Source organism: Symphodus melops (assembly GCF_947650265.1).
Source record: "Symphodus melops genome assembly, chromosome: 17".
NCBI classification, from domain to species: Eukaryota; Metazoa; Chordata; class Actinopteri; order Labriformes; family Labridae; genus Symphodus; species Symphodus melops.
Genome location: NC_136707.1, coordinates 23,201,284 through 23,337,124, shown reverse-complemented (window position 1 = coordinate 23,337,124; position 135,841 = coordinate 23,201,284). Strand labels below are relative to the sequence as shown.

Genomic DNA, 135,841 nt, shown 5'->3' with positions numbered 1-135,841 from the left:
GTGTGTGTGTGTGTGTGTGTGTGTGTGTGTGTGTGTGTGTGTGTGTGTGTGTGTGTGTGTGTGTGTGTGTGTGTGTGTGTGTGTGTGTGTCTTCCACAGAACGGCGTTCCTCCTCCGTCTCCTGGAGCGGCTGGAGGCGGGGACTCGCTCCTCTCTCCGCCGAGTGTGGCCTCGCTCCTCGACATCTCGCTGCCCGGCCCCCCCGAGGAGGCGCTGGCCCCGGGGGGGCCGCAGACGCACATCAGTGACTCCATCATCGAACTCGCCATCAACTCTGCTCACTACGGTGCGTCTCTCTCGTTTGCTTTGAACATGTGTGAAGCGTGCGTGGCTAAACGTGACCTCGTGGCTGTTTGCAGGCGAGGAGGCGGCGCTCTCTCCTGCCAAGCTGAGCAGCAACAACGACGGCTCCAAGCTTCTCTCCTCGTCTCCCTCGGTCAGCCCGTCCAGAGGCTGGATCCCCTCGCCGAGCCACGACCCCCAGTGGTACCCCAGCGACTCGTCCGACTCCACCCTGGGCTGCCTCCTCTGTGGGTCTTTATTTTCTGTCGCCGTGGCGCCGCGTCAGAGTGACGTCTGTCCTTTTCATTCACCGTCTCGTTTCCTTGCAGCCAGCATGGTCTCCCCTGATAAGAGCAGGCGGACCACCCTCACCCCCTCTGGCCCCTCCAGCGGCACCGCCCTGCTCGGCCCCAGCCTTCTGGACTGCAACTCCCATGATTCCTTTCAGTCCCGTGGCCTTCCCGATGTGGCAGAAGTAAGTTGACCCTCCTGCGAGTGTCGGTCCTCGTGGTCGGCGTGCGTTTAATGCTCCTCCTCCTTCTTGCAGATGGACTCTCAGCTCGCCTGTATGATGAGCGAGAGCAGCGTCGACTACATCGCCCGCTTCAACGACCTGGCTCAGGAGCTGGCTGTGACCGAGCCCTCCATCCCCCCGCCCTGACCAGGACCCCCCCCCTCCCCCGCGTGCTGCCGAGGAGAGGTCAGCCGCACGCTGCGCCTCCTCCTCCTCCTCCTCCTCCGCAGAGACGAGTTTGTTAAAGTGCAATAATAATGTTGAAACGAGCGCGTTTCTGTGAACTGTTTCTTCAAGGTGAGACGCCCTTTAAAAGAACTTTACAAAACACGACCTCATGTAAGGAAATACTACGCCATATCTGAACAAAAGATTCTCTCTGTTCCTGCTCTCTGTCTGTCTGTCTGTCTGTCTGTCTGTCTCTCTCTCTCTCTCTCTCTCTGTCTCTCTCTCTCTCTCTGTCTGTCTCTCTCTCTCTCTCTCTCTGTCTCTCTCTCTCTCTCTCTCTCTGTCTGTCTCTCTCTCTCTCTCTCTCTCTGTGTTCGTCTTCTTCTCGTTCAAAATTACCCGCAAAATGTGTAAATCCGCCAAAATGTGCAGTTCAGATCCCGGCTGGAGGCAGCGACGATCACGTACCATGTGGCGAGACGCCGTTCGTTCACTTAGTTTGAGTCGCAGGACGCCGGACGCGGCCGGTCGGGTGGGACGTGAAGGACACTGACGTTCGTCTCGTGCACGCTCGATCGGCTTCATCTGAGAAAACAAACAAACAAACGCCTGGAATCAAGTTTGTCGTCTGTTCCGATGACTCGCGATACGTCAGCTTCATGTTCGTCTGCAGTGACACTCTCTCTCTCTTTCCACGTCCCCCTCGCTCGCCCACTCGCTCACTTTGGTTTCATAGTTTGGAGTGTTTTAACTCTGCTGACATGATGAATGACATTAAAGGAGCGACATCATGTGACCGACCGTGTGTTCATCTTCAAACGCTGCTGCTCGTGTCCGAAGCGTCCCGCTCGTTTAAACTCGCTCAGCTCGAGCTCAGATTCTCCTGGTCGCGACCTTCCTGCGGTCTAATTTAAGGGACGCGCCCTTTGCACACAAGACGAGGATTTCTGTGATCGTCCTGGTCCTGGTCCTGGTCCTGGTCTCGGTCTCGACTACAACACTACTAGAGAAAAACACTCGTTAATCCTGAAGGGTCCACCGGCGGCGTGGTCCCGAGATGGCGGGACCCGGAGGAGAGGAACAAGTCGAGATCGTTTCCTCGTTACCATGGTAACCTGGATGTGTTTCAGAGTCCAGACGCTCGCGTATTCATGCCGTATGGTGAATGTTTTTTTTTTTTTTTTTTTTCCTGCCTTCCTCTCCGAGTGCGATCTGTCGAGAGCGCCGCGCGTCTCGCCACTACGGGAAAAAAAAAAAAAGAAAAGAAAAAAAAAATAATTTCGAACGTCGCCCGAAGCTCCGGAACATTTCGTCTTCTCACACTAGAAAATAAACCATGAAGATGTTTGGAGAGTGAACTGCAGGGTCGTCTGTATTTTCTGTTGAAGGATTTATTTGTATAAATTCCAGTATTCTCTTTTTTTTTTTTTTTTTTTTGTGACATATTGTAAATTGTTATTTGGACTATTTATTGTTAACATTTCAGAAAGTGTTTGTTTAACTCTAAATTAAGATGACGTCTAAAAAGGAGAAGCTGTTTGGTTTTTATTCTGTGTATAAAGAAGGTTATAAACAAACTGAAGGAGCTTCATTCTGTTACAGTCTGATGTTTTAAAGATCTTCACTTCCTGTCCGTGACTCCTCCCCCTCGCTCCTCCTCCTCCTCCTCGCTCGAGGACGACGACGCTGCGTCACTCGTCTTTGGCTTTGCCTTCTTTGCGAGCGCGTGACGACATGAGTTTGAAAAAGAGAGCGGGCCACAGCGTGCGGAGGTAGACGGCCACGCGAGGCAGCGGTCCGGCCAGGACGACGTCTTTGCTCCTCTGACGGACCGCCTTCAGGACGGCCTGAGCCACGTCCCGGGGGTCACGACCCGACGCCGTGGTTTTATCCAGAACTGAAAAACAACAAACAGGACGAAGAGGGTCAACATTCAGAACGTGTTTTTAAAAACTCGTCCGGCCGCCATCTTTGATTCAAAGTGCACAGTGAGTTCGGTCCGTGGCGAGTCGTCTGCCTCACCTCCGTACTTGGACCCGTCTCCGGTGACGGCGTTGACTGACAGGTTGGTCCTGATGTACCCCGGACTGATGACGCTCACCGGGATCCCGTAGACCTCCACTTCGGCCCGTAAGCAGTCGAAGTACGCTTGGGTGGCGTGTTTGGAGGCCGCATCTGACCACGGAGAAGAAAGCAGAGTCATCGTCATCGTCATCAAACGAAAAGATAAAAACGTTTCATTGAAGGAGACGAGGAAACGCACAGGCCGATCTGTACGGGATGGAGATCTTTCCCTGGACGCTGCTGATGACCACGATGTGGCCGCTTCGCCGGCGAACCATCGAGGGCAGGAGAGCTGTGAGGGAGGACGAGAGTTCACGTCTGAAACGTTTGTGCGTGTAAACAAAAGACTGATGTTACAGAAGCTCCCGCTCGCCGACCTTGAGTCAGAGCGACCGGACCAAAGTAGTTCGTCTCCATCACGTCCCGCTGGACTGAAACGTCGGTGTCCAGGATGTTGCCGCGGTAACTGATTCCAGCATTATTAATGAGCACGTCCACGTGTCCGTAACATTTCAGGATCTCCTCCGCAGCTCCTCCCACCGAGTCGGCGTCAGCCAGGTCGAAGGTCACGGAGCGGGGAGTGTGAGTCTGAGTGTTTGAACAGAAGTCACCGTCTGATTCCACCCACAAGCAAAACTGTTTGAAAACTTCTACGACTGTACGCACCTGTCCCCGTGCGCCCGCTGAGCCCGCCGTGAGCTCCTCGACCACCTGCTGCAGACGACCGGCGTCTCGTCCACACAGAACCAGCCGAGCTCCTGCAGCGTGGAAGACCCGCGCACACTCTGCGACAGAAAGAGGCCGGACATGTAAACGTCTGAAACTGTCAGAGTCGATGCTACCTGAGAAGCACGCCGACCTTTCCCCAGTCCCGAGCTGGCGCCGGTGATGACCACCACGGCGTCCTGCAGAGCAGCTCCTGGTCTGAGGCGCAGCAGGACCCTGTAAAGCAGCCAGACCCCCGCACCGGCTAAAACCAGCTGAAGCGCTCCTCCTCCCATCACTCGCTCCATGGACCACAATCACCCTCCCCTCTCGACGTGAGCGATCTGCAAACAAGAAGAAGAAGAAGAATCAGGGCGCCAGTAACCTCGTGAAGGTTCATGACGACCCGAGGAAGAAGTCGCTGAGCCTCAGAACACAAAGGAAGAAAAGATTCATCATTCCAAAATAACAGCCGGCAGTGATCAGGGTTTTACACTTCTTCTTCTTTAGTGTTTAGTGAGAATATTTCACTTCCAGAGAAATTGTGAATAAAAAGCATGGCCTCCCTGTGACCTTCACGTGTCCTCCCTCTAAAGGGATTGTGATTTGATGCGTCACCATAGCAACATGGAGGAGCACTGGTACTGACACAGAAACACCTATCTCTCTTCTTCATTTTATTACTTCTATCACGTGATCTGTGTTTACATCTGATGATTCAGTTTAATCCTAAATTAAGAGACATGGGGTTTTAATTATTCACAGATATAAAAACAATGCTCATTAAGAGTGTCTCAAATAAACAGACGACGTGATGCTCCTGAACGCACCACGGTCACAAGAACCTGCAGCCTCAACTTATTTCTTAACACTAACTTTATAAAGACATGTTAGAAACATGTTAAGAACATGTTAAAGACATGTTTCACTAAGAAATAAACTATGTTGAGAACTAAATGACAGAAAACACTGATACGCTACACGTAAGTAGCCATGCTAATGCTAATGCTAACGACAGCTACATGTCACCTGTAACGTCAACACAGTTTTAAATGAAAGTTTGAGCTCACCTGTCTTCAGTTTCAAACAGCAGCCAGCCTGAGTTGGTATCAACACTTCCGGGTTCATTCAACGTAAGGACGTAAGGACGCGACGAACGAAGAGCGTTTCTCGTGCTGCATTCACGTGCTATCACAATAATGGGAAAACTCAGTTATACACCGGGCAAACGGTGCGCTGATGGAGAAATGTTTGAAACTATTAAGTTGATAAGTCAGCGACATGGCGGCTTACAGCTAACGTTTGCTTATTGGTTAAAATATTCCTTTCAACTCATCATACATTAAAATATATGTAACCAGGAGGAAACGTGCGTTACTCACCATGAACACTGTGAGGAGAACTGAGAGGGAAATGTTTGAGCCTCCATGTTTGTCTAAGTTTAGATTTGATGTTTACATATCAACTCGGGAGAAGAGGAAGTCGAAAGAGCACTTGAAGGCAGCACAGAAGCGCGCGACGCTTGGAATTATGGGAAAGGAAGTCCTGTGAAACCATAAACAATCAGCCTGCCTCATATTTATGTTCAGCTGTGACGTAAATTCAACTAATGAATAATTCTACATCGTAATATTTATTAACATTAAAAGACGCGTTCACGGTCAAACCAATTTAAAACTATTTAAGATTTTATTTTATTTATTTAAACAGCATGATCACATAACTCAACTCCATCAACAATACTGTAATGTGTCTGAATGATTTCATGGTTAAACTTCAAATTCATCCTCTAACATTTCAATCAGCAGTTTATCGACCTTCAGACAACATAAGAAGAAAAGTTACTAGAACAGGTTAGCTTTGACCTCTGACCTTCCTGATGATGACCTCTGACCCTCCTCATGATGACAGGAGGTACACATGCATTAAACAGCCAGCTGTGAGTCTGCTGACAGATAATGAGCCGTCTCAGTTCGTCTCTGTGTGAACTCAAAGCTCCTGCACAGGAAGTGAAGTGATGATGAGACGGTTCAGAGAGCGACGGCTGCTCAAACAGAAAATACACAAAGTTATTCCAAACAAATGCCGTATTATTCTCTTTCATATGGACCCATATAATTTGAAGATTTTGAAGTCTCTCTGATCTCATCCTGAGATTAGAAGGAAAACTCTTTTAAAGAACATAACTTCAGTTCATTCATAATTTGTTTTTTATCTCCCGGGCGCGGACGCAACCTCCCCGTGTTTCGGTCTGAGTGAAGGCCACGCCCCCTGCACACGAGATGAGGATCTGTCAGAGATGTTTATTTTGGTCTTGACTACAACACTGAGAAAGTTTGATGGATAAATTAAATCAAGTATTTTTCATGTACTGCTACATTTGTTGTTTTACGTCATTTGGTTGATTTCTCTGAACCTTTCTGTCGTTTAAACCCGGAGTAAAACACGACAGCTTCCTAAAACACGGATGGATCATCCTCGAAGGAAAATAACAGGTGGAATCCATGGAGATGCTTTTATTTATTTATTTTTTTAATGGAGCTTTTATGGAAGATTTCAAAACTGTCTTTGGGAAACTCTTCATGAACAGACAAAACTTCTTAAACAGGTTTCAATCGTTTCCTCTCCTGCAGTCAAAGTCATGAAAACGATTTAAGAGCCCGTGATGTCACGACTTCGACTCTCCCAACCTCGAAATGACACTTTCTGTTTGTAAGTCTCTCGTTCTCTCGACTCCTCTTTAATAACTAAGAATACATCGTCTCGTCCGAGGCAGCACGCTGTTCAGGTTTGAAACATGAGTTCAGATGGTCGGTGTTTTTGAGCGAGCACATCGAGTCACAGAAATATCAAATCTTAAAAACGTCAAACAAGAAATTCTTCATGAACGAAACACAATCTCAAGAAGTGGCAGCCTTTGGCTCTTTTCTGGACATCATGTAGAATCCATTTAATGAAAAAAGAAAAAAGCAAAATCAAATACAGAAAAGTGAGTTTGAAACATCCTAATGTTTAATGAGAGGGTGACGTTCTGATCAGCGAGGGAGGGGTACAGTGAAACTACGAGGGGAAGAAGAGAGAGACGCTCACAACATGACCGTCCGTTTCTACTCCTGACGACCTGCTGCCGTACCCTTGAGCACTAACCTGCCGGTGGAGGGTGCATTGGGGGGGGGGGGGGGGGGGGGGGTAACTACAGAGACAAGTGTGCTGATGATGTCACGTAAAGGAAACGTAAGGGAACAAACAATTCCTTCTGCTTCTTACTAGATCCCTCTGATCAGAGTTCAAAATGGACGCAGCCACCGCACGTGTGGCGCCTCCTGCTGGGCCTGATCAGGACTTCCACTTTTCTTACATCTGGGGGCGGACAGGTTTTTTTTTTGTAGTTTTTTTTTTTTCCTTTAATATGTTGGTTTTTTAAACCGTCTTCAGAGTGCACTCATACCGCATAGAGTTCGTAGATCTTCTTGGCGCAGTACGCCAGGGCCGCCAGCGCTATCGTGTTATGGAGTCTCTTTCTGTGGACGTCATCCCTGCGTACCAAAACCACGGGCGTCGAGGAGGTGAGCGTGTGCAGGGGCAGCCGTGAGAGTTTTTGGCTGTCGTACTCCACCTGGTACTTGCAGCAGGGGTCAAACTGCCATGAAATTCCGTAGAGGGCGGAGCAGGCCACGCTGAGGGCGCCAGCAGGCAACGCCACGTAGCGCGAGTATTCGATGGGCAGCGAAAGGGGTGTCAGGAGGCACGCGGCGCCCGACAGCACGGCCGTCTTGTGCAGGCAGTTGCCCACGGTAATCCATCGAGCCGTCTCGTCTCCGATGCGCGTGGGCTCGATAACAATGTATTTATACTGGGCCTCCAGCGCCTGCTCCAGCTCGTACTCAAACTGGTCCTGCGCGTTCTCGCCGTTGTAGATCTCGTGCACGATGTAGCAGTCTGTCGCCGCCATCACTCCCCTGTGAGGAAACAGAAAACACACAGCAAGGTCGAGTGAGGGAACGAACGCCAGTCAGGTGAGACACTCTTTAAAAGGCTGAGAGCGGAGCGATGACTCTGAACGTCGTGTCGCGGCGCTCGTTCCTCCAGCGTGTGGCTGTAACGTTCACGCTTTTAAAAACAAGCTAAAGCTAACGGTCAGCTACTCGCCACTCTCGGATAAAGTTATGCAAATTTCATGAAAGGAAAAAAATGTTTTCTGATTAATTTTGGATTTAAAAGAACACAGGAGTCAATATGACGCTTTTTGCATCACATGAAGAAAAACTTTCAGGCAAAGAAAAACACATCAACACTACGACCATGTTTCTAATGATACACAGCTTCATGTATCCCTTTAAGTTCATCTACACTCTTTATATCTGTTTATTCATCACACTTCGTCTTGTTATCAGATTATTAAACACTGTAATAATCTAACTGTTCTCACGTCGTGCAGGTCGAATCACAACATTTACTCTTCAACATCCTGGAAACTTTTCAATGACGAGACGTTTTCGCGTTCTGTTCAATCGTTTTACAGCAGTTACATTTTCTCTGATTATTTGAACAGGAAAGCTTCGTGTTGACACGATCCAAAGTGTCCCGGCTCACTGAGGCTGCTCCGCCTGAGCTCTGAACCCGGAGCGCGTCCCGGTGAAATCCAACGGTACCTTTGGAAACATTTGTGCTTTAACGCTCACGTGTTGCCTTCAGTGACTCCTGCAGGACATACAGTACCCTGTGATGTCATCTCCAAGGTCAATGAATCTAAACACAGACAGCGGCTTGTCACAATAATGACACTCTTACAAACTCCTAAATGACTCCACGGCGTCTCCCGGGACACGAGCGAAGAAAACTAAATAACCTTTCTGTAGGTGGCGTGCACTAAAAACGACCTTCACAACAACGTGTCATGCAAAGAGAGCGCACGGCAGACTTTCTCATGAGCTGTAAGTATGTCGAGCTCACGAGTAGTTTCTTATCAGCACCAGATAGTTTCACACAGTGCTGTGACGTTTAACCTTCAGTCTGACGGGAGGCATTGACCCCCCCCCCCGCAGCGTCTTCAGAAGCGTTACAGAGGAGGCTTCAGCTGAGCGCTGCCGTGTGTGTGTGTGTGTGTGTGTGTGTGTGCATGTCGGACTGTTTGTGTATGTGAAGCTCCTGCTGTACCGTGTTTCTGCATCACGGACAATTAATGTGAACTCACAGAGCGGGACGTCGATATATGAACGTACAAACACACGACAACGTTGTGAAAACATCGGCCTAATAAGTTTCCTCGTGCAGTTTATCCCGTGAGCAGACTCAGTCCAAATCACAGCCTGTCGGCCTGCTCGCTTTGTTTTTGTTGACTGAAGACCTTCGAGTTTCTGTAAAAAGCTTCGATCGATCATTAAAATAAACCTCACAGAAACATGTTGGGGGGGGGGGGGGTCGGTGTCGACTCTCTGAGGACTTCATGTTGATGGTCAAACCTTCACAAAGTGTAAAGACAGAAAGCTCAAAGACAGCGGGGTCATGGACAAACATCTCACTCCACCTATGAGACGATTCACGACAAAGATGATGATGATGATGAAACAGATTCATTCAGGAGCTTTAACCTTTTAATGTTTTTATTCTCATTAACAGGAGCTGATTGGAGCTTCTCATTAAATAATGCATCATGTTGGTTTGTCTTATTTCTGTAGTTCTTTTCTTTTTAGTGTCACACAGTTTTTAGTCTCGTCTGTTTTCTTCTCACCTTTTTATTCTCATGTCATGAAGTCAAAATGTTTCCTCTGACTTAAAACACGCGGGTGTCTCCTCACTTTATAAATCCGATTATCACTTTATTATTCAGATCAGATTCATCAGAGTGCAGATGTGAAGCTGGACACCTTAAAATCTATTAATCCTGATGAATCTTTACATCCCTGGGACATGATGTCCCTCACTGTCCTCGGTCAGATAACACATGCTAACTGCTTTACACTGCACAAAGTTGGAGCTGAAGTTTAGCAGCGTTCACTTCACCAGCCCGTGTTAGCTTAGCATGTTAGCATGAAGCAAACCGAACAGACTGACCGTTAAACTGAACTTTTTCTCTCCAGTCGAGTTGACAGAAATCAAAACATCACATGAGCAGCTCGCTTGTTTCCCCGCTAACGTCAGCTAGCAGTACGTGTTAGCGTGCTAGCAGTTAGCAGTAAAAAATCCGACGTGTCGTGTCGGCGTTTAACGTAAATCCCAAACGATGTGCGCGCGTGACGTTTCTCAAACGGTGACACCTAAACACAGGTGAATCATATGAAAACATTTCGGTTTAATGGCCAAGGTGTGCAGTAACTGACCTCTCCCTGCTTACTGGGACACCGCGCCTCCTTCCCAGCGACGCCATGTTGGAGATACAACTGTGATTGCGGTTGACGTATGAGAGCGCATAGCCTTGTGGGTAATGTCGTTGTTCGCGCCGTCAACGTTTAGACGTCGAGCTTAATGCACACTGCATTTCCCGTGATGCCCTGAAGGCAGAGCGCCTTCCGTTACGTATTTTATAACAGCCCACTGAAGTTTGAGAGGTCAGAACATATTTTGATGAAAAATAATAAAAAATATATATTTATATGAAATACGACACGTGACGTCAGAGTATGAAAATGAACGCAATATAAAAACCGGAAGCGGTCACATTTGAATATGTGAGAGCGCGCGCACGCACGCACGCACACAGCACGTCATATTGAGTTTGAGTCATTCAGTTTATCATTAATATTTGTGTCTGTAAACTCAACATACTCACACATATTGTGTCCTCGTGCACTAGTTTGAGCTTCCTCTCCTGTCCGCGTGCTGTAACCTGACACGCGCTCAGTCAATGGTTACCTGCAGGATGGTGGCGAGTGACACCTGCAGCTCTTTCTTATTATCCAGGTGAATGAATAATGCATGTTTGACGTTTCAAAATGAATCAATCCAAAAAATAAAGACTATCGACATCTTCACATTTCATACATTGATGAAATGAAATGAGATGATAGATTATTATCTATAAACACGTTTACAGGAGCAAAGTCTACAGTGAGGTTTGAAGAGAAATGAGAAAGTGACCTTACTGTCTAATCAGACATCGGTCCTGAGTGGTCTGGATTTATTTGGACCAGAGAAGGTCCTTTATTATTTTAAACTGTAAGCAAATTTCAGATTCCCGAATGTAAAGTGCTATACAAATAAAATGTGTTATTATTATTATTTTTTTAAATTATTATTATTAGGTGGTTTTAAGGCACCCCTCACAGCCGTTTCGGACGCCCCTTGGTTTGTCAGACATGAGAGCAGAAGGAGGAGAGGATGAACTTTTCTCATCATTGAAGGGTTTGTAGACAGACACATGTTAGTGTGTTAGAGAAAGATTTGCCAATGATCTACTTTATCAATATTCATTCTAAGTTTTTTTTTTTACTGAATGCACAGCACTTTGACTTGATGACATTTTCTGTGGCGTGTGAACTGTTTCAGTCTCGAGCTCGGGGGGGTTGAAGTACCTGTTTTTCACTGAAGCTGTTGATCTTCCTCATGTTTGTATTTCTGATGTCATTTGTGTACCTGTCGTGTCTTGTTGCCTGCTGCAGATCTAATTTCCTTCGGGGTAATAATGAAGTGAGAGATCAGTACTGAGAGTCATGGGTGTGTATTTGTGTAATCTAACTAACAAAGTCTTGTCAATAAAAAGCCCCCTAAAGAGAAGCTTTAAGGTTTAAAGCAGGATCTGAATAAACAGAGTAAACCTTGGTCCCCTTGATGGCGTTAACACATTTGTGTTTTGTGTGTATTGGAAGCTGCTTACAATGTTCAGTGTGGTGATGAAAGTCAGGCCTCATTGTGTTTATGTTCAATGTGTGACGACCCCTGTTTGGGTCAGTGCTCTTCCTGTTGCTTTGTCTCTTCCTGTTCAGATAGGGAAGGGCGGAGCCCGTTGATTTGATTTGATCAGGCACAGAGGAAAGCTGGGCCTCGGTATTTAAACTGGTTTCAGTCTCTCTCTCTCTCTCTCTCTCTTAAGGTCACCAACTCTTTGGTTTGTTGTCTTTGTTTTGTCATTCACACACACACACACACACACACACACACACACACACACACACACACACACACACACACACACACACACACACACACACACACACACACACACACACACACACACACACACACACACACACACACACTTCTTAAATTCTCTCTTTTTTAAAGATTCGTTGTTTTTTTAAACTGCAGCTCACTGAGCCTTGATCATGACAGATGAAATATCCTGCATACCTCATGTATTTGTCATTCTTGATACCTCCACCAGGTGGCGCCAAATCTACAGAACTTTAAAGAACACTTGCGATGATGCTATTTATTGTATTCACATTTCTGATTAAAGAGATAATGTATCTGCATTTAATGATAAACATATATTCACCGTGATAAGTTAAAGGCTTCTCTCTGTTACACTAAGAATTTATTTATTTCCCATCTCGCTGGGATCGATTTATTTGGGCGGCAGTAGCTCAGTCTGTAGGGACTTGGGTTGGGAACCGGAGGGTCGCCGGTTCAAGTCCCGGCACGGACCAAGTCCGGAAACTGGTCTGGTAACTGGAGAGGTGCCAGTCCATTTCCTGAGCACTGCCGAGGTGCCCCTGAGCAAGGCACCGAACCCCAAAACTGCTCTGGAGCGCTCGCTGTGGGCAGCCCCCTCACTCTGAGACCTCTCCATTAATGCATGTCACTAGAACCCTGTTTGTGCATGAGTGTGTATCTCGGCCTATGTGTGTGTTAGACAGAGTGTAAACCGAATTTCCCCTCGTGGGATTAATAAAGTGTAAATTATTATTATTATTATTTCCCACTACAGTTGCTGTTCGACCACTTTAATAAAATGAATCCACAGTGTGAAGTCTGTGACAACTCAGGGTTTGAAAGTACGGAGTCCAAGTGGACACAAATCCAACTAGCATAACTATCTCTCAATAACAACACTGACTTTTAAGTTATGGAAACTATTCTTTTGTGAGGCCCAAAAACAGCTCAGCTGAAGTGAAGCTGCAGAAAAAGAATAAAAAAAGCTTAGTGTAACGTCCCCGTTCTTTAAAAGCAGATTCTGAGAATACTCGAGCACATTTTGATTTCTTTATTTATAGATAACGAGAAGGAAAAAACCAAAGTTGTCAAGCACATAAAGAAAGATTGGTTCATTTTTACTCATTTGGTCGAGCCATGCAGCTCAGGATTTCCTTTCAAGCAAACACACGGATACAAACATGAAAACAAGAAGAGGAGTAGGTGCAACACCTCAGAGAGAGAGAGAGAGAGGTTTCCTGCAGCGACCTCGGAGCGATCAAAGCAGACGAGACGCTCTGTCGAGTAACCTGAGGATTCTTCTCTTCCACACTTTAGATTGTCAACAGCAACAACAAACAAAGAGGTGAGAGAGGGAGCGCCGTACACCCGTGTGACCACGAGCTGTCCTCTCTGATGACCTTTGACATCAGCTGACAAAAGAGGAAGGGGTTAATAAGTAGAGGGACCATCAAACATGGCTGACATGACTTAAAGGAGGCAGAATGTAACAGTGCTGTTTTCATGAAACGCTGGTTCGAGCAGAAATGTTCATCAATATCCCCACTCAGGTTTTTTTTATCCAGTGTCAAACTCCAGACCAAGTTATCCCACCTGTGCTAATGTGACCTTTGACCTTCACCAGGCAGGCAAGGTCATTATTACTCAGTTTGTTCTTTGGTTTATAAATCCCTGCACCTTCTGATCAAACAGACTGTAAATGTCTGTCGCCGGGCAGAATGAGAGTGGATCTCCAGAGTTTGACTAAATAAACGTCTTCAAAATATAAATTATATCGTTCTTGTTTTAAATGACCCAACAAACGTTTGTCTGCACCTCTCGCAATTAACAAGAAGAAATGCATCCTGCAGGGGTGAAACGGCGCTCTCGTCTCACGATGCAAAACGCCCCCCCGTGTCCACCGAGCAGAAAAGTCTGAGCGCTTGGAAGCTCTTACATGAAACGTTTCTGCGCTGAGAATGAAAGTGCTGCACGTCTGTCTTGTCTCCATGGTAACAGACTTAAAAGCAGCCGCCGTATGACCGACGCCGCTCTGTTGTTCTTTTTTACTGTATGCTTTATAAGTTAAAGGATTGGATGGATGGATGGAAGCGGACGCACAGAAAAGGACGCTGGCGCTCAGAAGAAGACGGCAGGCGGACGCACTAAATGCTGCTTCATGTTGGTCACGCTCCTGCTGTTTATCCGTCTCTTGCTGTATTTGAGGAGTCCCGAGGACCAGGTCGGTCCCGAGGTCCCGAGGACCAGGTTGGAGCTTTCATCACCACAAAGTATTTTCTCCCTTCAGCTGCTTACATCAAACACGTGACGTAAAAGCTGACGGCGCCATCTGTACATTTGAATTGTCCATATTTGCACAGATGTTTAATTTGCATCTCCAGGTATCGTCCAACCCGTTCTCTTTCTACGTCAAAGATTATCTAAACATTTGTCATCTACCACACGAGCATCTTAGCCCAACAACACCAAACTTAACGAAGAGGGCGGACAAAAAAAAAAAAATAATGGAGAAGAAGATGAAGAAAGAGGAAGTACAAACGTTATCACAGTTGGTCAGTGAAGGCATCATCGCCTCTGTTTAGACACCGTCGGCACCCATCACGTTGCATTGCTCACTACCAATGAGCCAATGAGAGAAGAGAGTTTGCATCCCTGCTCCCGATCGTTCCTGACCCTTCATTTGCATCAGTGTGGGAGGCGTTCAGTCCGACGAACAGCTTTGCTTACTTAACTGCTCATAATCATCAGAATATGGGACCAAGCTGGTCCACTTCTTGGTTCTGGACAAAAGTCAACCGTGCAGCGAATGTTCAGCTCACAGGCGTCTTCTCTGTGTGCTCAAAGTCCTTTCTGAACAATGCCTGGAAGGTCCTGTAACTCCAAAGCATGCTGCAGCACAGTGTGAAGAGTCTCTTTCTCCTGTCAGAGCAACAGCCGGTCATTGATAAATATGTTCAAAGTACTGAGGCTGAGGGTTCTCTTTCACATATTTCTGGATGTACCAGCAGGTCAGGTGGGCCTTCAGGTCCTCTTCCACCACGAAATCCATGGCCGCCTGCCATCACAGAAAACAAAACTCAGGTCAAACAGGTCAAGTCACTAAATCAGAAGTTCAGTCATCAAATTAAACTCCTTCAGGTTTTGTAATAAAGAAACTCTGCATTGGTTAAATACATTCAGCTGGGCCTTAAAACAGCCGGTCCTCAGGTGTTCTACCTTGGCCAGGTGCTTGGCTATCCCTCTCCCTCTGTACGCATCTGGAACCTCGGTGTGCTGCAGGTCCACCGTCTTCTTCCCGACATATTCATACAGAAGAACGGCTCGATCGTGAGACCCTGAGGACAGAAAGACGTTAAAGAGGACACATTCTCCCCTTCTGTGCTTTAAATAAAAACATCTGTGTGTCTGAGCTTCGCTCCAAATATAACATGAATCAAACACCAGAGGAGGTTTGTGACTCTGTAGAAACCAGCTGTCTCAGAAACGCTCTGTTTTGGTGTGTGTGTCTCTTTAAATGCAACAAGCCCCGCCCCCCCTGAATTGTCCCAGGAGACGTCACTTCTTCACTAGAGAGAATAAATATGTTGGACCTGCGCAAACGTTTAGCTCTAGTCTATGGGTGGAGCTACCCACTGTGACATCACAAGGCGAGCCCATTAGAGACTCAAACAAAGGACTTTATGGATTTATTCACATGTTGGTCTGAACTCTCAGGTTACCCATAAATGTTCAAAAACACTAAACGTTGATTTTTCATGATGTGACACCTTTAAGTTATTTCTCTCTCTCCCTCTCTCTCTCTCTCTCACACACACACACCTTTGTTTGGGGTTGGACAGCTTCCCTCTTCAGATCAACATTAAAACATCTGTAATCTAAATAAAAGCTTTAAACAAAATGAAGTTGGTTTAAGTCGAAATATAACATCTATATATAACTGTGAGGAATAATTAATAATGCAGATGAACTGATGTTATTGCTCTCTTAAGTCTAAAGGCTCTTAAAGGCTGTGGTTGTCAGAGGAACAAGAAGAAACATGAAGCTGCTGGAGTTACAGGTTCAGAGCCTGTGGCCTGTTCAGGACTCTGACACGGAACAAACCCGGAATAAAGCCGTGACATTCACTCGGTGTGAAACCGTGAACTCCTGTGAGTCTGACACGGCAACAGGGTTCAGGATTTAAGACAAGACGTCGATGTTAGCAGCCAGGATGTTTATTTCCTTCTTCTTCTTCTGCAGCAGCAGCTTCTATCATGCTAACGTTAGCCACATTAGCACGCTGATGTTTACCGTTCAGCCTGATGACAAACTGCCGCCGCTTCCGGTCGTGCTCCACCTGGACCTGCGAGCTGCTCGGGTCCAAAGCGGTCACCGGAGCCACCGGAGCTGCCTGGGCCATGTTGGACGACGACGGAGGAGGAGGAGGAGGAGGTGGGACTGGACAGCGACGCTAACCCAGAAATGGCTTCGAGAAATGATGAACAAAACACACTTCGTCTAACCAAATCAGCTGTGAGGTCACGTGACCCGCAGCCAATCAGCGCCGGTTATCGTCAGAGGAGAAGAAACGCATCAACAGGAGTTTGATAGAAATACAAATATAAAAGGTGGACTGTTTACATACATTTGTGGATTGAAAGAACATGAATATATTCTTCTTTAAAGACCTCTTTTTATGGACAGCGTTATTGAGAGACATGTTTATCAAACACCTGCACAAACAAGACCTGTGATACATGAGCTGTCAGAGTGACGCTGCTGCTCAGTGCCTGTGATGATGTGGGTTTAGTGCCTAGCTCAAGGGCTTCATTGACTGATAGATTTGATTCAGTCAGACTGAACACCATGTGCAGCTTCTTCACAGTCAGAGAATCAAAGAGTCTGATCCTTGTCATCCACTGTTTCACTTCAGACAGCTGAGCTCGGGTTAGTCCACCTCTGAACTCAGCTTAGACTTGGTGAAACATCAGCTCCCCTCTTCCATCCGTGCCGGGCCAAAGACACGGATCAGAACACCCACACAAGTCGAACTTTATGATGCTTTAATATATTTGGATTTTGTTGTTATGACAGGATCAATGCTCAGATTAGTGACCATGAGAGATTCAGAAGAGACGACAGCAGACACAGAGACGGCAACCAGAACTTTAACAGAACCCTAGACCAGAACTTTAACAGAACCCTAGGCCAGAACTTTAACAGAACCCTAGGCCAGAACTTTACCTGAGCCTGTCTGGGAGTGTGAGAGGTGTTGACTAGATATGGTCGGGCTAAGCTCCACGCACAGCTTGGACTCTGGAGTTGCCCACGGTGAGAGGCAGCAGGCTGGTGTGGGCCTGCGTAGAGCCCCACAGCTCAGTTGGAGTATACAAATAAAAAATTAAAATAAGAATGTGATACATAAATGGCAATAAAAAAATGAAAATGTTTCATATCTAGTAGAAAACAAAATGAAATAACCAGATAAACAAAATTCAAGAGAATAGAACAATTCAGTAAGGAACCCAAGATCGATCTGGTCTCAATGAATATTTATTCAAAGGCAGAATCAGACGCTTCTCTCATACAGGGAGGAGAGAAAGGCTCAAAGAAAAGATAAACATGAATACATACACATTTCAGAACACACGACCATCACACCACACACAGTCATTACCCAGCTAGCAGGGCACAATCTGTCCCCTCGTGTGAGAAAGAGCCGACCTAACTATGTACACCTCTCCAAAGGCAAGTTTATTTATACAGCACATTTCAACAAGGCAATTCTAAGTGCTTTAGTGAGAGAGGCTGAGAAGGAGGTGGAATCATGTGAGGGTGAATATTCCTACATCTGCTAAGGGTGAGAAATGATTGAAGACAAAACATCCCTATAAACTGTGTATGCAGTATTCTAAGACATTTCACATTTTATTTAACAGATTATATGAGACCTTTGTACTACGCACATAGTAATATAGCGCACATAGTAATATAGTAATATAGAGCATATAGTAATATAGCGCATATAATAATATAGCAATATAGAGCATATAGTAATATAGCGCATATAATAATATAGCAATATAGAGCATATAGTAATATAGCGCCTATAGTAATACAGTAATATAGTGCATATAGTAATATAGCAATATAGTGCATATAGTAATATAGCGCACATAGTACATGTGAAGTAACATTTTCTGTAACAAGTTCATTCCATAATTGTTTTATTGGTGTGCAGTGCCATGTGTGTGGACATAATCTGTGAAGCCTATTTATATCCTCTCAGTCGAGAAATGAACTCTGTGAATGATCTTGTATTGTATGAGTTGTAAATATGTTTCTGCAGATTTGGGTCCAGAAGTCTGGAGGACCTCTTAATATTTCGACCAGCTGTTTCATGTTTAACCTTCCTCTCCTGTAATGTGTGGAGAACAGAGGCATTAAAAATATGGATGAAGATCTCCTCAGCTTGCAGAGCTTCTCCACACACAAGATGGTGGAGGTTCCTCCTCTGTGGATCATCAGCTGCTCCTCTCTGATCACTCACATTATGACAGAGATCATTCCCATCTAAAGAGAGAAGAAGAGAGATGACAGAAATAGAAAATCATTTTCTACTCTGACTCTCTTCATCAGCTGGAAGTCATCAGATTCCCCCACAGCGCTGTAAGTAAGCCCCGCCCCCCACTCCACCTTTGTACTTTAATAATAATAATAATAATACATTAGTTTTATATATTGCTTTTCTAAATACTCAAAGACGGTTTGACAAAAAAAAGAAACAATCAATAAGCAAAACCTGAACTATGGATGTAAGGGGGAAGGATGGGACTCAGTGATGTTGAACAGGTGAGTTTTTAAAGATTTAACACTGAACGGTTTCATATCGGTGTCTGAGTGTGAGATTTGACACTGAGTTATGGGACATGTTTGATCAAATGAAGAAGCTGTTTGAAAAAGACTAAATAAAAACATTCACAGTAAATGTCTCAGTTTCATGATTTGTATTCAAACTATGTTCAATCACATTGTCCCTATTAAATAAGTAAATTCAAACATGTGGAAGTTTTACTTAAGAACACAGAGAGACTGACCTCAGAGTCTTCAGTCCATAGTTTGGATTCTTCTGAAGATCACGCAGCAGCTTCACTTCTGAATCCTGCAGGTTGTTCCTGCTCAGGTCCAGCTCTCTGAGATGGGAGGGGTTGGACTTCAGAGCTGAGGCCAGAGAAGAACAGCTGATCTCTGACAACTTGCAGCGACTCAATCTGAATAAAGAATAAAAGAAGAATAAAAATAATGTGTAATCCAGTCACATGTGTTCAGGTTGTGATGAGTATCTCAACATCACTTTGTCCTGATGAATCAAGTTTTCTCTAAATGATTAGAGGATCATTTCTGATTGTGTATTCACTAAATCTAAATCCTCCAAATGTCAGCTCAACATTCATCCAGCTGTTCATGTGCACAGATGAAGAACAGGCTGCTGATCTCAGTCAGCTCTGTGATCTTACTACATTTATCAAATCACACATTATTCAATCACCAGTCTTCATGATTTCACTTCTTAACAGAACCAGAGGAAACCAGAGAGGCTTCATGTGCACCTTGTTCAACTTTACTTCACAGAGTCACAAAAACATTTTCACATCAAATCTCTAAATTATTCAACAACAAAAAAATAAAACCTCCTAAATAATATCATTTCCCACGATTTAAATTTAGACAAATACTGAAAACATATAAATCCTGAAATGTGCAGCAATGGAGGATGTGGATTAAAATGATTTAAATGAATGACACAGTCAGTGATCTGACCTCAGAGTCTCCAGTCTGCAGTTTGGACTCTGCAGTCCCTCACACAGCAGCTTCACTCCTGAATCCTTCAGCTTGTTCCAGCTCAGGTCCAGCTCTCTGAGATGGGAGGGGTTGGACTTCAGAGCTGAGACCACGGCGTCACAGTGAGTCTCTGAGAGTTCACAGTGAGAAAGTCTGTCGTGACACATAAAATAAAGAAATGACTTAATATTTATGACTCACCTTTGATGATAACACAGTTTGTCTTGTTGGTCTTTCCTTTTACAGATGAATGGAAACAATTTATTAAGGAGGACATCATGTCTGTTACCATGCATTGAGGCTATAGTCCTCACGCGGGCGGCCCGGGTTCGACTCCAGCCTGAGGCTGCAGGCAGGCTTTCTCAATAAAGGCCAAAAAAGCCCCAAAATATATAATTTAAAATAAGTAAATTAATAGATGACACTTATTTATAATGCTCATCACATCTGGACTTACTTTGCCTTCCTGCAGTTCCTCACAGCTGGAATCAGTCTCAGTCGTCCCTCGTTTGTTGTGATGTACTTGCTCAGGTCCAACTCATCCAGAACCTCCTCGGACATCTGCAGCATGTAGGCCAGAGCAGAGCAGTGGATCACAGAGAGTTTCTCCTCTGATCTGTTCTCTGACTTCAGGAACTCTTGGATCTCCTGATGGACTGAGAGGTCCTTCATCTCCGTCAGACAGTGGAAGATGTTGATGCTTCTGTCAGGAGAGATATCTTCACTGTTCATCTTCTTCAGGTGTTTGATGACTCTCTGGATCATTTCTGGACTGTTGTCTGTCTGACCCAGCAGGCCTCCTAAGAGTCTCTGGTTTGACTCCAGAGAAAGACCATGAAGGAAGCGAACAAACAGGTCCAGGTGACCGTTCTTACTTTTTAGGGATTTTTTTATTGATTTCTTCAGGAACATTTCCAGGGTTGAAACTCTCTGTTTTTCTCTCAGAAAAGCCTCCAGTGCTTTTCTCTTCCTGTCGGTGAAACAGTGGAACATGTAGACTGCAGCCAGAAACTCCTGAACGCTCAGATGAACAAAGCAGTAGACTGTTTTCTGGAACATCACACACTCTGTTTTGAAGATCTCTGTACAAACTCCTGAGTACACCGAGGCCTCTGTGACATCCAGACCACACCGCTCCAGGTCTTCTTGGTAGAACATGATGTTTCCGTCCTCCAGATGTTCAAACGCCAGCCTCCCCAGCTTCAGAAGAACTTCCCTGTCGGCCTCCGTCAGCTCATGTGGACTCATCTGACGTCCCTCACCATACTTGTTCTTCTTCCTCTTTGTCTGAACCAGCAGGAAGTGTGAGTACATGTCAGTCAGGGTCTTGGGCAGCTCTCCTCTCTGCTCTGTGCTCATCATGTGCTCCAGAACTGTGGCAGTGATCCAGCAGAAGACCGGGATCAGACACATGATGTGGAGGCTCCTGGAGGTCTGGATGTGTGAGATGATTCTGCTGGACAGATCTTCATCACTGAACCTCCTCCTGAAGTACTCCTCCTTCTGGGCGTCAGTGAAGCCTCGTACTTCTGTTACCCTGTCAACACATGAAGGAGGGATCTGATTGGCTGCTGCAGGTCGAGAAGTAATCCAGATGAGAGCTGAGGGGAGCAGATTCCCCTTGATGAGGTTTGTGAACAGTGTGTTTAACGATGACTTCTGTGTGACATCAGACACAACCTCCCTGTTTGTGAAGTCCAATGACAGTCTGCTTTCATCCAGGCCGTCAAAGATGAACAACAGTTTACAGACAGCGAGCGTCTCTGCTGCCACCTTCTGTAATGTTGGATGGAAAACACGGAGCAGCTCAAGAAGACTGTAGCGCTGATCTCTGACCAAGTTCAGCTCCCTGAATGAAAGCAGGATCAGCAGACTGACGTCTTGGTTCTCTGAGCCCTCGGCCCAGTCCAGAGTGAACTTCTGCACTGAGAAGGTTTTTCCAACACCAGCCACGCCGTTTGTCAGAACCACTCTGATGGGTTTCTGTTGGTCGGGTTGAGCTCCTGTCTTTGGTTCTTGTTGGTCGGGTTGAGCTCCTGTCTTTGGTTCCTGTTGGTCGGGTTGAGCTCCTGTCTTTGGTTCCTGTTGGTCGGGTTGAGCTCCTGTCTTTGGTTCCTGTTGGTCGGGTTGAGCTTCTGTCTTTGGTTCCTGTTGGTCAGGTTGAGCTCCTGTCTTTGGTTCCTGTTGGTCGGGTTGAGCTCCTGTCTTTGGTTCCTGTTGGTCGGGTTGAGCTCCTGTCTTTGGTTCCTGTTGGTCGGGTTGAGCTCCTGTCTTTGGTTCTTTTTGGTCGGGTTGAGCTCCTGTCTTTGGTTCTTTTTGGTCGGGTTGAGCTTCTGTCTTTGGTTCCTGTTGGTCGGGTTGAGCTCCTGTCTTTGGTTCCTGTTGGTCCGGTAAGGCTTTAAAGATGTCCTGGCACTTGATTGGAGTCTCATGGAGGGTCTTCTTTTTAGAGTCTGTCTCCATCTGTCTCACCTCATGTTGGGTGTTCACCTCTTCACTCTGCCCCTCTGTGATGAAGAGCTCAGTGTAGATCCTGTTGAGGGGGGCTCTACTTCCTGTTTCATCACTTCCTTCAGTCACACGTTCACATCTCGTCCTCAGACTGACCTTATGTTGATCTAAAACCTCCTGCTGACCTCTATCTACTGAAAGAGAGAATGATACAATCTGATTATTGTTTTCAGATGTTTTTGTAAAAGAAGTAAAAAGAGTTGTAATTTGTAGACTTTTGACATTGACCAATAAAAGTCGTGTTTGAGGAGGAGATCACAGAAGGTGTACAGTCTTACTTTGTTCAGTGCTGCTCTGACTGACTGTCTGCAGTCCAGATCCTGGTCTGGATCCATACTGAGGACAGGACGTCTCCTCCTCTCTAACATGAGTCCTCTTCGTCCCCCTGTGAAGACATGTCTTTAGAACTAAACTGATGGTTGACTGATAGAAAATATGAAGATTTATCAAACACAATCTAAAGAGTCAGATGATCACAGAGAGCAGGTAACGCCTTCTTTCTTCTGTTTGGATTCATTTGATTCAGTCAGACTGAACACCATGTGCAGCTGAGCTCGGGTTAGTCCACCTCTGAACTCAGGTTAGACGGGGTGAAACATTGTGAATTACATTGTGCTGGATCAGCAGTATCAGGGTGAACTCACTCTAGGTCCAGTTTCAAACAGCACTATACAGGGACCCTCGACCAGAACTTTACCGGGACCCTCGACCAGAACTTTACCAGAATCCTCAACCAGAACTTTACCAGGACCCTCAACCAGAACTTTACCAGGACCCTCAACCAGAACTTTACCAGGACCCTCAACCAGCACTCTACCAGAAACCTCAACCAGCACTTTACCAGAACCCTCAACCAGAACTTTAACAGAACCCTCAACCAGCAGGTCTTCAGGTATAGAAGCATCACACAGAGGATTCCTTTAAGTGTTTGTGCCCGCTGCTTTGGATCAAGAAGGTCTTAAAGTCCCCGCTAAAGAAGCTCAGCTGAAGTAAAGACTCACTTTATCATCTTCTCTGCACTTTAGCTGTCACACAGACTTTTCCTTTGGCTCTCTGCTTTCTCAAACACCTTCTTACATATGAGCTCACAGTATCATATCAGATGATGCTGAAAAGACTAAACAGAGACAAAAACAAACAGGGGCCGTGCTGAGCGCCATCTTCTGCTGCTAATAAACGTACTAATGAGAAGTAGGAGGATAACAGGCAGGTTCAAAGGTTTGTAAGAGTCCTCTTAGATTACAGCTTTACAAGGTGACTGAACCTACAAGGAAATATGTGAGGAGACAAGGAGTTAGTAAGAAGACTTACTTTGAGTCTGAGGGTCCAGATTTATTTCTGAAGTTTATAAAGAAACCTTTGGACAGATCACTCTTCAGAGACAAACAGCTGGGAGGAGACTCTGCTCTCTCTCTGCTCCTCTCAAATCTGCAACAACAAACTTTTATTATATTTCCATCACATGAATTCCTCTTTAGATACCATAGCAGAAAGTTTAAGCTAGCAGATTGATTTAAGGGGGAAATGAATGACATTAGTGACATGCATATAATGACAGTCTGTCAGACATGACAGATAAACACCTATATAGATAGATAATGTAGATTTGAATATCATTAGAGGTATTTTGTTGTTGCTTTTTCATCTTTTCTTTGTATTATGATGATTATTTTCATTGTGTATAATTAAGACCAGAATAATAAACATTAAAGTCTGAAACAGGGGCCGTGCTGAGCGCCATCTTCTGCTGCTAATAAACATACTCATGAGAAGTAGGAGGATAACGGGCAGGTTCAAAGATTTGTAAGAGTCCTCTTAGATTACAGCTTTACAAGGTGACTGAACCTACAAGGAGACAAGGAGTTAGTAAGAAGACTTACTTTGAGTCTGAGGTTCTCAGTGGGTTTCTGTCACATCCCCCCGAGGGGACAGAAATGTTTTCACACTCCCCCCTGAATTTAAATACTATTGAGAACCTGATAATATATGTATTTATTTATCTGTACAAATCACTGTATGAGTTGCTGGCACCAGAATTCTGCATACAATCACCCAGGGTCCGAAATTAACTCACTGGCCAAAGTGGCAGGTAGATAAAAAAATTCACCGGCCAAACATATTTTTTTACTGGCCTAAATAACAAATAGTGAATGCGCAGGGACCGTCTGCAAATTGTAACATCAAAAAAAGATAGAGCTGTCAATGATTTATCTGTTGGAGTTAATCTAGCTTGTTATGGATGGATGAAAGTAGCCTTAGTATCTTTATTCCTGATCGATAGCTTGAGTTAACATCAGTTATTTCCACACTTTAATTAGGTATAGATTATTCAACTAGTAAAAAATAAACTTATTTTGTTCCTATGTTGTTCTGGGCACAAAACCTCCTTATTGACATCTTTGTGTACTTAGTTAGTTTTCACCCTAACATGCTTATTTCCCATCCTGTTAGATAGTTGGAGCTCTTTCCTTTAGAGTAATGATGTTTGAGAGACACCTGAAAAACTCTGCTGAGGTTTTTTTGTACTGCTCTGAAGAGAAAATCATATTTTGTGTTCACACTATTATAAAATGCCTTTTGTTTCACGAACGCTCGTCTTCTCTCTCCAGGTAAAATCAGCTTTGTGTGTGTGTGGCTACTTCTCACTTCCCTTAGAGTGCAGTTACACTGGCCATCCATACAATGCCCAAGCACGCTTAAACCATAAAATAAAATGAGTTATCAAATAGCTGTCATGTTATGTATGTTTATCGCTAATGTGCGGATGTGGACTCGACTGCAAATCTCTTAAAGGAAACATCTGAAGAGACAAGGAGTTAGTAAGAAGACTTACTTTGAGTCTGAGGCTCCAGCTTCTTTACTGAAGTTTAGATGTTGACCTTTGGACCGATCACTCTTCAGAGACAGACAGCTGGGTACAAGAGACTCTGCTCCGTCCTCCTCGTCCTCTAAACTGACATCCATGATCTGATCTGAAGTCAGTCTGAGAGGAAACACAGAAACACTCACTGAGAGAGCAACACAAGAGAAACAGGGGACAGTTTGATCTAACACACACACACACACACACACACACACACACACACACACACACTCACACTCACACAGCTCATATGAATGTAAGCTGTGACTTCATTATAAACTATCTGTGTTCAGTTCACAGGAGGAAGCTGAGATAAACTCTGATAAACACTCACCCCGCTTCACTCGACACTTCTGTCTTCTCTTTCTGTCGTTTAAAATGGAGTCTGAACTGACTGAACACTTTCATGTTCACTGCCCCGCCTCCCCAGGTGCCCTACCTGTTAGTCATGAGCCACGATCTTATGTTGCCCCTCCCAGACGTGTCTCCCACTCGTGTCTTTGTCCCTCCTACGACAGATGTACGGAGAGATGCAAGGAAACGAAGCAAAGGAGAGAGGAAGCAGGAAATCAGTATTTGGAGTCATGAGACGTCCTTTCCTCGACAGCGTCACATAAAGTGACATCAGCTGATCACGTTCAGCTGTCAGTCAGCTGTTTATGTCCGCTCAAACACACACTGTATTATTTCTAATCAAACACTCACTGTATTATTTCTAATCACACACACTAATATTTCTAATCAAACACACACTGTATTATTTCTAGTCACACACACACTGTAATATTTCTAATCACACACACATTAATATTTCTAATCAAACACACACACTGTATTATTTCTAATCAAACACACACTGTATTATTTCTAATCAAACACACACTGTATTATTTCTAATCAAACACACACTGTATTATTTCTAATCAAACACACACTGTATTATTTCTAATCAAACACACACTGTATTATTTCTAATCAAACACACACTGTATTATTTCTAATCAAACACACACTGTATTATTTCTAATCAAACACACACTGTATTATTTCTAATCAAACACACACTGTATTATTTCTAATCAAACACACACACTGTATTATTTCTAATCAAACACACTGTATTATTTCTAATCAAACACTCACTGTATTATTTCTAATCAAACACACACTGTATTATTTCTAATCAAACACTCACTGTATTATTTCTAATCAAACACACACTGTATTATTTCTAATCAAACACTCACTGTATTATTTCTAATCAAACACACACTGTAATATTTCTAATCAAACACACACTAATATTTCTAATCACAAACACACTGTATTATTTCTAATCACAAACACACACTAATATTTCTAATCAAACACACACTGTATTATTTCTAGTCACACACACACTGTAATATTTCTAATCAAACACACACTGTAATATTTCTAATCAAACACACTGTATTATTTCTAATCAAACACTCACTGTATTATTTCTAATCAAACACACACTGTATTATTTCTAATCAAACACAGTGACAGTGTTCAGTCTGTACATGTATGAAGCCTTTAAACATATGTCGAGCTGTCCTGCCGGTTTAATCTGACAGAAAAGCAGAAGAAGAAGCTTTTCCTTCCTGTGAATAAATAAAACCTGTGCTGTTACTTTAGAGACAGACTGTTGTTGTTTTTGTCTCCTACCTTCTCTGGTCCAATCAGATCCAGAGTATTCAGGAGCAGAATCTAAAGGTAGAAGGAGGACATACTGCTGCATGTCTAACAGGGACAGGAATGTACCAGTGCACGGTTTCAAGTGTCTGGAGAAGATAAAACACAGATTGAGTCGGCTGCTGTTGTTGAGTCTCTCGCTTCTGTCAGACTGTTTATTTAAACAAATGTTTAGATTCAAAAACATACTAAAATGTATGCTAGTTATTCTCATGTGCAATTTAAACACACATTTACAATACAACATATCCAATACCCATACACAAGCACAAGGTCAAATTATCTATATTACTATTTTGCAACTGCAATTTTATAAATGTTAACTGGCAACTACGAGATAAACACATAATATTGAACATTTAACTGTACAAAGAGGTTTTAACCAACAAAAAGTCACAAAGTATTAAAACGGAAAATTAACGGTCACGCACGAGCCCCTTTAGTCTGCTAGCTCTCTTATCTGTTAATGCTCTCTAAACAGAACTAATCTTTACAACATATTGTAACCGAGGGTGTTTATGACTCATATACCTGGGAAAATACAAAATAAAGTACAGAGTCTTCATAGAGTTGAACATTGCACGTCTGCGCCTTTATTGCCGCACACGGCGGGAGAACCCCGCACGGGTCTCGAACCACACACTTCTGTTCCTTGAACCTTTCAAAATAAGAGCTGCTGATATAGGCTATACACTGCTTTACCAGGTAACTCAAATAACATAATAAAATAGCGTACAGTAATATAGTGCACATAGTAATATAGTGCATATAGTAATATAGCGCATATAGTAATATAGTGCATATAGTAATATAGCGCATATAGTAATATAGCACATATAGTAATATAGCACATATAGTAATATAGCGCATATAGTAATATAGCACATATAGTAATTTAGCACATATAGTAATATAGCGCATATAGTACATGTGAAGTAACATTTTCTGTAACAAGTTCATTCCAGAATTGTTTTATTGGTGTGCAGTGCCATTTGACATGCACGTATCCATCTGTGGTGTTTTGTGTGCAGTGTGGACACTCTGTGAATGATCCTTTATTGTATGAGTTGTAAATATGTTTCTGCAGATTTGGGTCCAGAAGTCTGGAGGACCTCTTAATATTTCGACCAGCTGTTTCATGTTTAACCTTCCTCTCCTGTAATGTGTGGAGAACAGAGGCATTAAAAATATGGATGAAGATCTCCTCAGCTTGCAGAGCTTCTCCACACACAAGATGGTGGAGGTTCCTCCTCTGTGGATCATCAGCTGCTCCTCTCTGATCACTCACATTATGACAGAGATCATTCCCATCTAAAGAGAGAAGAAGAGAGATGACAGAAATCAAAAATCATTTTCTACTCTGACTCTCTTCATCAGCTGGAAGTCATCAGATTCTCCCACAGCGCTGTAAGTAAGCCCCGCCCCCCACTCCACCTTTGTACTTTAATAATAATAATAATAATACATTAGTTTTATATATTGCTTTTCTAAATACTCAAAGACGGTTTGACAAAAAAACAAACAATCAATAAGCAAAACCTGAACAATCGATGTCAGGGGGAAGGATGGGACTCAGTGATGGTGAAGAGGTGAGTTTTTAAAGATTTAACACTGAACGGTTTCATATTGGTGTCTGAGTGTGAGATTTGACACTGAGTTATGGGACATGTTTGATCCAATGAAGAAGCTGTTAGAAAAAGACTAAATAAAAACATTCACAGTAAATGTCTCAGTTTCATGATTTGTATTCAAACTATGTTCAATCACATTGTCCCTATTAAATAAGTAAATTCAAACATGTGGAAGTTTTACTAAAGCACACTGAGAGACTGACTTCAGAGTCTCCAGTCCATAGTTTGGATTCTTCTGAAGATCACGCAGCAGCTTCACTCCTGAATCCTGCAGGTTGTTCCTGCTCAGGTCCAGCTCTCTGAGATGGGAGGGGTTGGACTTCAGAGCTGAGGCCAGAGAAGAACAGCTGATCTCTGACAAACTGCAGCAACTCAATCTGAATAAAGAATAAAAGAATAAAAATAATGTGTAATCCAGTCACGTGTTCAGCTTGTGATGAGTATCTCAACATCACTTTGTCCTGATGAATCAAGTTTTCTCTAAATGATTAGAGGATCATTTCTGATTGTGTATTCACTAAATCTAAATCCTCCAAATGTCAGCTCAACATTCATCCAGCTGTTCATGTGCACAGATGAAGAACAGGCTGCTGATCTCAGTCAGCTCTGTGATGTTACTACATTTATCAAATCACACATTATTCAATCACAAGTCTTCATGATTTCACTTCTTAACAGAACCAGAGGAAACCAGAGGCTTCATGTGCACCTTGTTCAACTTTACTACACAGAGTCAGAAAAACATTTTCACATCAAATCTCTAAATTATTCAACAACACAAAATTAAAACCTCCTAAATAATATCATTTCCCACAATTTAAATTTAGACAAATACTGAAAACATAAATCCTGAAATGTGCAGCAATGGAGGATGTGGATTAAAATGATTTAAATGAATGACACAGTCAGTGATCTGACCTCAGAGTCTCCAGTCTGCAGTTTGGACTCTGCAGATAATCACACAGCAGCTTCACTCCTGAATCCTGCAGGTTGTTGTTTCTCAGGTCCAGCTCTCTGAGATGGGAGGGGTTGGACTTCAGAGCTGAGGCCAGAGAAAAACAGCTGATCTCTGACAACCAGCAGCAACTCAATCTGAATAAAGAATAAAAGAATAAAATAATGTGTAATCCAGTCACATGTGTTCAGCTTGTGATGAGTATCTCAACATCACTTTGTCCTGATGAATCAAGTTTTCTCTAAATGATTAGAGGATCATTTCTGATTGTGTATTCACTAAATCTAAATCCTCCAAATGTCAGCTCAACATTCATCCAGCTGTTCATGTGCACAGATGAAGAACAGGCTGAACAGTCAGCTCTGTGATGTTACTACATTTATCAAATCACACATTATTCAATCACAAGTCTTCATGATTTCACTTCTTAACAGAACCAGAGGAAACCAGAGGCTTCATGTGCACCTTGTTCAACTTTACTACACAGAGTCAGAAAAACATTTTCACATCAAATCTCTAAATTATTCAACAACACAAAATTAAAACCTCCTAAATAATATCATTTCCCACGATTTAAATTTAGACAAATACTGAAAACATGTAAATCCTGAAATGTGCAGCAATGGAGGATGTGGATTAAAATGATTTAAATGAATGACACAGTCAGTGATCTGACCTCAGAGTCTCCAGTCTGCAGTTTGGACTCTGCAGATAATCACACAGCGGCTTCACTCCTGAATCCTGCAGGTTGTTCTCACGCAGGTCCAGCTCTCTGAGATGGGAGGGGTTGGACTTCAGAGCTGAGGCCAGAGAAGAACAGCTGATCTCTGACAAACTGCAGCCCCTCAATCTGAATAACGGATAAAAGAAGAATAAAAATAATGTGTAATCCAGTCACATGTGTTCAGCTTGTGATGAGTATCTCAACATCACTTTGTCCTGATGAATCAAGTTTTCTCTAAATGATTAGAGGATCATTTCTGATTGTGTATTCACTAAATCTAAATCCTCCAAATGTCAGCTCAACATTCATCCAGCTGTTCATGTGCACAGATGAAGAACAGGCTGCTGATCTCAGTCAGCTCTGTGATGTTACTACATTTATCAAATCACACATTATTCAATCACAAGTCTTCATGATTTCACTTCTTAACAGAACCAGAGGAAACCAGAGGCTTCATGTGCACCTTGTTCAACTTTACTACACAGAGTCAGAAAAACATTTTCACATCAAATCTCTAAATTATTCAACAACACAAAATTAAAACCTCCTAAATAATATCATTTCCCACAATTTAAATGTAGACAAATACTGAAAACATAAATCCTGAAATGTGCAACAATGGAGGATGTGGATTAAAATGATTTAAATGAATGACACAGTCAGTGATCTGACCTCAGAGTCTCCAGTCTGCAGTTTGGACTCTGCAGTCCCTCACACAGCAGCTTCACTCCTGAATCCTGCAGGTTCTTGTTCCAGCTCAGGTCCAGCTCTCTTAGATGGGAGGGGTTGGACTTCAGAGCTGAGACCACGGCGTCACAGTGAGTCTCTGAGAGTCCACAGTCAGAAAGTCTGTTGTGACACATAAAATAGAGAAATGACTTAGAAAAGAAGTTCTTAATATTTACGACTCACCTTTGATGATAACACAGTTTGTCTTGTTGGTCTTTCCTTTTACAGATGAATGGAAACAATTTATTAAGGAGGACATCATGTCTATGTTACCATGCATTGAGGCTATAGTCCTCACGCGGGCAGCCCGGGTTTCTCAATAAAGGCAGAAAAAGCCCCAAAATATATAATTTAAAATAAGTAAATTAGTAGATGACACTGATTTATAATGCTCATCACATCTGGACTTACTTAGCCTTCCTGCAGTTCCTCACAGCTGGAATCAGTCTCTGTCGTCCCTGGTATGATGTGATGTACTTGCTCAGGTCCAACTCATCTTGAACCTCCTCGGACATCTGCAGCATGTAGGCCAGAGCAGAGCACTGGATCACAGAGAGTTCCTTCTCTGATCTGTTCTTTGACTTCAGGAACTCTTGGATCTCCTGATGGACTGAGAGGTCCTTCATCTCCGTCAGACAGTGGAAGATGTTGATGCTTCTGTCAGGAGAGATATCTTCACTGTTCATCTTCTTCAGGTGTTTGATGACTCTCTGGATCCTTTCTGGACTGTTGTGTGTCTGACCCAGCAGGCCTCCTAAGAGTCTCTGGTTTGACTCCAGAGAAAGACCATGAAGGAAGCGAACAAACAGGTCCAGGTGACCGTTCTGACTTTGAAGGGATTTCTTCATTGCTTCCTTTAGGAGAACATCAAGAGTTGAATCTACATGCGTTTGTCCCAGAAAAGCCTCCAGTATTGTTGTGTTCCTGTTGGTGAAACAGTGGAACATGTAGACTGCAGCCAGAAACTCCTGAACACTCAGATGAACAAAGCAGTAGACTGTTTTCTGGAACATCACACACTCTGTTTTGAAGATCTCAGTACAAACTCCTGAGTACACCGAGGCCTCTGTGACATCCAGACCACACCGCTCCAGGTCTTCTTGGTAGAACATGATGTTTCCGTCCTCCAGATGTTCGAACGCCAGCCTCCCCAGCTTCAGAAGAACTTCTCTGTCGGCCTCCGTCAGCTCATGTGGACTCATCTGATGATACTTGTTCTTCTTCCTCTTTGTCTGAACCAGCAGGAAGTGTGAGTACATGTCAGTCAGGGTCTTGGGCAGCTCTCCTCTCTGCTCTGTGCTCATCATGTGCTCCAGAACTGTGGCAGTGATCCAGCAGAAGACCGGGATCAGACACATGATGTGGAGGCTCCTGGAGGTCTGGATGTGTGAGATGATTCTGCTGGACAGATCTTCATCACTGAACCTCCTCCTGAAGTACTCCTCCTTCTGGGCGTCAGTGAAGCCTCGTACTTCTGTTACCCTGTCAACACATGAAGGAGGGATCTGATTGGCTGCTGCAGGTCGAGAAGTGATCCAGATGAGAGCTGAGGGGAGAAGATTCCCCTTGATGAGGTTTGTGAACAGTGTGTTTAACGATGACTTCTGTGTGACATCAGACACAACCTCCCTGTTTGTGAAGTCCAATGACAGTCTGCTTTCATCCAGGCCGTCAAAGATGAACAACAGTTTACAGACAGCGAGCGTCTCTGCTGCCACCTTCTGTAATGTTGGATGGAAAACACGGAGCAGCTCAAGAAGACTGTAGCGCTGATCTCTGACCAAGTTCAGCTCCCTGAATGAAAGCAGGATCAGCAGACTGACGTCTTGGTTCTCTGAGCCCTCGGCCCAGTCCAGAGTGAACTTCTGCACTGAGAAGGTTTTTCCAACACCAGCCACGCCGTTTGTCAGAACCACTCTGATGGGTTTCTGTTGGTCGGGTTGAGCTCCTGTCTTTGGTTTCTGTTGGTCGGGTTGAGCTCCTGTCTTTGGTTCCTGTTGGTCGGGTTGAGCTCCTGTCTTTGGTTCCTGTTGGTCGGGTTGAGCTCCTGTCTTTGGTTCCTGTTGGTCCGGTAAAACTTTAAAGATGTCCTGGCACTTGATTGGAGTCTCATGGAGGATATTCTTTTTAGAGTCTGTCTCCATCTGTCTCACCTCATGTTGGGTGTTCACCTCTTCTCTCTGCCCCTCTGTGATGAAGAGCTCAGTATAGATCCTGTTGAGGGGGGCTCTACTTCCTGTTTCATCACTTCCTTCAGTCACATGTTCACATCTCATCCTCAGACTGACCTTATGTTGATCTAAAACCTCCTGCTGACCTCTATCTACTGAAAGAGAGAATGATACAATCTGATTATTGTTTTCAGATGTTTTTGTAAAAGAAGTAAAAAGAGTTTTAAGTTATAGACTTTTGACATTGACCAATAAAAGTCGTGTTTTAGGAGGAGATCACAGAAGGTGTACAGTCTTACTTTGTTCAGTGCTGCTCTGACTGACCGTCTGCAGTCCAGATCCTGGTCTGGATCTTTTTCCATACTGAGGACAGGACGTCTCCTCCTCTCTAACATGAGTCCTCTTCGTCCCCCTGTGAAGACATGTCTTTAGAACTAAACTGATGGTTGACTGATAGAAAATATGAAGATTTATCAAACACAATCTAAACAGTCAGATGATCACAGAGAGCTGAGCTCGGGTTAGTCCATCTCTGAACTCAGCTTGGACGTGGTGAAACATTGTGAATTACATTGTGCTGGATCAGCAGTATCAGGGTGAACTCACTCTAGGTCCAGTTGAAGCTCAGCTGAAGTAAAGACTCACTTTATCATCTTCTCTACACTTTAGCTGTCACACAGACTTTTCCTTTGGCTCTCTGCTTTCTCAAACACCTTCTTACGTATGAGCTCACAGTATCATATCAGATGATGCTGAAAAGACTAAACAGAGACAAAAACAAACAGGGGCCGTGCTGAGCGCCATCTTCTGCTGCTAATAAACGTACTAATGAGAAGTAGGAGGATAACAGGCAGGTTCAAAGGTTTGTAAGGGTCCTCTTAGATTACAGCTTTACAAGGTGACTGACACTATAAGGAAACAAGGAAACAAGGAGTTAGTAAGAAGACTTACTTTGAGTCTGAGGGTCCAGGTTTATTTCTGAAGTTTACAACCAAACCTTTGGACCGATCACTCTTCAGAGACAGACAGCTGGGTACAGGGGACTCTGCTCTCTGTCTGCTCCTCTCAAATCTGCAACAACAAACTTATTATATTTGCATCACATGAATTCCTCTTTAGATACCACAGTAACAACAAACAGTTCAATCTGACAACATTTGACAAAAAGGAAAATGTCACATCCCCGGGTTAAGTGTTTAGTTTATTTCTGTTTCCCGCATGTATCATGTCCTGTGTTGGTGTTTTACTTTGTGTCTTACCCTGCGTCTCATTTCAGGTCTGTTAGCTGCATGCCCTTCCCCCAGTGTTTTTCCACTCTACTGATTACCTGATGTGTCTCACCTGTGTCTTCTTAACTTCACCGCCTGTTCAGTATTTAATGTCTGCCTTTCCCTCACTCTGTGCCAGTGCGTCTTGTCTCTTCGTAGCAGCGTTACCAGCATTCTTCTGTTTAGCCTTTTGATCTGACCCAGTTGTGTTTTTGACCTCGATTTTCTGCCTGCCGTTTTTGTACTTCTGCCTGGACTGATTGACTACCGTGTACCGAACCCTGCCTGCAAATTCATGGATTGTGAAACTGCCTTTAGCCCTGAGTCGTGCGTTTGAGTCTCTTTTGGTTGTGATAGAAATATGGATGACAGGAATAATGAGGATTTAAAAAAAAAAAAGATTTCTCTTTACTTCAGAAAGTTGAAGCTAGCAGATTGATTTATGGGGGAAATGAATGACATTAATGACATGCATATAATGACAGGCTGTCAGACATGACAGATAAACACCTATATAGATAGATAATGTAGATTTTAATATTATTAGAGGTATTTTGTTGTTGCTTTTTCATTTTTTCTAGGTATTATGATTATTTTCATTGTGTATAATTAAGACCAGAATAATAAACATTAAAGTCTGAAACAGGGGCCGTGCTGAGCGCCATCTTCTACTGCTAATAAACGTACTAATGAGAAGTAGGAGGATAACGGGCAGGTTCAAAGGTTTGTAAGAGTCCTCTTAGATTACAGCTTTACAAGGTGACTGAACCTACAAGGAAACAAGGAGTTAGTAAGAAGACTTACTTTGAGTCTGAGGCTCCAGATTTATTTCTGAAGTTTAGAGGTTGATCTTTGGACCGATCACTCTTCAGTGACAGACAGCTGGGTACAGGAGACTCTGCTCCGTCCTCCTCGTCCTCTAAACTCACATCCATGATCTGATCTGAAGTCAGTCTGAGAGGAAACACAGAAACACTCACTGAGAGATCAACACAAGAGAAACCAGTTTGATCTAACACACACACACGCACACACACACACGCACACACACACACACACACAGCTCATATGAATGTAGGCTGTGACTTCATTATAAACTGTCTGTGTTCAGTTCACGGGAGGAAACTGAGAGTACAGAAATGAAGATATAAAAACTCTGATACACACTCACCCCGCTTCACTCGACACTTCTCTGTTTGCTTTCTGTCCGTTTAAAATGGAGTCTGAACTGACTGAACACTTTCATAGGCTCAATCTCATGTCCCTTATTTGCACCGAGTGTCCTCCGAGTTGTTTCCTCCACTTGCGTCTTAGCCCCGCCCACCAGAGATGCACGGAGGAAACGAAGCCAAGGAGAGAGGACCGAGGGAATCAGCTTTAAGACACGAGACGTCGTTTCCTCGACAGCGTCACATGACGCCACATCAGCTGATCACGTTCAGCTGTCAATCAGCCAAACTGTTTATGTCCACACACACACACACACACACTGTATTATTTCTAATCAAACACAGTTACAGTGTTTAGTGTCTTTACCTGATTAAAAAAACACCTGAAGAACAACCTGCAGTCTGTTTCAAACCAAAAGGACAGTTTCTACTGACTCAAAGATTTCATTTTGAATTGTCTATAATTATTGATTATTATTAATCAGTTTGGACTGAACCTAGCCTGTATTTAGACAACCAACTCTGTATTTTATAAACAGATATTTATGTGTCAGGATACTGAAAATGATTGATTAGAATCTAAATGATGAAACGTTCAGAAGATAAATAAGTGAGAATATAAAACGGACTCCTCTTCATCAGACTCTTTTTAATCCCAGCTCATCACAGAGCGACTCTTTACAAACTCACTGATGTTCATCATCTGTTTAAATGTCCCACGCTCCGTTTAGCCTCTTTTTAATGTCCGTCTTTTCCTCCGTGCATCTCTGGTGGGCGGGACTAAGACGCAAGTGGAGGAGGAGACAACTCGGAGGACACTCGGTGCAAATAAGGGAAATGAGAAAGGCCCACAGTTGGCTCCGCATAGAGTGCCGAAAGTGACCAAGCGCAAAGAAAATCGGCTGGTAGCTTGCAGTCCACCTTACGGTGATTCTAAAGAGGTATCGCTTTTGTAAAAGCGATGTTCATCTGGTGATGTGTTGGTCCGGGACGAATTTGTGAATATCTTTCTAACTTTACCGAAGTACGCCACACATACGCAACCACACAAACACACGAGGCAGACACACGAACACACACACTCAGTTCATATTCATGTAAGCTGTGACTTCATTATAAACTGTCTGTGTTCAGTTCACGGGAGGAAACTAAGAGTACAGACGTGAATATATAAAAGTGAAGATACACACTCACCCCGCTTCACTCTTTTCTTCTCTGTGCTTTCTGTCCGTTTTTAAAATGGAGTCTAAACTGACGTGTCCCATCTCCCACCCCAGCACAGCACTTTCAGTTTCGTTTTTACTTCATTTAAGACTCAGACGCCGACCCCTTTCTTGTTTGTTTAAAGCGGTTGTTTGGCAAATATCTTCAGTCTTATTTTTTTCAATATTCATGTTTTAAAGATAAAAAAACAAACTTTTATTTCGGTGTTCCGCCCATGCTCGGTCTGTGGCAGCCTCTATGGGGAGTGAGGAAGAAAAGTTGAAGAAGAAGAAATAAGGAAAATGCATTTAAATATCACTAAATAGTATCTATATATTATAATGTTTGTGCTATTATTTAGTAATGATAAAAAACAAGCCACAAAAATACTTTATAAAAGCTCTGTTTTCTTACCTCCTTCTTGAGCCGGTGTATCACAACACTGATGCTCATTACCTGCTCATTGTGGAGGAGGAGGAGGAGGAGGAGGAGGAGGAGGAGGAGGAGGGTAGGTGACTTATAAGAAGTGAGTGACACTGCTCGAACCGATATCACCTTAAAAACGACCGTAATGTAAAAAAACAACAACACAATGACCAGGGACGAAAAAGAAGAAGAGGAGGAAGACTCAGAGGTAACGAGCTGTCAATGATTTATCTGTTGGAGTTAATGTAGCTTGTTATGGATGGATGAAAGTAGCCTTAGTATCTTTATTCCTGATCAACAGCTTGAGTTAACATCAGTTATTTCCACACTTTAATTAGGTATAGATTATTCAACCAGTAAAAAATAAACTTATTTTGTTCCTATGTTGTTCTGGGCACAAAACCTCCTTATTGACATCTTTGTGTACTTAGTTAGTTTTCACCCTAACATGCTTATTTCCCATCCTGTTGTCATTAATAGTTGGAGCTCTTTCCTTTAGAGTAATGATGTTTGAGAGACACCTGAAAAACTCTGCTGAGGTTTTTTTGTACTGCTCTGAAGAGAAAATCATATTTTGTGTTCACACTGTTATAAAATGCCTTTTGTTTCATGAACGCTCGTCTTCTCTCTCCAGGTAAAATCAGCTTTGTTTGTGTGGCTACTTCTCACTTCCCTTAGAGTGCAGTTACACTGGCCATCCATACAATGCCCAAGCACGCTTAAACCATAAAATAAAAGGAGTTATCAAATAGCTGTCATGTTATGTATGTTTATCCCTGATGTGCGGATGTGGACTCGACTGCAAATCTCTTAAAAAAATAAATAATTTACGGCTGTATCTGATTAAAGTGACTCAAAATAAGCTGCAAAGTCAGTGAAGTGTCTGTAATGCTGTCTGTGTTTTTGCAGATGCAGACTCGACTCCGTGTCCCTTTTAAAGGGAACTTACTGTATGATGAAAAATCCACTTTTACAGTGTTTTCTAACAATTATTTGGGTAAGCATTTACAGACCCACAAAATGTGAAATACATCTATCCAGTCCTTTGTTTGTGGTCTACAGAAGTCTTTCAACAGAAAAAAATGTTACGTTTCAAATGTTCTCAGTTTGTGACATCACAAGTTGGATTCTGGTAAAAGAAAAAGAAAACCTGTCCCTGGTACCTCTTCCCATAGACTCCACCTCCAGCCTAGAATCAAACATTATATATAAAATATTATATTTGGAACAAAGCTCAGAAATGGGGATGGCACAGCGGGGGGCACAGTACGAATGGACATCGAGTGTCTTCCACTCGTGTCTTTGTCCCTCCTACCAGAGATGTACGGAGAGATTCAAGGAAACGAAGCAAAGGAAAGAGGAAGCTGGAAATCAGTATTTGGAGTCATGAGACGTCCTTTCCTCGACAGCGTCACATGAAGTGACATCAGCTGATCACGTTCAGCTGTCAGTCAGCTGTTTATGTCCGCTCAAACACATAGTATTATTTCTAATCAAACACTCACTGTATTATTTCTAATCAAACACACACTGTATTATTTCTAATCAAACACTCACTGTATTATTTCTAATCAAACACACACTGTATTATTTCTAATCAAACACTCACTGTATTATTTCTAATCAAACACAGTGACAGTGTTCAGTCTGTACATGTATGAAGCCTTTAAACATATGTTGAGCTGTCCTGCTGGTTTAATCTGACAGAAAAGCAGAAGAAGAAGCTTTTCCTTCCTGTGAATAAATAAAACATGTGCTGTTACTTTAGAGACAGACTGTTGTTGTTTTTGTCTCCTACCTTCTCTGGTCCAATCAGATCCAGAGTATTCAGGAGCAGAATCTAAAGGTAGAAGGAGGACATACTGGCTGCAGGAATGTACCTGTGCACAGCTTCAAGTGTCTGGAGAAGATAAAACAAAGATTGAGTCGGCTGCTGTTGTTGAGTCTCTAGCTTCTGTCAGACTGTTTATTTAAACAAATGTTTAGATTCAAAAACATACTAAAATGTATGTTAGTTATTCTCATGTGCAATTTAAACACACATTTACAATACAACATATCCAATACCCATACACAAGCACAAGGTCAAATTATCTAAATTACTATTTTGCAACTGCAATTTTATAAATGTTAACTGACAACTACTAGATAAACACATAATATTGAACATTTAACTGTACAAAGAGGTTTTAACCAAAAAAAAAGTCACAAAGTATTAAAACGGAAAATTAACGGTCACGCACGAGCCCCCTTAGTCTGCTAGCTTTCTTATCTGTTAATACTCTGTAAACATAACTAATCTTTACAACGTATTATAACACCAACAAAACTATAAATATTACACATAATCCACCGAAAATTGTGTTTTTAAACTTAAACTACTGACCTGGAGAAGATAAAACACAGATTGAGTCGGCTGCTGTTGTTGAGTCTCTCGCTTCTGCCAGACTGAAGCGGAGCGCTGTAACCATAGCAACAACACACAGCACGCTCAGCACGCTCAGCAGGGGAAGTGCTGCCCCCTTGTGGTTAAACAGAAATGACTCCAAAAGAAAATCTTTAACAACTGTGTAACATTTATACAAAGCACTAAACACCAAAACCAAAATGTGACAACACATTTCAGTGTGTCACACATTGTTGTCAGAGAAGCTTCCTTTCCTTCACGATCACAGAGGAAGAGAGCAGCTCTCTGATTGGCCGATTGATCACAGAAAAAGAGAGCAGCTCTCTGATTGGACCCTCAGGTTGCAACAAAAATGTTTGTCACTGTGCATTATATTAATTATGATGATCATGAACTTAATAAAAATAAACAATATTACATAATCTTCTCCTGAATTAAGATCTAAGGTCACATATATTATCCAAAACACCCTTACCATGTTTCTCTAACACAAACATGCGTCTCTACAAACCCTCCAATGATGAGAAAAGTCCATCCAGCCTGTGTGCTCAAACAGGCCGTTTGGAGATTTTCCCTCCATGACATCACAAAGGGCGATAACCCCTCTCCACCTAATATCTGCATCGTTCCTGACATTCTTTAAACTGTAAAATGTTGATTTTCCCCTCCTTTCTGACGATGTGTTCGTTTAATTTTTCGCCATGACGTCTTTGCCTCGACACGCTCCATTAAATAAATGACTCATTAGATCAGCTTCTTTAGCTCTTGTTGCATTTAATGCTGTTTGATAGGTCAGGTAAGGTCACGGCTGAGTGTGTGTGTGTGTGTGTGTGTGTGTCCTCTGAGCCGTCAGCAGGTAAATCCTCCTCGGTGTAATCTCAGAGAGGTCGTGTGTATTTCTCTCCACTCTTGAACCTGACTGTGTTGAGTCAAACAAACTCTGATATTAAACTTGATTAAATATGTTCAGTATTCCTGGACGTCATCATCTCCAGGTACATCAAGTTCACTCAAATTAAAGTGGAGTAATCCCATTAAGCTTGTGGCCTAATCCAGAAAAGAAAACTCTTATGCAGGTTGGGATTAAGAGTGTGTCGAGGTGTGTTTCTTTCTCACACGGTAATAGAGCAAACCTCGCCGTGATTTCTTCTCTCTGATGTTTGCTTCGGTGAGAATGAGACGGATGACAACGTGAGCCTGAAGTTTGTGTTTTTATTGAACCGGGAGGATGATGTCCCAGAAGCAGAGGTAAGTCACCTTCACTTTGCCATAAATAGCAGAACCTGTTTGGTTCTGTACTCGATGTTTAGAGAAGCTCTGAGGCTGAAGGTTGCTTTGATTCTCTTTGTCTCTGTGTGAACGTTTACAGGCCGTGCTTTAGATTTAAATGTTGTTTCAAGCCTCCTCTTTACTCTCATTAGTGAGTGCTCATCGTCTGGGTGCTAATTTACTGCGTATGAAAGGTGATGACCTCCTGACTGCAGCCTCGGACGGTAAATCATGATGAAAAGATTTCATTCTTTTTCAGGAGCTACGTGACATGGAGATGATTTTGCAGTTTTGGTTTGCTTTAAGAGGCTGTAACAAACAAACATCTGATCATCCTGATTATAACTGAAATTAAATTAAATATCTCTGCTGCTCTCTTCATGAAGAGCTAATCGCCTCTGAATGAGTCCTCGTCCTTTAAACAAAGTGAAATATGTTGAATAAAATCAACGTAAAGAAATATAAACTTAATAACTGGTTGAAGTTGATTGGTTGACTGATCTGAGTCTTTTCTCCAGCAGGTGTCATGACAACCAGGTGAACTCGAAGAGCAGCACAGCTGCACAGAGAGCCGGGGGGAGGGTGAGTGACACAAGACGCTTCTGACCTGAACAACTAAAATCAAGTTTGTCCCTGAAGCCTGAAGTGCAGAAGGAAACATTCACACAGTTTATTTTTTGGACCCGTTCATTTGGGCTGTTTTTTTTTAATCTTGTTTCACCTCAGGGTCTCCTGAACAAGCTGCTGGATTGTATTGATTATTGCCACGTTACTATCCCGACATAATGAGATAAATATGAGGAGATTTCGGGAAAACAACCCAAATTAAAGATTTGTATTTTGGGCCTTTTCTTTGAGAGGACAGAGAATGGATTAAGCAGCGAATCAGGGAGAGAGAGAGAGAGAGAGAGAGGAATGAGGTGCAGCCCGGGAGAGGGGGGGGGGGAGCAGGCCGGACTTGAACTTGGGTTGTCCACTTGGAGGACTAAAGCCTCCGTACATGGGGCACCACCTGACCGCTAGGCCAGCGTCCCCGAAGACAACCCGAATTCATGTCCTCTGAGGGCTTCTGTAGAAACACTGCTCAAGTCTTAACAGCGTCATTGTGTGCTTATATCATGTATGTGTTTTTTTATCATTCATGTAAAATACTAGATTTACCTTTTTTTTTTAACCCTTAACAGTGTTAAAATATTTAATCTCCCTGATTAACAAGCTGTCCTCCATGAGAGCTGATGCAGACGCTGCATATTAAAGTCTTTCGAGGACATTTTAATATAATACTCTGAATATAAACCCTCTTCGGAGTGTGTGCAGGTTTTTCTGGCCGTGCATGCATCCTGATGTGATTTACGTCTCCATGAATGTGTGAAGATCCGCTCGGTGGAGTTACGAGCTGCAGACCTGCTCCGTCAGGCCTCTTCAGCCTCCTCTCATTGATTTCTCCGTCTCGGGGTTCGGCCCCAGATTAATCTCCTCTGCAGTAGTTGAGGTTGCGTCTCTGCACGGTGTGTGTGTGTGTGTGTGTGTGTGTGTGTATGTGTGTGAGATGGCCTCCCGATGCTCAAGTGTGATTAAGTTTGATGTTTGTGTGTGTTTGTCAGCGGTCACACTCGGTCAGATGGTACTTAAGCAAATTAAGAGCTCTTGTGAGGATTAAGAGGTTTTCTCCAGCGCTGATAGGATTGCACGTCAAAGAGTCCGAGTTTGGAGGAGGGTTTATCAGAAGGTGCGATGTTTGATATCTAAACTGTGTCATCCTCAAACCTTGACACCACGCAGAGCTGAGTTTGAGATGGGTTTCCTCAGATGATCTGCTCTCGTGTCCCTCAGGAAGCTCCTGTGAGCGGCGGAGGGAAACAAGCGGGCAGCAGCGTGAGGAGCAGCAGCTTCAGCAGCAGAGGCTCGGACTCGTCTTCCGTGAGCGGCAGCAGAGCTGGAGGCAGTTTGAAGAGAAGCAGCGTGGGACAGCAGAACTTTCTTAACCCCCCGAGCAGCAGAGCAGCTCCTCGACCCGCCAGACCGCCTCTACGGCTCGGCAGCAGCCGCAGCTTCTCGTCCCTCCAAACCTCCTCTCTCACCGCCGCCACGTTCAGCCGGAGCAGCCGCTCGCTCAGCAGGCTGGACCAGAAACCCAGCAGAGACAGCACGTTCACTTTTACATTTACAACATATCGATCCAGAAATCAGTCAGATATCCTCTTTTTTTTAAATCTCCAATGTGGTCGTAATGTTTGAACGTGTTGTCTTTAAAACAGATTCAGTTCACAAGGATCCAAGTTCACAAGTGAAAAAAGGACGAGCATCAGAAAACAAAGGGCAGCTCAGCAGGTTGGTTGTCTCAGAGACTTTTGTTTGCACGTGTTGTCTTCTCTTTCTCTGTGTGAGTGATGACCTGCTCTGTCTGTGAAGGACCTGCAGCGACCTGCGTCACGATGCTGAGAACATGAAAACACGCAGCTCGTCTGAGCCTGCAGAGTCCTCGCTGGTTTCCTCCTCTGAACATCACTCCAACAAAGTCAAGAAACAGGTGAGCTTCATTTAAACCTCTTTTTTTAAAGCCCTGTGTGTGACTGAGAGATGATCTGAATAATCATGTCTCTCATGTGATGACAGAGCAGAGATGGCGTCTACTCACTCTGCGCGATGACCTCTGGGATGAGACGCAACCTGGTCCAAGCTGTGCTGAAGAACGTGAGGCCCGGTCCTACAGCTGACGTCACAAGGTTAAAAAAACATGTTTTTATTTATTACTAAAAGTTCTGCGTCACTCACATGTTTTTATTTGACAGTTTTCAAACTCAGTCCCACTAGAAATATAATTAAAGCATGTAAAGGTGGATGAAGGGACACATGAGGAGGGTCCAAAGAGGGTCCTTCCTATTTCTAAGCAAGCTATTTTATTTTACTCTTAAATCCTCACCATCACTTCTTAAAGCCTGTTGCTCTGCTTTGTTTAATGGAATCATAAGACGAGACGTCAGCCGGAACAGATTTGTTTCAGTCAGTTTCTCAGGCTGATTGGAGCTCGCAGAGGGAGCTACAGTCATGTTAGCCAGGAGGCTAGCTCACACAGTAAAATCATATCCTGGGAGAGCCAATCACTGGACCTTTCTGCAGGCGGTCCTGAGCTTTACTTTAGAACCCATGTTGGACGTATAAACTGAAAGACATGACATGTTTCTGTCTGGACATTTCTCTGGTGTTCCCACAGCTCCGTGTCCGAGCAGCAGCCGGACGCTCTGCAGAAAACACAACACACAAACTGTGCAGAGGAAACACACACGCAGCACAAAGATCAGAGTCCAGCTGATCAACGCTCCTCCTGTCACACGCCCTCCTCCTCCTCCTCCTCCTCGCCCGTCCCCTCATCCACCGGGCCGTCACAGCAGGGGGAGGAGGGTGGAGCCACACACATCGGTGAGTCAGTGAAGAAACAGGATCGAGGATTGTTTGACCACTCATAATAAACAGAATAATACAGGGACGATGAAGGTTCAATAAATTAACTAAACGTCTGTGCAGCAGGTACGACTGAGTCATCATCGAGTGTTGCAGGAGCAGATAGTCACGCCTCTTCTTCCACGTCTGCGCCGTCTCACGGCGAGCGTTTGGATGAGCGTTTGACCACGCAGGGAGAAGCTGATCGAGAGGACGGCACAACCACGAGTCGGGAAGAACAAGTTTCAACACATGAGCAGAAAACTGGGCAACTTGTCAGAGAGGTAAGATCATGTCGGGGTGTCTTCATCCACGCCGCTCCTGACTCCACACAGACGTGTAAACGCTCGGCGTGTCGGTGTGTTTGTGTCTCCGAAGCTTGAGCTGACTCAGAGGGAAGTGTCTCGACTGCAGCGGATAAACAGCGACCTGCAGGAAGAGCTCCAACAGCAGAGAGAGAGTCCTTCTCCTGCACAGGTACCACACACACAAACATGAAGCTCCATCCCTTAAACAAGACTTCTATATCAACATGCTCACCAAAGCTTCTTCCTGTAGGTGGGTAATCAGGCTCTGCAGAGACTGCAGAAGGTGAACATGGAGCTGCATTCTGAGCTGGAGGCTCTGAGGAGGAGTCAGGAGGAGGCCCGAGAGGCTGAGCTGAGGAGCCGAGTGGATCTCTTGGCTCAGCAGGCACAGCTTCTGGTCACCGGTGACGCCACGGCGCTCGCACAAGCCCACCTGGAGCAGGACCGCCGGCGCTTCCAAGAGCAGCGGGCGGAGTGGGAACGCTGCGTGGCCTCTCTGAAGTCCCAGCTGAGTGCCGCTGAGGAGCAGAGGACGGAGGCCGAGTCTCGTTTCACACAGCTGCAGCAGGAGGTGCAGGGTTACCACAGTCTCCAGGAGGAGGCCGGCAGCCTGCGGAAAAATCTGCAAGAGATGAAAAGTCAACTTGAAGCCAACGAGGAGGCCCAGGCTCAGAAGGAGGCTCGCCTGCAGAAGCACCTCCTGCTCCTTCAGGAGAGTCAGGACAGAGAGCGAAGGAGCCTGGCTGCGAGTCTGGCACAGGCGGAGCAACACTCACAGGTCCTCCAGGAGAGACTCGACCGGGCTGAGGAGCAGCTGGGCAGCCTGAGTAAAGGTCAGATGTGGAGCAGGGACATTGAGCGAGCTCAGCAGCAGCTCCAGGAGGAGCTAACGTGCACAGTTAGCGCCGTACAGAAGCTGCAGGAGGAGCGGGAGCAGCTGGAGGCTCGCTGTGAGGAGCTGCAGGGTCAGCTATCCGAGGCAGACGGGGAGGTGAGTCGGCTGCAGAGCCGTCTGAAAAGTGACGAGACGCACTTCTACAACATGGAGCACTCGTACGAGAGAGTCTCTGAGGAGCTGCAGGTGGCCTCAGGGAGGCTGCAGCAGAAGGACGCAGACATCCAGGACATGAGAGAGGGCTACGAGAGGCTGCTGGACAGAAAGGAGCAGGAGCTGGTTGAAGTCCTGCTGAAGATGGAGGTGTTGGGAAACAGTCTGGAGGAGACGGAGCTGAAGCTGAACGACAAGATGAAAGCTTGTAAGTGCTCCTCCTCTCATGAATCCTCAGAGACTCCTCGGCAGACCTCGAAGCACGCAGACCCTGACCTGGTGTCACACCCAAGACCCCGCTCCCTCACGGTGGACTCGTCTCAGCAGTGTGATGTCACAGCCGGAGACAGCCCGGAGAGGTTCATGATCGTGATCCAGACTCTGGAGACCAAGCTGTTTGTCACAGAGGAGAAGCTGAGGGACATCATGCAGAGACTGGAGGAGCACCAGGGTCACACAGGCTGCCAGGACCCCCACCTCTGCTCCCAGCTGACCCAGAGCCGAGCCACGGCCCAGCACCTGAGTCTGCTGCTGCACAGCCAGGCCAAGCAGAGCCAGCGCTTCGCTCAGGAGACGGAGGACCGCTGCAGGATCCTGGCGGGAAGGTTTCAGCTCGCACTGAACATCGTACAAGTGTGCAGAGAGTGGCTCCAGTCTGCGCCGATTAACATCACAGAGTTTGAAAAGCAGTTGTCCAGTGCGGCTGTCTGCCTTCAGCAAGGCGAGCGAGACGCAGAGAAACAGATGCATGAATCACGTAACGCCGGCAGAGGGGAGGAAAAGATCCTGAGCGAGGAGAGAAAACCCTCAGAGGACAACGTGGACAGTGCAGGGAAGTGTCTCATGAGGGAACTCTTCGTGGCAGAGAAAATGGTGTCCGTCCTGCAGAGTCAGCACGGGCAAGCACTCCTGGAGCCGCGAGCAGAGGAGGGAGACGTGGCAGCCAGGTACAGGAGTTTAATCTCCCAAAGAATAGCTTTACAAACGGAGAGGAGGACTGCGTCTGGGAGAGCAGGAGGTGAAAGCGTCATGCACTCAGTCTGTGCTGAAGCAGAGCTCATTTATGCTGCCTCTAAAATTCTGCAGGAATTTGAGGAGAGAGATAAAGAGATGGAGCATGAGAGGAAAAGCCTGGCGGATATCACCCCCCCGGAGCTGGCTCCCTACGAGGGCAGATGTTCAGAAGACGCAGCGGTTGAAGACGATGAGAAGAAGGACGCAGACCGCTCAGAGAGACTTCTGTCCCGCCTGCAGAGAAGAGCCAAGTGTTTACGCCGGCTGTGTCAGGTGACGTCTGACGGCGGCGGAGCAGAGGGCAGCACAGACCACGGCTGGGACGTCGCTTCTGCTTCGGACTTAAATAAGATGCTGGAGCAAGCAGTGTTGATTTATCTGTCGGAGAGACTGCACTTGGATTTAGAGCAGCAACGCCAGATGTTAAAGGACAGAGTGCAAGCTCTGCGCAGAGGGGAGCAAGTCAAACTGAAGGAGCAGCAGGAGGCGTTTAATTACACCTTGTGTCAGCTGCAGGAGGACAACTGTGCGTTAAGAGAAGAACTGGAGCGCGTGGAGCTGAAGATCGTCTCCGAAGAGAGCGGGAACCAGAGACTCCTGGAGAACATGCAGGAGATCGAAGACTACCACGAGGAGCGGATGAACAAGCTGGAGGAGGAGTTCCAGGAGAAGATCAGGAAGCTGCAGCAGATCCACGAGGAGGAGATGAAACACCTGCACGCTCACTACACCAAGTCCTGTCTGTCCAAAGAGAAGCAGATTCAAACGTCCCCTGAGTCGTCCTCAGCCGACCAGACTGGGACAACAGAGGAGTCCAGGAGCCCAACGAGTGGAGGCGATGAAGCTCGTCACGAGGATCCTGTAATCCTGGAGGTAAGGAAGTCAGTGCAGGAACAAACACCTCGCTGCTCGATTTGTTTGTTTTAGGATGTTTGTAGAAACAGCTGGAAGTAAAGGAAGGGAGAGAGAGGGGGTGACATGAGGTCGGGGGTTTGATCCACAGCTGATCTAAGTGTCCTTGAGCAAGACACGGAGCCTCACACTGCTCCCTCTGCTGCTGCAGTGTGTGAATGTGGAATTTATTTCTCCTCAGCTGCTGCAGTAAAAAGTGTTTAGTATCAACATGCAGCTCGGGGCCGAGGGTGCAGCTCGGGGCCGAGGGTGCAGCTCGGGGCCGAGGGTGCAGGGAGATTTTTAAACGAGTTCATCATCTATATTTGTCATTTATATTCATTTAATCTTTAATCTTTGCACCTGCAGCAGAAGAATCAGTTTGTCGTCTGACTTTTAGGCTCAGTCTGATGAAAGTCTGGCCGCTCTGGAGGAGACGCACAGGAAGCTGATTGGTGACCTGCAGCAGCAGCATCAGCTGGAGATGGACGCTCTGCTGAAGGAGAAGGACCAGCTGCTGCAGGACGAGTCGACCGCCACCATGGCAGGTAAACCCTCCTGCGTCTGCTGTGTGGTTCTTCACGGTACTGTGACAAAGAGGAAGCTGAGCCAGTCAACATGCAAGCTGTCATCTCTCTCTGCAGCGATCGTGGCGATGAGGCGAGCACACAAAGAGGAGCTGGAGAAGAGCCGGCGCACTCAGCACATCAGGGAGAACGCTGACATCACGCAGCTGCAGCTCGAGCACGAGTGAGTGACTTCTGCTCACGACACACAGTTTGTGTTTTTTTAAAGCTGAAGCTGATGTGATTCTTCTCCTCGGCTCCGCCCCCCGCAGGGAGGAGCTGGACGAGTTGCAGAAGGAGCTCGAGGCGTTGTCGGCTCAGCACACTCAGAAATGTCTGGAAAACTCTCAGCTGACTCAGGAGCTGCAGGAGGAGAGAAAGTCATCGATGCAGTACCAGAAAGAAAACCAGGAGCTGAAAAAGCAGCAGGTAAAAACACGTCCTTTCATCCAGAGCGAATCGCTGTTTGTTCTGAATCTGAACACAAAGCTCTGAAACGCATCGTCCTCTTTTTCTCTGTGTCATCTTTAAGAGAGAACCAGACGCGATGACTCAGCAAAGTTTCTTCCTGAACGGGAAGCAGCCGCACGCCGTCGCTCAAGGAAACGACTTCTATGAGATGGAGGTAAACGTGAAGGTTTCACATGCACGTGTGCAGTAAACACAGCTCAGTGGACTTTAACAACGCGTCTGCTTGTTTCCTTTGTGGCAGGTGATTCTGAGGGCGAGAGACGCAGAGATGCAGTTTCTCAGACAGGAAGCTCGACTGCTCAGGGAAGAGTTAAAGATCGCTCGAATGGTACTGAGAACAAAAAGAAAAACATGCAAAGCAACAAAAGAATTGAATTCAAATATTTTAATAATTTAATTCAAATAATTGAATTCAATTTGGGTTACCGTATTTTCCGCATTATAAGGCGCTCCAGTAGAGGCTTGGGTTACGTTGTGCATCCATTGGACGATGCTGCGCTCTTGCTTCCTCCACTTCCGCACCATTGATTCGTTAATGCCAAACTCTGCTGCTCTATCCCCGTGTTCTGCTGCGTGACTGATCGCCTTGAGTTTAAACTCTGCGTTGTGAGCGTGTCTCTTAATAGGAGCCATTTCAGGGTCTTTACACAAACACACACACATGGAAATGAAACGCCGTTTTATGTATCCCAGCATGCATCGCGCACTACTTCTTCTACAGGGGGAAAGTTGAGTCGGCGGCTGCTTACCGTAGTTGCGAGACCTGTTGCGGCTCAATATTGATCCATATATAAGGCGCACCGGATTATAAGGCGCAGGGCCAGCTTTTAGGTGCGCCTTATAGGGCGGAAAATACGGTAATTGGTTTGGAGCAGCGTCTACACACAGTGAATGACAGACGACAGATTTCACCAAAGAGCTGAATAAAGGAGTGTTTAGTGATCTCATTGGGGATCAATCATTATAAAAAGGTCACACATGGCGACGCCGTGATGAAACAGAGAAAATTCACTTTAAAGCTCCTGAGCAGAAAAAACAAAATACTTTCCGTCTTTCGGAGGATCTGCAGTAAAACTCTGATGAACGATGCAGCTGTTACACATAGATGTGTGTTTAAGTGTGTGTGTGTGTGTGTGTGTGTGTGTGTGTGTGTGTGTGTGTGTTCCAGGACAAACTGTACGCCCAGAACAAGCTGAAGGCTCTTCATACAAACAGTCCGGATGAAAACAATCCAGACGTCAACAAACTCTGTGAAGTTTTCAAGTTCTCGTCTTCGTCTCGGCGGCGCGGTGAGAAGCTTTGAGACATGTCCTCAAAACCATGAGACATGTCCTCATGTGCATATTAAAGGACGTCTGAAACTCCCTCTGTCTGTCTGTCCCTGAGCTGGACCTCATCGCCCCCCTGCTCCCTGTTCAGAACTCATTTTAAAATGGTGTTACTTGTTTTTAAGTCACTTCCTGGTTGAACCCCGTCAGCATGTTTAGGACCATCACTCAGGGTCCTCTCTCTCTCTCTCTCTCTCTCTCTCTCTCTGTGTCTCTCTCTCTCTCTCTGTGTCTCTCTGTCTCTCTCTGTGTCTCTCTCTCTCTCTCTCTCTCTCTCTCTCTGTGTCTCTCTCTCGCTCTCTCTCTCTCTCTCTGACGTCCCTCCAGCTAGCCCCCCCTCATCAGAGGCCTTACACTGATTTAAAACACACTTTTCTCTGTGACATTTAAAATGAGCAAAACAAATGTAACATTTGATTTAAAATCCTGTTTTTGTTGTTTTCATCTTTTTCTGTTTTCAACATTATTCTGTTTGTCTGTGAAGCATCTGTATCAGCTGAGGCTGTTTTAAACAAGATATACAACTAAACTAAACTAAACGTGATGTTTGCTTAATTGAAAAAGGATGAGTCCACTTACTGCTCCCCTTTATTTAAATACTTGACAAACAGATTAAAGTCTGTTTCTGCTCTGCTCCTTCTCTTCCACCAGAGGACGGCGTGACAAACAAGAAAACAGAGAAATCCTTCCTCACGCGTCAGATCAGAGGAATGAGATCGAAGGTAAGACCAAAGACTGAATCACACGAAGGAAAAGCTTTCAGTATGATCGGACACACAGGCGCTGACAGGAAGTGACCAGAGGGGCTGACAGGAAGTGACCAGGGGGGCTGACAGGAAGTGACCATAAGTGACCAGAGGGGCTGACAGGAAGTGACCAGAGGTGCTGACAGGAAATGACCAGAGGGGCTGACAGGAAGTGACCATAAGTGACCAGAGGGGCTGACAGGAAGTGACCAGAGGTGCTGACAGGAAGTGACCAGAGGGGCTGACAGGAAGTGACCAGAGGGGCTGACAGGAAATGACCAGAGGGGCTGACAGGAAGTGACCATAAGTGACCAGAGGGGCTGACAGGAAATGACCAGAGGGGCTGACAGGAAGTGACCATAAGTGACCAGAGGGGCTGACAGGAAGTGACCAGAGGTGCTGACAGGAAGTGACCATAAGTGACCAGAGGTGCTGACAGGAAGTGACCAGAGGGGCTGACAGGAAATGACCAGAGGGGCTGACAGGAAGTGACCATAAGTGACCAGAGGGGCTGACAGGAAGTGACCAGAGGGGCTGACAGGAAGTGACCAGAGGGGCTGACAGGAAGTGACCAGAGGGGCTGACAGGAAGTGACCAGAGGGGCTGACAGGAAGTCTGCATTACTTCTGACACCGAGCAAATCCCGTCGCTCCATCCTACCCTCTGAAAAAAAACATTTAGTCTACATTTAGAGTTTAAACTCTGTTTCTTCTTCGTGTGTTTGCTTTACAGAGTTTGAAAGAAGGTCTCTCCATCCAAGAGAGAATGAAACTGTTTGAGTCGCTCTGAAGAGTTGAGAGCGTGGAGTCGGAGTCAAACCGCGGTTTAGAAGACGTTTCATTATTCTGCTTAACTTTTGTAATGTTTTTTTTTGTTTTTTTTTACGGTGTAAAACATGTTTGTGATGAGCTGTGGGAGAAGTGAGTACTGAAGAAGAACCAGCAGAGGGCGCCACTTCCCTCTGACTTTTCTAGATAAAACATGTTTAAACACAGAGTGATGATTGTACAGTGTAGATAAAGTGTTCATAGAACAACAATAACTCAGTGTGTTGGATTAGCTGTGTAAAAATGTTACAAACATATCGAACCTCGAGAAGGAGCAAAAAACAGCCTGAACTGTTTAATGTACAAACATGTTTCAGATGAAGAAATTAAAGAGAAACAGTTTCAGGATTTTAATATTAAAATGTAACACGGACACTTAGTTTGATGGATTTGATATTTCATAAACACAGATGATGAAGGAAACCCATACATGACGCTGCTCGAGTCGCTCAAATGTTGAACATGAATTAAACTTTAAAATTTGAACACATCCGGTGTGTCTGGATTATTCTGAACATCATATCCTGGAACAACTCTCACACTTTAATCCAGAGGCGCTGCTTGACAAACCTTCAACTCAAAATGTGCACATTTTGCAACGACAGTAGGAAACCTCCCTCATGGGGCCCCACCCATGGATTGGAGGGGCCCCCAGTGAGTGAACCTTACTTCTCATTTCAAGACACTCAAGTACATTTTGCCCAAACGTCCGTCTGGAGAGGATTTAGTGATGAGGATCACTACAGGACCAGGTTCTAATTCAACCCCGAACCAGGACCAGAACCTCCAACTGAGAAGAATCAGAACCAGCGGAATGGGAACACCTAGTGGCGAGGAGAGGTCATTACATGACAAGTAATTCAGGCCTCATAAAAGTTCAACTGTGATTCTGGTTTTGGCTCCCAAAAAGCTTCTCTGTAAAGACAAAGAAACAACACGGCACTCTTTGGATTCATGTGTTTCACTTCCTCTAAACTCGACATGTCGTCACGTGTTTGTTTTGCATGTAGCAGCTGAGAACACGCCAAACTTATAACATCCAACTATTAAAACTAAACATGACTCCTTACAGTCCAATCTGAATGACATCTGGTTCGGTGCAAACACGATAACACCAAATCCTCAGCTGTGAAAGTGTGCGGCACAGGATGCTGCAGCACACACACACACACACACACTCACACACACACACACACACACACACACACACTCTGAGCCTGATCAGAGGCTGCACAGATCAGCAGGCAGGTGACAGCCGTTACACAGGAGGAGAGTCAGGTGATCATTTTGCAAACTCTTCTCAGTGACTTGTTTTGGTCCATCCTCAACGTGTCGATGACATTTAAGTCACGTGCCCGGCGTTACCCAGAGATAAGTTACAGCCGCGGCCTCAGATGACCCCGACAGGAGCGACCCAGGAACCATCAGAGTTTGTATCAGTGAGTCGTTACTGTCAGGTTCCCACTTTGACTTTATTTGATTCACTGAGTGAGACTGATTAACAGTAAACATGTCGAAGGATCTCTGTGTGAACCGCGTCCCTCCTCCGTGTCCTCACAGAAGACCTGATCCTGATCCTGATCCTGATGTGCTCCTCAGTGTCGTATTCCTAAAGAGGAATATCACACCTCATTAAAACCCAACACTCCCTCCTGCGTGTGAAACACGTGAGCTGACACCTCCGCAGAGCTGATTCTTCATGTTTTCCATCCTGGACAGATGTCGACACCTTTCAGCTTCTTCTATCTGACTGTGACCAAATAAATATAACTTAAAACAACCTCCAGGTCAAAAGAGTTCAGCCTGTTACAGCTCGTGTCTGTTGTTTTGTTTTTTTTAAATTCTGCTGTAAAGACGGATATTTTATCATTGAGCTCTATGGAGATGAAGCCTCAAGTGGACACTCAAGGAACTGCAGGTTTTAGGAGGGTCACTTGAAGATCGGCTTCATCACTCAGCCTCGGAGGTTGACGCTCGATTGGTTGACTGAATTTTCAAAATAAAAGCTCGACCGTCATGTTTATAAAAAGCTCGGTACGTCTCACGTCCTCATCTTCATCTTCATCTTCATCATCTCGCCTGCTGACGTCTCAAATATGAAGACGACCACGTCGCTGATTTCAGCTTCCTTCGATGCATTTAAAGACGGTGGATTTCTCTTACAACAGGAACTTCTCTCGGTTGGTTGGAGTGTGGAGTATTTTCAAACACCTGCAGAGTTTCGGCCCACAAACGCTCCAGAACATCATGACTGATTAGAAACCCTGCTTCACGCAGGTGCACCTGCTCGGCCCGCACAAATAAGTGACCCATTTAGTCATGCAGAGATCGATTACTGCGACCGGCACAGAGGCAGCAGAGAGCGCACGCCATGTTTCCCTAATGACCACAACAACCACTTCTTCTTCTTCTCCTCCTCTTCACGTGTGAGCCACGTGTCTTCAAACCAGCAGGAGAACTAAAGTGCTTCATGGGTGTTTATTTTTACTCCCAATTTGAGTCGGACCACGGCGTTACAAAATCAGGTCCAGAGGCGTGTGACCTACATGCAATGTGTTTGTTAAAACTCAAATTTTGACAGCGTTTCCATGACAATGGATTAACCCTACGCTGCTCACCGGAGGTAAATATAAGTTTGGCAACGGCTGCAGTTTGGCAACATCGTCCTCGGCACGATGAGGCTGACGGACAAACGAGTCCCAGAGTCGGAGACAGATCTGTCGAAGGACGAGACGAGACGAGTGTCCCTGTAAAACTCAACTTCCCCCGTGGAGAAGGTAGAATAACAGACCTGTGTGTTCATGTGTTGGACTCACAGGAGAGCTTCAGATCCCGGTGAGGCGGCGTGCTCACCCGTCCGCTCTGAAGCATATTTTCATGTTTGTGAGAAAGCCTTGGACGGCGTCCTGTGAGTTGTGTCTTTCTGTATGCTGGGCGCACTACGCCTCTCCTCCCCACTCAGGTTGTGTTCGTCGGTGTTGGCTGCCAACAGAGACTTTCTCCAGCTCTCCTTCATCGTCTTCTTTCTTCCTCTCCTCCGTGATCGCTGCTGCTGCTGCGTCAAACTGACGGGCCTGCAGCCGTTCTGCTGTTTGTGTTGTGAGATCAAATTCAGTCGGAGTGAATCGAGGGGTTAAACTTCCTGCGACCCCTCAACGACATAACACTAGAATTAACTGAGAGTGTGAAAGGTGATCAAACGCTGCAGCTCGTCTCCCGAGTCCGGACCGGTCTGGCCCACTTCGTGGTGCCGCAGTGAAGCGACCTTTAAATAACTCGACCGGGTACGAGCTATCGACCCGTTAGCACACTGCACGTCCCCATCTGGCCTGCCATCACTGACTGAACCCATAACCCATTTACAGGCCTGACATCCAAACACACACACACACACACACACACACACACACACACACACCTGATCTGTGCTGATGTTCCTCCAGTCCTTTGTAGCTTCTGTTCTCTTTCATAGGAGCGGTGTGAAGAAGAAGAAGAGTCACTAAACTTTCTAAATGTCCCGAACGTTAGAAATGTTTATGCATGTTTGAACATTTCTGATGTTTAAAGACAGACGTAAAACCTGGACCTCCCGGTCTGGAGTCCTCTGAGCGGGCGGCCCGGGTTCAGGTCCGACCGAGGTGGATTCTCTCTCTCTGACCTGTCGCCACATGACGTCTTAAAAAGCTTCTAAAATGAACTTTTAAACAGAGATTTAACTGAAGGTCAGATCTTCATTTGATGATGGGAAAATGGGAAAAGTTTCCCGTTTGAAGAAGACAAAGATGATTTCTTTCCCCTGTCAACACGCGCTCGCCCTCCTGTAAAGATATCATCGGTCTCGCTGCTTCTGTAACCAAACCCGGCAGCACGAACACCCACATAGGTCAAATATTATTCCCCTTTTCAAACCAGAAAACTGACACTCAGACTTTCACGGCTTAGCGTCTTTGGAGGTCGACATTTTGCAGAATGACACACCTCTCGGCCTCTCGTGAATCTGGGTCAGGCGGGCGCTGGAAAAAACTGATCCGGTTTCTGACTTGTGAAGCAAACACAACGCAGAACAACAATACGGACCGAGACGTGCGAGCTCGTTTCAATATTTCAAGGGGCGGCAGTAGCTCAGTCTGTAGGGACTTGGGTTGGGAACCGGAGGGTCGCCGGTTCAAGTCCCGGCACGGACCAAAGTCCGGAAACTGGTCTGGTAACTGGAGAGGTGCCAGTCCATTTCCTGAGCACTGCCGAGGTGCCCCTGAGCAAGGCACCGAACCCCAAAACTGCTCTGGAGCGCTCGCTGTGGGCAGCCCCCTCACTCTGAGACCTCTCCATTAATGCATGTCACTAGAACCCTGTTTGTGCATGAGTGTGTATCTCGGCCTATGTGTGTGTTAGACAGAGTGTAAAAACTGAATTTCCCCTCGTGGGATTAATAAAGTGTAAATTAAAATATGATACTGATCAACATCGATCAGTATCGAGGCTTGTTTTGAAACCATGGTTACGTAAATCCAAGGCTTTTGCCGCCCCGTGTCGGGTTAAGTCATGTGATCATACTGACAGATCACGTCACGATGTTACGCGTCCACACGAAACCTCAGCAAACGTTTCTTTCATCTTTTTGAAAGTTGATCGTTTAAACTCCGGACTTTGTCGGAGCAAAGTTGTGTGACACGGTGTGTGAGGAGTTTGTAGCGTCAGTGTGTCGTGTCCAGCTCGTGTCTTCATGAGCGTCTGCAGCCTGGAGGACAAAAATGCAGCGTCCAACGTCTTTTCTTCCCGACGCTTTGCTTTTTCTTTGCGTCCGCTCCGAGCGCTTAAGAAAGACACTGTTGACGTCACCGCCGCACAAATTTATGATACTCGCCGTAGTTTTGCCGGTCTCGTACCCACTTCCTCCTCGCTCCGTGTCTGACCATGAAATAAAGGATCCTTATTATAAATCATGCAGTAAAAAGTCCGGGAGCCGTGCTGGTCGAACTTCTCCCGAGCGCCTTTCTGCCTGGAAGAAAATGCCGCTGGTTTGTGTTGTAGGAAGAAAACGTCTCACAGGCTGGTTCCTTCATCAGGGTTAGTGTTTGCCACATTGACGAGTCCGAGGCCTTTTGTCTTCTTGTGATAGGACAGCTGAAGAGGGACAGGAAGTGGAGCGACACGCAGCAAGCAAAGGGGGGCCGAGGTCAGATCTGAACCCGGGGACTCTGAGACGAGGACTACGACCTCCAAACATGAGGCGCTTCACATAACTGCTCGGCTATCCAGTGCCCCAAAATATAAACACTTTTGACAAACACGTTACAGCAATTAAAGGTCAGGGTCAAAATCTGCCTCTTAATCCTGTGATGAGCAGGAGACTTTTTTCACGCATGCAAAAAATCTGACACACCAAGAAGCAGAATCTGATCCTTCAGAGTCATCTGACAATAAAGACTTTATTCAGAGTACTTCTTCTTCTTCTTCTGGACCGTTCTAACCAACCAGCTCAAAGTGTCATCCACTGACTGAGGTGTAAATAAATGTGTCTCCACGTAGAGAAAGACGTCTGCAGAATGATTTAACCGTATCTGAGAAATCCAGTCCAGAAGCCAGTCTCTGGGGAAAACGTCAGTCCTGAATAAAGCAGCTGGTTGCTTTGACTCTTGCACTGCTGACCAGCACTGGTGCAACACTCGGTCGGGGGAGAAGCATGTAGCCTCCAAATGCCAAGTTTCTACAGTGACACAGTGAGAGGGAGGGGGAGGACGAGAGCTGAGCTGTGAGCAATAGTTCACTGGATGTGGGATACAGAGTGGGATCTGCAGCAGAGCAGGATCAGATAGCACATCTACCAAGAAAGTGAGAGACTGTTGGCTGCATTTGACTCTAAAATAAGATTTTTTAGGAATCGATTTTTCGACTGGATTGGACCCCCCCCCCCCGCCCCACACACACACACACACACCCGGCTCACATGAGCCACACACACTTTTAATTTGGGATCGCTGTGATCAAGACATCGAGGGTCAAGACACGACTTCACTGCTTTACCAAAGTCATCTTCCGACTCTTCTGATCGACTGGAAATCAAAGGAGGAGAAACTTTGGAGGATCTGACTGTGTCCTGCTCTCCTCACTGAGGGAGGGGGGGAAAGAGACGTGTTTAAACTCAAAGACATGAAGGTGCACTGGGGACGTTTACTTTTCTGCCTCAGGAGGAAAGAGTGGTTCTACCCGTAAGAGGAGAGAGGAGCCGCAAGAAGCCCGGAGAGAGAAACATGCAGGAGAGAAATTAAAGGAAACCTGCGGAGAAATATTCACAGCAATTTGAAAACTGGAAGATCTTGAAGGAAACAAAAGTTGGGATCCCTTGCAGACGAGGTAATTTGTTGTCTGATTTTAGAAGGAAACATTTAAATGTATAAACCGATTCTCTGTCTGGTGGAGTGTGTGTATAAATATTGAAATGATTTAGTTCTTTGGCAGGGAAATCTCCGGCCGAGCACTCAGATCACAGCCCAGCAGGCAAAGTGTGGCTCCTGTGAGAGCCGAGGAGCCGTCACACAGAATATTAGATATTAATATCCTTTGGACACCCAGCGTACTGCTTCCTAGCAACTAGAGCACTGAGGAACACACACACACACACACACACACACACACACACATGCATGCATAACTACTTAATCACAGGCAAAAGAAAAAAGTCCCCGTGGAGTCTTAAAAATGTCGACTCAAACTGTAAACAGAATCATCTTGGACTTGTTGAAGCACCTGTTGTCTCGGCTTGTGTTCGTGTTTCCATTCACAGGTTTGAAGTTAAATTCAAACCTCCCTTCGTAGCTCCACATTATAAAATGTCTTCTGTGTGCGTCCCAAATCACAAATCCACCAACACTGTAATTACCCTCCTTCCTGTCTTTTTATTACTCCTATTGCATTTATTTAATTATATTTTTAATTTCATAAAGTCGTGTTTATTATGATAAATCGGGAGGAAACAATCTGTGTTGGCTCCTTCATGATTTCGTTATGCACTGTTTGCTCTTGTTTTCTGTTCTTTGTATCTCATCTTATATTTATTTTATTTATTTATATTTATTCTGTTTTATTTAATCCCTCTGACAGCTGACTGTTTTATTATCACCTCGACGTTCTTTGTTTTTTACTCCAAAAACACAAAGAGAAAATATTTTGATGTGCAAACAATTCTGGAAAAACATCAACAGAAGCAACATGTGACCTTTTGCTGACCTTGTGTTGACCTTGTGCTGACCTTGTGTTGTACTCTGACTTCCTCGAGTCCAACGTGATGGCGAGGCAGCGTCAGATTTTCATGCTTGAAATGAGTGAAGTTCCCCTCCGATGATCCTGTGAATCATTTAAAGAAAGAGAGCGGTCAGTTAAAGAACGTAACGCCGCGCTGAGCGGATTTATCTTCACAGTTTAAAAACTGAACGTCAGAGTTTATTCTAAGCATGGCCGTGTCTAATTATCTCTTCAACGCTGTGATGGATTGGCTTTTCATTTTATGAAGACGTACACGATTCCCTCCGACTGAATCTGGCACACTTTGGTGACTTGTCCCTCTAGCGCCACCTGGAGGTTAACATGTGCGTGCAAGTGGCTGAAAAGAATCAGATCATCAAGCTACATCTTAAACACTGATATTCAAACTATCCAACATATTCAGTTTGTGACTAATTTATCTCATCACATGCTAATTAGCCGTCATGTTTGTTTACCGCTAATTGGCCAACGTTAGCTAACATGCTAAGTTGGTGAAGTGCTAAATAGGTTAGCATTGTTATTGTGGGCATTTACTTTAAATGATAATCCTGACCACTGTACCACCGTGTAGCCTAGAACTCATAACGTCTTATTAAACTGTCCAGATTTGTTTCTATGGTTCTGTAACGACTTTCTGAGCTAACAGGCTAATAAAGAAAACGTCAAATCCAACCCTGTTAATCTTCTCGATTCACTTAAACAGACGTGAATTAATAACCTCATGCTTCATAATTAGCTGAAACTAATCTTTCCTTTAATCAACCAGCTGAATATTCTTCAAGATGATCACAATAAAGGCTTTTTTTTTTAAACACATAAGGTTCTGATCCAGAGCGATTACCTCTCAGATATGAAACCTTTACTGTGAGAGACTGTCTCGTCTGTGGTGCCAATTTTTCTGCCTCTCATTTTCCAGTTCTGCCTCTCACAGGGGAATCACAGCCTCATCTCAGCGATCCAGTGCCTCTAATAGTCTTGCCAGCTGGAGGAAACAGAAGATACGTCACATAAAATGGCAGGGCATTGGATTAGCCGGCTATTTCTGTACCTTGTTGATCAGAGAAACATGAATAACATTGTATGAACCGCTTTGTTCCAGCCAAGAGTAGATGAGAGAGGCAGAACAGAAAATCAAATGTATGCCGATAAAGTCAATACAAATTAAGTTATAAAGAATCCCTTACAGCAGGGGCTGACTTTTTTTTTTTTTAAATGCTGATCTCCTCAGTTTATGCTTTTATTTTGGTAGTACAGTGGATAATTAGGAAATCAAGAAAGAGAGGGTCACAGGTCAGATTTGAACTCGAGTCGCCTGCTAGGAGGATTGTAGCCTCCATTGATGGGGCGCGACCGAACCGCTAGGCCATCAGCGCCCTGAAATCACGACGTTATTTGTGATTTTCTTGTGGACGCACAACAACAACAAAATGTTGATAAATGACGTAGCGCTGTTCTGATTGTTGATTCCCTCTGGATCAATAAAGTATCTATCTATCTATCTATCTAACACTAATATTTGACCTCTCCCTCCTTCACAGAGCACTTCCTCCGTTCTTCACTCCTCAATTGTTGCTGAGTCTGTTCGGGGCGGCGCTGTAGACCTTCCTATGAGCCGGGTCAGTTTTGTGTGAGGCGGGCCGTTTGAAGCCACGTGGCTGTGCCCCTCCGAGGCATGAGTGTGGGAAGGGCACACCACCACCACCACCACCACCACCACCACAGCTTCCCGTCCTGTGAAGAAGAAGGCCTGAGACTCAGCACCATGCCCGCCGTCGGCAGCTTCGGCAATGGAAAGATTCACACCAGACGTAAATACCACAGCCGCTTCGTCGGCAAGGCGGGTCAGTGCAACGTCCATTTCTCCAACATGGACGAGAAGTCGCAGCGGTACATATCGGACATTTTTACCACCTGTGTGGACATCCGCTGGAGGTACATGTTCCTGCTGTTCAGCCTGGCATTCGTGGTGTCCTGGCTCACCTTTGGCCTGGCCTACTGGGTAATCGGGCTCCTTCACGGCGACATGGACCATCCAGCAGGGGACGCCGATTTTGTTCCGTGTGTCAACGAGGTCCGAACCTTCGTGGCAGCTTTCCTGTTCTCCATCGAGACCCAGACGACCATCGGTTATGGCGCTCGCTGTGTGACGGAGGAATGCGCGGCAGCTGTCTTCATGGTGGTCTTTCAGTCCATCATGGGCTGCATCATCGACGCCTTCATGATCGGCGCAATCATGGCCAAGATGGCGAGGCCCAAAAAGCGAGCAGAGACTCTACTGTTTAGCCACAACGCTGTCATCGCTTTGCGCGACGGGAAGCTGTGCCTCATGTTCAGGGTCGCTAACTTAAGGAAGAGCCATATAGTAGAAGCTCACGTTCGAGCCCAGCTGGTCAAACCTCGTTTCACGGAGGAAGGCGAGTACATCCCCCTGGACCAGATGGACATGAACGTCGGCTACGACAAAGGCACCGACCGCCTGTTTCTGGTCGCACCTCTCACCGTCATCCACGAGATCGACGAAGAGAGTCCGCTGTTTGGCATCAGTAAGCAAGATCTGGAAACGGCAGACTTTGAAATAGTCATCATCCTCGAAGGGTTGGTCGAGGCCACGGCGATGACGACTCAGGCGCGCAGCTCCTACCTGGCCTCCGAGATCCTGTGGGGTCACCGCTTCGAGCCGGTCATCTTCGAGGAGAAGAGCCAGTACAGGATAGACTACGCCTACTTTCACAAAACATTCGAAGTACCGTCCACCCCCAGATGCAGCGCCAAGGACATGGAGGAGAGGAAATTCTTAACATCCGGTGCCAACTCTTTCTGCTATGAGAATGAGCTGGCCTTCATCAGCAGGGACGAGGAGGATGAGGAGGAGGAGGAGGAGGGGGATGCAGGGAAGGACAGGAAGTGTTCGTCAGATTTAGTGAATGAGCAGGCGACTTCCGGACGAGATCAAAAATCCTCCCCGAAAGAATCAGAGATTTGACGAAGCAGAGTTTGTTTGTTTTTCTGGATGCAGTGAAGCATCATGGGAAGAACCTTACGACTGTCACTCTTCTGACATGAAGACACCATGAAAAGGATTTCCACCATGCAAGCAAAGTTAAAAAGTCGAACATTTCTCATCGGATTATCTTCCCGAGAGGGTCGTAAGGATTTCGCTTCAATCCGCCGACGACAGTAGTCATAGCGTGCATGACGTTAGCATAGCATTGGATGAATGTTCTGGTGAGACTCTCTGTAAAGTGTGGACTGATGGAACAGTAACGGACCTCAGACATGTAGATCAACACTGGATTTTCATCCTCATGGTTTATGTCAACAATAGGACTCTGAATAATATATATTATATGTAATTGGAGGAGTTGTGAGTGGGAGTAAATAAATGTGTGTACGGGCTGCATGTAACAACAGGACGCTGCGTGATGTGTTATTAATGCCGCCCACCCGGGTCAAACTCTTCATCTCAGTCTGTAACTTTGAACCCGTGACCGATGGGACGACCATTTCTGCTTCTGGCTTTACTGTTACTACGTTTCTTTGCTCTTCCATGTAACACGTTAGCTAACACGTTAGCTAACACGTTAGCTATAATAACAGGTAGGAGGCGCTACACTGGAGCAGCAGGTCTCTGATCTCAGGAAGATGTCGACTAAAGCAGGTTCATCAAGCAGCGTTTTCAAATATGCAACCCCGGAAATGTTTCTCCTGAAACCCTCCTGAGCTTGTTGTTCACACAAACCTCACAGTGGGGGCGGGGGGGGGCGGGGTCTCCTGGGGCAACGCGTGACATAAATAGAACCCGAGGGGGAAAGAGAATATGAGTCTTTCTATCAGTGCTGTGTGTAGATGAACAGAACGTGAAGTGGAGAAGAACAGGAAACAGAATGCAGCAGGTCGATTAGAGCACGGAGACGGTAGAGGTGGCGTGCAGACAGTCTGTAGAGACGGTAGAGGTGGCGTGCAGACAGTCTGTAGAGACGGTAGAGGTGGCGTGCAGACAGTCTGTAGAGACGGTAGAGGTGGCGTGCAGACAGTCTGTAGACACGGTAGAGGTGGCGTGCAGACAGTCTGTAGAGACGGTAGAGGTGGCGTGCAGACGGTCTGTAGACACGGTAGAGGTGGCGTGCAGACAGTCTGTAGACACGGTATAGAGGTGTCATCCCTGACTCCTCCCACTCGCTCCAGGTGAATTCTCCTGATTACATCCTGACGCGTTCTTATGACTCAGATTCTTTTGCTTAAATATTCTCGGGTGCCGGCAGGAGAAAACTTAATACGGCTACACAAGCGAATTGTTCCAACACGTTTTATCACTCTCACTCTTACATAAGCACATCGTGATGTCTTAAAGACTGAGGCCAAAACAGGATTCAGATTTAAACTCTTTATGATACGAGATCTCATCATGAAACAGAGCTGGAGTGTTTCTGCACAGCTGTGACGGGAGGAAGTGTGCATCCTGCTCACGGACGTCTGACATCAGTTATGTGCACGTCATAGTGAATATTTCAGCTGAGGCTGATTGTCTTCGTCTTGGCCGGTGGCGTCGCCCTCTTTGTTTTTATAGGGCAGGAGATATCAGGCCACACTGTGCACATCACTCCTCGAACCGAAGCTCCATGTGGGTTAACTCGCTCACCAGACTGCGACTTCAGCACACTTCAACACGTTTGTATTTATAACTTGCTGACTTGTGCTGAAAACATCAGAATGGAGGTTACGCCAGAAAACAGATGGTTCCTCTGAGACCTCCGGCATGTTTTATTTGTACATTTATCAGGACGATATTGTAAATATATCTATCTTAATGTCGGGGCTGAAAAGTCATCTCAGCTGTTCGAGGCTGAGCAGTAACAGACTCTTTAAAACATCAGTGTTAACATCAGCGTTTCCTGAGCAAAGCAGGAAGCTGTTTTCTTTTTTCTTCTTTCGGGTCTGATCTCTTCTTTGTCTTCCATTAAATGCAGATTAAAGTTGCACCTTGTTTTCTCCTCGCAGCGGTTTGTCTCACAGGACGATCATTTGTTTGATTGGCAGACAAATAAAACGTGTTGATACCTGTAATAAAATCTCTCTCTGTTTTTTCTCTCTGCACTGACGACAGCACAGTGATAATCAAACAATAAGCATCTTTTGTTGGACAGATAAATAAAAGCAGCCGAAGGAGGAAGTCTGTCTTCTGATAAACACGGAGGAACGAGCTGTGATTTACGGCTGTGATTTGGTGGAGCCGTATCTGGTTGGGGTCGGAGGTTTCTTCTTTCACTCTTATGCAATCAAACAGGCATGTCTTTGCATGTACACAGAACACTTGGCAGTCCTGCTTGATTTCACTGCCCTGCAACCTTGATCACTGAAATAGAGCTCACATGGACATACGGGAGCACTCGCACACAAAACAACAAGGGAAACTTAAAGGTCCCTCGTGTTCCTGTGGCGTCAGCATCCTATCGCTGACCTCACTGACTGTGTGGAAAGATGGAGGATAGTCTCCACCTGCAGCTGGTGCACAAATCTAGACGTATTGTAATTATGGAGTCTGTGCAGGACTGTGCAGATTCTCATTTGTCCACACAGCTGTCAATCATGATGTGACTTTTCTACATCAAGTAACGAAACTAAAACTTCAAAGAAAAGTGAACTCTGACGTAGATCAGCGGGAGAGGAACAGAGGTTGTCAGGACAGCAGAATTTTAAAACCTCTTGTCACACTAGTTGAACAATCAGAGTAGTTGGAGGGTAATATCTTGATTTTTTAAACTCCTGCACTCCTCTAAGTTTTTACTGAAACACGGTCAGCACTTCAGCCTGAGAGCTGCAGAGCGCTGGATGCTGCTAAATGAAATTCTACCCTGATGACACAGTCGGCACAAACACAGCACAGCCATGAAGCCAGACTGAAAACCATCAATCTGAATATGAAAAGAGCGGAGCACACGATGATGTATTTATGTACAGTATGTAGCTGACAGTCTTGTTTATCCTGACCGTACCCGAGTCCTGCAAAGAATCCACAGACGGGAGAAAGAACAAGGTGTCTGAGCAGCCACTAAACGCCTCGAACTTAGAGCCTGGAATAGTCTCTGCTAAAAAGAAGAAGAATCTGTGAGAGCTTCTGCAAACAGGCTGAATGATGACAGACGTTTGTTGACGAGGAAATCCTTTAAATTCCCTTAAAAACTCATCGCTGTGTGTTTGAGTACAGAACAATAACAGCCAGGTTTGGTTTTATGTAATAATCAGTGAAGTGCACTGATAGCCTGTGAGCTAAAAATGGACATGTGTGACATCTGACTTTTTTGGCACAGATCCATTCAGCAGAAGGAATCCTTCAATGCTGACATGCTAAGTTGAGGGAAGATAATTAAGGGTCAAATGAGAGTTTAATTTCTCACTTGATGAGCGCTGTGCATCCTCCGAGATGAGCTGTGATGGAAGGAGCTCTGAGAATAAACCGGGATGCATCCCACCCACTCAGCCGTGTTGGAGGATGAGAAGCGTGGAGCGTCCGTGTTCCAGCATGCAGAGTGGGCCGCTCAGAGGTAAATTCAGACTTAATTGCAGGGTCTCTTTTTATTCGCTGGTTTCCTTCAGCTGCCTGGAGGAGGTGGAGGCTGGAAGAAAAGTAACACGATGCAACAGCTGCACGAGCGTTTTCGAAAACCAGAACAACTTCAGACATTTTAGACCTGAATCGTGTCAATCCTGGACTTTCAAAAAGAGCTACTCCGTTACACAGAGAGCTCCAAATGCTGCATATCTGAATCTTTAATATTCAGGAAATATCAAATAATATTAAAGCAGAGAGAAGTCTGAATGTGTCCTTAAATGCATCTTTGTTATCTAAAGGAAAAAATCTGTGTTGTTTTGTAAAAATCCACTATTCTTTTCTCCCCTCGAGCTGTTTATAAATCCATCTCTTAGTACAGATTTGTAAACTGCCCGCTCAGTTTCACGATCTACACTGAGCACGGCGAGGCTCATGTAAAATAAAATAAAAAAATCTGTGCACACGGTGTCTGTTTGCACCGACTTTCCATCTGTGCAGACGTCTTAGCAACACAAATCCAGATTAAACAAACCGTTTATGAAACCGGGCTCGCGGTTCTGCACACAGATTTTCTTCCTGTTCATGATTGTTATCAGAGATTAAATGAGAATAACTCTCCATCATTAAATATCGTAAACACACCTTTAATAACTGCACTGCAACGAAACAAAACTACAAATCTAGACCGACGTTTTGACATGAAAACTCTCTTTTCATGTTGTATCCTACTCTTCATGTTTGTAGTTTTTCTCTGCTTCAGGACTCTTGACTGTCTTCATGATCTGGAGGAGTCACTACTGTCAAAGATAAACTGATGAATGTTAGAAGTCTAAAAGTACTGGATGAGCACTCACTTATGTAAGACTCTTACGTGATGCGATTTGAATGAGGATCCGTCTGTGCTGATGGGAAATGAAGAGGGAGGGTTGAGGATATATGTTGGACGTGACATCAGGACAGAAAACAAGTGCAGGAAAAAACAGTCTGAGCATCTTGGTGAGATTATGTTGCAGCCTTGTTTCCATTCACAGACACATCTGATGGCTCAGGCCGTGTCGTGTTATCATCTTGAGGGGTGTGGACAGCTCAAAGGTCACAGAGGTCACCTGGTGAGTGGAAGATCGCTGCTGGGAGTAAAGTGGCTGGACGGGGAAAATCTGACCAGTGGACTGGATCCTGAAATCAGGAGAGAAAAAGAAGGAAGACGGTGAAACACTCGTTATTTAAAAGAAGAAGATCAGAGTTGAATTCTCAACTAACAACAAAGAACTTTACTTTGAAAATTTCTCCTGATTTGCTCAAATAAACCACAAACATGTCTGTATTGCTGCTCTCGACGATGATGGGACGTTTTTAGCTGTTTTGTCACGTTGTCAACATGAACAGGTGAACAGCTCACAGGTGTCTCCTGACTGTCACATTGCTCTGACATGACTCAGCAAACATCCATCACAGGTGACGTCTGCTCTGAATCACATTCAGTGTGTCAGCAGCACTCGTAAAAGACAGTTAGAGCCACTATCAGTAACATATCAGCGTTTACAGTCTGATCATCTTCATCTCTGCAGACGTCCGTCCTCCAGTTGATCACATCACTCAGCGGTACGAGCCGCTCGTCTCCTGCAGACGTACAGTATTTGATTACAGCGACAGGCTGATTGTATTACAGGACTCACTGACTTAAATACCTCGAGCAAAACACGGAGCAACTGCACAACTTCCTGCAGGAGAACAAGGAGCAGAGAGAGAGGCGGGGTCAGTTTGCTTTATCGCTCTTAGATGATACACGCTGAATTCAAACACGACGAAAGACTCATCAGAAGAGGACAGTCTCTGTGTCTTAGAGCGTAAATGGACTCGAGCGTGTACAGTGCTTTTTCTACCAGCTCACACCTTCACATGCACACAGGGATAGCAGAGGTTGATCTGTAGGGAGACCCTCAGAAGTACCTAATGCTATTCATACACATTGAAGCGCCCCAGACGAAGCAGCGGGGGCTATTCAGGGTGAAGTGTCTCACCCGAGGACACATGGGACACGTGGCTGCAGGAGCTGGAGATCGAACCCTCAAACTGATGGTAGCGAGACGACTCGACCACAGGCGCCCGTCTCTGCCTGATGATCATTAATGTCTAATGCTGTTTGTCTCTGTTTTGTTTTCTGCTCATTTCCATCAACAGAGAAGATGGGAATTATCAGTAACCATGGTGACGCTTGATTGTTTATGTCATGGCAAGGTGATCCTTCACGAAAACTAAGGAAAAACTAACTAAATAAAATTAATTAAATAAAGATTTTAAATTAGGCTTTACTAAAAAAAAACAGTAACAAACTGAAACTATATTATGGGTTTAAAAAAGAAAAAGAAAAGGTCCTGAGTGTCTCAGGTTTATATCAGTTTATATTTTGGATGAGCTCGTTGACTGCTTCAAACCAAACTTACTATTAATAATACAATAGTCTATGAAGAAATGTTTCTGCATATGTTTCCCTGAAACATTTAAAATACAGTGACAAAAAGAAACTAAAATAAAAAATAAAATCTAAACAAACTGTCGTAAACAACTTTCGAAAACTAAAGTAAAATCAAAACAAATGAGAGAAAAAAATAAATTCTAAAAACGAATGAAACTAAAACCGGAAATAAAATCAGATTCAATCTACGGTAACCATGGTAACAGCAGCTGCCCGGGCTGTTAGCTCAAGTGACCACAGACGACATCTATAGTTTACTTTTATTTAACTTGGTGACTTACAGGACAGCTCGTTTGGACACTGCTCTTCTTAGCTGTCCTCTGTCTCAAGCTGTCCTCTGTCTCCTTGTTGTCCTCCATTTTTATCAAGTTTCCGGCAGTTTGCGATAATTAGCATCGACTTTCTTTCCTTTGACTTTTAAGGCTAACGTAACGCGCGAAACTGCAAAGGTCAAAGTTCAACTCCACCCTCACAGGATGTACATAAGAAACTAATAAAGATTTAATATTTACAGTCTCTGACAGAGATACAGGCCAGGTAGATAAAAAAAATTCAGCACTTCTGTCGGCTTTTGTGATATTTTATTTGAAGATTTAAAAATACTGCAAAGAAAGTCTGCATCTTAATTTGAAGGAGTCAAACTTTGAATCCACTTCCTCTCAGGACTGTTTACCACGAGGGAAAGAAGATCAGCTATCCCAGCAAATGAAAACTCACTTTTATACACTTGATCAACTCTCAGACTTCAATGGGAGTTATTTATTCACACTTAAACCTCGGCTCTTTTTCTCTGTGACCTGAGATCAGAGCTGTTCCACCTGTTGAAGCTTTTCTTTGCTGCCCTCGTGTGGTGAAACGATGAGCATTTTTTTTTCCACTGCCGAGGTCCTGACATGTAAAATTATCTTTGATTAAAATCTTATTATGCTAAACATAATTTAATGTAATTAATCACAGCTCATTAAGTTAAGTATTGAGCTATAAACTCTGTTTCTTGAAGATGATTGAGCTCGAACATGCCAAAGCCAACGAACAGAAAGGATGGATTTCATTATTAAATACATTTTATTACATAAATGACATTATTCTGACAGTGTGGCCGTTTAAACAGAAACATAGTGCTAAACATGACATGTACTCTGGTTGGGTGGAACTGCACAAGAAGCCATGCATTCCTCTTTGTCTTCTCCAGTTTGAGGTTTATTCATGTTCTGTATTTTCATATTTGTAATCATCTGATAAAGCCAGCCACACCCCCCCCCCCTCCCCCCTTCACGCCCCCCCTCCCCTGCAGAGTTTCAGCTCAGCCCCAGTTGACCTCTTCGTCTGTAGCCGTCATGATCTCTGTAACCAGGCCGGTGCCGATGGTTCTGTTTCCGTCCCTCAGAGTGAACCTCTGACCTTTCTCCAGAACCATCGGCTGACGAAGAGTGAGCATCAACGAGGTGTCCTCCCCGGGCATCACCATTTCCTGAACAGACACAAGAACACACAGGTGAGAAACATCTCACTGTACGCTCCTCCTTCTTATTCTCAGGTTCCTTTAAAGCTCGGATTGTTATTTTTAACCCTGTAAACTTTAAAATCACCCGACCTATGAAAGCTTTACAAATAAACCTCTTCTTTGTTTCTTTTTGCAGAAACCTGAAAGAACACAACACACACTGAACATGAGATTATTTAAACTCATTTTAAACTCAATAACTTCCTCGTGGAAATCATAAACACGAACATCTCTGCTTCCTGTAAATCGACCATCTGTGACATCATGACATGTTCGTTTGTCGTCTCCGTCAGTCTTTGTTTATTTTGTGTTTATCGTTAATATTTAATGTTGGACATGAAAATGAAATCCTGAGGAGCTGCACGCCTTCCACTCCCGAGCGCAGGAAAGGACGCCAGGTGAACACGGCGTCTAACACGTCACCTGACTGAACAGAGGCTGTCACAGATTTGACACACGCGCACACACACACACACACACACACCTTGTCTGCTGGCAGAGTGACCTTGCTGGCCATGTCCCAGGTTAAAGAGAACATGACGGGCATGAAGTTGGTGACGAACGGTTTGTGTCTCCCTCCCTCCTCCTTACTCAGAATGTACACCTGGAAGAAAGGAAACACACACACACACACACACACACACACACACACACACACACACACACACACACACACACACACACACACACACACACACACACACACACACACACACACACACACACACACAGATTTAATAAAGGCCTCAGGACGCAGTGACTGGGACATGCAGCTCGTTCAGACCGTCTCACCTGGGCTTTGACTTTCCGGTGAGGCAGGATGGCTCCTGGTTTGCACATCACCATCCCTCTCCTCACGTCCTCCCTCTTCAGTCCTCGGATCAGAGCGCCCAGGTTGTCTCCGGCCTCGGCCCGGTCCAGAGACTTGTGGAACATCTCGATACCTTGAGGGAAAGATGGCGGAGAGACGGTGAGACTCCTCCTCCTCCTCCTCCTCCTCTGTGTGCGTGTTCAGTGCTCGAAGCCAGACGTGACTAAACAGGAAGTAGTGACGCGTCGCTCACCTGTAACCACCGACTTGAAGCTGCGATTGTGACCCACAAACTCCACCTCGTCTCCTTTCTTGATGGTTCCTCTCTCCACGGTTCCCGTCACCACCGTGCCTCGTCCTGAGAGACACGAGCGAAGCATTCAGAGCACGCTCACCACGTAGCACGGACAGCTAGCGACACGTCAGATCGTCATACCTGGGATTGAATAAGTGGCTTCGACGGGCAGAAGGAACGGTTTGTCCAGCTCTCGTTTGGGCAGAGGAACGTAAGAATCCACGATCTCCAGGAGCTTCATCACCGCGTTGATGCCGAGGTCAGGCTGTCTGCTCTGAGGTCAAACAGTCCAATCACGTTAGACGATACCAAAGGTACCAGATGTGGATAATCTAAAGACGGCGCTCCCTCACCTCCAGAGCGCAGAGGGCGGAGCCTATGACCACAGGCGTGTTCTCGCCGTCGTAGCCGAACTCCGTGAGCAGCTCGCGGATCTCGATCTCGACCAGCTCCAGCATCTCCTTGTCCTCCACGGCGTCCGCCTTGTTGATGAAGACCACCACGTGCTCGACGCCGATCTGCCGCGCCAGCAGGAGGTGCTCTCGCGTCTGCGGCATCTGGCCGTCGGTGGCCGCCACCACCAGGATGCAGCCGTCCATCTGGGCCGTACCCGTGATCATGTTCTGCAGGAGAAAACAGACGGTGTTACTCGACGTTTCAAACGCCACCGGGAAACCAAAACACGATGAAACAGAGCGGCGTCCCGTTCTCCGGCGAGGTAACGCTGGTCACCTTGACGTAGTCGGCGTGACCTGGACAGTCTGTGTGAGCGTAATGCCTGTTGGCCGTGGTGTATTCTACATGAGAGGCGTTGATGGTGATTCCTCTGGCCTTCTCCTCGGGGGCGTTGTCGATGTCTTCATACTTTTTATAGTTCGCACCGCCGGCATCAGAGAGCACTGACGACAAACACAAACACGACGCTCTTTTTATTCTGATTTTCTCATTTTGCAAAAATAGAAGAAGAAAAAAATCAACGCCGCAGGAGTTAAAGGTGGCGCTCTGTGACTCTACCTTTGGTGATGGCGGCAGTCAGGGTGGTCTTGCCGTGGTCAACATGGCCGATTGTTCCGATGTTGACGTGCGGCTTCTCCCTGCTGTACGTCTTCTTGGCCTCCGCAGCGAAGCTCCTCCGGCTCAGAGTCACAGCACCCTGTAACGACACCAGACAGACTCAGATGTTTCCAGATGAGCTCCACTCGGCACGCCGCCTTCAGTCTGTCTGCGGGTTCGACTTCAAACTCACCAACTTGAAGGAGCTGTGCAGGAGGCTGGGCGAGGACAGCTGGAGGGCTGAGAGGAGGATTTCAAACAACAAACATGTTATAGAGATAAAGGCTGATTTATTTTATGATCAATGTTTCTGTTTTAGAGCGAGGCCTCATTAGACATCTCTGATTTACTGTTCAGAGACTCTAATGTGTGTGACTGATTTCACCTGCTGTCATGTTTGATACCAGGAACACATGATGTAAGGAGGAGTTTACTGTCATTCAATCATGAACTAACTGTGACCATAAACTCTGTTAAAGTCCATAAATAATCTGCGTTTATCTATCTGAACAGTCAGCTTCATTATAACTCAAACTGTCTGTGATTTAAGCTAGCTTTATACTTAGCTAACATTGTTTGGTAACGTGACCTTGCTCAGCTTTCGGACAGACTGCATCATCTCTGTTTATCATTAAAGGTCTGATTACCGCAGTAATGAACAACTCGAGCACGTGTGCAGGATAAATACACGTGTTAAACATCAAGAACTTGTCAAAAAATACACGTTAGGAAGACACAGCATGTGAAATAAACGAGTCTTTACCGGATAGACATGCACGCAGTCCCACGAGCGCCGCCATCTTGGATGGTTAGACTGAACAAAGAGGAAAATGTCAAGATAATAACCTGCAAGATCGAAACGGCCTCAACTTGGCATCAGACATGTACCGGTATAAAAACGTGCTGATAGTGGCAGGAAAATAGATTTATCGAACATTACATGATTTGCAATTTTTTTGGTACTTCTTTTGCCACGTTTACTAAACAACTGGTTAATTGTTTAGTATAGTTGCTCTGTCGTTATCTGCTGCTCTGTGTGCCCTTGAATTGCCCCCCGGGGACAAATAGGGTTAGGGTCCATTTTTTTAATTGAATTGAATTGAATGTCAGTAGGATATAATAATGTATTTTAAGTCGGATTTCTACCCAAGTAAAATCTATAAAAACTGGGAATTTGTGTTTTAAAAAATCAGGTTTAAATGTGCTCAGTGTAAAATAATACAACTATAAACCTGTTTTTGCTTCTTTGCTTTTGTTTTATCTTTAAACTTTGAACTTTGTATTTTCAACGTATATTATTAAGCTGTGTATGTATGTCAATTTTATACATTTGTACTTTGAAATGAGGTGAATCAGAAACAATACAAATAAAATGATATTTACTTTGTCTAATAATAAAACTTCTATTTCTAAAAGAAAAATTTATGACTTATTTTCGTGAAAGTAATATTCAGTTTCCACGTGAATAAATTCAAAGTACGGATACAAGTCTGTACACCAAATAGCTGTTGATACACCTGATTGGATAACTTTTAAATAAAGTTAAAATGTGCACTTTAGCCACAGTGAGCGTTGATTTATCGGACACAAACGCGTTTCCTGCGGATACTTCTCTCATCTTCACTGATACTCTTTGAAAGCCGTCCGTATGCTGCATTCAGGTGCTGCTTGGGTATTTCAAGTTTCAGAGTTGGGAAGTCGTTCTTCGGATTCAGTGTGTTCACCTGATTTCAACTAAAGCCAGATTGTGGGGAAAAAAACCCACTAAAACATCGTTGATGCTACGAAGAAGATCTGTGGGATATAACTGTTAAACTTTATATTTGAGCAAACATTTAATGTGCAGTTACGTGAATTAATAAATAAACATTTTTAAAAAGCGTGTTAACATTAACACACATAGTTTGCCCCTCATGTGATTTCGACTCTGAGGTCAAGTCGGGCACCGAGTTGTTATTCCGATTTGAGCAGGTGTTCGTGCGCATTTTACACATCGGAAATTCGTGTTTAGATGTGTCCGACGTCACTCAAACACACCAGCAGAACGTCAGCGATGTACCGTAATTATTCTAATATGTTGTAATTCTCTGCTGGACTTTCTATCCCGTTGCCCTGTTATGGTCTGCATTACTTTCTGTTTGTTTTGAATGACTGAATTGTCACAGAAACATAAAACCTGAAGCTGATTCAGCGCATTCAGAAAACATGACGTGTAAACGTAGTTTTTGCGTGCCTGTTTGCTGCAGGCTTTACGGTAAAGCATGGCAGCCTCCACACCACTCATGAGATCAGCTACCGAGAATGTTCCAGCACGTTCATGTTTCTGGGTTTAAAAGGGCAGAAAACTGAATTTAAAGCCAAGCAGAAGAGACGAGCACATTAATTTAAGGCTGTTTAAAGGAGAGCTGAAGAGGTAAGAGGGAGATTATTGATTTATTTAGTCAATGAGATTAAATGTTGTAGCTTTAAGATAATCCGGATCTAATGAGGTTCTGAAGGACTGCTGTGTCTGATCATATTCAGCTTCCTGTTTTCTGTCTCTCTCTCATCGTCGTTGTTTTTCCTCCTCAGCCGTGTTGAAACATGTCAGCAGACGGGCAGGACCGGAGGTACCCCCAGAACCTTCAGGGGGTTCTGCAGCTGGCAGTGGAGGCCGGATCCGCCGCACAGGGACCGGCTGCTCTTGAACCCATGTCAGAGGAGGTAAGAGTCTCTGGGACCACTTTCACAGCCTCAGACCTGGTCGACACCGGAGCTTGATCTGGCGGTCCTCTGGGTCAGAACCCAGGTCCCTTCAGAACACTTTGAGCTGGTTCAGCACCTCACACCTCATCAGGTCATTTTAAATGTTCCTAAAATCACACTTAGAGATGAACATGTGCTCTTTATACATCCTGAAGAGTTTATTATGAACCTGGACTCATGAAAGACCCGGTCCCTCTGGTTCTTCTTAAATCATATCTGGCTTAAAAGTCCATTTAGGTTTAAGTGTAGCGGGACTGTTCTGTTTTTCTGCTTCATGTGAGTCATTGATGGTTGTGTTTTTTTAAACTGGAGTTACAGTGTTTATTTTTCTCTCCCTAACATGTCTGTCTTTGTCTCAGAGGAAGACGTGGCTCAGGGACGCTCTTGCAGACGTGGGCAGGGGGCAGATGGACGAGGTCGAGCAGATGAAGCGGTGCCTGGCCGTCTTGAGACAAGAGGGAGCGAACAAAGGCGAGCAAGAAGCTGAGGAGGAGCGAGATGAAGATTATGAAGATGAGCGGGAGGCGGCCTTCGAGATTCTGTCAGAGCTGTGCGAGAACCTGGACAACGCCAGAGGTGTGTGACAGGACGATGTCATGGATGAAGATTCTGTTTGTTTGCTTTGTTCTGATTTTTTTTTTTCCCCCCTCACAGACCTGATGACTCTCGGAGGACTGGAGCTGAGCCTCTCCCAGTATCTGTGTCATCCTCAGAGCGGGCTGAGGTGGCGTGCTGCTGAGCTCATCGCTTCCTGCGCCCAGAACATGCCGCAGGTGCAGATCCACTTGCTCAGCATCGGAGCGCTGCCAAAACTCCTGCAGCTGACCGACTCAGACTCCAACACGGCGGTCCGAGTCAAAGCGCTGTACGCCGTGTCGTGTGAGTACCTCAGATAATAAACTCTTCACGCCGATAATCCTTCAAACGCTCTTTGTTCAAACTGCCTCCGATTGGTCGGTGACTCCAGGTCTGGTTCGGGAGCAGGAGGCGGGACTCCAGGTGTTCTTGTCCCACGATGGCTTCTCGGTGCTGATGCGAGGGATGCAGTCCGGGAACGAGAAAGTCAGGACTAAGTCGGCGTTCCTTCTGTTCAACCTGCTGACGTCACACGCCGAACAGAAAGGTACCGACGAGACGAAAACGCCACGCACGCCCGATTCTCATGTTTGCTGTTTCGAGTCGACGTCACTGCGGCACCTTTTTTTTTATTTGTTATGAATCGGTGTCTTCCCTGCAGACGCCGTCCTCTCCATGGGAATGGTGCAGCAGCTGGTGTCGGTTCTGCGCACGCCACACTCGCCTTTCCACGAGCATGTGCTGGGCGCTCTCTGCTGGTAAGAATCACCCTCTCGCTCACTGTCGGCCCCTGGCTCATGGATGTGTCGTTAACCTCGCTCGTCTCGTGTCTCTGATGCGTGTAGTCTGGTGGAGGAGTGTCCACAGGGTCTCAAAGACTGCAGGAATCCGGCTCTGAACCTGGAGGAGTTACTCAGCCAGCGATCCAGAGAGCTCCGAGGAAAAGAGGAGAGTCAGGTAAGTTCTCACCGCGTCTTTCTCAGCCTGATGCTCGATCCTCACGCTGTAGTATGTGACTGTTAATCCAGCAGATTTCAGCAGCAGTGATGTTCTGATGGAGAGCAGAACGATCTCCACTCAGATGCGTCGCTCAGGATCGATTCAGTTCTTATTTCTTTTCATTATTTTAGACCCTAAAAATTCTATTCTTCAGTTCGAGAGACCAACCAAAGCACACAGGAGGTAGAGAGGGAGCAGGGCTGTGATTGGTTCATCAGAGAGCAGGGCTGTGATTGGTTCATCGGAGAGCAGGGCTGTGATTGGTTCATCGGAGAGCAGGGCTGTGATTGGTTCATCGGAGAGCAGGGCTGTGATTGGCTCATCGGAGAGCAGGGCTGTGATTGGTTCATCAGAGAGCAGGGCTGTGATTGGTTCATCAGAGAGCAGGGCTGTGATTGGTTCATCAGAGAGCAGGGCTGTGATTGGTTCATCAGAGAGCAGGGCTGTGATTGGTTCATCAGATTGGTACCTCGTTGCAGACATTGGTTGAAGTTTTTACAGACTTACAAACTGATACAGATGTTGGATTTTCTTTTTTCCTTTTTCAGAGAACCTGAGTTATTAATTTCTGTCAGGACCTAAAGACAGTTTCAATCAGACTCTTTAAAATTGGATCTGGAGGAAATCACAGATCCTGACTTTAATTTAACGTTTATTCGATATCTGCTTTATGAATGATTAAAATGTCACCTATCATTCCTTTAAAGTAGGACCAGGTTCACTCTTGTCCGGGTCAGCGCTCTTAAAGTCGTGCTTTTGTCTCCTGCAGGAGGAACTGGACTTCTGCGAACGCTTAAGAGTGGCGTGTTTCCGTGGGCAGCAGTCGGATGAGAACGGGATGGATCGTTGAAACAGATGATGAGCGACGTCTCGGCTTGTTTCTACAGACGCTGTCGATGTTCTGCATATAATCCAGGAGCTGCAGGATTTTAATGTGTAAATAACTCGTGTGTATAAAACAAAAAAAAAAACCTTTTTCACGTCAGCTGTTCTTTTAGTCCGGTGTTTCAATCCGTCATATCATGAATGTAATCCCAAACACTTTAAATAGTTAAAATGTAAAGTTCAGACCCGTCTCTCAGAAGTTTGTATTTTACTGTTTATTTTTTATACCATATTTATTTATGAACTAAACAAATAGGATCATTTAAATACCTTTAATAGAGACCATTGTCACCGTGTGAGCGACCTTCACCTCAACATGGATGTAATGAAAATCCACTCATTGGAATATGTTGTAATAAATCACACAATACAAATATATATTCTGAGCTATTATTTATTGCATTGTCTCCTTTTTTTAAATAGAGTTTTGGTTTTAAAATGAAATGACATCAAACGATGTTAAATGTTTTGGGTATTTTGTGATCTCTGTTGTTTTCATCATCGATAGAATTAAAAAAATAACTTTTTTTAAAAAAGCGCTGGTTCTCTTAAATTCACAGGTTGGCACATCTCTGTCTCTAGGGGGCGCTGTGTCCAGTTTTCTTATTAAAAAAATAAGCAGAAAAATAACAAAACAAAAAAATACATTTTCTAATTTAAAAACTCTTTACAGAGACACAGGACTGAAGTCAAGACCACACTAACCAAAAAAAAACAAAACAATCTGTGTTTTTGATTTCAAATCCAGTCTGAGACCAATACTTAGTGCTTCTTCTTTCAGTGCAGTGATATCCAGATTAAACTTTTCCTCGGTGCATGTCAAAGTTTAAAAACCCTCAAATCAAAGATGAATGTGAAATGTAGTTTATGACATGTTAGCAGCACTGTTCCAGTTAAACATCCTACTCTTCCTCTTTGCCTTTGTTTTGATTGTTTTATATATTAATATTTAAAAACTATATTGAACTAATATTTAAAAAAAGATCGGGACATTTCCAGGTAGTTTCCAGACCGAGGGACAGATATTCAGGGATGCACTTTAGGAACTCTTCCATTTTCCAAAACCTTCATTGTTCCTCGCCGCCCTGACGTCCCCCACGGCGATCAGCAGCTGTGCGAGATAATACGTCACCATGACAACCAGCTGACCGCGCTCCGCTTTGGGGATCACGTTGAACACCTGCAGAGCCAGCGACACGTCGGACACCATGAAGATCAAACTTCCCAAGAGCACGGCCGTGTGGCGAGTTCTGATGGCCAACGAGCCCATCACGGTGATCAAGAAGACGTAGGCTCCCACGCCGGGAACCAGGAGCTCCGAGTCCGGGGCCTTCTGCAGGAACGGGTACATGTAGATGTAGAAACCTCCTCCCGTCAGGAACAGGATCAGATACAGGAAACGGTTACAAGAGGAGGAGGAGGACTCAGGTGAGTAACGACCGGAGAGGAAGGTGAGCGAGTAGAGAAGATGAGCCACAGCAAACGCACCCATTCCTTCAAACAGACACATCATGAGTGAATCAGCTGGACCTGCAGGGTTTGCTTTTTGTGCATCTTTTGATAGGAGGAGATAAAACCAGTATCTACAGTGTGTCCTCTGATTCTTCCCAGTAAGTCTTCCCAGTTTAACACCCTGATAGCTCTACTGTACTGAACATGATGCCTCTCACCGTGCAGGAAGAGCTCGGGCCACACCAGGCACCAGTCACCCAGAGCGGAGAAGACCAACCCTCCCACCACGCCCAGCACGCTCTGACCTCCGTTCCAGCTCAGCACCGCCGCCGCCAGCAGCAGCGCCGGGGCCGATTTGACACCCGCAGCCGTGACGGACGCGGGCGCATCAGGAGTCCACAGGTAGAAGTACAAAGCTGCAGAGAAAAAGAAAGGCAGGAGGGAGAAGAGGAGGGTGCAGGACTGACAGAGGGAGACACATCACTCGTGTTTGTTTATCTTAAAGCTGCAACAATCAAAAGCAAATAGAACAACAAGTGTTTTTAGGTACCATGTTTCTCCTCTGCCGCCTGTCATAGGCATCTGTCTCCAGGATGTCCATCGTCTCAGAGCTCCAGCAGGTGTGTCTCTCTCAGTCTATGTAACTTTAACCAACACATGTAAAAACCCTCCGACCTCCTGAACTCGCTCTCCCGTCTGAATCTCCGTCGTGCCTCTCGCTCTGCTGGTGTTTCACACAAACGCACTTTGCACCGATCTTTGCACTCACGATAATTGATTCCCTCCCGGACACACCGCTGACCTTTGACCTCTTCAGCTGGAGCGAATTGGTGACATCATCACACCAGGGGGCAAAGTTGACCCGATGTCTCAAACGTGTTAAAGGTTGTTTTTCTTGCTGTGCCTGAACTTCAGATGATGCAAAAAATAAACACAACAAGGGAGAGGAGGGAGGAAGATCTCATGGAGTCATGTGGTTTCAACATCTCACAGCTGGATATTTATTTATTTAAAATACATGTGATTCAATCAATCTAAGAAAAAAACAAAACCCAAACATCACTTCTTCTGAGGACAAAATTATAAATTTCCCTCCAGTCATGTGTCCTTACTTTCACCTGGTTCAATCATTTCTCTATCGGTGCAATATCAAACCATACAGGGTTCCCCGTGCAGGTTCTCAGGGGCGCACAGAAGATCCTTTAAATGTGTTTTATTGTGAGTCAACAGCGTGCTTCTCCTGGAGCTCGCTCAGGAGTCTCCCCTGAGCAGGGACGACACGTTCATGAGGAGAAAAAGACTTTTAATTATGAGATCCAAACACATCAGTTTGACGTCTCCAGATGTCCACGCTCGGTCTAATCACATGTTGATGTTGGGATAATGTGGAGACATGTTTTAAAACAACAGAGCTGCAGGTGGATGCACAGCAGGTGTTTGCTCAGGATACAGACACATAGGTGAGTGTAGTCGTAGGAAGGGAGGAGCCCGGCCTGTGAAGGACAATGATTAACCAGAGTCAAACTTTGTCCTCTGCTTACCCACAATTCCTGGAGTCGTGGGCTGTGTGTCATTGTGATCGGCACACGGCTCGGAGGAGATTATCTGGTGAGTGGAGCAATAAATAGGAGAGGAGATTGAGAGTGATCAGATAGGGAACAAGGTGAAAAGCAAACGTGTGTTTTTTTGGGTGTTTGCTTCTTTCTCTGCAGACGACATGGAGCGCTGCGCTCAGAGGATCGGAGTCGTAGGATACGGACATCTGGGTCTGACCTTCCTCTTAAATCAATGAATCAGTCTGTCACAGAAGAACCCCTCTGGATGTGGTCTGAGTGTGTGTGTGTGTGTGTGTGTGTGTGTGTGATTCAGGTCAGTTCCTGGTGGAGAGGATCCTGAAAGACGGAGCTGCTCTCGGGCTCACTCTGGCTTTTGTCTGGAACAGAAATCCAGAAAAACTCAAAGGTTCAGTTCCCGATGAACTCGTCCTCCAGGACCTGTCATCCTTTGCAGAGAGGTGCAGACACACACACACACACACACACACACACACACACACACACACACACACACACACACACACACACACACACACACACACACACACACACACACACACACACACACACACACACACACACACACACACACGCTGCCACAGTGAACGTGCACGATGCATCTAATCATTCCCGTGTTTTCAGGCGCTGTCATGTGATCGTTGAGGTTTGCCATCCACAGATAGTCAAAGACTTTGGGCCTCACTTCCTGTCCCGGTCTCACTTCATGGTAAGAGTGTCCTCTGTGTTGTTTCTGTGCAGATGTTAATCCAGGGGTTTTCCAGCTGTCACACCTTTACTTTGGGTTTTACAGAACACTTGATGGATGAGGGACTTCCTGATGTGTTTTAGGGAAAACGACCTGAAAACATGCGGAAAAAAAGAGAATCAAAACATCAAATCTGATTCCAGGTTTCTGCAGCGTTCACCATAAATCTCAGGATAAGTGTCTCTCTGTTCCTGCTCCTCTCAGGTGGGATCTCCCTCCGCACTCTCGGATCCGGATCTGAACCAGAAGCTGCGTCAGGCGGCTCGGCAGCACGGACACACGCTCTACGTCCCCAGTGGTGCATTGTGGGGAGGCCAGGACATCCAGAGGCTGAGTGATAGCGGGGGCTTGGAGGTAAACCGCCAGGTGCAGCTGCACGCTTCCAGGTGACTCACAGCCTGATCTCCCAGGAGCTCCGGATGAGTCTGTGCAGTTATTACACATCTGGAGCGTGCTGACCTCAACGTCCTCTCACAGCCTTCCTGCTTTCTCTCTCTCCTGCCGTGTCCAGTTTGACAGCATCTGAAGGAGGAGACGGTTTGGACTGATCTTCTGTCTAATTGTCTTCAGGCTCTGTTTATCCGGATGTCCAAGCATCCGTCCTGCTTCCGGCTGACGGGAGACGTCCTCTCGGAGTGGACGGAGGGCGAGGGCAGACGCGTTTTATTCGAGGGCTCGGTGGCCGAGCTGTGCCCGCTCGCTCCCAACAACGTGAACACCATGGCGGCGGCAGCGGTGGCAGCAGGAACGCTGGGCTTCACTGGCGTCCGGGGAGAGATCGTGTCTGACACGGCGTGAGTCCTCCTGATCATGTGACCTCATCTCACCTTTCACATCTGCTCACAGCACGCCTGTCCCCCCCCCCCTGTCCTCCTCATGCCGCCTGCAGGTTAAGTGAGTACCACGTGGTGGAGGTGGAGGCGACCGGCCCCGGAGGCTTCTCAGTGCGCACAGTGAGGAGGAACCCAGCCCGACTCGGAGCGGTGACCGGCAGCGCCACATACAACTCCTTCTGGACCAGTTTACTGGGTGAGTCCTGCGTGTTGGTCCAGCTCGTCCTCTGAGACGCTGATTAACGCCGGCGTCCTTCTATTCTGATTAAACTCAGAGATCCTCTGCTGATGTGAAAGGACTGATTCTTCTTCCTCTCCTGACATCTCGTCGAGCTCCGCGATAGGAAGTCGAGGAAGCTTGCAGGAATAGAATTCAAAATGCAGTAAAGTTTATTCTCTAAATATAAAACCTAAAATTTGGTTTCCTGCACGTTCGTTTCATTTCTCTTGAAAGTGACATATTCTGTAAACTCCTCTCCTCCATGTTCCTCTAACACGTCTGTCTACAAACCCCCCAATGAGGAGAAACGTCCGTCCTCTCCACGTGTGCTCAAACACGCCGTTTAGAGATTCATCGTTTTTGTCATTTCTGTTTCGCCTTCCTTCCTTCCTTTTCTCACAGTTTGCAAAGGTCACGGGGGTCGGGTGTACTTGTGCTGAAGCAGAGGAGCTGTCAGAGGGATCTCCCACATCTGCAGAGAAACTCCAGATAAATGATGGAGCGGCGTGTTACTGAGAACAAACAACCTCATGTGTTCCTGTTTTTAATAAAGTGCATGAAGAGAAAGACGAGCCAGTGATCATTTTCTAAACACAAAGTGCTGCTTTTATTTCAGCTTTATTTAGAGTTCATCTGGTGCAAGGTCACATCAAGGTCACATCAAGGTCACAGGGAGTGTGAGTCCACATCTGCTTTCTGTCTGTCTCCTTCTGTCTGTCTCCTTCTGTCTGTCTCCTTCACAAATAAATACTTCCACAAGCAGAGAGACTGGAAGGCTGCGATGTACGGAAGCCCTAAAGGGACATGCATCATTACATTCTGGTTCTTTTTCTCAGGACTCTGACGTGTATTTCTGGTTTTGTCGGGACAGAGTCTTTGGGGCTTCAATGTTATAAATCTGTTTTGTTTTTTTGACATCTCCAGAAATGGAGTCATCATCATCATCATCATCATCATCATCATGACGGGAAAACCGACATTGACAGGCTGGGATGGCGAGATAAATATAAAATTTAAATCTCAAGAAAACAACCGAAAATGGAGTAAAATAACACGTGTGGACGTTTGTCTGCTCACAGCGCTGAAAAACAACACACACACACACACACACACACACACACTTGTGTGTGTTTCACCATATGAGAGGAGCTCTTTGTTGTTTCACTGTTTGTGTTTTACATTTCGTTTCCATCCTGGGAAGATTTTTTGTGAATAAGGCATTTTAAAGAAAACGAAAAAGAACAGAAACATGCTAACAGGTCGAGCTAACCGAGTCGGACGCTAACGAGGCTCCTGGCAGCGACTCACTGTGAAGCTGAAATGCTGTTTTACCGGCTTTGAGTCTAACGTAGAAACATGTAGTTATTATTTATCGACCTGCTTTGTGATCCAGTGTTAGCACGCCACCCAGCGACCCTGACTGTTAGCACGCCACCCAGCGACCCTGACCGTTTCCCCGTGTCGAGAGGTCGTGCAGCTCTTTTCCTGCTGCTGCGTCGACTCCACAAAGTGAAACCTGACGATTGCACTGATCCTTAAAAACTCTGAGGTCCACACGAGGTGATCTAAATGACTGCCAGGGAGAGGGTGTGTGTGTGTGTGTGTGGGTGTGTGTGTGTGTGTGTGCGTGCGTGCGTGCATCAGTTTTTCTCGCCATCGTCGCTGCTCCCGTTGCTTGCAGGCGCAGCAGCCGTCTTGTTTTTGAACGGCAGGCCGTAGCGCTGACGGATGTTCACGCGGTCCTTCTCTGCTTCCAGATCTTCGTCGTAGCGTTCTTCTTCGTCGTTGTCCTCGCCCTCGCTGTGGTGCGGGGACGAGTGGCGGGACAGAGCCGGAGACGGGGGCACCGACGCCGGTCGAGGGTAACGGAAACCCGAGGCCTGAGGAGAAGGAAGAGAAGGCGTCAGCGTCTCGATCGCTGTCGTTTTTCATGTCTGCATGAATAACATCCACTCACTGAGGTGGGCTCGTTGGGTTCATACATGTAGGTGTCAGGGAACGCCTTCGCCAGGGCCATGTGACGGGCCGATACGTAGTACTGGAGCGGGAAAAAAAACAGTCATTTAAAGAGTCATCAGGTGAACAAACTCAACGGTTTGGAAAGCGAGATCTCACCCTGCCCAGGTATCTCCAGTCCAACAGGTCACTCAGACGCTCGGTCCGGTTCCTCTGGATGATCCGCTGACGCCGGCTCTGCTTACAGAACTGAAACAGGAAGGAGGTGAGCTGGTTGCACGACTCGTCCACCCCTCGGAACCGCCGGTCCATGATGTAAATGCCTGCGGGAAGAAAACGGTGTGACGTTTCAGACGTTGGAGAAGCTTTTAAAGAAGAAGAAGAAGAAAGAAGGAAGTGGAGAGAAAGTCACCGTATGCTGACGGGTCTGCGATGTGCTCCTCCATGAAACAGCCGAAGCCCGACAGGTTGGTGGAGATGGACGGGATCCCCATGACTGTGCACTCGGCTGAGGGAGACGGAAACATGCATTTATTAAACACAACAAACCTGCACACACACACACACACACACACACACACACACACACACACACACACACACACACACACACACACACACACACACACACACACACACACACACACACACACACACACACACACACACACACACACACACACACACACACACACACACACACACACACACACACACACACACACACACACACACACACACACACACACACACACACACACACACACACACACACACACACACACACACACACACACACACACACACACACACACACACACACACACACACACACACACACACACACACACACACACACACACAGGTACCTGGAGTGTAGCCCCACGGCTCGTAGTAAGAGGGGAAGACCCCGAGGTGACAGCCCCGAACAAACTCCTCGTAATCCATGGGAAGAAGAGGAGAGGTGGAAGAAAGGAATTCTGGGTGGAAGATAATCTGGACCAATCAGGATCAGAGACAGGTCAGTGTTAGCAGAGCGGCTAAAGAGTTCGAGCTAACTTCTGCGACATCGCGTCTGAATTTCACAACAACAACAAAAAAAACCAAAAAAACAACATTCATGCGTTCTCAGGACTTCTGTTCATGTTGCCATGGCAACCGCGACTGGTGCGGTATCCTGACGAACCCCTCGCGTGAACGCAGCTACACGCTGGCTGAACCAACGACACAGACAGAAGTGTGGTCTCTCGTGGCGTTTGGAGGACGGCGGACGCACCTTGACGCGGTCAGCCGAGCTGTTGAAGAGGCCGATGCGGCGCACGCAGTTGAGGATGGGGTCGCTGCTGTCCTCCAGCATGTTGTGCGTGCAGACCGGAGGCTGGCACTGTCTCTGAGTGGCAAAGATGGCCCGCTTCATGAGGGTGAAGTCCTCTTTGTCCATGATCTTCGACACGTCTGGAAGCTGCCCGCTGGAGAGACAAAGAGCTGGGATCAGCTGGGACCACAAATACAACCACCTGCGTCAGCCCATACTGATCCTCTAGATCCTCCAAACCCCATCCGCCCCCCCACCCGAGTCTGGATCTCATGGTTCCTGACAGCTCCTCACCTTTCCCCCGATTCCAACCAAACTCCTTTTATTCTGAACGATAGCCGGGTTTTGTTTTTGAGGTTCAAAATTATGATCATGGAATTTTTTTTTTTTTTTTTTTTTTTATGCCGGGGGGGGGAGGAGGGGGGACATGCAGGAAAAGGATCCACAGGTCGGATTGGAAGCAGGGCTGCCCGCCCCTGGAGGATCTTACAGGTTTCACGAGGTGAAATGAAAACACGCTGAACTCACACTAAGAGGGACTCGTAGAGTTTCTTTCCGAAGCGTTCCTTCACAGTCTGAGCGGTGTCCCTGTCAGAGACAAGAGGGAGGAGGGACAGACGCTGAAGTCAACGTGTTCCACAGTGAAGACAACACGCGTGTGTCCTTTCTCTGGAGTCTCACCACAGCTGCTTCCTGACCGCTTGTCCCTTCAGCGTCTCCACGTTGAAGTTGTTCGTCCGAGCCGGCATGATGAAGAAGGCGATGACGGTGACGTCGCTGTTGTTCACCTGCAACAGGAAGGTGGTGAATATACACACACGTGTGAACATGTGCACACACACACACACACACACACACACTCACTCGGAGAAGATAGTTGAGTCGGGCTAAAGCTTCCAAGAAAAGGTCGGCTCCTTTGTTGGAGAACTCGTAGCGTCCAGCGATGAAGAGGAACAGACACTTGTCCAGGTTGAAGTCGAGGTGCCTGAAAGTCGAACATGAAGTCAAACAACACGTTTGGTTTTAAAAACAGAGTGTGTGATGAGAAGCCGACTCCTCTGACCCGTAGAAGTGTCCTCTGACAAACTCCTGTATTCGATTCTTGCTCTGAGCGTGGAGGTTCTGAAACTCGTGCACAGCAGAGAACTTCTTCACGTTGAGGCCGTTTGGCGTGATGATGTCTGAGGCGCGGCGGGAGAGATTCAGAAGAAGCTTATTTACAGAGCGGAGAACTTGTGGATTATTTCACACATGCATTCACCTCCACACACCTGGTTTCCTCTTGAGCAGGTACTCCGCCTCGATGGCTGTGATCTGCGACACGGTGGTGAAGACGTGGGCGCAGTGAGCGGCCGCCCGCTCCAAACAGTACCGATGGTAGATCTGTCTGTCGCCTGCTTCTTTATCCACGTTGAACTGAAGCGAGCAGAGGAAGCAGGAAGCAGCACAGATTTAAAAACAACAAACATCTCGTGTCTGATAATCGATTCTGAACAAACCGCCTCACATTCGCAAGCTTGTTATAGAAGTCCACGTTTCCAGCGCACAGGTACCGTCCCAGCAGCGTGGCGTGAGTGGTGAAGATGGTTGCAACGGGAATCTGTCTGTGTCGACACAACACCAGACCCAGGCCGGCCAGCCACTCGTGGAAATGTGCGACGATGTGCGGAGGCTCCTCGCTCTGAGCGGCGTACTGAAAGAACATCACAAAGGTTAAAAAGCTGGAGACTTCTCGAGGTCGCTCGCTCTTCCTCCCGCCGTGAGCGCCGCTCACCTCTCCCAGAAGCCAAGCCGTCAGGAAGCCGAAGAGCACGGCATCGTTGGCCTCGCGGTCGAACCACGGCACGCCGATGTCGCAGAGCTCCCACAGCTCGCTCTTCCAGCTGTCCAGAGACCAGGCGGTGAACGCCACGTCGATCAGAACCACGTACGGACTCCCCTCGATCAGCCAGCGCCCAAAGTACACCTGAACCAAACACAAGCGATACGATTAGACTCCGCCTCCTCCAGATTCTACTTTCATGTCAACATGTTTGTGTTTGCAGATAAACACTCTCCTCCTTTCTTACAGTATTTTATTTGTCAAGGCCAATAACACATTCCATCCATCCAATCCAAGATTAACCTCGATGAATCTGGTCACGTGACACGGCGAGAATGTCAAGTCGAGCTTCAAAAAACAGCTAAAGTGTGAAGCGGTGTTTTGTTTGATGTAACGGGAGCTGATCTGATGTCAGTTTAAAGGTCAAACATAAACGCTGCACTGTCCCTTTAAAATACCACCACCGCCGCCACTCCTCGCCTTGACCCGTGGATCCACAGCACGCCCAGATAGACACGGCACAAAGCACAGCACGTCTCACACACACACACACACACTGACAGGTGTCTATTTCTGGAGTGTATTTTGTGTGAGCGAGCGAGCGAGAGAGAGAGAGAGAGAGAGACATTGATACAACCTCTGACCTTTGAAAGAAATGTCACTGAGAGAGAGCGCCGGTGGATGAGTGTGTGTGTGTGTGTGTGTGTGTGTGTGTGTGTGTGTGTGTGTGTGTGTGTGTGTGTGTGTGTGTGTGTGTGTGTGTGTGTGTGTGTGTGTGTGTGTGTGTGTGTGTGTGTATGTGTGTGGTAGTACCTTACAGCCACTGGCGTTCATCTTGTCTATGGTTCTCTTCAGCGCTGGGTTCGTGGGCTCGATCAGCTCCACCTGCGTGCGCACGTTGCTCTCCACGTAGGGACCCACCAGGAAGTAGTTCTCCCCCCATTCCTCCGAGGTCAGACGGGCTTTGGTCTGGATGACGGTGTAGATGCCTCCGACTACACACATGAAGCAAACATGCCACACACACACACACACACACACACACACACACACACACACGGAGATATAAAGTGATTAAACAGGAGGAGAAGTTAAAGATGAAACCTTCTTCATGTATCTTCATTCTGTGTTTGTTAGAAGCTGTTAAACGGTTCGTACTCGTGTTTTATAACTCCGGATATTTAATGACCGACAGTGTTAAAAACAGTTCTGCAACTTTTAAAAACTCCAGACGTGTTTGAATTCAAGCTGAAGCTGCTGAGAGGGAAGAGAAGATGAACGCTGCATGAACTCTTTAGAAACTCTTCTGCACTGAAATGTTGTCACGATGTTTTTGGACCGTTAAGAACGTTTGCAGAAGTTTGTCTGCAACTGTTGGACGTTAAAGGCAACGAACGAACCAATGAGGGGGCAGAAGACGTCCATGTTTGGTGCCGTGGAAACAAAAAGGATCATTTGGTTTGGTTTTAGCATCATATCAGAGTTTCTATTTGTGCTTTTGTGATTGCCTCAGTTTAGATCATCAAACTGAATCCTTCCAGAACGTCCTGATCATAGATCCAAACAGGTGACAGAGAAACACTCGCCTTTGTTAGCGACCTCCCACGCAATCTCAAACAGGACGGCATCCTCCAAATCAAAGTCCTCGTCCCAGTCCTCCAGTCCTGACAGGGACGTGACAGACAGGCTGCGAGCCAGCGGCATGCTGGGAAAAAAAACACACACACACGACAGACTCATCAGGAGGAGGATTTATTTCACATTTCATCACGTGAGACACAGAAACAGTGAACGTTTCCTCACGCAGCGACACGTTACCAGGATGACATCATCAGGTCACCACACATCCTATTTCAGCACAACATCACATTACACCACTGTGTGAAGTATGAAGCAGGCCTCGGTCGCTCCAGTGAAGACGGTAAGTGAAGGTCGTGTTTGTGGCGAGGTGAAGAAGCCTGCAGGCTCGGCTCCGTGCACAGTCAGAGGATCTTCTCTAAACACGTGCAACACCAAAAGCTGCAGGTCGGCTCTTATCAGAAAACGACACCATAAAAGCCGGAGAGCCTGCGGACGATAAACACATTCTGCTGGTGCATCGACCCGGGACGCCGACTTCCTGTCGTTGTGGAAACATTAAAAAAGGTCATTTAGAGAGGAGGGCGTTCCTTCTGAGGTCAAACACACCTGTGTGTTTACTTCCTGTGTGCAGAAATGGTGCAACCACTTGAACAAAGTGGGGAGTGGCGTGGCGGGTGATTGGGAGGGGGAGGACGCCACACGTCAGGTATAAACTTGATGAAATGTAGTAATCAGGTGATGTTGAGACATGATGCGCACACACACACACACACACACACACACACACACACACACACACACACACACACACACACACACACACACACACACACACACACACACACACACACACACACACACACACACACACACACACACACACACACACACACACACACACACACACACACACACACACACACACACACACACACACACACACACACACACACACACACACACACACACACTGAGGAACACTCGACTTGTTCAACAGCTTTGACGTCATTTCTGCTCCACTGAACCGTGATGTGAATCAACTCCATTGAGCAACTTTTGGGAGAGAATTAGGTCCATTAAAATGTGCAATGAAGCTCCTGCACATTGTCTCAATGGCACAAAAACACATTTTTTAGATGTGTGCAGGAATCTTCCATGTGTGTGTCTTGCTCGGCCTTCAGTGGAGAGACCGAGTCAGACGTCAGAGGGAGAGAGAGCGAGAGTGAAGAATGACGTGGTCGGATTCAAACCCGGGACTGTCGCCTCTGTGCATGGAGTTTGTGAACTCACCACGAGGCCACCTGGGCCGATCTGATCAATGAAACCAAGAAGCTACCCGATAGTGGATGACTAGGACTTCTATTTGTGTTGCTGTGTTATTGATTATATTTCATTTTTACTTGTATCAAATCAAAGTTTGAAAGTTCTGGTGTCATGACTCCACTTTAGAACTTCAGATTAGTGAAAAACATCTTTTAATGAGTTTTAAACCTGAGTGATTAAAGAGATGTCAGAAGTGTCTTTATGTTTGTTTTCATTTAATTCTTTAAAAATCCTAAAAACAACATCTATCACTCCGTCTCATTCCCTGAATAATCTGCTCTCTGGTGTCTCTGGCTTTGGAGGTTTCAAGTTTCCAATCCTACGTGTTGCTTTGTTCTGATCACTTTCCAAACTAGCTGTGAAGTCAGGACATCAAACAGAGAAACCATGAAAACAGCTGATTAAAATACACAAAGCTCCTCCTGAACAGAGGGCCTCACTCATCCAGGTTAGGGAACACAAGAAGACATTTTGGAGAGGACAGGGACCTTAAACAGTCTTCTTCATCAAACACCGACAGCGGTGTGTCCTGCACTGAAACCACACATGACTCCTTTGACCCTGGCCTGCCTGGGAAACCACCACATGAATACTTGCAGCTGAAACTCTCATGAAAAGCAATCATTCCCATCATGCCCTGGTTCATTGCATCCCCCCTTTAAGGAACATTTGGTGTGTAACTGTCTCCAGACAACACACGACTCCAGGCATCAGCAGCCTCCTTACTGCACAGCTCCGGCTGCTTTTTGCACTCTGCAGAAACCTCTCGTCTGTTTATACTCTTCTGGTTTGTGATGCGAACGTGACCTGAAGCACCTACAGCGAGTCAGCTGCGGAAACGCGCATAGGACATCGCGTCCTGGTGCGCGCTCGCGCCCGGCGAGGAAATACTCCCGTTTGAATCATTCCTGGCAAATAAAAGTCAGATGTTTACTCACCCTTCGGTTTAGTTCTTGCTTCACGAAGATGTGCAACACATTGACAGCTGTCACAGCCTCTCCAAAAGAAGGAAACAGACAGAAGAGAGAGGGGGCGGCGGCTTTTACTGAATGCCAGCGCTTCACATTGGTTTAATGTGTTCGCTGTCATGCAGACACAGGCCACGCCCACAGACTGCCTTCAGTGAAGAAATTGGTTGAAAGAGAGTTTTTTTTTTTTTTTTTTTTTTTTTTTTTTTTTTTTTTTTTTTTTTTTTTTTTTTTTCATTCAAAAACTTTATTGAACGTTTCTTTCAGTACAAACGTAGAAAACAAGCACATCAAAATTGCAACGTCAATATCCAGCACTTCATTTCAAAATAGAGAAAATAAATGACAATCTTAAGAAATAATAAATGAGGTCTGAACTGAGAAGAAAAAGGAAATTAAGGAGAAATAAATAGTAAATGAAATATACAAGGGTATGTAATGTTAGTTGTCTAATACTTTGGGAAAGTTTTTCAAAACATCGTATATCATTTTTGCTTTTTTTCCATTAATTAGTTTTAAGGACTTGAGATAAAGTTTGAAATCATTCAGAAAAGAGACAAAATTGGGGGATGACTTTAAAAATCTATTCTTGTGAATAAAGAATTTTGCCAGACACAGAATCAAATTAAGACAAAGTTCCTCATTTGTATTGTTTGAGATTCCAAATGTAATATCATCTCTGGAGATGGAAGGTAGACGTGACGATATTCCCTTTGCGATCCATTTATGTATTTCAACCCAGAATGTATGAGTCACATCACATGAGAAAAAGATATGGTCCGTGGTTTCAATGTCACTTTTGCAGAATGAACAGATGTTATCTTCAATATTGAAGCGTAACCTGAGTAATTCTTTGGATGGGTAGATGTCATTCATGATTTTGAAATGTATTTCTTTAGTTTTAGGGGGTAAAGGTAGTTTGAGATACAAGGATCTTAGTTTGCCAACAGAACCTTCATCAAATTTATTCAAGATGTTATTTTTGTTTTGCTTTCCTGGGAATGATTTGTCCGTGAATGATTTTCTTATGAAAGAATTATTACACTTTTTATCCCATATTAAGACACCTTGAATTGAAAGTGGAGCCAATCGCGGTTGAATAGTCTGATGTGTCATTATATTTTTCGTCAGGAAGACAAATTCTTGAGGAAGTGCTTTTTGTAGCTTATCAAAATCAGCTTTCATTGGGTTGAAGTTATGTTTTGTGCAGAATTGATCATAGTTTAATAAGTGACCATTGTCATCCATCAAGTCAACCAGGGACCAAATACCTTTTCTAAACCAATCTTCAAAAAACAAAGATTTCTTTCTGTATAGTACATATCTATTATTCCAGAGTACAGTGGAGTGGGGTGAGAAGTTATGGACATATAACAATTTCCAATACAATAATATTTGTTTATGGAACTCTGATAAAGAAATAGGAAGTTTGTTGATGTCAAAATCTGTGACAAGAAGAAATTTTAACCCTCCAATTTTATTAAATAAATGATTTGGAATACAGAACCAGAAGGAGTTACTATGTTGGATCCAGGCTTTTATCCAGTTTATTTTTAAAGTTCCATTAAGACAGTCAAAATCAATAACTTTCAGGCCTCCATCCCTAAAGTCTTTAACCATATTACCTTTCTTCATATAGTGTGCTTTGTTCCTCCAAATGAAATTCATATTGATCTGGTTTATTGATTTAATTAATTTGTTTGGGATAGCAATAGAGTAAGTTGGGTAAATACATCTGGACAAGCTTTCCATTTTCGTTAAATAAATTCGACCAAGAATTGATAGATCTCTTTGGAGCCATAAACTCAACTTTGCTTTACATTCTTTTAGTTTGTTTTCTACATTCAATGATTGACTTATTTTTTGGTCTTTTGTAAGGTGAATTCCCAAATATTTGATTTCTGACTTGATTGGAATGTTACAAATATCCTGAAGTATTGTTTCATGTATTGCAAATATTTCGCATTTTCGCAGGTTTAAAGTTAACCCAGAAGCATTGGAGAATTGTTTTACTTTTTCAATAGCTAGTGGAATTTGATGTCTATTTTTTAGAAAAATTGTAGTATCATCCGCTAATTGGCTGATAATAATATCTGTACCCAATACATTTAACTTTTTAATGTCACTACAATTTTTGATGTGAATTGCTAACATTTCAGTAGCTAATATAAATAAATATGGTGAAATTGGGCAACCTTGAGGGATACCTACCTTAACCTTAAAGCTAGGAGTAGTGCCTTTAGATAATATGACACAGCTGCTGATATCCTGATATAAACCTTTAATAAGATTTCTAAATTTAGATTCAAAGCCAAAATGTTCAAGTACCGACAAGATAAAAGAGTGTTCTACTGAATCAAAGGCCTTGTAAAAGTCTAGGAACAAAATAAATCCGTCATCTTCAATTAAGTTTCGATATTCAATAATGTCTAATACCAGCCTTATATTGTTGTGGATTGATCTGCCTTTTAAAAAACCTGATTGTGTTTCTGAAACAAGATCTGAGATCCCTGTTTGAAGACGAGTATTGAAGATGTAGGTTAGTAGTTTGTAGTCTGAGTTTCTGAGAGTAATAGGTCTCCTGTTTTCTATAAGTCTGGGGTCTTTGTTGGGCTTTGGGATTGAGACGATTATCCCTCGTCTCATTGTGGGTGGAAGTAAACATGTTTCAAAGACTTCGGAGAAAACCTGATGCAGCAACATTTTAATATCTTCCCAGAAGTATCTGTAAAAGTTTCCTGTAAGACCGTCTGAACCAGGAGCTTTGTTCAGAGAGAGGCGACCAATTACTGCATCAAGCTCTTCAACTGTGATTGGGTTTTCACATGTTTGTTTACAGTTATCATCTACCTTTGGAATATATTTAGAAATACCTTTAAAAAATTCCTCACAGGCTTCTTTTGAGAATTTGGAGCTGTATAGATGGCTATAAAATTTAAAGATTTCGGATGAGATTATTTTTTCGTCATTGACCTCGATGTCATTGATCATTAAGGATTTTATATTATTTCTTTCTTGCCTTCTTTTTTCAAGACCACAAAAATATGCAGAATTTTTCTCTCCCTCTTCTATCCATTTAGCCCGTGATCTGATAAAAGCCCCCTGTGCTCTTTGAGTATAAATTTCATCTAATTTGGATTGCAGATTCAGTATTGTTTGTTTGTCATAATCAGTAGGGTTAGGCTTATTGCAGTTGACATTTAGGTCTCTGATAATGTTCAATTCTTTTTCTTCAAATTCTTTTTTAAGTTTTTTACTGAAAGATATAGTAAATTGACGTATTTTGTATTTAAGGAACTCCCATTTCTTCACAGACGTTGTCAGTTCATCCAAATTCATAATCTCAATAATTAGTGACTTAATTTTTTGGCAGTAATCTCTGTTTTTTAGTAGACTGGAGTTAAATTTCCAATATTTGTTCGAATGATTTCTTCCGTTACCAGGCTTGAAATGAAGAGAAATAATACTGTGATCAGTCAGCGGAGCAGCTGAGATATCTGAGCTGATGTCATAACATACTAAGTGGCTTGAAACCAGCCAATGGTCAATCCTAGATTTATGTTGGTGATTTGGGCTAAACCATGTGTATTTAATCGTTCCTGGGTTAAAGTGTCTCCATGCATCAATTAGATTTTGTTCATTACAAAAGTCAGTAAATATGGTATTAGGGTGGCTCGTTGAGAATCGAGGAGGAAATTTATCATAGAATTCATCCTGGACTAAGTTAAGATCCCCTCCTAATATTATATTATCTGTTGAGTGGGATAATTTGAGATCATCTAATTGTAAAGAAATGTGTTCAATCAACCTTTTATTTTCTCTGCAGTTGTTGTAACCATATATATTAAAGAGGATAAATTTCACCTCATCAAGGGTTAGGATGAGAGCGAGCCAGTGACCATACTCGTCTGCGATGTGGGATATAACTTGTCCTTGGAAATTCTTCAGGAGGATGGCGACACCTGCTGACCTGGAAGAGCCATGACTGAAAAAAACTTTGTCTCCCCACTGTTTAGACCAAAAAACATTATCTTCCTCTTTGGAGTGAGTTTCTTGTAGAAATATAATACTAGCATTCTTCCCTTTGCAGAACAAAAAAAAGCTTTTCCTTTTAGTTATGTCTCTTAGACCCCTTGCATTTACAGAAATGAGAGAAATGTCATTTTTAAGTTGAAGCATAAAACGATAACAAACAAGAACACTAACAGATAACCTGAGTTGTTATGAACACAATCTAGTATCTAACAGATACTGAGGATTTATAGCAGCAGGACCCTGAACATATAACTTTCTTATTCAAGAGAACTCACTTGTTAGGATATACCAAGGTTCATGGAAAGACTCTCTGACCATTTATGAAGGCAAATGGGCCCCTGAACACAGCCTTAAGCCCATCTTTTCTTGCTTTTTCAACTTTTGGCCACACAGCTTGTCTTGCCTCCCTGTCTTCTTTGATGAGATCTTCAACGAAGCGAATGTGGAGATCTTTACAGATGGGGTGGTTTTTAGTGGCTCGCCAGAGTTCATCCCTGAAGAACCTTCCATTGAACTGCATGATGACTTGCCGGGGTCTTTCAGTATTTCTCGGGCCAAGACGGTGGACAGAATCGAGGATAAGATCCATTTTGTCCTTCCAGTGCGGAGCAATTCTTCCGACGATATCAGCAACAACCTGACGAGTGTTTTCTTCTTTCTCTTCCCTGAGGCCGTTCACTCTTAAGTTCCATCTCCTCTTGTACCGTTCCAGGTCTGCAGCTCTTCTCTCCACCTCTGTTTCTCTTCTTTCCAGCTCTAAGCATTTCTCTTGTAGTCGTTTTACCTCACCTTCTACTTTCTTGTTTTTTTCTTTGCATTCTTTGATTTCAGCCGAATTAAATTCAACAGCTTTTGCGATGTTGGATATAGTGAGAGTATTTTGCTTCAGCTCCGTTTTGAAATCTTCCATCATGCTTTGAAGAGTGCCAATTGCAGCCAGGATTGCCGCAGTGTTTCCAGCACCTGTGTCCTCAACTCCTTTTTGTTTTTTTTGAGGCACTGGTGGTTTAGAGGGCGATGATAAGATGTTCTTGGTACCTTTGGCGTCCGTCTCCATCATTTCTGATCCGCAGTAATCATGGGTTAGCAACGCTTCAATATTAGCTTTAGCGGTAGCTTTTGTCATGTCGGAACTTCTAGATAATAAGCTCGTTTACTTGGTAACTGGGTTTATTTACTCGTTCGTAATGCCTTTTAGTAACTTCGTGTAAAGTTGAGAGATATTTTCTGTGAGTTTTCGAATCGAACTTTTTTGATTCAGGGTCCTGCCGCTTAGAGCTATTCACGGCACGTCCATCTTCTCCGCCATCTTACCGGAAGCCAATTGGTTGAAAGAGAGTCTTTTCTGTCACATTATTCATGAGCTTCAATCCCATTGGTCCGTCCCTGCCTCTGTGCACAGTTTAACAGGAAGTGGGCGCTTTCCTCAGCTGAGAGGCCCTATTGGCTGAGGAGAGTGAGGGGCGCAGCCGTGGTTGGTGGATTAACATTTCATCCAAACAAATGAGTGGAGTCAGGGGCAACCGCTTTTCTCTCCCCAGAGGGAGGAGAAGAGCCAGAGGGTTATTTATAATGCGTTCAAAGGGTCACGTAGAGCATAGTTTTGGGAAAACAACGTGACCAGTGACATTAAGAAACCCAACTCCTCCACAGTCCTTCTGTACGCACACAGGGGCCTCAGAGACAGACAGCACAGTCTATATTAAAGCAGCAGAGAGTAAGTGGGGGTCTCACAGTCAGTATATCAGTAAGCCTAAATCGAGCAGAGATCTGAACTCCTGAAGTGTCCGTCAGCATTGTATTCCCCTGCCACCTTCACATCTTTAGTGTGAGGTTTAATGTGACCTTTGACCCCATCAGTTTAGTCTGTAGAGATTCAGGCTTCCAGGGAGCTGTACGACATCCAGAGTGCATCGACTCGTATGAGAAGAGAAGCATGTTCATTGTTGGTGTGCTGACATCTTCTGGCATTAGCATACATCTGTTTCCATGTCTGGTGCCTTCCTGTCTGACTTTATTTCACCAGAATAAGTTTGAGGTTTACTTCTCTTTATTTTCAAGATTTATGAAATCCACAATCCAACGAGATGTGTCGTTCTGATCTGAGGACACCTGAAAGAAGCAAACTGTGTGATTAAACTTTTTATTAATAAAAGGTGGACCAAGAATACATACAGATACACATAACATTTAAGGGAGAACCTTTAAATGACAAAACTATGTGTGGCGTTGCCTTCCTCCTCATCATTTAAAATTGGCCTCATCATTTTATTTACTTTCTGTCTTTTATTTACATCTCTTTGTCGATTTGTCCGCCCTCTGAGACATGTCTGTTACATCTTTCTTATTGCTTTTATTTTATCTTTGTAGACTTCTCTCTGACTGTTGATGTTTATTCTAATGTCACCCAGAGTTCTGTCACAAAAAAACAACATTGCAGGATCCAAGTGCAGAAACCCAATAAATTTAATTATTTTCAAGAAGTAAAACAAAAATCCACAAAGATCAAAAACAAAGGGAGTCAGAAGGAATCACTGAAACCATCTTCCATACACCAACAACTAACATAAAACAACAATAAACAACAACAAGAGGCAACGAACACTGAGACTGATTAGACGGCACACAGGTGAGACTAATGAGGACAATCATGAGGCATGAAGAAAATACAAGACAAGAAACACTGAGGACAAGAACTACAAAATAAAACAGGAAACACTGAAGACACGCACAACTCGTGTAACATTAAAAATCCACCCACAGGAACAAACAAACACTAAGAAATTACAAAATAAAACAGGAAACACTAAAGACCAAACTAGGAAACAAGCAACACCAGTAAAGATAATCGTCAAGTAAGTAATGAGTGAGTTAGTAGTAAACAATAATTATTATTCATTATTAGAATAAGAAATTTAAAAAAGAAAATTTAAACACTAAAATACCCAAAATACAAAACTATAAACCAGAACAAATCATGACAAGTTCCTGCCTGTGCGTTGTCTGTGAGAGCACTTTGTAAAACTCTGTTTTTAAAGGTGCTCTATACTATAAATAAAGTTATTATCAAGCACATTTTCTTTTTAGATATAATTTACTTTTTTACACTTCCGGCTGTAAAACATCTTTCAAGTACAACTGAGTTCCCGGTTTTGTTTTGTTTTTTTGCCAAATGTAAACAGGTTTTTTTATTTTTATGATTTGATAAAATAATACGTATTAAAAAAATATTTTGGGTTAATTTAAATTATTATTTTCCCTCGCTTGCTGCGCTGACCGGAGCCTACGTAGTTTTTCCGGAAACACACGGTATTCTGTTTTGACAAGGTAAAGACAAACCCCATTAATGCCCTCGCTGGTTTCCGCATTAATTTTGACGTCACTGTCCGTTCCTTTAATTTTGGGTTCCAGTAACAAAACGGAAATTTTCCGCGCGTTCCGCGGTGAAAGTTCACAGATTGAAGCCGAGTGGCGGGAGCTGTTGTCAAGCAGAGGGCTGTGTGAAGAAGTTAGGAGCGTTGTCAGGTATTTCCTAACTTTACTGAGACACCTTGAGCTCTTTTTGGTTGGTTACTCTGACAGGCTTTGTGGTGATGAAGCGTCGTGTTTTGGTCAGATCAGATTTGGCGCCATGCCGCTCCGTGTGTTTACAGCTGCTCCTGCTAGCTTGGTTTCACCTGGTTACAAAGAAGTACTTCCTCGAGTTAAACGAAACATAACTCATCGTGAACTGAACCAAAACTTAACTTAAATAAACGGCTTTTTAACTCAATATAAACACATTGTACGTGTCACTGTGGTTTGTGAAGATTGTATCTACTGTAGTTATGTTAAGTTAAGTTAAATTAAGTTTTGATCAGTAACCGGTTATGGCAGAAACAGTCACGATGTTTACATAATTAATTGACCTTATTATGTTCAGTTAAAAGCCTGTCACGTATTAGTTTGTGCTTTATTTACACTGTATGATCTACAGTTACTAAAGTTTGTTTCCCTTTGTCGTTTTAACTGAACTATTTTACTGTATGTTGACAGGAATACTTTACAACTGTAGTGTACAATTTATATTTCATATAAAAACATGCATTCGTTAAAAACTTAGATTAATGAATAAATGAATGGAGAAAGGGTGGGATTAAATAAGTTTATACTTCGCACTCCTTGTCGGATGTTTACATTACATTTATATATATATATATATATATATATATATATATATATATATATATATATATAAAGTAGTTTGACAACTTTGTTTGTGTGATTTCATTCATTGTTTGTTCATATTACTTTTTTACATTGTGCTTTCTTTTCTCTTTATCTTTATTTTTACATGTTTGAACTAAACATCCTTAAGTATGTCAGTTTCTCTGTGTGGTTTTCTCTCTGTATTTATCTCTGCACCTGTTTCCTCTTCTTTGTTTTCCTTCTGCAGACATGGATTTTAAAAGGCGTAACGGGGCTCCTTTAGTGGGGGGCTCCTCTCAGGCTAAAAGGGGTAAAACAGGTGGAGACTGGGAGGACAGTCCGTCCCAGTTTGAAGAGGAGCTGTCCATGTTTGATGAAGCAGACATGGAGGCGGAGGAGACGGAGGGACAGGCCGGCCATGATGTAATTCCTGTGGGTAAGTGTCACACACAAGGCTGTTTATGTTTTGCATAAGTAAGAAGAACTTCCTGCTCAAGGTTCGATTAATGAGTGTCAAAGACTTCCAGTTAACTTGGTTTTCTGATCATTTCTTAATTGCGTTCGATGTCGTTGTTTTACCTTTTTTGAAGGTTGTTTTCCTGTTTTTCAGTCGTTGCTGAATTGTTTGTGGAGTTTGCATCTGTTTTGCATCATATTTAGACGACATGATGAAGATCTACGGATCGAAACGCTGCCCTGTTTAAAATAAAATAAGCTCATGAGACAAAAATAAGACATAAAATCTGTTTATAAAAGAGGGATTTCTCTCACTTCAAGCTATTAGTTCTGATATCTGTCTTTAAGGCTTTTTTTTTTTTTTTTTATAAAGGTGACCTCTTCTCAGCTGACCTCAACCCTCGATGGCGGCGACCTCAGGCCCCTTCACTGGACCCGTCCTCAGATACTTTGGTGTTCCAGCAGATTGATCTCGACTATTATTTGGGTAATTACAATAAAGTCAATGTTTTCAAATAGACGTGTGTGTGTGTGTGTGTGTGTGTGTGTGTGTGTGTGTGTGTGTGTGTGTGTGTGTGTGTGTTAAAGGAAACGTCTCACAGAGGTTCTCTGTGTCTGTGTTGTGCAGGAGCGACGGTTGTCGGCATGCCTGGACAGTCGCAGGGAAATGTCCCGATCATCCGGATGTTCGGGGTGACGGACGGCGGCAACAGCGTGTGTTGTCACATTCACGGTTTTGCACCTTACTTCTACGTCCCTGCTCCGACAGGTGAGTGGTGACGAGTCACGTGACATCAGAGAGACGAGCTGGAAGATTCTCACTGTCTGCTTCCTTTTGTGTGAAGGTTTCAAATCGAGCGACCTCGGAGAATTCAAGAGAGAGTTGAACAACGTGGTCCTGAAGGACATGAGGTCCAATAAGGACAACATCTCCGTCACGGTGTTGGCTGTGGACATCACCCGCAAAGAGAGTGAGTACACGTGTTGTCTGTGTGACGCGTTCTCATCGTTAAGGAAGCGACTCGTAACCACGAGCGAGCCTCATCCTTCCTGTCTGACCGTCCTGGCGAGCGACGCTGCGTGCAGCAGTGGGACACAGCACGCCGTTTTTCACCCTGACGTCCCGTTTGGACGTGCTCTCTGTTGCACCGCACGCTTTACTTTCTGCAAGTGGAAAAACAGAAATCTTATAGAGCAAAGAATGAAACATGTAACAGAGCGTGCAGCGTGATATCCAACGCTGGCGTGCTGTCAGGACACGGTGCAGGAGATGATCGATCTGTTCTCCTTCCCTGCAGACATGTACGGTTACCATGGGAAACGCAGTCTGGAGTTTTTGAGAATAACCATGGCGATGCCTCGTCTCATCGCCCCCGCTAAGAGGCTGCTGGAGCAGGGCTTCAAATTCGGCCATTTCCCCGTTCAGGGCTACCAACCCTACGAGGCCAACATCGACTTTGAGATCAGGTGTGTTTCTGTGATTTTAAATGTTGGCGGCAGGTTTTAAACACGTTACAGAGGACGGATCCATCGCTACTGTCGCTCTTTGTTCTTCTTAAAACGATTTAAATTCTGAAGCGGCGTTTTCATCCTGACGAGCCTCCGTGTGCTGCAGGTTCATGGTGGACTGCGACGTGGTGGGATGCTGCTGGATCGAACTTCCCAAAGGGAAGTACAGAGTGCGTGAAGAGAAGAGCAGCATGGGGGACACGGACTCTCTGCACCCGGGAAAGGTGGGTCCAGTTTACACATAGGTGGAGCTCGACTCCTGTGATCCGGGTTTCAGAGCGGTCTCGTCTGGTCCTTCAGGTGTCCTTGTGTCAGTATGAGGTGGACGTGGGATGGACAGATTTGATCAGTCACCCTGCAGAGGGAGACTGGCAGAGGATCGCCCCGCTCCGGGTCCTCAGCTTTGACATCGAGTGTGCAGGAAGAAAAGGTAGCGCGCTCTCTTGTCAGTTTAATTTAGTGAGCGTGCGTCTGTTTGAGTTTGACTCAGGGCTTCTTCGTCTCCCCTCCAGGAATCTTCCCAGAAGCAGACAAAGACCCGGTGATTCAGATCGCCTCCATGGTGCAGCGGCAGGGCGAGGCCGAGCCCTTCATTCGCACCGTCTTCACCCTGCAGTCGTGCGCCAGCATCGTGGGCTCGCAGATCCTGTGTTTCACGCAGGAGAAGCAGCTGCTGCAGGTGAGCACGCCGGCTCGGACACACACACACACACGCACACACACACACGGACACACACCTGTTCTGTTGATTTAGTCTGTTTGTGTGTCTGCGTGCAGAGCTGGGCGGAGTTCATGAGGACCGTGGACCCGGATATCATCACAGGATACAACATCCAAAACTTTGACTTTCCTTATTTGCTGAACAGAGCAGCTGCTCTAAAGGTCAGAGCGTCGCTTCTTCTTCTTCCACTTTCAGACACATTTCACACGAGAGGTGATGAACTCATACAGACACGTCTTCTGTGTGTGTGTTCAGGTGAATCTGTTTCCCTACCTCGGTCGAGTGCGAGGCATCAAGTCGGTCCTGAAAGACTCGAACTTCCAGAGCAAGCAGATGGGCCGGCGAGAGAACAAGACGGTCAACATGGAGGGTCGAGTTCAGTTCGACCTGCTGCAGGTCAGAATCATCGGCAGCAGCCGGCGGCGGCGGCGAGCGTCGTGGTGAGCTTTCAGACGGAGCCGCTGACCCCTTCGTGTGTCTCCCCTCTCAGGTTCTCCTCAGAGACTACAAGCTGCGCTCGTACACGCTGAACGCCGTCAGTTACCACTTCCTGCAGGAGCAGAAGGAGGATGTCCAACACTCCATCATCACGGACCTGCAGGTAAAACTCCAAACCTTCTCCAAGAGAGAGAGAGAGAGAGAGAGGCGTCGTTTAGAGCGAGGGGAGCTTACTCCATCTTGTTTCCTCCTCAGAACGGTAACGAACAGACCCGGCGCCGCTTGGCCGTGTACTGCCTGAAGGACGCCTACCTCCCCCTGCGCCTGCTGCAGAAGCTGATGTGTGTGATTAACTACATGGAGATGGCCAGAGTGACGGGCGTGCCGCTCACCTACCTGCTCTCCAGAGGTCAGCAGATCAAAGTCGTCTCCCAGCTGCTGCGACAGGTAACGCAGGCGAACACGCCGACAGACGCCGTGCGCGCGCGTGTACCTTCACCTTTTACAGACGGTAACGTAGACGTGTCGCTGCTTCCTCAGGCCATGAAGCAGGACCTGGTCATGCCTGTGGTGAAGACGGAAGGAGGAGAGGACTACACGGGAGCGACGGTCATCGAGCCAGAGAAAGGGTAAAAACACGTTTGCACGCCTCCTCGCTCTCCTCCGGGCCGAGCGAGCCGCTCACACACGCCTCGTCTTCTTCTCTGTGCAGCTACTACAGCGTCCCCATCGCCACGCTGGACTTCTCCTCCCTGTACCCGTCCATCATGATGGCTCACAACCTGTGCTACACCACGCTGCTGCAGAAAGGCTCCGCCGAGAGGCACAGGTGAGACGATGTGAAGCAGAGCGAGCTCGAACCCGTCATGTTTCCTCCTCGTGTGCACGTGACGAGCTGACGTCTGTGTGTCTGCAGCCTCTCGCCCGAGGACTTCATCAAGACTCCGACGGGTGACATGTTTGTGAAGAGCTCTGTGAGGAAAGGTCTCCTTCCTGAGATCCTGGAGAACCTGCTGTCGGCCAGAAAGAGGTTTGAAGAGTCCGAATGATTCACACGACCCGGCGCCCTGACTCTCTCTCTAACTCGCCGCTACGAGTGTTCAGCAGGTTTTATCTTTGAATCATTAATTATTATTTTTTTCCTGCAGGGCCAAAACGGAGCTGAAGAAGGAAACGGACCCGTTCAAACGGCAGGTGCTGGACGGTCGACAGCTGGCCCTGAAGATCAGCGCTAACTCTGTGTACGGCTTCACCGGCGCCCAGGTGGGCAAGCTGCCCTGCTTAGAGATCTCACAGGTGAGAGCGTCTACAGCGTGAGGTAAAGAGTCCTTCATGGACTCATCCAGTCTGCAGATCACGACACATCGGAGCCCCGACCCGACCCGACCTAAAATCAAGGCCTTAAAATGTCTTAAATTAACATAAAAGTTTTAAAAACCTTCAGCGTGTTAGTGTAAATGTGAAATCTTTGTTTTTTTAATTCATTTTAATTTAGTTCTCAGACGCACGTCGTTCATGCAGCAACTTCAGACAACGTGCAGATTTAACCAGAAACTGGCTGTCCAACAAAGACTTGTCGTCGTGGCTAAAAGCAGGCGCGGCGTGCGCGGCGTGCGAGGCGCGGCGTGCGAGGCGCGGCGTGCGAGGCGCGGCGTGTTCAGTGAAAGAAATGTTTTACGCTCTGCACTTTTTCACTGGACCGAAGAGTCACGTTTATGTTGAACTAAACATTTAGGTAAAATTGTCCCAAACCTCTGAAGTTTTTTCACTTCTTTTTTTTTTTTTTTGTTGATTTTTGAAGTTGGTCTTAAATTAAATTTCAGATGGCTTTAAAAAGTCGTAACTTTAACTTAGGACCCCTGACTGAGTGTTCAAATCCAGCCTGTGAGTTCAGAGGTCACATGTATCAGCTGTTCCACATGGACGCGGCGTGCGGCGAGCTTCTCGTTGTGCACAGACAGGAAGTCAGACGGTATTGCATCATCTTCAGTCGTCGTCTGTTTGCAGAGCGTCACCGGGTTCGGCAGACAGATGATCGAGCAGACCAAACAGCTGGTGGAGTCCAAGTACACGCTCTCCAACGGTTACCAAGGCGACGCCAAGGTGAGCAAAACGTGACTCAGACTCTTCTTCACTCTGACTCGGCGTTCGACCTTTTCCTGAGCGTCTAACTTGAATCTTTTCACAGGTGATCTACGGAGACACGGACTCGGTCATGGTGAAGCTCGGCGTCGGCACGGTGCGGGAGGCCATGGAGGTCGGGAGGGAGGCGGCGGAGTGGGTGTCGTCTCACTTCACGCCGCCCATTAAGCTGGAGTTCGAGAAGGTAGCGCTCGTCCGCGGAGACGTTCAGATCTGATCGGTCACCGTGGTAACGGAGGCTTTGCTGAGTCCTGTTGTGTGTGTGTGTGTGTCGGTCCACAGGTGTACTACCCGTACCTGCTGATCAACAAGAAGCGCTACGCCGGCCTCTACTTCTCCTCCAGCGCCGACACGCACGAGAAGATGGACTGCAAAGGAATCGAGACTGTTCGCAGAGACAACTGCCCCCTGGTGGCCAACCTCATCAACACCTGTCTGCAGAGGATCCTCATAGACAGGTACACACACACACACACACACGCAGGCTCTGATGACGTGGTTTTAAGTGCTGATGAGAGGCGGCGTGATGTCGGTGCAGGGATCCTCAGGGCGCCGTGGATCACGCCAAGGAAGTGATCTCAGACTTGCTCTGTAACCGGATCGACATCAGCCAGCTGGTCATCACCAAGGAGCTGACGCGCACGGCGCAGGAGTACGCCGGCAAGCAGGCGCACGTGGAGCTGGCTGAAAGGTGAACACACACACACACACACACACACACACACACACACACACACACACACACACACACACACACACACACACACACACACACACACACACACACACACACACACACACGTACGTCTACGAGCTCAGGTCCATTTACTCGAAGAGAAACGCTTCGAACGCTTCGAGTGACCTCTCGTCGATGTTTCACAGAATGAGGAAGCGAGACGCCGGCAGCGCCCCCAACCTGGGAGACCGAGTTCCCTACGTCATCATCAAGGCGGCGAAGGGAGTCGCAGCGTACATGAAGTCAGAGGACCCGATCTTCGTGCTGGAGAACACCATCCCCATCGACACGCAGTACTACCTGGAGCAGCAGCTGTCGAAGCCTCTGCTCAGGATCTTTGAGCCCATCCTGGGAGAGAGCAAGGCAGAGAGCATCCTGCTGAGTGAGTCCACGCCACGCTCGGCGCCACGCTCAGCGCCGCCCTGACAGTCTCATACCTAACACGGCCTCTCTCTCTCTCCTGTCAGAGGGCGACCACACGCGCTGCAAGACCGTGCTCACCTCGAAGATCGGCGGGCTCATGGCGTTCGCTCAGAAGAGGAGCACCTGCATCGGCTGCAAAGCCGTGCTGAAGACAGACGGTGTGTGTGTGTGTGTGCGTGCGTGTGTGTGTGTGTGTGTGTGTGTGTGCGTGTGTGTGTGTGCGCGTGTGTGTTTACTGCTTTCTGACCTCTGTTGAATATTTGTGAGACATCCGACCTTTTCGTCGTTTCAGCTGCGGTTTGTGATTTCTGCAAAAAGAAGGAGTCGGAGCTCTACCAGAAGGAGGTGAGAGATGTTTATTCACGCACGATGTGTCCGAGCGCGTGTGAAGACACGCGGACATCATCACATCGTTAAACGTCTTCGTGCTCTCTGAACTCCTGCAGATCTTCCACATGAACACTCTGGAGGAGCGTTTCTCTCGCCTGTGGACTCAGTGTCAGCGATGTCAAGGCTCGCTGCACGAGGACGTGCTGTGCACCAGGTGAGTGTCCACCACACGTGTGTGTGTGTGTGTCCGTGTGTGTCCTGAGACAGAAACATGCACTGACTCTCTCTCTGTCCTGACTCGCCTGCAGCCGGGACTGTCCCATCTTCTACATGAGGAAGAAGGTCCAGAAAGATCTGGACGACCAGAGCAAGCTGGTGTCTCGCTTCGGATGGTGAGAGGAGACACAGCGGCGGGCGCTCTCTGTATAAAGACTTAAATATCACACTATTTCTATGTTTTCTATTATGAACTCTTTCACAGTAAGTAAGACTGTTTTTTTTGTAAAATAAAGAGGAAAAGCAAAACCTTCCTTTGGTGCTGTTGTGTGTGATCAGCAGAACCTGTCTTCCTCATCGGGAGTCGTTTTTCAAAGACGTGGACGACGATGTCTCCGTAGTTTGAACACGGATCAGGTCTGAACGCACCACGTGACAGATGTGATTTATTATAAGGTGTTCCTCGTGCGTCTGCAGCCGGGCTGTGAAGAGTTAAAGTTCTGATGATTATTCTTAAATGTCTCACTTAAGTCGCTCTCTTGAATTATTAGAGAGAGAGAGGACATGCAGGAGGAGTGTTCAATGTTTCCGTGTTGGGAAGTCTGTTCTGTCGAGTGATTTCAGGTCGGAAAGTCTGAACGTTGTATAAACAAACAAAAACAAGAACCTGTTGATGATTCATGTAATGTCTCTGTTAGTTATTTTTCAGCCAGAAGTTGTTGTGCGATACGAGAATAAATACAAAAAGTACGTTTAAACATTTAATCAGTAAAAATGTTAAAAAGCAGACGAGAGGTCAGAGCTGAAGACGTTTACTTGTTGGATACAGCAGAATGTTTGGAGGTCGAGTCGAGCTCATTTCAAAATCATTTATTTGAAACCTTCAGTCCAGAGAAACACGAAGCTTCACAAGCAAACGTGTTTCTGATGTTAACCTTTTAAACCGGAGAGAGGGGGCGGGGCTAATGCTACGACGTTTTCTTTACAGTTACTGACAGTAGTTAACTACAAAAACCTTCTACTGAATATCCTTAAAGTCCAAAGAGCGTGCTCTACAATGATTCTGATAAAATATCAATGAAAGGATCAGCCCGTCGTGTTTAACGGCTCCTCGGTTCCCGCTCAACGCTTCCTTTGTGTCGCGAGCCGAACGATCGACGCACGAGGAGAATAAAGTGCGGAGCGTCAACGGGCGCCGTCACTGTTTCATCACGGCGTCTTCTTTACACGTCTGTGGCCGTGGGGAAAATAATAATAATAAAAAAAAGCCATGATGTAGCTGGTGAAGGAAACCGGGAAAGGAAGACGACTACATCTCCCAAACGTACAAAAGCAGTGATCTGTCGGAGAGCGGCAGATTCTCAGAGTATAAAAACATGTTTTTCTTGATCTCGATGATGTACCAAACGATTACATTCAATTCATCACAGGTTTCAATTCTTATAAAAAAAACTGTGGTGCAGGTTTGGAGGGTCAGCGTGAACTCTGGACCTCCTCAGTGAGTCGACATTTATCTGTCTGTTACATTCAGGGACAATTTAAAAAAAAGACTTTCTATCATCTACTGAAGTTTAAACTAAAGCTGAGCTCAACTGCATAAATGAAAACATCTAAAAAGTGAAGTTTCAAGTCATTGAGTTGTGAAAATTAAAGAAGAAAGTCCCAGTGTTGGACCCTGCAGTGGACAAAGGGAACATGTCTCATACCAGAAGCTGCAGCGAGGCAAACAAATATGTCCGCCGTGTGTTTCTGCATTTTTATCGTTGAATTAAAAATAAAAAATAAAAATGTCTGGGACTTCTATTTCTGCCGCCGTCGTATCAAAACAATTATTTTGAACTGGAGTTGAAGTTTAATATTCTGGTGTTTTGTGACGGCAGTAAAAATGGATTCTTCCTCGCCTGCGTCGCCCGTGGAGGTCGGTGCTGGACGCCGCCGCCGCGGAGGAGGAGCAGAGTGTGTGTGAGTGTGTGAGTGTGTGTGTGTGTTATAGTATAGTGCAGCGTCTCTGAGTGTTCTTCTTGCTCTTCTTGTTGCTGCGGTTGGTCTCCTTGTATTTTCTGATCTCACGTACGAGCGAGTAGAACGCTTCCTCGACGCCCTGCCACAGAAAACAAGAGTTTCATTAGCATTAGCATTAGCATTAGCATTTTGACCTCAGATTTTGTCTCCCTGATAACCGAACACTTCTTCTCCTTTCGACCCACCTGTCGGGTTTTGGCCGACGTCTCGACGAACGGCACTCCGTAGCTGCGTGCCAGCTCCTGGGCCTGCCGCGTCTCCACCGTGCGAGTGCCGAGGTCGCTCTTGTTCCCGACCAGCACCATGGGAACGCTGTCGCTGTCCTTCACCCGGTTGATCTGCTCTCTGATCGGGAAACACAAGAAGCAGCAGCAGCTTCTGAGTCACTGAACTTCTGCTGAACTAACAATCTACGTCAGCGAGCGGCGAGGGGAGAGGAAGTGATATTCACTTCTGGTTCCTGTAAGAGCTCGTCGGGCTGATCGCTTCAACTTCATGTTTCAAAAAGATTCTTATCAAAGAGCGGCCTGCGCTCGGACGCACAGACAGAAGCTGTAAATCAGGAAGCAGCCGTTGACCCGCTGCTTTCACACATTCAAAAAAAAAAAAAAAAAAAGCTGAAAACTTTCCGGGAGAGTCGAGGATGTTGTGAAAGCAGACGCACGTTTTTCTCTCTGCTCTGGGAAACATTTCCAGCATGCAGTCGGACTGAGCTGGTGACAAACTCACCGCTGCTGGACGATGCGTTTAAGGACACAAAAAAAACCTGACATTTTAGCGTCAGACTCTGAGGCTTCATTCAGTCATGTCTGAGACTCCTCCCCTCGCCGACAGGGATCGTCCCCCGCTTCCTGTGACGAACAAGCGGCAGTGTGCACAACACACACACACACACGTCTTTGTGTACCTGTACAGGTGAACGTCCTCGAAGGACTTGGTGTTGTTGATGGCGAACACGCAGAGGAAGCCCTCCCCCGTCCTCATGTACTGGTCCCTCATGGCGCTGTACTCCTCCTGACCTGCAGTGTCCAGGATGTCCAGCAGACAGGTCTCTCCATCGATCACCACCTGCTTCCTGTATGAGTCCTGAAACACAGCCGTGATGTCATCATCATCATCATCATCATCGTCGTCATCCAAGCCGGCGTTCGCTCTGCTGTCGTGTAGCAACACGATCCGCTGAGTGAACGTTTCACAACCTGCACTCTGAGCTGACTCACAGCGTCGGACGCCCGCAGGAAGCTGAAGGCAGATTGACACCTGACTTGTGTAACAGCAAAGATTACCCAGCAGGCCGAGCAGAGCCGGCGTTTGAACTCGTGTGTGGCGCTGATTAGAAACTAACGAGGCTTTAGACGAGAGCCGTTCGCTTTAACGGCTTTCTGACGGGTTTTAGCGACTTCAAAACAAACGCTAAGACGCCTCTGGCGTGAACACAGAGGATCAGCTCCAGCAGCTCCTCGTGTTTGTTTTGGTCCCGCTTTGTGACGATGCCTTTGTGTTACAGCGGGTTCGACTGTGCAGGAATTCAAGACACTGAAACGAGAAGAAGCTTCGACTCTACTTCTCAAACTCAGGATTGACGAATCAAATACTCCGACCTTCACTGGACGACTTCGTGATAGCAGGTTGTGCATTAATATGTTGTCAACATCCTGAGTGTTGCGTGCAACTGAGACAATCTGTTGTGCAACTCCATCAGAGATGTTGTGTAACGCACATGGAAGATAACGGCACGCCAGAGTCATTTAATCATTTAATGTAGGGTTGTCATGGTAACAGTAACGTGTTGAAAAAACAATGACGTCCGTTTTGACTTTTTCAATTTGTGCAAATCAGAACTGTGTGCAAATGTTTTACCCTGAGATGTTTATGATCTGAGGTCTAGATCTCTATCTGGTGTGTGTGTGTGTGTGTGTGTGTGTGTGTGTGTGTGTGTGTGTGTGTGTGTGTGTGTGTAGGTAAGTAAGTGTCTCACCTCGATGGTTGGATCATATTCATCTACAAAGTGGTTCTGGATGAGCTGGATGGTGAGCGCGCTCTTCCCCACGCCTCCTGCTCCGACCACCACGAGCTTGTACTCGGTCATACCTGCCCAGAGACCCGCAGGTAACCACGTGAGTCCACGTCACACGTCACACAGACAGACACAGACAGACAGAGACAGACACAGGTGAACAGGAACACATCTAATCCAGATCACATAACCATCGACCTCTTCATCCACGCGCACACACACACACACACTGACCCAGATTTCAGGATCCAACCCGCTGACGTCACTACTTTACGCCAAGTATAACTGATTTTAGAGTGTGAAAAGTTTAAACAGACTCACCTCTGCTCTCTGGGATTTATAACAGTCTTGGAAACGATCGCGAGATTAGCTTGCTACATAACGTTAGCTTGGGACGATTTCCTCATTCAAAACCAAACTTCCGGGTCTCTTCGTAATTTATTTTTTTCTTTAAAGAGTTAATTAACGAGTTGAAGTGTAAACGAGAAATCTCCGGGATTAGAAAAGATTAGTTTGAGGAAAAAGCCGGAATCCGTGAGTTCCTAATAACTCTCCATTGAAAGTAGTGCGTTTTCACCTTAATCCCCTCTCCAGGCAACCAATCAAACGGTTGCATTCAGATTGACGTTCCAGCGGACCAATCAGAGTGCATCTTTCAGTATAAACCCCTCCTAGATGATACAACGTTGTCCAATCAGAAAAGGGAGTTGCCCTACTTGGGCGTGACCTGACAGACAAACTTCTCTCTGGTGTCTTCAACTCCACCTTAATCCAGCAATGATCTTTATTTACGTCAACATTAATTAATAATCTAAAACACGATATATCTCTCTCTTTAAAATTCTACATTTCATCCATGACAGCAACCATCGCAGAGGCATTTTACTTTATGAGTAACGCCGGCGTCTCCTGACAGTTTTGTTTTGAAAAGAGAAAGCGGAAGTGACGGTCGGATTAACACTAACATATTTATATGTTATCTTTTAAATTTCTATTGACCAAAAACGTATGCACAAACAACACGGTATGGAGATTTATGAAAACACATGCACAAATATAAGTGCACATATTAAATAATTATATAAAAACGATACAAAGAATAACAAATAATTATCATAAAATGTCGGAATATTTTGAGATAATAGCATTTTATTTCAGTCAATTTGGCAGGCTTTTCAGTGTTTGCTGCCATCTTGTGGCCACAGTGTGAAACTGCACCACTCCACCAAGCTCGCGTCAATCAACATGTGCTAAAGCTGTCACTTCCGGTGGTGTTTTTCAGAATTAAAGACGAACAAGCCACTAATTAACACGAAGAATTCTTTATAAAATGAAGACCAAATTGAGGCTTTTAGAAGCCCAGTGACAGAAAATATGACGAGATTATTGTGTTAAACTACCAAATGAGTTAAAAAAAAAAAATATAATATTCGTTTTTCTTTTAAGATTTTCATACATGTATTCTGTTGGATATAGTTTACTTTTTTAACACGCAAACACCCACGCAGCATGCACAACGCTCCACCCTCTGCATCGTCATCTTTACTCCCCTTCTCTGTGACGCCCCCCCCCCCCCCCCCCCCACCAACCCACTATCCCACTGAGTGCATCTGTTCTACCATCTAATCTTTGCCTAAAATCACGCAGATAATCCTGCATCCATCTGTCCCGAGATAAAGACAGAGAAAGACAGAGAAGTGACATTGTGCAGAAATTATGTTTAAACAAAAATCAACACTGCATCATCATCATCTTCATCATCATCATCTGCTGCTGCAGCTGATTAACCTCAAATACATGAATGGGCTAAAATAGTGACATCATTATAAATTGCTTAAATTTTATTATACACAAGGATATCTCACATATACATCTTTTTTTTTAAATTTTTACATAGAATATTATTATGACAGTTTTATCATTCAGATATATTTTCATTTTTTACTCTGTTTCCCAGCACACGTTTCATCGTTAAGAGGAAGAAGGAGGAGGACAACATCGGAACAGCCATAAACTGAGACAAAGAGAAACTGGATTAAAAACACACACCGATACAACACTTAGAAATGAAATCGTTCACAGGAAGAATCATTCGTGTCTTTTCCACATTGCACTCAGAAAATGAAGTAATGTTCCTTAATCACTTTTGTAAATGGTTTATTGACAGACAAACGGCGCTCGCCATCAAACCCTCATTTGAGACTAAATTATTAATTTTCAACATTCGAGCAGTTCATTCAAACAGTGTCTGTAACATAGAGAGAGACTGATTCATTTAGTGATCATAAAGAGAGCGAGTTTGGAATCATAAAAATGTTCACTCTGTGGCGAGCTGGTATGAAGGAGAATACAGAGGCTGTGTGTGTGTGTGTGTGTGTGTGTGTTGCCTTCAGGGGCGTGTCCCGAGCAGTCTATGGAGGAGGCATTGGGCCCCCCTTTAAATCCACCCAAGGTACCGCCCCTGGCTGTTTGCCTCGTCATAGGCAGGACTTGTGTTCAAATCGACTGATCGGGCTGCTCGTACTTTTCTTCACATGTCACTGATGCACTTTTCCTTTTGTTAGTATTTTAAAATACACTATCTATTATCTATATATCTACTTCAGAGGAATGAGTCCATGAAACGTGTTCCTGCTCACTGCCTAATGTGCATGTAACTGACCAGCAAACAACAATAATGTATTTTTACAAGTTAAAGGTGTGCAGGAGTTTGCAAGCATTCAATGTCTTCATCTTTAGTCCTTAAAGACCGAAGAGGAGGAGATATATACGGTGTCATTCTCCTGTCTTATTTAGAAATAGATTTGAAGATGGAAAAGGTAAATAAATGTAATTAATTCATGTGTGTGTGCACAAACTGTATGTTCTCCCAGTTGGGCCGCCCCTCTTAAAACGTCTGGACACGCCCCTGGTTGGCTCTCTCGTTTGTGTTGTGCAGCTTTGCAGACTGTGACGGACTCTGGAGTCGATGAGAGCGGCGAGCGGGAGCACCTCTGGACGTGTTAGCCAGCTGTCAGAGCATCGGGGAGGAGGGCGCCGCTCTTAAAGGGTGTAAGAGGAGCTGCTGTGATTGGCCGATTGTCGTAAAGCCTTTTGATTTCAGATTGTTTCCGTGGATGTTTCCCACCGACAGCAGTGTAAATACCAAACGCTCTCTCTGATCACTGCATGCTGCATCAAATGAGGTGTGTGTGTGAGGAGAGGGACGGCCCCACTCATTAACGCATGCTCACCGCACAATGTTCCAGCACCTGCACCCAACACAACAACACACACACACTGTCACACACACACACACACACACAGAGAGACATCTGAGAGGCTCTGACCCACCAACTCAAACATGACTGACATCATTAAAGACAAGAAAACGGCGTGAACACAGAGAGAGGGAGAGCGTGGGACAGAAGGAGAGGACGCCACAGAGACGAGCCGTGACGCTCGCGGTCACCGTCGATCCTCGCTGGTTAAGCAGTGAAACCGCAAAGCAACTATCCCACTCCACTCCACTCCACACACACACACACACACACACACACACACACACACACACACACACACACACACACACACACACACACACACACACACACACACACACACACACACACCAAACGGAAAGTCACGATTATCTGATGAATACTCATGTGAGCCGAGCTGGACGTGACCCAGTTAGGTCAGGCCCAGGTGAGATTCAACGAGACGCTGCATGCAGCTGTGTGCTCAAACACACACCTTTGCACACACACATGCACACACACACACACACACACACACACACACAAAGGTGAGCCTGTAAAGCTTTACAGTCTCAAGCACCTTTTAAACACAGTTTAAACACAGTTGACAAGAATGTCGAACACGACTGGTTCTTGTCAACCTGCGTGTCGACTAAAACACGTAAACACACTCAGACTACACACGCACTAAAGACGAGTTGTTTTTTGTATCATCAGTTTCTGGAAGTGATCGGAGTTGTGTTTCGATTCGATCAGATTCACAGATCAATTTGTTTAAGTTTCCAGATTGAGTCCCAGAATCTGCTTCAACCATCGAAAAATGTTTAATACAACACGATGCCAGCGGCTTGAAAAAGCTGCTGTAGAAGCAGAATGCACACACACACACACACACACACACACACACACACACACACACACACACACACACACACACACACACCTACACACACACACAGTGTTGCTGTTGTGGAAACGGCTCGAGAGCAGGAAGGAAGTCTGGGATATGTCTGCAGTTTTTGCGATGAATACTGAATTTGTTTGTGTTCATGAAGTACTCATGCCTACACACACACACACACACACACACACACACACACACATCTGCACACACCCCACATACACAACACACACAAATAAACACACACAGACAGGAATGAATCAGATCCAAACTTTCTGTGCAGCTGTAGGATTTGTACAAAAGCACAGAGCAGGTCCGTGGAGTACAGCACGAGCTCTCTTACGATCCATCAAACAATCTTCCTCCTCGTGTGATCTGCTGTCCCGTCACTCCTCTATGTCAGCTCCCGCTCCTCTCCTCCTCCGTACATGTACGAGTTGTGTCCAGGAGGTTGAACGTACTCCTCAGACTTATCCCAGTCCGACACCCATCCAGCGCCGGCCCCTCCTCCTCCTCCTCCTGCACCTCCTCCTCCTCCTCCTCCGTTTGAACCGACAACCGGTTGGCTCATGGCCCCGTACTGTCCGCCACCACGGTACATCTCCTCCGTCTCATTGGCCAGTTCGTCCTCATCGATGATGCCGCACTTCTCCTCGCTGGTGTCCTCGATGTCGGCCCACGGCTGCTTCTCTCCGGACGCAAAGAGTCCTGGAGACGAGGAGGAGAAGTGTTTCAGTCTAAAATCTCAGTCTGTGACACAATCTGTTATTTTAATGATCGACAGGATCGAAAAGTGCCGAAGCTTAAAAAAAAACAACGCCAGATTTTCTGTCATATTTTGAACCAAAAGCTGCTGCCAGAGAACGAGGTCGTTTTATTCACAGGTCGTTTCTCGAGTCTTTTTGGACAATTTGTGTTAATTGACAACGAGAAATTCCCCCAAACTGCGTGTCTGTAACTTCTGTTTCTGTTGCCGTGGTAACGAGACAGAGATCAATAACGTTTGTATCTGACTTTGTACAAACACTCTTGACACTTATTCTTCTTTGTCATCTTGGTTAAATGTTTTAGCATCGCTGCTCTGTCGTTCCCCCCCGGGGACAAATAAAGTTTTTTGAATTTGAATTTGATTAGCGTTTTTTTTTTGTTTTGTTTTTTTAACTTGTGTGGCGTCAAAGTTTCGAGCGAGGTTCTTCTGCAGCTCATTTCAAAGTTGGGTCATCGTACCATAAAAAATGACTCCTCCATAATGGACGACGGACGCGATGAGGAAGACGCCCTGCCACTCGTCACGAGTCTGAAACCAAACAAAGAGGTCATGACGTGTCAGCGAGCCACTTTTCTTTTTCTACATTTCACCAAACTTGAAATCTTTTACAGATTAATAAAGATGCAGGTTTTTTTTTTCTTTCACCTTGTGTTTGGTCATGGCTCCCACTATGAGCGGACAAACCATTCCAGATAACGTTCCCACGCCGTTGGAGATGCCCATCAGTATGCTGGCGTATCGCGGCGCGATGTCCAAGTGGTTGACGTTGAACCCTGAGAGACGAGAACAAAATCAGTCGACAGCAGAAAAACAAACCGTGCTATGATGCTAACTTAGCCCAAACTACAGAAGCCCTAAGAGGACATTTATCTATACATTTTACTGACTCTCTTTTTTTCCCATGTGATCTAGAAAAACAAACTAATAAGTCTATTTCTCGTGTTTTTTATTTATTTTTTATTATTATTTATATTATATTTATATTATTTTATTATTTATTATTTATTTATTTATTATTTTTATTATTTTTTATTATATTTATATTATTTTATTATTGATTTATTATTTATTATTTTTATTATTATTTGTAATTATATTTATATTATTTTATTTTATTATATATTATATTTATATTATTTTATTATTATTTATTTCAACAAAATAAAAAAGTCGATCTCACTGACTCAGGTTTCCTCGTATGAAACAAACATCTCCTACCTGAGATGGCGAACCCACTGAAGCCCACGGCGAGGACCAGGAAGGAGATGGCGACCCCTTTAGAGTGTGAGTATCCCACCACCAGCAGGAGCGTGGCCTCCATCCCGAAACCTGAAACACATCCGGAGAAAACAATCTAAATACAGCGAGGGAGTGTTTTTTGTTTCTGGTAGTTTTTAGTGGGCGTGGCTTTACCTTATTGAACTCTGACCTGTGATACGAGTCACAAGGCCACGCCCACTTTGTCATTTTCAATCAGAGCTGACACAACAGGAAGGGGAGGAAAAACAGCGTGTACACACATACAAACACAGACTCCACCATTAGGAAGTTATAAATAATGAATGGGATCCCAGTACTGAAGGCTGAGACAAACTGGGAGGTCAAATCTGAACTTGTCTCATTTCCTGTTGCACCGTAAACTCCTGTTCTCCCTTTAAAATGATTCTGAGCTCCTCTCTTTCTTTTTTTCCAGATCCTTCCAGACATCACGCCTCGTCTCACCTCCACAGTTCATGAGCTTCCTGACGTTGGTGGTGGTCATCAGGTTGTGAGTCCTCAGGTAGTCAGCCAACTGGCCCCCGATAGGCACGATGATCGTCATCACCAGGTGAGGCAGAGCTGACACCATCCCCACCTGAAAGAGGACGAGACGGGGAGAGAGAGAGAGAGAGAGAGAGAGAGAGAAAGAGAGAGAGAGAAATGTTGTTTACAACAAGCAAGCTGCTGATCTCTCTCTCATCCTTGCATCGCTCCCTCAGGATACATTTCTGCACGTCCTGGGTTAAAGTCAGTACCATCAGCGTAAGCTTCTATCATCCAGTAATGTCCACTTATACGCCAAATGTCTTTCCTCATATTTTAAAAATTAATGGTGTTGTGAAAACCCGACCCGAGAGAGTAGATAATCTTTATGCTACCAAAACAAACCAAACAGCCTCCCTCAGTGGAGAGGAATGTATTTAAAGGTCACATGATCTCCTCCTCTTCAGGTGAAATAAGTGTCCTCGCTCCTCTTCATCATGTGTGTGAAGTGTGTTGTTGTAAATCCACTCTGATCCTGTATTTGATCATGTCTATAAACCCCTCTATTTCAGCCCTGCTCAGAACAGGCTGTTTCTGTGTCTGTAGCTTTAAATATGTAAATGAGCTGTGTCTGGCCACGCCCCCTCTCTGGAAGGGCTCGGGTGTACTCGCTGCTTTCTGGCTCCATGTCCTATTGTTTACGGTGAGAAGGCAGACTCAGAGGGCAGAACAAACACCCAGCTGTGGGAGGGTCACCCACCTGGGGGAGGGGCTACTGCCCTTTGTGATGTCATGAAGGGAAAAATCTCCAAACGGCCTGTTTGAGCACAGATTTTCTGACAAGTGGAGCAGGCAGAAGACGCAGAGGATGGACTTTTCTCATCATTGGGGGGTTTGGAGACAGACTAGAGACACATGTTAGAGGAACATGGAGAGGAGGATTCTGGGTAATATGTGACCTTTAAAGTGACCGAACCAACAGCTGCTGTTAAAGACGACAAACTGAATCCTTCAGCAGGAATTCAGCTGCTTCAGTGAGTGAGCGTAGCTGAAGACAAATGCAGATTATAAGCTGCATTTTTTTTCTTCTTCTGTGTTTAAGAAAGTTGAGTTAATTAGTACGATGCAATCTCACCTTGCTGATCTCAAATCCGAAGACTTCCTCGAAGTAAGCCGGCTGACTGATGAGCAGCAGGTAGAAGGTCCAGCTCCTGCAGAAGTTGGCCACGATGATGGCGTAGACCGGCATGGAGGTGAAGAAGTATTTCCATGGAGTTTTAAATTTCTGCAGCCAAAAGCAACAACAGATATTACTGAGGTCCCCGACTTTCACCTAGTTTGATAGTTTGATCGGCTGCACATAGAAAAAAAACTTTAAACAGGTCGTACATGGAGAGGATTAAGAAAGCTGGCAGATTCTCCAATCGCATCTTCAATGTACTTTCTCTCCTCTGGTGTGATTGTGGGATGAGCAGCAGGACTCTCATAAGACACCAGGATCCAGAACAAGTACCAGAATATCCCGAAACTGCCTGAGAGAGGACGAGATGGAAACCAGAAACAGACGTTTGTACAGCGGATAAAAACAGCGACCGATGAGAAGAAACAAGGAAGCTAAAGTGCTAATCTGAAATCTTCTTTTTAATCCTCCGAAATGAGGCAGAAAACCTTCAACTTCGAGACTTTGAAAACCCGATACAGACACGTGATCACCAGCAACAGAAACATACAAGTTATGGAAACAACTGCAATCAAAGTAAAAACACGTTTCACGATCCTCCTGGCCTGTACTGGTCCTGCGGTAAGCAACGTATTTATGAATAGTGATACTAACCATAGACATAAAATACTGAAGGCCACCCCGTGTATTGCACCAGTATCCCAGCTAGAGGCATGGCCACCACTGCCCCCGCATAAGATCCTGAAAAGGCATCAAACAGAAAGAAGAATTATTCATTTCTCCTCGTGATCGTCTGCACCCTGAAAAACAAACGTTCTCATCTTTTTAACCACTCTCCATCCCTCTGCTGCAGATACTGAAAGTCGGGTAAGATATCACACAAGATGCAAGAAACGTTACCACAAAAGGCTGTTGTGGCTAATCGACTCCTCTCCAGAGGAGGAGCCCATTTGGCCCAGATCCCGTGGCAGGCCGGGTACGATACGCCCTGCAGGAGAGAAGAGAGTCAGGAGGAGGGAAGGAGACTCCTGCAGGCTCATGTGCACACAGACACGCACTGTACCTCAACAAGGCCCTGGCATATCCTGACCAGTATGACACAGCTGTAGTGGCAGCGAGCAGCAGTTGGGATCAGCATGTTGAGGGTGGATGTGGCCACTATGGCGAAGCCGAAAACTCTGAAAGGCAAAAAGCAAACAAACGAGATTGAAAATGATTTTTCAGGAAATCATGGAAGCAAACAGGAAGCAGAAAGCTTCATGGTGGCTTTATTTGTGTTAACGTCACTGCAACGTATTGGTCATTTTAAAGTTCTTTTTTTATCCATCATCCGGGACAACAACCCAACTGCAAATTGCAGAAACACCTGTCTTGCAGAGAAATATAGAAACGTCGTGGCCGTCACCTGTTGGCTGCAAATTTTTGACATATAAAGCCGCCCGGGATCTGTGTGACGATGTAACCCCAGAAGAAGGAGCCGTGGATCATCCCCACCGTCTCTGGGTCCCAGGTGAACTGTGCTGCCTGCAGGAAGGACACAATAGTGTTTCTGTTGATTGTCCTCGTACCTCCGGTTCTTCTCATCATCTCAGACAGACTCATGAAGCTTACCACGAGCACTTCCTTGTTGCCTTTGTAGACCGTGTGGTCGTTGACCATGCTCACGATGGCCACACCCAGGTTGCACCGGATGCCAAAAGAGATGCAGAACCCCAGGCCGGACAGGATGGCGATGATGTACCGCCTCGGCAGGCCGAAGCAGGTGCAGTCCACCACCGGCATCTCCTTCTCCTCGACCAGCTCGGGACGGCCTTCTGCTGATAACTCGATGGTTTCTCCATTTGCCTGCCGCTTGTCGATCAGCCTACAGACACACACACAGACAGAGAGCGACAAGATAAAGAAAGTCATGTGGGACCCTCATCGTCCAGGAGCATCTGAGACTTTGCAGCGAAAAGAGAAAAACTATAATTTTGGAAGCCGACTCAAGAGGGTAAAAAACGACAGTACCGTTAATGTCCACTAGAGTCTGTCTCCTGCAGTGAGTCAGTCTCCATAGAGCTCTATGTTAAAATGTCCAACTTTACAGCTGCAGTTCCTCCAGTGTCCACTAGAGTCTGTCTCCTGCAGTGAGTCAGTCTCCATAGAGCTCTATGTTAAAATGTCCAACTTTACAGCTGCAGTTCCTCCAGTGTCCACTCGAGTCTGTCTCCTGCAGTGAGTCAGTCTCCATAGAGCTCTATGTTAAAATGTCCAACTTTACAGCTGCAGTTCCTCCAGTGTCCACTAGAGTCTGTCTCCTGCAGTGAGTCAGTCTCCATAGAGCTCTATGTTAAAATGTCCAACTTTACAGCTGCAGTTCCTCCAGTGTCCACTAGAGTCTGTCTCCTGCAGTGAGTCAGTCTCCATAGAGCTCGATGGTAAAATAAACATGTTTACAGTCTGGTATAAAACAACTCACCTCTTTACATTATATTAAGACTTAAAGGGATGTAGAATTAGGGGGCGTGGCCTCTTTGATGTAGTTTTTGCACTTCTACAAAACGCCAGAAGTTGCTGCTTGATCCTGAAATGTTTCAACCACTTGCTCTCCTCTTGCATGAATATGGTCACTTCTGGCTCCAGTTAGATTTTCTGTTTCTCGTTTTTTTTTTGTCGTGCACTGATTGACTCCTCACCGACTCTTCTCTCGCACACACACACACACACACACCTCTCTGCACCACGTTGTGTTGGTGTCTGACTCAGCGTGTCCCAGCAGGTGGAAGCAGCTGTCACTAGCAGAGGAGCACATTCCCCCGGTGTCGACTTCTTCACGACGCCTGGGACCGGCTGCCGTACCGGTCTGTTCAAGATGTCCGCTCCACGCCATGTGACTGAATCCACAGACGTACGTGCTTCACTAACATATTTCCATCTTTAGGTCTGAACATATTCTGTCAGTTTGCACAAACACAAAACTCCCTGAACTGCAAAATGCATTTAGATCAGACGTCAATATTTGAAGTGTTATTTCCAAAAACACATCCATCCCTTCATGCATGTTTTAAACTTTAGCTGGGTTTTTTTTAAACTTAGGTCCGACTGTGCTTCATTTAAATCCTTAAATTAACGACCAGTTTGTCTTATTAGAAACAGACTGTTATTCCTATTGAAAGACTTCTTTAAAAATGGCAAGTGGTATTTTTTTCCACAGGAGTCAAACAGAGAAGGCAGGAGAGCGGCCATCTGTGTATTCTAACCTCCATGCTTTTAACACACACACACACACACACACACACACACACACACACACACGGCTGACGTATTCTCCACACCTCTGCTGTATTTTGCTTGAACCTGAGTGTGTTGTTACAGTGAAGCGCGCTCAGGCTGATCCAGTTAGTCAGTGAGCTGAAGAATCATTTGTTCCATATGATGAGGACGGTTACATTCTTGAAAAGCTGTTTAACATCAGCGCTCAAAAATCAAAAAGGTCTCCTGTGATGAAGACTCGTCGAGACAATCCGTCTCTGCACACCGGGATAATTTATTCACGCACGCTAACACAAGTCCGACTCTGACACTGGTTAATAATTGATGAGTTTTTGGGGGGATTAATTATTTATTTCAGCTTTTACGCCATATTCTGTCTGTATCTATCTGCTGCTCATCGTGTGCTTATATTTCTATATTATGCATGTGGATCAGACTCCCTCCCCCCCAGTCCCACACGGCACACTCTGCATAATCTCTTGGTACATCCATGCAATCAGACAATGAACCAATCAGATGACAGATATGCAGGTGTAACGATGCTTGAATTGAACCGAAGTTCATTGCACAATATTCTTCATTTAAGATAAAACACAACAGGAACGTGAGTAAGGAAGTAAGACTTTGTTAAGCAACATTCGGGACTTTGTAGGAGATTAGAGAGCCGGCGTCCTCGCTCTCCTGCTCTCTCTCTCTCTCTCTCTCTCTCTCTCTTAATCTGTCACAACATTCAGATTAGGATTACAAAAATGATTTACTTCCGGAAATGAATATGGACGGAAAGAGGAGAGCGGGGCGTGGTTCAGCACGCCTCTCCCTCCGACACGGCACACTCTCCGCTCAGCTCACGCTGACCTTTGATTCAGCTTTTTATTCTCTCTTAGACTAAATATATGAAGTTCTTTGGCATTTTAAATCTGACATTAAATGCTTTATAAACTGAACCTTTTTTTTGTAGCATCTACTAAATACATACAGAAAAAACACTTATGACTGACAGGACTGTAAAAAAATCATAAAAATGTTTTTAGCTGCTTTTCTTTATTCTTTCAGCTGCAGTCAAAATATTCTTTATTATTTGACACAGCAGGTTTTAAAACTATAAATCCAAGTTGATGAGCAGCAGTGGTCTGTTAAACTCGCAGGTTGGAGGATGCTGAAGACGTTTGGGCGTCACATGAAGATGCAAAAGTAACTTTTATACGTCTCAATATAATTTTATACGTCGGCATCAAAAGCTGCAGAAGTATTTGTGTAGTTTAAACAGTGTGCAGGAGTCAGCGTGCAAAATAAATGACCCAATCGTTGAGTTCTGTTTTGGTTGCTGTGAAACAAACAGGTGTCGATATCAATAGATTTTTTACTGATTTGGTTTTGCAGGTTAGGTGTCTTGACAGCCCTACTTTCAGGCACGTGACGTGCAGCAGCTAAAGCGTGTGTAACTGATGGAAGAAGGAAAGCGTGCACGCGCTTGGCCTCACGCACACGTCCGTCCTCTCTGTGTGAGACAAACGTGCTGACTCGCCCACTGAGTGGAGCTCACTATCTCTCTCCTCAGTCAGCGCAGGTTGCAGGAGGATCCTCATTAAAGCTCACGACAGATTGCAGCCTGACACCTTCACATACGCTACCAGCTAACGAGCTAGCCCACAGCGAAAAATGACTGTTAATTACAGATGCTTCCCGCTAAAGGGCAATCTGACCCGAGTGTACGTGCACGTGTCTCAGAATAGATGCACGAGCTGTGGGTCTATCTAGAGATAGATCTAGAGTCCTCAGATTGTGTCCGCACTGACTTCATCACTGTGTATTGCGACTGGCTTCCTCTCTGTGTGCAGGTAGGAGACACGTGGAGGACTTTTGTCCCCGGACATTTGGCTTCGTGCGAGGCCCTCCGCTCTGAGCTCGTCCTCTCAGCTGATGGAGCTCTTCTCGCCAGCGTAGCGAGGACCTGATTGGTCTCAGCTGGCGACGACTAATGAGCGAGAGAGCACGAGCAGGCAGGAGCGCCGTGACCTCGGGCTCTCTGAAATATCATCATCACAACAGTTACAGAGCCAGCGGAGACTCGCAGCAGCACTCACACCTCACACTGAGATCATAGCTGAGCGTCTCACCTGAGCACACGAGCTGAAGTTCAACGTGAAATTAAACGAGCTCGATCATCTAAACGAAACCGTTAACGAGAGGTGGTTTAATCAGGTGAAATAATAATCATCTTAGGATCACGATTCTGCTTTTTCACTAACAGCTGAGTCTCCAGGAACGATCCGCGTCGTTTTCCTGAGCTGATGACGTCGACGTTCCAAGATATCAAAGACAGTTGGGCAGCTTTTCCTCACAGAGGTTAAATCACAAAGACATGGGCACTTTATTTACCATGAAATATAAAGAGTCCACATAACTAGATCTGTGTTTACATACAGACACAGATCATCCTGCAGGAGCAGCGAACATATTTAATCATCCTAAACTAAACACTGATGTTGAACTTCATTATAAAACTAAGAAAAATCAAACAATGTCAAAACCTGTTTGGACACCATGGTGACTAAAGAACTGAAGTCCGACCCAGTATCGGGGTCATTTGTTGTTTTGGAAATGTTTTTGTTTTTGTTTGAAAGTGACGTTGGCGACATTTCCGTGTTTGTGCAACTTAGACTCGGTTCACGAGTTTTTAAAGATGCTTTTTTTCATGATTATTATTTATCTGACAAATCTTGGGAGCAGACGGAGTGACGGGGAGGGACATGCATCAAAATGGCGATGTCAGATTTGAACCCACGGCCGCTGGGCCACCGTACACGTGGCACGCAGCATAACTCAGCTACTGGCCACCCATGGTTGCCATTTTTTGTGTTTGTTAAAACTTCGGTACTTTTTGATGCAGCGATCATTAAAATAATAAAAGTGTATTATTTTAAAACACGTGTGAAACATCTTTATGAGTACAATTTATATTCAGTTTCCTTCTTTCACTCCGGTTGTTACTTTTTTAATATAAATTCTTCATAATGTGGTCGTTTAGATTTTCCTCGCTCGCCGGCGTCCGGCACGTGCTGCTTGGCGACCTGGAACCTTTGTTAGCCTGTATATTAAATTCACCAATTCACAGAGCGTTCTGTGTAATCCTCTCATAAGAGGATGATGGAGAGGGAGACAGCCAGGGAGGTTGACAGTAAAATATTATATAACGCCAGGCGCCATGGTGGCCATTATTTGTCCGTGTGTGTGTGTGTGTGTGTGTGTGTGTGTGTGTGTGTGTGTGTGTGTGTGTGTGTGTGTGTGTGCTGAATTGATCCTCCATTGGGCTTTAAGTAAAGCTGCATGCGTGTCAGCCCCGCCTCGCCATCTTCCCGTCAGCCGGCATCTTTTAGGAGCTCACTTGTTTGGGAATATGCACGTTAGCTTTTTAAATATTTTTTAAAATGGAGTTTCTGCTGTGATTTGGTTCGAGGTGTCTCCCCCCTTCCTCCACGAGCCGCTTCCTCTCCCTGAAGTGAACAGATTGGGTCTCGGTGGGACTGTGTCACCCAGGGAGACACCCTCCTCCCCATCCTGCCACACACCACTCTCTCTCTCTACTAAGAGCACACACACACACACACACACACACACACACACACAATGTTCAAACATCCACACGTGTGACCTTCATAGACTCATCCTCGAAATAATCAACTCTCGCATTGTCACAACAGCACAGACAGTTTAGAAATCATTACAGTAAAAATCACATCAATAAAAAGCTCCAGATAATGTCGACCATTTGAGTTCAATCATGAAAACTTCTTGCACTAAGACACTGACACTGTTACATTAGGACGCCCTCTCTCTCTCTCTCTCTCTCTCTCCCTCTTTCTCCTTCTCTCTCTCTCCCTCTCTCTCTCTTTCTCCCTCTCTCTCTCCCTCTCTCTCTCCCCCCCCTCTCTCTCTTTCTCCCTCTCTCTCTCTCTCTCTCTCTCTCTCTCTCTCCCTCTCTCTCTCTTTCTCCCTCTCTCTCTCCCTCTCTCTCTCTCTCTTCTCCCTCTCTCTCTCTCCCTCTCTCTCTCTCTCTCTCCTCTCTCTCTCTCTCCCTCTCTCTCTCTCTCTCCCTCTCTCTCTCCCCCCCTCTCTCTCTTTCTCCCTCTCCCTCTCTCCCTCTCTTTCTCCCTCTCTCTCTCTCTCTCTCTCTCTCTCTCTCTCTCTCTCTCTCTCTCTCTCTCTCTCTCTCAGCGTTTGATGGATTTATGTGTCTCTTTCACACCTGTCGTATCAGAGATGTATATTTGGATTTTGATCGATCATTAAAATCACAGATTGAGTCGTGTATCTCCACTACAAACACGCCTGACTTGTGTGTTACAGCATGAGTGTAGCATGTCGGGTCCAAACATCTCCTGTGCCAATAATCGTTCATGCTGAGTGGAGTGATCCGCTCGGTGGAAACCTGTTCACTCCTTTCACTTCCACTCGACACAAAGAAACAGATTCAACGTTTGTGTGATTTTAAATGTTTGAAGTCTTTAAGCAGGCCAGACTCAGGAGCGGCCATCTTTACGCTTCACATCCAGTCCAATAGCTTTCACGTTATCGCCGCCATAATCACAACGTTTATACTGTAATCATCACAAAGCCCCTGAGCTGATGTGAGGCATCAGTCCTGTTATTATATGTGACGAAGTGCAGCGCTGAACTTCAGCAGGCTCCATGAACACGACTCCAGGGAACCACTCTGATTGTGCACATGGACGGAGGAGGGAGGGACGCCAGGAAGCAGAGCTGCTCGGTGCCTCGGTGTGTGTTTAAAATATTCATGTCACCAGCGGAGAGTGATGTATAAAACAACAACTCACAATTCTTCCAAAATGGATTCACACATATCCTCGGATTGAGACAATTTGCAGAAGTCAGAAAGATGAAAAAAAGGATCAAGCAGATGATGATCTTGTTCTTATTTCGTTTTCTAAGGAAGCCTGAAGGGCCCATGCTTCTGTTTAACTCAGAGTGAACGTTGACGCTGTTTTATCTCGACTAACTTCTCTCGTTGTCTCGGAGGTGCAGCGCCGGCCTTCCTGTGAGAACGTTTTCATTTCAAGATTTTTAAAAAATCAAGTCGTTATAATGGAGAGAAGAAAAAAAAAGAGGAGAACAACCTGTTTTGACCACTTCGGGCTCCCGTACGATTTGCAGGAGGTTTCTGAAAACGTCGGCCTTCCCTGAACGTGCTGTAGATTAAAAATGGATTAGCTGTTCTGCTCTGCTTTGTGAGTTATTGTGAAGTGAAACATGAGCTCTCCTTGTGAATCCTGCACTCCAAAGACCGACTCATTTTAAGGTGTTTTAATAAAAACATGTGAGTTTAATGATGCGATGCAAAAAAATGTCCGTCTGATACGATGAGCGAGCTTTAAGATGCAGAAATAATCGTGATAAAAAAAAGACAGCTGGAATATCCTATTTTATGGAGAGCTGTGGAGGAGGTGGAGAGATGATATTTAAACATTCATTTGAAAATGTTTAAAGTGAGAAAGTGAGAGTGGAGACGTGACCTTACAGTGCTGGAGTTTATGCTTACCTAGTGGAGTTTAATATAGAAACAGGAGATGCATTCTGATGGAGAAAACGTTTAAATAATAGATGAACTTCTGGCTGCTTTCAGCGGAGGGGATTTTGTCTGTGGGGCGGTGAGATTGCACACAGCGCAGGGATGTCCTGAGCTCAACTCTTCACAAACACCAGCACAGAACATCTTCACCTTCTCTGAAGGAGACGCTGCCCAGCGCTGAACACGTCAAAAAAAACTCAGTTCAGTGGCTAAGCCGGGGAAACGCCCACTAAAACCAATCTGGATGCAATCGCAAACATCCCAACTCTCATAGCATGAGCCGAGGCCGCGCACACGATTCATGGCACACGACCAGTAAGGGAGAACAAGCCTGAGATTTGCATGTCTGTTAATCTGGGAGACCTTGACAGGCGGAAACTTGTCTGCACTGGGATCTCAATGGATGGATGAAAGGATGGAGGAGGATGGAGGAGGAGGAGGGAGCGGCTGGAGGAAGTGACATGGGCCGGGATGGAGAGAGTGGGAGGGGAGAGTTTAGGGATTTGCGTGGCTCGACAGCTGGACTGAAAAACAGGCTATTTCAGGACGGGATTTATACGTTTGGTTGCTACCTCAAATCCTGAGAGAGCAAAGCTTAAAGCGATGGTTATTGCATGAGGTTCTATCAGTGTCTTTAATCTGTCCTTTTTTACTGAAATATTGCCAGCACACCAACCACTGCTGCAACTTCTAAACTGATATGCAATTAATGAATGCATCTCCACCAATGTAACGCTTACACTGTAAATCTAACGGAAATTAAGTGATATATAAAAAAATGGTGCTATTACCTGTTCACTTTCAGTAGATCATCTTTTAAAGCATTAATGTGTCTCTCTCTCTCTCTTTTTTTTTTTTTAGCAATGATGTGGATAAAATAAAGCTGCAGCATCGGTCCTAAGAAGTCAATAGATTTTGTAAAGAAGTTTATCATGTCTTAAACTTTCATATTCACCCAAATGTATTCAGTAAATTCAAAAAGATAGGTAGATAGATAGATAGATAGATAGATAGATAGATAGATATAGATAGATGATAGATCTGCTCAGCACTCTCACTCAGCCAGGCCGTGCCAATAACGCACGGATCCATTACGTAACCACACTTTCTTCTCGTCTCAAACATCAACACTCTCAATCCACTCAGAGCTCAGTCAGATCTGACAACATTAAGTCAATCTGTAAGTATTTTTCTTTTATGAAATGGAGGAGATAAAGAACGACACCAAACCTCTCTGTCGTCCACACGCACTCAGTTCACTGCGCTCCCAGTGCGCATTTTTATCCAGATTATAAATCTGACCATTTGGATTCTCTGTTTTGAACCGTGTAAATTTGCCTTATATCTCCCCGTTATATCACAAAGACAGACAATATTACTTTCAGAACATTTCACACACTTTAGTCGATTTGATCACTTTAAAAAAAGGTTGAACTGTTCCGGCTGTCTGCGGGATGTTTGCAGCGTAAATATCACCGGTGCCTCTTTTTCCTCTTTGAAAATCAATAAGAAGGAAACTTTTTCTAGTCTGGAGAGAAACTGTTCTGAGGATGACAACTTGCAGCAGGATGCACTGATGTTTCCTGCACAGCAACTAAAACAAACTGTCCTCTTTTAACGCGTGAAAACGGACAAAAGTCAGAAGCGGAGTCAGGAATATTTAGGAGAGTTGTGTACCTGTTAATTTTCCCCAGAGTTTTGGCAGCGACCGCCTTAAACCTGTCTGGTCGGATCTCCATCCTTGCAGCTTCTTGACCCGGCCGGTGTGCTGATGTCCCGCGCGCCCTCCTGTCCTGCCTGAGCGCGCGCGCACTCCTCTCCCTCTCCCTCCCTCTTTCCCTCCTCCTCTCTCATCCCTACCTATCCCACAGCTTCCCTCTCAGATGGGCCAGAGGAGAATGAAGGCCTTTCTGATTCACTGAGAGGGATTTTCCTCTGAGGTTATAAATTATTTCTAAAAATATGAAAAATTACGATCATAAAAAATCTGAAGAAATCAAAACCAAATTTGACTGTGCAATATTTATATTTTATATTTCTGCTGTAGTTTATATTTCATACTCTGCAAATATTCATTTTATATTTCTGCAATATCTATTTATAATTTACTGTGCTGTTACCTGTAAATAACTTTACCATACATTTCCCATTTTACCTTCATTAGAATTACTTTTTAAATTCTTCTTCTGTTGTTTTTTTTTAGCAGTGTGCGCTGAAGCCGATAATTTGCCAATAAAGGTAAGTGTGTGCGATCTTAAAAACTCGAGCTGTGAGTGAAAACAAAGCAGAACTGCCCCGATTAAAATCTTTGAGTTGAAGTGGACAAATCAAAATCTAATATCTGCAGAAAAACCGCAAAACACAACTCCAGCTAGCTAGCAGCTGCCCGCTAGTTAAGCTAATGTTAGCCCGCTAGTTAAGCCTAATGTTAGCCCGCTAGTTAAGTTAATGTTAGCCCGCTAGTTAAGCTAATGTTAGCCCGCTAGTTAAGCCTAATGTTAGCCTGCTAGTTAAGCTAATGTTAGCCCGCTAGTTAAGCTAATGTTAGCCAGAGAAGAAGCTCAAGGCCTCTCACGATCATCCATCTATGGAAACACAGCATCAGCATGTTCTTGTGAGTAAACTTATCGAACCAAACATGGTCATATTAACAGATTAACATACATGTTTTTCATAAATGTCTGATCAGGGCTTCCATACATAATTAGAGCTCGCTAAAACGTGAAGAAGTGCGTGCTAGATATTCACATTTAAATATATATATATATTTTTTTACAAAGGTAAGACTTCCTGCCTGCACTGAACGTTTATCTGCGGGCTAAATAAGTTGGAAGGCATTATTATGTGATCTAAAAACAAAGTTAATCAAAATAACTCCATTGATTGTCATAAAAATAACTTTATCTATGATAATTATTGGACCATTTCTCACTCATTCCTGACTTTTACAACCTCAAACAGAAAATAAAAAACATGCTCAAACATTCAGTTGAATCTCATTTAACTAAATAAACATTTAAAACAATTACATTTGGCCACATTAAAAGCCTCATAAATGTTATACTGTGAGGTGTTTCCAGCCATAGACTCAAGTGGTGATGTGTAAATCCCAATAAAAGCTCATCCAGTCAGTCTGCTGCCATCTAGAGGTTTATTGAAATCCTCACCTGTAGTACAGTACAATCCTGCACCGAGCACGAGTAAAAACATTGCTGTGGTCTCATGAGGTAATAAAATACAAATAGATATATTTTAATGACATCTGCCATTTCACAGATGAAACACACACACACACACACACACACACACATACACACACTTGAAAACACATCACAGTTTAGCTGATGATACTCGTCTTAAAGCATTTTGCCGTTTGTTGCTGCCTTGCTCAATTCACCAGCCTCGGTTGTTATTCCACGTTAAAGCAAGGCGAGCACTTCGATGAGAAAAGCAAATCTTCACATGAAAGGAGACGTTTAACCTCCACACTGACATCTTTACATGAACTCTTAGTTTACAAAATATAGCAGCTTTTTCCTTTTTCATGAGTTTGGGAGTTTTGTCCGTTATCTGAACAGTTTGAGCCGCTCAGGAAATGAAGTTAAAAGAAAGGAGTTGTCGTTTCACATACATCATCTTAAAAGCATTTGATGATCTAACTATGTACAGGATATATAAATAGTTAAAATACTTAAAGCCTGCTAAGAGGCTGCAAAGACTCTTCTTCAGATTGAGGATTTTTTTTTTTGATCGCCCTTCACCCTGCAGGTTCCTGCTCTCTTACTCTCTGATTCTCAAACATTTAAACACTTCCTGTCGTCACGTGCAGCGGCGTTCACACTCCCGTGTCTTGTTCTTCATCTTCATCCTCCCCGTCCTGGGGCAGGAGCCGGTATAGTTCGTGACCCAGCGGTAGGAAGACGACCCTGGGCCGAGCCTCGTCCTCCTCAGACGGGGATCTGTGGTGGGAGTCCAGCTGCTCGTTGGAGCTGCACTTGGTGTACAACTCGCGGTGCACCTCCGGGCTGTCCCCCTCCTCAGAGCGACTGTTCCCACCCCTGCGGTTTTTCCACCTGGAGATGATGTAGCCGATCGGCAAAGGCAAGCAGGCGAGGACAATGAGCATGACGATCATAGCCAGGGCCCAGCCCGGGTACTCCAGACTCATCTCAGACGCCTGAACAGAGGAAGAGACACATCATGACAGGCTGTTCCTTTTTTTTAAATGACTCTGTGCAGGACAGCTCTCCATCGTCTTACTGTGCTTTGGTTCCACGCCGTGTACGTGGGTCTCTTGATTATCATTCGCAACAAACTGGCGAACAGAAGACCAACCATCGCCAGCAGACAAACATACTTCCAAAGATATTTGTACACCACTGGAGGGCGCCAGTTGAGCATAACTTCAATATCATCGAGAAACCTGCAAGAGGGAGGACATCTGAGTGAGAAGCATGTTTTTTTTCTAGAAGACAGGAGAGACAAAGGTTCTTACCGATCTGTTCCGTAAACCCAGGCCACGCTGATGGTCTCAAAGATGACCACGACGACTAGCGGGAGAGTCGCAGAGTAGTCGTCAAACATCGTCACAAAGTAGTTGCCGGAGCGCTGCGTGAACAGCAGTCCGAATAAGAAGCCCAAAACACAGCTGGACACTGAAAAACAAAAGGCAAGTTTAGTGCAACGGATGAAGGTGTGTCCCTCTGATGTTTAAAACCTGTGGTCACCCTGTTTCATTTATTCAGGATTTAAATGTGTGAAACTGTAATTCAAAGTAAGAGTTCAACCGGAGCTGCTTTGCAGGACATGAACTTTCCCATGAATTTCCCCCTGGACAATAGTCACTAAAAACAAACTGAGGAGTGCTTGTTACCAGTGAGCAGAGTCCGATGGCGGCCCAACAGGCTAAAATTATCCATGAGAGGTGTGAGGATCCCCTGCATGGTCCCGAACATGCTGCTGAGCCCCAGGTTGAGCAACATGAGGAAGAACAGAGTGGACCAGAAGGGGCTGGCAGGGAAAAGAGCCATGACCTCGGTGAAGGCTATGAATGCCAAGCCTGTGCCTTCGACGCCCTGCGCTCCAACAACAGACAGAAGACAGAGAGGGGAGGGGGAAAAAGAGTTACACAATCTGACTAAAGGTTTCAAAAAAGATAAAATAAATAAAAGACATGTTACGGTCACGGGCGGAGGAGAGACGCTGACTCATGACTCACGTCTTTACTCGTCTGGCTCACATCAAAACATCAGAAACAAACGTCTACTGGGCATGTCATATGTAAGAGTAGATAACAGGACTGTCGGCTCATTTGTTTCTCTCCTCACAGCTTGAATCCGTCTTCTACAGAAAAACACTAGATACAGTGTCCCGTATGTTTTCGTCCTCCTGCCGGCTGGATATTTGACAGCACCTCACAGGTCCCTCTGGGGTCCTGGGAACCTCGGCTCTCCTCCTTCTTACTCATGTTATTGTTCACCTCAGCAGAAGAACGTGTGCAGTGACTTCTGCGGTGAGGCCTTCCTCACTAAAACATGTGACGTATGAACGTGACGATTCTCATGCAGCTTTAAGTTAAAGAGACGTCTTTTTAATGACTCAGCACATTTCGATGCTAACCATAAAGTCGCGAGGTTAAACTACGGATCATTTAAGAAACAGGGATCGTATCGTGTGAAAGACTTTGACAATCCTGGATTTGTCCGGATAAAAACTTTGTTAAGACAGTTTTATTGAAATTGTCTTTCAAGGCGACCTTATTCATCTCCTCCTCCAGACTGCAGTCGGTGATGTTGGGACCTATCATGGCGCCGTGCTCGCTGTACCACTGCCTGTAGTCAGCCAGCGGGACGGAGCTGGGGACGCTCGTGTTGATCCAAGGCCAACCCTGTTTGACCGAATGCTGATTCCACTCGTGAGTCGACATGACGTTCAGAACGCCCAGATTCCTGCAAGAGTTAAACATATAGAAGAAGATTTAATAAGAACTTTGAATACGAACAGGTCGACTCTGAGGAACCGCTCTGCAAAATGTCTGATCTCTGCAAATGCTCAAAGATCTTCTCCCGCTGATAACAATCACATTCACCCGCTTAGTCCTGATAAACATCTCATTACATAGGTTGTAAAAAAGAAGGCCGGGATCCTTCTCTGCCAGTGTGAGGGTGGCCTAGTGGTTAGCGTGCACAGCTCATGTACAAGCAGACCGGCCTGGTGTCAGATCGGACCTGTCGACTCGGTCTCTTACTGAACTATAATCCATGAAGCTGGGTCTCGAGATCACTTCATGTCGGCCTCCGCTCAGAACTGTGATACTATAAAACTTTGATTTATGAAAATGTTTAATTTTTCAACCTTGTGATTTATTTATTTCCTCTTCTTAACGACTTACTCAAAGTGTTGAGAACGGCGTCCTTTTAGCATGTAATTAAAGTCATTATGTTAGCATTAACCTTTGACCTTTGACACAGTGTCAATATTCATGCACACGTCCGTACTCAGCCACGCAGCGCAGGGCGATGTTGTTGGCACGGAAACCGAGCACGACGAAAACCACAAGCGAGGCCAGCACAGACGTCATGAAGTTGATGCCGGACACCATCAGAGCGTCGCGGTGGCAGTTGTTGTTGATGGGATTGTAGGAGGAATACGCGATCACCGAGCCGTAGCCCAGACCGAGGGCAAAAAACACCTGAGTGGCTGCCTGCCGCCACACCTGCACACTCAACCAGGTCTCCAGCTGAAAGGAAAACACCACAAAACGAAGGGTCATGAAGCCGTTATGAGCGTTAATGATACCAAACAAAATGTCCTGTTTTAAATATACGACAGGGACAAATAAACACGACGACCACGCAGTGAAACCTGCTCTTACTTTGGGATAAAACATGTAGGTGATTCCATCCATCGCCCCGTCCAACATCAACCCTCTGATGAGGAAAATAAAGAGCACCAAGTAGGGAAAGACCGAGGAAAAGTACATCACCTGAGGAGAAGGAAAAGTGAGGATGATTTCAGCGCCTTTAAAACTCTCAAAGGAATCGTTCAACATGGCGTGGGGAGGTGAAAGGTCGAGCTGCCCTCACCTTTGCAGAAGACTTGATGCCCTTGATCATAGCCAAGGACACGATCGCCCACGCAGCCAGTAAACAGCCCGTCATGATGGGGTTAAACTCTCCCGTTTCTTCGATGGAGTTTGAGATATTTAGCGCTTTGCGAAACCAGAAGTATGACGTCGGGGACGAACCTGCACATTCTTTCACTGTCGAGTGAGGAGACACGGCATGTAGCTAAGTATGTAGCATGTTTACGATGCCTCGTTTTGATCAACATCACAGCTGCGGGAGTACCTGTGTCGTTGGTGGTCACATCGATGGGACAGTGCTCCCATGGCAGAGGGTACTGAAAAGAGTTACCCATGTAGAACAAGCTCCAGGCAATGATGACGTTGTAGTACAGAGCCACGTAGAAACAGACCTAGGAGAGGAAAAGGTTCAGGGAGTACGACATTTACAAGGTCAAAAATGAGTTTTCTTCAGAGCCGCTGAAGTCCCAAACAGGTAAACATATTATCGCCTGTGCATGCGTTATTATTTAGTGAGGCTGCAGGGTGGTGCAGTGGCTAGCTCAGTTCCCTGTCAGGGTCTTAGGTCAGTCCAAGATCAGGTTTAGATGTCAGCCTGACATTGGGATCTGATGTCAGGTCTACATCAGGGCCTGTCAGATCATAAATTAAAACGTTCGCTCTTTGGGACTTCGGGGACTCCGAGGTTTTTCCAGTAGAGAACAGGACACATCACATGAGCAAAGATAGTTATTTAGTCATTAAGAAGCTGTTGACACGTGTATGGGAGACGTTTAGCCAGAACGAACTGAGACACGCTCATTAACTGGGACTGACTGTGCTGTGAGGCTTTCGGAAAAAGAAACTGCAACGGGCGTCTCAAAGCACAAATGTTGGTCTGTTGGCTGTTTGTGCACAGAAAGTTCTTGTCCACTCTGGGTTTGCTTCGTCCCCTCTGTTGAACAAGAGTTATGTAACTAACTGCCAGCTCTGCGTCGCAGGACGCCTCTCACATTACTGCATGGCGGCATGTCGTCATCACCCTTTCTTAACTAAACACTGGTGGGGCAGTCATAAAAAGACAGCTGTTTGCAGAGAGGGGACTAATGTGGTGGTCTTTGGGTGAAGCGGCTTTAGGTTTTCATTTTGGGGCGAACGCTCGCAGCGAGAATGACTGTCCTATATTTAAAAACCAGAAGGTTGCAGGAAATCAATCCTCCTTTTTCGAGCACAGAGTTCTGAGTAAGGTTGTCATGAAACCAGAAACTTACAGATGAAAATCAAACGATACCAACACCTGTTTAAATACCAGGCAAACAAAAATAGAAGTCCTATAGACACCCAATACTTCCTGATATTACCTTCTGATGGAGAGGAGATTTTTTTTTGTAAAGTTGTATTTTTCTCAGTTTTGAGATGTTTCATTTCAAGCTCACTTCATTTATATCTATATTTTGTACTTTGCATACGATTGCACGTGAGCTTTAAGGTTGCTCATGGTGTCAGCCGGGGGAGTGATATTACTTTAAAGAGGACATATTCTCCCGCTCTTTTCAAACAGCGCCCCCTGTGGTCGAAATGAAACCTGTGTTGTGTGATCAAATCTGTGTTTCTGTGGTTTGGTCCAAATATAAAATGAATCAAGCAGCAGAGGAGGTTTGTGATCCTGTAGACACCAGCTCTCTCTGAACGCCCCGTTTTGGTGTGTGTGTCTCTTTAAATCCAATAAGCCCCGCCCCCTGAGTTTTTCCTGTAGATATCACTCCTCTGTAGAGAAAATAAAAACGTTGAACCTGCACAAACATTTAGCTCTAGGCTGGAGGTGGAGTCCATGGGTGGAGATATCAGGGGGTTTTTATTATACCAGAATCCCACTGTGACATCACAAGGAGAGCGCTTTAGAAACAGAGCATTTTCCTCTGTGCTGTCCGACTTTTGCAGACCACAAACAAAAGGACTGGATGGATTTATTTCACATTTGGTGAGTCTGTAGACTCTCAGGTTACCTAAATAAACACTGTGGAAATGGATTTTAATCACATGTCCCCTTTAAGACATATGATTCGTTTGGAGACCTTGTCTCAGAGCACTCGGGTCTCAGAGTATCACACAGTATCAACATGGTTGACTTTACTTCTTATCTTTGAAACTTTGAAGGAAACTTGTAGAACCATGGATTGTTCTGCTTCATCCGTTTATGTTGTTAAATTTCCTCCAAACTACCAAAGAGACACGTGTGCACAAAAATACTCAGAAACAAACAAAAAGTATTCACTCACCATGCAGCTGGAATAGCCGATTCCAGACAGTTTTGGAGAGATGTGCTTCCAAACGCCGATGCTTCCCTGGCGAATACACTGGCCCGCTGCCAACTCCATAAAAAACAGAGGAACTCCCACAATCAGCATGAGGAAAACATACAGCAGCATGAAGGCACCTAGAGGGACAGAGGGACGTTTGGACACGTGGAGTTAAACAAAAACTGAACACCAAACATGTTCCACTTTACAGAAGTCGTACAGTCCATACATTTGATTTATTTCCGGTGCTCATGAGACATCCTGGTTTCTTGAGCTCTAGATTTTTTTTTAT

General features: G+C 45.2%; 16 protein-coding genes and 1 long non-coding RNA gene across 27 annotated transcripts in view; 5 read left to right on the top strand and 12 right to left on the bottom strand.

Annotated features, from left to right (window-relative positions):
* The window catches only part of cramp1 (cramped chromatin regulator homolog 1), a 9,061-nt gene extending 7,490 nt beyond the window's left edge, over positions 1 to 1,571 (top strand). The window contains exons 17-20 of the mRNA XM_079366399.1: positions 100 to 286; positions 360 to 530; positions 612 to 757; positions 830 to 1,571. Of these exons, the coding sequence (XP_079222525.1) occupies positions 100 to 286; positions 360 to 530; positions 612 to 757; positions 830 to 943 (618 nt within the window). The 3' untranslated portion in view covers positions 944 to 1,571. The remainder of the gene's footprint in view (positions 1 to 99; positions 287 to 359; positions 531 to 611; positions 758 to 829) is intronic.
* A 768-nt stretch (positions 1,572 to 2,339) lies between these two features.
* On the bottom strand, positions 2,340 to 5,053 carry dhrs7b (dehydrogenase/reductase (SDR family) member 7B). The gene is made up of 7 exons (XM_079366437.1): positions 4,804 to 5,053; positions 3,888 to 4,077; positions 3,695 to 3,813; positions 3,406 to 3,616; positions 3,228 to 3,320; positions 2,987 to 3,139; positions 2,340 to 2,861 (listed from the first exon to the last, which is right to left on the bottom strand). The coding sequence occupies exons 2-7, from the start codon at positions 4,039 to 4,041 to the stop codon at positions 2,656 to 2,658; spliced, it is 936 nt and encodes a 311-aa protein (XP_079222563.1). The 5' UTR covers positions 4,042 to 4,077; positions 4,804 to 5,053; the 3' UTR covers positions 2,340 to 2,655.
* A 2,055-nt stretch (positions 5,054 to 7,108) lies between these two features.
* On the bottom strand, positions 7,109 to 10,203 carry tmem11 (transmembrane protein 11). The gene is made up of 2 exons (XM_079366448.1): positions 10,054 to 10,203; positions 7,109 to 7,692 (listed from the first exon to the last, which is right to left on the bottom strand). Exons 1-2 carry the CDS (start codon positions 10,098 to 10,100, stop codon positions 7,176 to 7,178), a joined length of 564 nt encoding a protein of 187 aa, XP_079222574.1. The 5' UTR covers positions 10,101 to 10,203; the 3' UTR covers positions 7,109 to 7,175.
* A 2,657-nt stretch (positions 10,204 to 12,860) lies between these two features.
* On the bottom strand, positions 12,861 to 16,574 carry natd1 (protein NATD1). Its single transcript, XM_079366451.1, has 3 exons — positions 16,115 to 16,574; positions 15,041 to 15,159; positions 12,861 to 14,879 (listed from the first exon to the last, which is right to left on the bottom strand). Exons 1-3 carry the CDS (start codon positions 16,221 to 16,223, stop codon positions 14,763 to 14,765), a joined length of 345 nt encoding a protein of 114 aa, XP_079222577.1. The 5' UTR covers positions 16,224 to 16,574; the 3' UTR covers positions 12,861 to 14,762.
* A 1,377-nt stretch (positions 16,575 to 17,951) lies between these two features.
* Positions 17,952 to 25,474, bottom strand: LOC306838301 (protein NLRC3-like). The gene is made up of 8 exons (XM_079366405.1): positions 25,354 to 25,474; positions 24,990 to 25,139; positions 23,468 to 23,584; positions 22,435 to 22,541; positions 20,103 to 22,290; positions 19,625 to 19,798; positions 18,901 to 19,074; positions 17,952 to 18,376 (listed from the first exon to the last, which is right to left on the bottom strand). The coding sequence occupies exons 1-8, from the start codon at positions 25,425 to 25,427 to the stop codon at positions 18,367 to 18,369; spliced, it is 2,994 nt and encodes a 997-aa protein (XP_079222531.1). The 5' UTR covers positions 25,428 to 25,474; the 3' UTR covers positions 17,952 to 18,366.
* A 32-nt stretch (positions 25,475 to 25,506) lies between these two features.
* On the bottom strand, positions 25,507 to 36,710 carry LOC306838299 (NACHT, LRR and PYD domains-containing protein 12-like). Of its 4 annotated transcripts, none has more exons than XM_079366400.1 (10): positions 36,580 to 36,710; positions 35,021 to 35,170; positions 33,900 to 34,019; positions 33,248 to 33,360; positions 31,189 to 33,103; positions 30,721 to 30,897; positions 30,001 to 30,174; positions 29,288 to 29,461; positions 28,573 to 28,746; positions 25,507 to 28,049 (listed from the first exon to the last, which is right to left on the bottom strand). In XM_079366400.1, exons 1-10 carry the CDS (start codon positions 36,648 to 36,650, stop codon positions 28,040 to 28,042), a joined length of 3,078 nt encoding a protein of 1,025 aa, XP_079222526.1. In that variant the 5' UTR covers positions 36,651 to 36,710; the 3' UTR covers positions 25,507 to 28,039. The 4 variants fall into 4 exon arrangements, with proteins under 4 accessions (XP_079222526.1, XP_079222527.1, XP_079222528.1 ...); XM_079366401.1 differs by having other exon boundaries at positions 31,189 to 33,100; XM_079366402.1 differs by lacking the exons at positions 29,288 to 29,461; positions 30,001 to 30,174.
* Positions 36,711 to 51,248: 14,538 nt separating this feature from the next.
* LOC306838335 lies at positions 51,249 to 68,080 on the bottom strand. Of its 5 annotated transcripts, none has more exons than XR_013781066.1 (7): positions 67,901 to 68,080; positions 65,998 to 66,319; positions 64,989 to 65,207; positions 59,435 to 59,575; positions 58,558 to 58,674; positions 54,749 to 54,793; positions 51,249 to 52,154 (listed from the first exon to the last, which is right to left on the bottom strand). It is a non-coding gene; the product is annotated as an uncharacterized lncRNA (long non-coding RNA). The 5 variants fall into 5 exon arrangements; XR_013781067.1 differs by lacking the exon at positions 51,249 to 52,154 and adding an exon at positions 52,440 to 52,939; XR_013781069.1 differs by lacking the exon at positions 51,249 to 52,154 and adding an exon at positions 52,440 to 52,939 and having other exon boundaries at positions 58,580 to 58,674.
* kcnj12b (potassium inwardly rectifying channel subfamily J member 12b) lies at positions 56,039 to 63,664 on the top strand. The gene is made up of 2 exons (XM_079366428.1): positions 56,039 to 57,684; positions 60,132 to 63,664. The coding sequence occupies exon 2, from the start codon at positions 60,266 to 60,268 to the stop codon at positions 61,574 to 61,576; it is 1,311 nt and encodes a 436-aa protein (XP_079222554.1). The 5' UTR covers positions 56,039 to 57,684; positions 60,132 to 60,265; the 3' UTR covers positions 61,577 to 63,664.
* A 570-nt stretch (positions 68,081 to 68,650) lies between the features above and the next one.
* Positions 68,651 to 72,903, bottom strand: tufm (Tu translation elongation factor, mitochondrial). The gene is made up of 11 exons (XM_079365707.1): positions 72,666 to 72,903; positions 72,046 to 72,096; positions 71,476 to 71,522; positions 71,244 to 71,382; positions 70,962 to 71,128; positions 70,583 to 70,852; positions 70,371 to 70,503; positions 70,188 to 70,292; positions 69,916 to 70,067; positions 69,608 to 69,727; positions 68,651 to 69,090 (listed from the first exon to the last, which is right to left on the bottom strand). Exons 2-11 carry the CDS (start codon positions 72,080 to 72,082, stop codon positions 68,923 to 68,925), a joined length of 1,338 nt encoding a protein of 445 aa, XP_079221833.1. The 5' UTR covers positions 72,083 to 72,096; positions 72,666 to 72,903; the 3' UTR covers positions 68,651 to 68,922.
* A 403-nt stretch (positions 72,904 to 73,306) lies between these two features.
* On the top strand, positions 73,307 to 76,865 carry hspbp1 (HSPA (heat shock 70kDa) binding protein, cytoplasmic cochaperone 1). Its single transcript, XM_079365708.1, has 8 exons — positions 73,307 to 73,695; positions 73,854 to 73,985; positions 74,387 to 74,603; positions 74,682 to 74,906; positions 74,995 to 75,150; positions 75,265 to 75,361; positions 75,449 to 75,560; positions 76,372 to 76,865. The coding sequence occupies exons 2-8, from the start codon at positions 73,866 to 73,868 to the stop codon at positions 76,450 to 76,452; spliced, it is 1,008 nt and encodes a 335-aa protein (XP_079221834.1). The 5' UTR covers positions 73,307 to 73,695; positions 73,854 to 73,865; the 3' UTR covers positions 76,453 to 76,865.
* Positions 76,866 to 77,252: 387 nt separating this feature from the next.
* On the bottom strand, positions 77,253 to 78,580 carry tmem86b (transmembrane protein 86B). Its single transcript, XM_079365620.1, has 3 exons — positions 78,490 to 78,580; positions 78,158 to 78,401; positions 77,253 to 77,981 (listed from the first exon to the last, which is right to left on the bottom strand). The coding sequence occupies exons 1-3, from the start codon at positions 78,538 to 78,540 to the stop codon at positions 77,527 to 77,529; spliced, it is 750 nt and encodes a 249-aa protein (XP_079221746.1). The 5' UTR covers positions 78,541 to 78,580; the 3' UTR covers positions 77,253 to 77,526.
* Positions 77,742 to 81,881, top strand: aspdh (aspartate dehydrogenase domain containing). 4 transcript variants are annotated; one of them, XM_079365615.1, is made up of 8 exons: positions 77,742 to 77,832; positions 79,652 to 79,705; positions 79,809 to 79,953; positions 80,138 to 80,222; positions 80,466 to 80,615; positions 80,832 to 81,055; positions 81,151 to 81,290; positions 81,717 to 81,881. In XM_079365615.1, the coding sequence occupies exons 2-8, from the start codon at positions 79,657 to 79,659 to the stop codon at positions 81,752 to 81,754; spliced, it is 831 nt and encodes a 276-aa protein (XP_079221741.1). In that variant the 5' UTR covers positions 77,742 to 77,832; positions 79,652 to 79,656; the 3' UTR covers positions 81,755 to 81,881. The 4 variants fall into 4 exon arrangements, with proteins under 4 accessions (XP_079221741.1, XP_079221743.1, XP_079221742.1 ...); XM_079365617.1 differs by lacking the exon at positions 77,742 to 77,832 and adding an exon at positions 77,837 to 77,915; XM_079365616.1 differs by lacking the exon at positions 77,742 to 77,832 and adding an exon at positions 78,256 to 78,341.
* Positions 81,882 to 82,215: 334 nt separating this feature from the next.
* Positions 82,216 to 90,408, bottom strand: gys1 (glycogen synthase 1 (muscle)). Its single transcript, XM_079365610.1, has 16 exons — positions 90,250 to 90,408; positions 87,994 to 88,112; positions 87,221 to 87,402; positions 86,360 to 86,551; positions 86,093 to 86,278; positions 85,857 to 86,001; positions 85,649 to 85,766; positions 85,450 to 85,570; positions 85,267 to 85,373; positions 85,114 to 85,173; positions 84,547 to 84,739; positions 84,140 to 84,266; positions 83,683 to 83,778; positions 83,430 to 83,593; positions 83,272 to 83,352; positions 82,216 to 83,194 (listed from the first exon to the last, which is right to left on the bottom strand). Exons 2-16 carry the CDS (start codon positions 88,109 to 88,111, stop codon positions 82,955 to 82,957), a joined length of 2,130 nt encoding a protein of 709 aa, XP_079221736.1. The 5' UTR covers position 88,112; positions 90,250 to 90,408; the 3' UTR covers positions 82,216 to 82,954.
* Positions 90,409 to 98,732: 8,324 nt separating this feature from the next.
* pold1 (polymerase (DNA directed), delta 1, catalytic subunit) lies at positions 98,733 to 105,787 on the top strand. The gene is made up of 25 exons (XM_079367067.1): positions 98,733 to 98,938; positions 99,332 to 99,445; positions 99,587 to 99,727; positions 99,804 to 99,929; positions 100,257 to 100,425; positions 100,574 to 100,691; positions 100,768 to 100,897; positions 100,980 to 101,146; positions 101,245 to 101,349; positions 101,444 to 101,584; positions 101,679 to 101,789; positions 101,882 to 102,073; positions 102,167 to 102,255; positions 102,339 to 102,455; positions 102,543 to 102,656; positions 102,775 to 102,922; positions 103,634 to 103,729; positions 103,815 to 103,952; positions 104,051 to 104,226; positions 104,307 to 104,459; positions 104,651 to 104,886; positions 104,972 to 105,085; positions 105,220 to 105,272; positions 105,374 to 105,471; positions 105,566 to 105,787. Exons 1-25 carry the CDS (start codon positions 98,752 to 98,754, stop codon positions 105,651 to 105,653), a joined length of 3,321 nt encoding a protein of 1,106 aa, XP_079223193.1. The 5' UTR covers positions 98,733 to 98,751; the 3' UTR covers positions 105,654 to 105,787.
* A 435-nt stretch (positions 105,788 to 106,222) lies between these two features.
* Positions 106,223 to 110,133, bottom strand: LOC306838625 (GTPase KRas). Its single transcript, XM_079366929.1, has 4 exons — positions 109,474 to 110,133; positions 108,403 to 108,581; positions 107,681 to 107,840; positions 106,223 to 107,574 (listed from the first exon to the last, which is right to left on the bottom strand). Exons 1-4 carry the CDS (start codon positions 109,582 to 109,584, stop codon positions 107,461 to 107,463), a joined length of 564 nt encoding a protein of 187 aa, XP_079223055.1. The 5' UTR covers positions 109,585 to 110,133; the 3' UTR covers positions 106,223 to 107,460.
* Positions 110,134 to 113,341: 3,208 nt separating this feature from the next.
* Positions 113,342 to 128,015, bottom strand: slc17a7a (solute carrier family 17 member 7a). Its single transcript, XM_079365612.1, has 13 exons — positions 127,864 to 128,015; positions 118,956 to 119,208; positions 118,750 to 118,868; positions 118,408 to 118,522; positions 118,245 to 118,332; positions 117,999 to 118,085; positions 117,554 to 117,696; positions 117,300 to 117,449; positions 116,144 to 116,276; positions 115,640 to 115,750; positions 115,067 to 115,194; positions 114,880 to 114,949; positions 113,342 to 114,360 (listed from the first exon to the last, which is right to left on the bottom strand). The coding sequence occupies exons 1-13, from the start codon at positions 127,923 to 127,925 to the stop codon at positions 114,047 to 114,049; spliced, it is 1,773 nt and encodes a 590-aa protein (XP_079221738.1). The 5' UTR covers positions 127,926 to 128,015; the 3' UTR covers positions 113,342 to 114,046.
* A 1,303-nt stretch (positions 128,016 to 129,318) lies between these two features.
* slc6a16a (solute carrier family 6 member 16a) overlaps positions 129,319 to 135,841 on the bottom strand; it is a 17,523-nt gene continuing 11,000 nt past the window's right edge. Inside the window, exons 3-12 of the mRNA XM_079365611.1 lie at positions 135,529 to 135,686; positions 133,536 to 133,662; positions 133,272 to 133,447; positions 133,061 to 133,171; positions 132,684 to 132,925; positions 131,942 to 132,134; positions 131,060 to 131,261; positions 130,682 to 130,841; positions 130,447 to 130,609; positions 129,319 to 130,363 (exon numbers count right to left, since the gene is read on the bottom strand). Of these exons, the coding sequence (XP_079221737.1) occupies positions 130,022 to 130,363; positions 130,447 to 130,609; positions 130,682 to 130,841; positions 131,060 to 131,261; positions 131,942 to 132,134; positions 132,684 to 132,925; positions 133,061 to 133,171; positions 133,272 to 133,447; positions 133,536 to 133,662; positions 135,529 to 135,686 (1,874 nt within the window). The 3' untranslated portion in view covers positions 129,319 to 130,021. The remainder of the gene's footprint in view (positions 130,364 to 130,446; positions 130,610 to 130,681; positions 130,842 to 131,059; positions 131,262 to 131,941; positions 132,135 to 132,683; positions 132,926 to 133,060; positions 133,172 to 133,271; positions 133,448 to 133,535; positions 133,663 to 135,528; positions 135,687 to 135,841) is intronic.

What these genes read in the sequence shown, in the direction of transcription:
- dhrs7b (XM_079366437.1), bottom strand. Translation starts at nt 4,041, where the DNA reads ATGGAGCGAGTGATGGGAGGAGGAGCGCTTCAGCTGGTTTTAGCCGGT. An exon ending in TCCGGTCGCTCTGACTCAAG is followed by an intron (nt 3,321 to 3,405) that starts GTCGGCGAGCGG and finishes CCTCCCTCACAG; the next exon opens with CTCTCCTGCCCTCGATGGTT. An exon ending in AGACGGGTCCAAGTACGGAG is followed by an intron (nt 2,862 to 2,986) that starts GTGAGGCAGACG and finishes GTTGTTTTTCAG; the next exon opens with TTCTGGATAAAACCACGGCG.
- tmem11 (XM_079366448.1), bottom strand. Translation starts at nt 10,100, where the DNA reads ATGGCGTCGCTGGGAAGGAGGCGCGGTGTCCCAGTAAGCAGGGAGAG. An exon ending in GTCCCAGTAAGCAGGGAGAG is followed by an intron (nt 7,693 to 10,053) that starts GTCAGTTACTGC and finishes GTTTCCTCACAG; the next exon opens with GGGAGTGATGGCGGCGACAG.
- natd1 (XM_079366451.1), bottom strand. Translation starts at nt 16,223, where the DNA reads ATGGCCCAGGCAGCTCCGGTGGCTCCGGTGACCGCTTTGGACCCGAGC. An exon ending in GTTTGTCATCAGGCTGAACG is followed by an intron (nt 15,160 to 16,114) that starts GTAAACATCAGC and finishes TTCTGTCCTCAG; the next exon opens with GGTCTCACGATCGAGCCGTT. An exon ending in TAGCCAAGCACCTGGCCAAG is followed by an intron (nt 14,880 to 15,040) that starts GTAGAACACCTG and finishes CTGTGATGGCAG; the next exon opens with GCGGCCATGGATTTCGTGGT.
- LOC306838301 (XM_079366405.1), bottom strand. Translation starts at nt 25,427, where the DNA reads ATGAAAGTGTTCAGTCAGTTCAGACTCCATTTTAAACGACAGAAAGAG. An exon ending in GCTGGAGCCTCAGACTCAAA is followed by an intron (nt 23,585 to 24,989) that starts GTAAGTCTTCTT and finishes TTGTTGTTGCAG; the next exon opens with ATTTGAGAGGAGCAGAGAGA. An exon ending in TCTGGACCCTCAGACTCAAA is followed by an intron (nt 22,542 to 23,467) that starts GTAAGTCTTCTT and finishes ATGTCTTCACAG; the next exon opens with GGGGACGAAGAGGACTCATG.
- LOC306838299 (XM_079366400.1), bottom strand. Translation starts at nt 36,650, where the DNA reads ATGGGACACGTCAGTTTAGACTCCATTTTAAAAACGGACAGAAAGCAC. An exon ending in CCTGGACCCTCAGACTCAAA is followed by an intron (nt 33,361 to 33,899) that starts GTAAGTCTTCTT and finishes ATGTCTTCACAG; the next exon opens with GGGGACGAAGAGGACTCATG. An exon ending in TCAGAGCAGCACTGAACAAA is followed by an intron (nt 33,104 to 33,247) that starts GTAAGACTGTAC and finishes TCTCTCTTTCAG; the next exon opens with TAGATAGAGGTCAGCAGGAG.
- kcnj12b (XM_079366428.1), top strand. Translation starts at nt 60,266, where the DNA reads ATGAGTGTGGGAAGGGCACACCACCACCACCACCACCACCACCACCAC.
- tufm (XM_079365707.1), bottom strand. Translation starts at nt 72,082, where the DNA reads ATGGCGGCGCTCGTGGGACTGCGTGCATGTCTATCCG. An exon ending in TGCACAGCTCCTTCAAGTTG is followed by an intron (nt 71,383 to 71,475) that starts GTGAGTTTGAAG and finishes GTGTCGTTACAG; the next exon opens with GGTGCTGTGACTCTGAGCCG. An exon ending in CCGCCCTCTGCGCTCTGGAG is followed by an intron (nt 70,504 to 70,582) that starts GTGAGGGAGCGC and finishes GTTTGACCTCAG; the next exon opens with AGCAGACAGCCTGACCTCGG.
- hspbp1 (XM_079365708.1), top strand. Translation starts at nt 73,866, where the DNA reads ATGTCAGCAGACGGGCAGGACCGGAGGTACCCCCAGAACCTTCAGGGG. An exon ending in TTGAACCCATGTCAGAGGAG is followed by an intron (nt 73,986 to 74,386) that starts GTAAGAGTCTCT and finishes TCTTTGTCTCAG; the next exon opens with AGGAAGACGTGGCTCAGGGA. An exon ending in GAGGAAAAGAGGAGAGTCAG is followed by an intron (nt 75,561 to 76,371) that starts GTAAGTTCTCAC and finishes TGTCTCCTGCAG; the next exon opens with GAGGAACTGGACTTCTGCGA.
- tmem86b (XM_079365620.1), bottom strand. Translation starts at nt 78,540, where the DNA reads ATGGACATCCTGGAGACAGATGCCTATGACAGGCGGCAGAGGAGAAAC. An exon ending in GGCGGCAGAGGAGAAACATG is followed by an intron (nt 78,402 to 78,489) that starts GTACCTAAAAAC and finishes TCCCTCTGTCAG; the next exon opens with TCCTGCACCCTCCTCTTCTC. An exon ending in GCCCGAGCTCTTCCTGCACG is followed by an intron (nt 77,982 to 78,157) that starts GTGAGAGGCATC and finishes GTCTGTTTGAAG; the next exon opens with GAATGGGTGCGTTTGCTGTG.
- aspdh (XM_079365615.1), top strand. Translation starts at nt 79,657, where the DNA reads ATGGAGCGCTGCGCTCAGAGGATCGGAGTCGTAGGATACGGACATCTG. An exon ending in CGTAGGATACGGACATCTGG is followed by an intron (nt 79,706 to 79,808) that starts GTCTGACCTTCC and finishes TGTGTGATTCAG; the next exon opens with GTCAGTTCCTGGTGGAGAGG. An exon ending in TGTCCCGGTCTCACTTCATG is followed by an intron (nt 80,223 to 80,465) that starts GTAAGAGTGTCC and finishes TGCTCCTCTCAG; the next exon opens with GTGGGATCTCCCTCCGCACT.
- gys1 (XM_079365610.1), bottom strand. Translation starts at nt 88,111, where the DNA reads ATGCCGCTGGCTCGCAGCCTGTCTGTCACGTCCCTGTCAGGACTGGAG. An exon ending in GTCAGAGGACACTTCTACGG is followed by an intron (nt 85,571 to 85,648) that starts GTCAGAGGAGTC and finishes TTCGACTTTCAG; the next exon opens with GCACCTCGACTTCAACCTGG. An exon ending in CGCAGACCCGTCAGCATACG is followed by an intron (nt 83,594 to 83,682) that starts GTGACTTTCTCT and finishes TTCTTCCCGCAG; the next exon opens with GCATTTACATCATGGACCGG.
- pold1 (XM_079367067.1), top strand. Translation starts at nt 98,752, where the DNA reads ATGGATTTTAAAAGGCGTAACGGGGCTCCTTTAGTGGGGGGCTCCTCT. An exon ending in CGAGTGTGCAGGAAGAAAAG is followed by an intron (nt 100,898 to 100,979) that starts GTAGCGCGCTCT and finishes TCTCCCCTCCAG; the next exon opens with GAATCTTCCCAGAAGCAGAC. An exon ending in GGCTCCGCCGAGAGGCACAG is followed by an intron (nt 102,456 to 102,542) that starts GTGAGACGATGT and finishes GTGTGTCTGCAG; the next exon opens with CCTCTCGCCCGAGGACTTCA.
- LOC306838625 (XM_079366929.1), bottom strand. Translation starts at nt 109,584, where the DNA reads ATGACCGAGTACAAGCTCGTGGTGGTCGGAGCAGGAGGCGTGGGGAAG. An exon ending in AATATGATCCAACCATCGAG is followed by an intron (nt 108,582 to 109,473) that starts GTGAGACACTTA and finishes GCTGTGTTTCAG; the next exon opens with GACTCATACAGGAAGCAGGT. An exon ending in CGTCGGCCAAAACCCGACAG is followed by an intron (nt 107,575 to 107,680) that starts GTGGGTCGAAAG and finishes TTTCTGTGGCAG; the next exon opens with GGCGTCGAGGAAGCGTTCTA.
- slc17a7a (XM_079365612.1), bottom strand. Translation starts at nt 127,925, where the DNA reads ATGGAGATCCGACCAGACAGGTTTAAGGCGGTCGCTGCCAAAACTCTG. An exon ending in GCTTTCTTAATCCTCTCCAT is followed by an intron (nt 117,450 to 117,553) that starts GTACGACCTGTT and finishes TTTTGGCTGCAG; the next exon opens with AAATTTAAAACTCCATGGAA. An exon ending in GAGCCATGACCAAACACAAG is followed by an intron (nt 114,950 to 115,066) that starts GTGAAAGAAAAA and finishes GTTTGGTTTCAG; the next exon opens with ACTCGTGACGAGTGGCAGGG.